General features: G+C 38.6%; 1 long non-coding RNA gene across 1 annotated transcript; it reads right to left on the reverse strand.

The window, feature by feature from the left end:
- Positions 1 to 16,209: 16,209 nt before the first annotated feature.
- LOC141277839 (uncharacterized) lies at positions 16,210 to 116,616 on the reverse strand. The gene is made up of 3 exons (XR_012329697.1): positions 116,380 to 116,616; positions 50,974 to 51,176; positions 16,210 to 17,195 (listed from the first exon to the last, which is right to left on the reverse strand). It is a non-coding gene; the product is annotated as an uncharacterized lncRNA (long non-coding RNA).
- Positions 116,617 to 121,896: the final 5,280 nt, after the last annotated feature.

Below are 121,896 nucleotides of genomic sequence, written 5' to 3' on the forward strand. Positions count from 1 at the left end.
TAAAGATGCTACCAGAAAACTACTAGAGCTAATCAATGAATTTGGTAAAGTGGCAGGATACAAAATTAATGCACAGAAATCTCTGGCATTCCTATATACTAATGATGAAAAATCTGAAAGTGAAATCAAGAAAACACTCCCATTTACCATTGCAACAAAAAGAATAAAATATCTAGGAATAAACCTACCTAAGGAGACAAAAGACCTGTATGCAGAAAATTATAAGACACTGATGAAAGAAATTAAAGATGATACAAATAGATGGAGAGATATACCATGTTCTTGGATTGGAAGAATCAACATTGTGAAAATGACTCTACTACCCAAAGCAATCTATAGATTCAATGCAATCCCTATCAAACTACCACTGGCATTTTTCACAGAACTAGAACAAAAAATTTCGCAATTTGTATGGAAACACAAAAGACCCCAAATAGCCAAAGCAATCTTGAGAACGAAAGAAGGAACTGGAGGAATCAGGCTCCCTGACTTCAGACTATACTACAAAGCTACAGTTATCAAGACGGTATGGTACTGGCACAAAAACAGAAAGATAGATCAATGGAACAGGATAGAAAGCCCAGAGATAAACCCATGCACATATGGACACCTTATCTTTGATAAAGGTGGCAGGAATGTACAGTGGAGAAAGGACAGCCTCTTCAATAAGTGGTGCTGGGAAAACTGGACAGGTACATGTAAAAGTATGAGATTAGATCACTCCCTAACACCATACACAAAAATAAGCTCAAAATGGATTAAAGACCTAAATATAAGGCCAGAAACTATCAAACTCTTAGAGGAAAACATAGGCAGGACACTCTATGACATATATCACAGCAAGATCCTTTCTGACCCACCTCCTAGAGTAATGGAAATAAAAACAAAAATAAACAAATGGGACCTAATGAAACTTCAAAGCTTTTGCACAGCAAAGGAAACCATAAACAAGACCAAAAGACAACCCTCAGAATGGGAGAAAATATTTGCAAATGCAGCAACCGACAAAGGATTAATCTCCAAAATTTACAAGCAGCTCATGCAGCTCAATAACGAGAAAACAAACAACCCAATCCAAAAATGGGCAGAAGACCTAAATAGACATTTCTCCAAAGAAGATATACAGACTGCCAACAAACACATGAAAGAATGCTCAACATCATTAATCATTAGAGAAATGCAAATCAAAACTACAATGAGATATCATCTCACACCAGTCAGAATGGCCATCATCAAAAAATCTAGAAACAATAAATGCTGGAGAGGGTGTGGAGAAAAGGGAACCCTCTTGCACTGCTGGTGGGAATGTGAATTGGTTCAGCCACTATGGAGAACAGTATGGAGGTTCTTTAAAAAACTACAAATAGAACTACCATATGACCCAGCAATCCCACTACTGGGCATATACCCTGAGAAAACCAAAATTCAAAAAGAGTCATGTACCAAAATGTTCATTGCAGCTCTATTTACAATAGCCCGGAGATGGAAACAACCTAAGTGCCCATCATCGGATGAATGGATAAAGAAGATGTGGCACATATATACAACGAAATATTACTCAGCCGTAAGAATAAACGAAATTGAGCTATTTGTAATGAGGTGGATAGACCTAGAGTCTGTCATACAGAGTGAAGTAAGTCAGAAAGAAAAAGACAAATACCGTATGCTAACACATATATATGGAATTTAAGGAAGAAAATGTCATGAAGAACCTAGGGGTAAAGCAGGAATAAAGACGCAGACCTCCTAGAGAACGGACTTGAGGTTATGGGGAGGGGGAAGGGTGAGCTGTGACAGGGCGAGAGAGAGTCATGGGCATATACACACTAACAAACGTAGTAAGGTAGATAGCTAGTGGGAAGCAGCCGCATGGCACAGGGATATTGGCTCGGTGCTTTGTGACAGCCTGGAGGGGTGGGATAGGGAGGGTGGGAGGGAGGGAGACGCAAGAGGGAAGACATATGGGAACATATGTTTATGTATGACTGATTCACTTTGTTATAAATCAGAAACTAACACACCATTGTAAAGCAATTATACCCCAATAAAGACGTTAAAAAAAAATTCTAATAACCTTTTTTCTCTCATTTCTTTGATATCAAATGACAATGCCCAGTAACTGGAACATCTATACATCATCCTTGACATTCAGAGTAATATATTTGAATAGTTACTGCATTTCAGAATACGTTTTTAGATGAATAATTACAAATGTGCAACATGAAACATGCATTTTACGCAGTCTGCTGCATTATCTAGCAGATCAACTTGTTTGCACCTTTAGCACTGAATGTGTTACATTCGCTCCACACAATCACATTTTATAAACTCCAAGTTAAATCTGTTGCTTTATCTTATTTTATCCTGTCTTCTATTCTCTGGAACAGAGGGGGCACACAGAGTAGAATCTCTGACTCATTGAGTTTCAGTCTCGGGCACTTCAGAAAACTGAGTAAAGATACTTCTGTTAGACTAGAGAAGGACCAGTGGCACTCATGATATATCATGAGAAATAGGAAATAAAGGAAAAGAAAGGAAAAACATAAGAAAACTAAAGTCCAAAATCTTTTCTACAAACTTTTTGAACCCCTCTAAGGGTGTATCTAAGGGTGTATCTGTCAAAGGGAACACAAAGACTAAAAAAGCCTGCTCTTAAATCACTCATTACCCTCTTCTTTTAAACACTGAGGAAGAAAACATCCTCTCTTCATATTGCACATACTTTACAGGGCACGTAAAAAGAAGCATCTTCATGTGTGGGCCAGTGGCATGTACTCCATGCACCACTGAAACTAGTTCATAGCTTTATCCTCCCCTAGTCTTTTCTCTATGTCTGTCTCATTCCCATCAGTGACCAGGCCTAGGCTTCATAAAGAAGACAGGTACCCCTGGACATGAGCTCAATTCAATTGGACAAATGCTTATGGCATGTTTATGATACGCAGTACTGTGTTGACTGCAAGCAATTCAAAGACGGAGAGGACACAGTCCCTGCGTTTAAGAAGCTTGCTTTCCCACACCCTCCATTTCTTCCACCTACACATTTACTCACATCCATGCCTTTCTTTCCTCTTTCCTTCATTCTGAGCTTGCCTGAGACCAATCCTTCACCCAGGACTCTGAATTATATCCTTCCCTCACTTCCTTGTTTATGACTCCATCTGATTGCACATTATAAACTTCTTGCTTTTTACTGGCTAGGGTCAAAAGTGGATAGAGGTACAGATGAAACAAGAATGACACAATATTGACAAGTTTTGAAACTGGGTGATGAGTTCATGGAGGTTAATTATACCATTTGCTTATTTTGTATATGTTCGAAATTTTCCATTTAAAAGAGTTTTAAAAAGAGATAGGCCAACCAGAGAACTGTTTGAGTACTATAGACTTCCTTTATCGCTCACTGACACTGGTCATACTTAATATAAATAAACAACCTTTTTCTACATACACCTGTACTGCTCTCCTATTGTGGCTGATGTTAATTCTGGGTGTAGAAGGAAATCTGAGAGGAAGCAGGGAGGGTAAATCAACACATATCTAATTACATCTCATTCTTGTTAAAAATTCTTTGTTAGCTCTTTGAAGAAAAAATTCAAGTTTTTTAAAATGACATTCATGACTGTTTATAACTTCCCACCTTACCTCACTTACGTCCATCTTTATTTCACTCAGTATTTGCCCGTACCATCCAGCATGGACATTATCAGCTGCCTGCACCTCAATGAATTTGCCATGAACACTTACACCTTCTTGACCTTACAGATACTAATCTCCTCTGCCTGGAGAGACATCTTCATCCCCCAGGTCTTCCGGTAGTTCTCATTCATCTTGATAACCGTGCTGAAATACTACAGATGTATACTGTCTTGCCAAACCTAACACTCTATTGTACTTGTCTGTTACTCACATGCTTCCTCCACTAGACATGAGCAGCTCGAAGGCTGAGATTCTGCCTTATTTATCCTTCTATTCTGATCACCAGCCTAATGGCTGCAACTTAGTAGACGTTAAAATTTTTGGTAAATTAACCAATGAATACATGTAAACCATGTGCTAAAGACATAGTTATATTATATACAAGTATAAAGATATCATATCTGATAAAATTAAGAAGCACCAGAAAAACGTTTTCCAATGACTCACTTAAATTTAAAAAGAATCTTATAGTGCCTAATAAGACACTATTTTAGGGCACAGGGTGATGATTGAAACAGACAACGTCTCTGAGCTCACATGGCTTGCATTCTATTTAGGGCTGACAGACAATTAAAATACAGAATATAGTACCAAGTAGTGACACGTTATGAAAAAAATTAAGGCAAGATCAGTGTTGGTGGGGAATAATAGACTACATAAGGGAGCGAGTGTAAGCGTCTCTGGGGAGGTGACATTTTAGCTAGGACCTGAATGACAAGAGGTGACAAGCCAGTTGTTAATTAGGAAGAAGAGCAGGTTGAGCACACGGAGCCAACAGTGAAAAGACCCAGGATTTGGGAATTTCAGGAACTAGGAATTCTTGCACCAAAACCTGAAATTCTACCTACAGAAAGACGTATCCTTTGGGGTCCTACAGGGTTTTCTTCACCATTTTTCTATTAAAAACCAAACACTGCTAGAAGCGGTGACATTTCAAGTAAAGATTAATTAACCATCTGCAGTGAATGAAACAAGAGTAGAAGGGGGAAGTGAATTGCAGAGCAGATCCCTGAAAGGAAAGACCAGAGGGCGCTAAGCCTTGCCTGTGTCATTCTGTACCTACCCTGATCCTGGACAGAGATGTGCCATGTTGAGATAACCTATGTACAGGTGAGAGGGAAACAAGGCGGCACTTCCTCCTCTCCCAGGTGTGCACAGCCTGTCTCCTCCACTCACTCTGCACCCTCTAAACAACCAGGGTCGGTGACAGCAGGGACGGGTAAACTCTGAGGGGCCATCAGTCACTGTAAAGAAAATAGAAGAATCAATTTTGTTTGACTTTGAGCAAATGACCCTGCTATGGCAAGAGAGAAAAATGTGGCCCTTAGGAGTCCAAGGGGCTGTTAGGTTCATAGCAGTGACTTTGCCACTGATACCTCTTAGCAGTGGCAGTAACTAACAGAATGGTCAATAATACAGGCTCAGGGGGCCAAGATCACTGATCCTGTAAAAAGAAGAAAATCTGATGTTCTTTCAGACACTTGGAAAAATCAACAGAGCAGCAAAAGCCAAATAAAGAAGTCAACAGCTCTACCCAACAGCAGAGATGCAGGGACATTAGCCAGGAATATGTGTCACGGGAGGAAAGTAACTTACTGCGCACACAGGTGCAATGGTCAGATTAAGCTTTCTATTCATTCTGTTAACAGAAACACCCTCAACACCTAGTGTTCCACCAATACAAAGTATTATGCCCAAAGTGCATTCTGTCTACCTCATTGCATTTAATCGTGACAAGCTCTTACTCTATCATGCATAGTTTGTACATAAGGAAACTGAGGCTCAGAGCCACATTCACAAGTGGTGGAGCAAAGGTTCTTTTTTTTTTTAAATCGACATAGAGTTGATATACAATATTATATTAGTTTCAAGTGTACAACATAGTGATTCGACATTAATATACATTACCAATTGATTGCCACAATAAGTCTTTTATTTATTTGGGCCCTCTCTCTTTTTTTCTTGATAAGTCTGGCTAAGGGCTTATCAATTTTACTTATCTTTTCAAAGAATCAGCTCTTAGTTTTATTGATCTTGTCTATTGATTTTTTTAGTCTCTATTTTATTTATCTCCACGTTGATCTTTGTTATTTCCTTCCTTCTTCTAATCTTGGGCTTTGTTTGTTCTTTCTTTCTGGTTTCTTTAGGTGTAAGGTTAGGTTATTTGATACTTTTCTTGTTTCCTGAAGTAGGCCTGTATCACTATAAACTTTCCTCTTAGAACTGCTTCTGCCACGTCCCATGGATTTTGGAATGCTGTTTTTTCCACTTTTTTTTTTTAATCTCTCCCTTGATTTCTTCAGTGACCCATTGGTTGTTTAGTAGCATTTTGTTTAGCCTCCACATGTTTCTGTTTGTTCCAGTTTTCTTTTTTGCAACTGATTTCTAGTTTCATATCGTTGTGGTCAGAAAAGATGCTTGAAAAGCAATTATACCCCAATAAAGATGTTAAAAAAAAGAAAAGAAAAGAGAAGATGCTTGATATCACTTTAACCTTCCTAAATTTATTGGGACTTGTTACGTGATACAACACGTGTTCTATTCTGGAGAATATTCCATGTGCACTTGAAAAGAATGTCTATTCTGCTATTTTGGGGTGGAATGTTCTACATATATCTTTTAAGTCCATTTGGTCTAGTGTGTTTAAGGCCAATGTTTACTTATTGATTTTCTGTCTGCATAATCTATCCATTGATGTAAGTGGGTGTTAAGTTCCCCTACTATTATTGTATTACTGTTAATATCTCCCTCTATGTTTGTTAATATTTGCTTTATGTATTTAGGTGTTCCTATGTTGGGTGCATAGATATTTACAAGTGTTATTTCCTCTTGTTGGATTGATCCTTTTATCATTATGTAATGCCCTTCTTTGTTTCTTGCTACTGTCTTTGTTTTAAAGTCTATATTATCTGACATAAGTATTGCCACCCCAGCTCTCTTTTTGTTTCCATTTGCATGGAATGCCTTTTTACTTCCTTTCACTTTCAATCTGTATGTGTAGTTAGATCTGAAGTGAGACTCTTATCTCATATATATGGGTCTTGTATTTTTATCCATTCAGCCATCCTATGTCTTTTAATTGGAGCATTCAGTCCATTTAAAGTAATTATTGATAGGTATATACTTTTTGCCATTTCGTTCATTGTTCTGGTTGTTTTTGTAGTTCTCTGTTCTTTTTCTCTTGTCCTCTTTCCTTTTGATTTGATGACTTTCTTTAGTGTTATGTTTGTATTCCTTTCTCTTTATTTTTTCTGTATCTGTTATAGGCTTTTGGTTTATTGTTACCATGAGGTTTATATATAACAACCTATGTAGATAGCAGTCTATTTTAAGTTGATGGCTGCTTAAGTTTGAGCCCATTCTAAAAGCACTACATTTTTATCCCACCCCTATGTTTTATGTTTTTGATGTCATATTTTACACCTTTTTATTTTGTGCAATACTTAACTTATTATTTTATATATAGATGATTTTACTACTTTTGTCTTGTAAACTTCCTATGAGCCATAGAGGTGGTTGGTCCAGTACACTTAACACATGTTTGCTTTTACCTGTGAGATTTTTTCCTTCATAATTTTCTTATTTCCAGTTACGGCCTTTTCTTTTTCATTTAAAGAAGTCTCTTTAACTTTTCTTGTAAGGCCAGTTAGTGTTGATAAACTCTTTTGGTTCTCTTCTTTCAAGTCTTCAATGTGACCAAACAGGGTGGTGAACTCTCCACTTTCCTGCTCACTTGGCCCCTCTTCTACCCAGTTCATCCCCGGCCCTGTTTCTTTTCCTCTCCTCTGTTTCATAACCACCCTAGCAGGGTGTTTTTATGAGCTTGGGCTAGAATCAGGATGCCTTGGTATGTATAGATATTGTCACTCTCCCAGAATCATGCATGTGGTGATTAACATTTTGGATATATTTTGTTAACTTATTTGAAGAAACTATAAATTACCATTAGTCTCCTGTAGACATTAGCTGGAGAGTAAATTCAATCTCAATGAATTAGTCAGAGAAACACACTTTAACTATAACTTTACCTGTGAAGAACAAATTCACTTTACAAGGAAGAACGTATTTCTAATGGTCAGGGATTCTGTGGAATTCAAATCAATGTCACTTTATGAGTTTTTTTTTAAAGTGTTCTATATTTTAGGAAACACATGGAGTTTTAGCCTTCAGAAGTGTAAAATACTTATGGACTTGAATTTTTTAAGTGTTTATTATTTTTTATAAGTTGTTTTCCAAAGAAACGCATAATTTCAGAAGTGCTTTGTATATAAGCTGGTTTTCTAACAATTTCCAACCTTTTTCCTACTATGGATAAAGGAAAGAACAATGAATCTGCATTTGTACAGTGAACAAAAAAAAGTGGTATCTATACATACCACTTATTACCTATGTGACATTAGACAAATTAGTTAATCTCACTGTGTTTCTGCTTCCTCCTCTATAAAATGAGAATATTAGTACCTCATAGTACTTAAAGCAGCATTTAAAGCCAGTCCCATAGTGAGAGCTCAGTAAAAATTGCTACTATAGTTATATTTCTTTCCCCTCTCATGCCTAATAAGCACTGGTTGACTGGATCATCCACTTTGTGAAATCCTTCTTTTCTTGCTTCTCTCTTCTGCACCAGTTCCCTTAAAATCTCCCTATAACCTTGCCCTCAGCAACAACCTACTCACTTCTCTTTTTTTCCTAAAAAGATAGATTTTTAAAATATTTATTTATTTATTTTTGGCTGTGTTGGGTCTTTGTTATTTCCTGACTCCAGTAACCATTTCAGTTTGAAATCCCTTTGCATATTCATCATCAAGGATCTCTGAAATCAAAGATCTGAAATCCCTTTGCATCCTCATCATCAAAGACCTACCTACTAACAAGGGTAGGAATCACCACCCTTGTTAGTATTTTGTTGATCTTTCACAGCGTGGAAATCACCCTGCTGGACTCCATAGGGCTTGGGTACTAAGGTGAGAACTGTGACAAGATGGAGTGCTCACACCCCATCTAAGGGCAGCGTTGCTACTCTGCACCAACTGATGCTTCCTGTGCAAGAATGCAAGCCTAAAGCTGCCAGATAACTCCAGGTTTTTTTTAAGAAGCAGGAAATAGCCTGTAAATATTGACAACTAATTTAATATTTTAAAATCTTCAGGCAGATAAAAAAACAATCAGAAGTTGAGTTGTAGGCCCTCAACTTGCAACCTCTTACCATAAAAGGTCCATGTGCTTGACTTGACACAGGATAAAGTTATTTATTGTCTCAGTACCTCTATTTCTCTAACCATAAAATGGAGATAATACCTTCCTAATGGGAGTGTTTGGAGGATTAAATGTATTACTTACTACGTGGTAAGCACTTGGACTATTTGGCACATAATAAGTATTGTTATTCAAAATTATATTTTAACACATTTTCCTAGATCCTTCTGAATGAAATATATAGTATGTAAGTCATAAGTCCCATGTTTGATTGTATAATCTCAATAAAAATCCTCTCAAGCTGTGTTGGAAAAGAGCCATCCACTCACTTTCACAATGTGTGACTGTAGCAACTGAGTCAGAAAGGAGACAATTTGTTGTTCAGGTTCACAGAGAGTCATTGGAAGGAGCAGGGAGAGTCTGGTTGTCTCAGGATACACTTAACCTCTGCTATGACTCATAAGTTTTCCTCGTGGTTCTCCATGTCAAAAAGACAAGGTTTGTTAAGACAATGAACAACCTCAGCCTGTTAAGCAATCTTTAGTTTGCTTAACATACCGCAGAAAACTGCGGTATTCAGTTTGTTATCTTTCAAGCTGATCTGCAGAGTTTCACTATAGACATCGCACTCAGTACCACTTAAGGACACATTTGTAAATTGGATCTAGCTAAAGTAAAAACCCTTGAAAAAATAGGAATCCACACTTGAGAGTCCATTCTAAAGCATGGGTGTTCAAACATAATAGCCCTTTATTTCTCAAAGTGTGGTGCTGGCGGGGCAGCATCTGCATTTTCTGGGAACTTGTTAGAAACACAGAATCTTGGGCCTCACCAAGACCTACTGAGGTAGAATGTTCACTCCCAGGGGATCCATGTGCACAATAAAAGTTGAGAAACACAATTAAGTAAGTTATCCCTATAATGTCCTAGAATTTGTGTGTGATCAGGGAAAGGGATAGGAAGGAAGATAGAAGAATTTCACCTTCAAAATTACAGGGTTTTTGCTGTTTGATAACCCACTCGAGGAACAAAAAAATGTCAAAAGCCAGCCCTCACCATCTGTTCAATTATAGACATCTAACGATTCCAAACATTCCAAGGAAACCTAAAGGTTTATTGTAGACTCAGGCCCAATTTGCTAGGAGTCGCTTTAAGCTGAGACTCTGGCTGGGATATTGACATCCTTCAGCCTGGCTGCTGGGACATGCTGTTAATCCCTCCAAGGAGAGAAAGTGAGTACAATGTTTTATTGGTGTGGCAACAAAATCAGAGCAAGGTGCTAAGCTCAATTTGCCCAGAAATATCACTGACAGCCTTGCTCATTCCTAAGGGATGACAGACACAAGTAGATAAGTCATATTTTTTCAAAAATGAAGAAAGGAAGGAATGAGGGGAAAAGAGGATGAGAAGGAGGGGGAAGGAATGAAGGAAGAAAGGAAATAAAAATCATTGTCAGGATATTTACTTGCCTCTCCCATTTCCATCATTCTCTTTTTTTCTAGCTGTTGAAAAGTCAGTGCTTCTATAATCCATCCTGGACTAATCATAAAGCAAGAGAGGCATTCTGCCAAAGAACCTCTTGGAAGTAGGTGAGGAGAGACACAGGGCTTCATTTATGAGCTGGAGACACAACTCATATGTAAGAGAATTCAGCCACGCTTATTCCTCCTCCTGTGTAAATCCTAGGCAGGCAGACACTATTCATTTATGCGGCTGTTCACTTCCAGCCTTATATGTTCAGGCAAGGAAGAGGTGGGTGTTGGGCCACAGTCTGGTTTCCATTCCCTGATGAGTCTCTCACTGTCCTGTCAGCATGGCTGCATATCAGTGAATGCTCTCAACAGACTACACAGCATGTGACCTGCCAGCAACACAGCCCAGTGGCTCTTACTGTAAGGAAAATGCTAAAATCCGCTCTTTAGAAGAAACAGGTTATGAAATCAGCTCACGTTGTTTAAAAATTTCTTACATTTTCCTCTACATCCTCTGTTTTTGTAGATAATACAGATATTCTTGAAAAATAGCATGTGTGTGTACACACACTCCTCGTCTGAAGAAATCTCTCAGAGAAGAGTTTGTAAAAATATAAGTTTGCTAGTAACTCAACCAGCAATGGTGTATACAGGCTACAGCTCATTGGTTTAATTCTTCAAGTTCTTCAGGTTTCATAGCACTCAACAAATATTTTCAAATATCTTCTAGGAGTCTAGCACCCTGCTAGTTAACGCAAACCCTCATAATCCTTCTGGGAAGAAAGAATTAATTAGCTATGTTAATTGTATGTTATTATTTGATCAGTATAGGAATCCCTCTGTATAAAACTAGTTCAGTATGGAGCACATACAAATACTAAAACCTAAAAGCATAACACATTCTAGTTGAGAGTCATTTTTCTTTTAATAATTGAGCCTTCCAGAACATTTCCACAGAAGGCATTGTCTCTGTACCATAAGTCATTTAAATTGAAGGAAAGATTTTTCAGCTCAACAGGGTCCTGGCATTCAAGAAAGTCAAGATTCTGGGAGTTAGAGAGCAGAATGTCAAAGTCTCCAGAGAACCTTGTTGTACATGAACCATCGTTTCATCCATCATTTTTTAAAGCAACTCTTTTAGATGATTTCCTATCTGAGCATGAGGAGGGGGGCCTTGTTCACAGACCCCTGAGAAGGAAACATGAGGCGCAAGTGTGACTCTCTCAGTTCTCCCCCTGCCAATTATTCCCTATCTCAGTCCCCTTGGCTTCTGCTTAGCAGAGTTCACAATTTGAAACTATTTTACTCATGTGTCGGTTTGTTTGTAATTTATTAGCGATTATCATCCTCCATCCCCAAAACTCTAGGAAGTTAGGGATCACACTTCTCTAGTTTCCTGTTTTATTTCCAGTGCCGAGCACAGTTCCAAGCCCATAATAGCAGTTAATAAACATTTTTTGAATTAAAAAATGAATGAATGTTTTGCCAAAGCAAATCAATGCTGAGGCGGTGAGGCTGTACCCCCAACCTCACATTGCCTTTGTCTCGCTCCCCCTGCTGGCCAAGACCCACACTTGGTGTCGGGGTCTCTGAAAAATGAGACAGACACCACCTCTACTCCCTAATGAGATGCTTGCTTGTAATCCAGTAATATCATTGCAGTGAAAGCTGAGAAGCCAGAAAGTTTCTGACAGGAATGATTCCTCAAAAGGATAACATTACCAAATGCACTTCTTAAACGTTTCTAGCTAGTGGCAATTCTTTGATGGTTTGGGAAGAGCCTGGAAAGAGCAGCTCTTGGGTACTACTCTAAAACTCACAGCATTCATTTCCAAATAGAATCTGTGTCATCCACCCTGCAGATGCTGGGATGTCAAGGTCCGATTTCCAAGGTAAACCCTAAAGCACTGCACTGAAGCAAGGAGCCCTTAGCCTTGTTTACTCAAGGCTCTAGAAGCCAGTCCAGCACCCAGGAGGTAAGGCATCCTGGGAAACTTGATTATTGAACAAAATTAGGAAGAATTTTCCTAATTCTTGAATATGTAAATAATTCTTAAATGTCTAGAAATGAAAATAGTATAGGGAAAAGCTACAATTTAATATATTCAGTAAAAAGTTTTTAATACAAAGTATTTGTGGCAAGAAAAACATTGAGTCAAAAAATTGGGGGAGCACATCTAAAAAATTTAATTCAAGGATTTTTTAAAATCCTGTAAGAATTAATCATGTATAAGGACTTACCAAAAATTATGTGACTATATATGTTATCACACATTCCTTTGAAGCCTTGATTCTTCTTTATGTAAAATACTGAGAGTGATTTCTGGACCAGACTAGCTTGTAGTTTCTTATCTAGGTTCTAAGTGGAAATGAATGCTTCCGGAGTCCATTTTTTTTCCTGCTCTACCCTGGTCCTGGCTCTCTGGTTCTCTCTGTGTCAAGTTAGTCCTGTAGCCAAAGGGAAAGTCATCATGTTCTATAGAGCAAAGGGGTAAGTATCACAGATAGAATTGGTGGATGCATTAATTTATTGGATGTAAAAGTACATAAAAGCCTTTTGACGATACGTTTAAGTGGAATCTTAACCAGTGTGCTAAAAGGAGAACTACACTGGATGAACAAAACAATCACTAAGAAAGAAAAGAACAATGGTGAATGGTAGTCCTGACTCTTGTTCCCAGGTAGAAAAATGGGCTAAACATTCCAGAAAAATACCTGTTTGACTAAGCCACTGAATTGGAGAGTAACCAACAGAACGTACGTTTGGGCTGCCGTCACCCCACCAACTGTGGAGATGTTCCTCCTCTCTGTGACTTAGAGGGCAGATAAGTGCCCTGACAAGAAGTTAAAATCTCTTAAACATAGTCACATCCTCCAATAGATGATTCTATGCTACAACAGTGCAGTTTGAAACATCCAATATTCTCGATTTCTTGGAAAACAATGAACATCTTTACTAATTTCTCCGTGCCTTGTTTCCTTAGCTGTAAATGGAGGAAATGGTAGTAGTGACGACCTCATAGAGTTGTTGCAAAAATGAAATGTAAAGCTTTTAGAAGAGGTGTTGACATGTAGAAAGCATGATATGTGTTTGAGATCAAGGTGTTGATGGTGATGACAACTATGATGACGTCTTCCTTTTTTATAGGAAGGTACTGTCCTAGCAACCTTCAGTGACATAAAGAGATAACGTGTTGCTTTTCAATGCTAGGTCATTGTGTAGATTTGTACTATTGGCCTCAATTCTTCACCTCCTCTCTGTATTCATGTCTTACTTACTTATTTTGGCCAATGGAATGGCGTGTTGGAAGTGACATTGTGCCAGTTCCACATCCAGGCCTTAAGAAGCCTTGCACATTTTGCTCGCCCTCTTGCACCTCTAACACTGCCATGACACAGACATGCATTGGGAGTCTGCTGGGCCAAGGAGGTTAAGAGATATATCAAGCAGACCAGAAGATCTGAAGCATAAGCAGAGTGCCTCCTGTGTTTACTGTTATGTGTCACTGAGATTCTGCACTTGTTTGTTATGCAGCAAGTTAATTCAGCCATATTCCATACATTAGTGAAATTAATAGAAATAAGCAATGAAAAGAATATATATTAAAGCCAGGGCTATAAAAGCAAACTTTGCTTTAGCTGAAGTGTGTGTGTGTGTGTGCGTGTGTGTCCGTGTGTGTGTGTGTGTGTGTATGTCAAAACTTATGGAATTTTATAAGTAAATAGTGGTCAAATATGGAAATTCCATACGGTTCAACCTAAATATTCTAAGGTTTGTGCATTGTGACCACTATTTAAAATACATTCATACATAACATATACACACTACTATACATAAAATAAATAATCAACAAGGACCTACTGCATACCACAGGGAACTCTGCTCGATATTCTGTAATAACCTAAATGGGAAAAGAATCTGAAAAAGATTCTTTAGATGTATGTATACGTATAACTGAATCACTTTGCTGTACACCTGAAACTAACACAACATTGTAAATCAATCACACTTCAATAAAAAATTAAAAATTAAAAATAAATAAAACTATGTAAACACGCGAAAAAAATTTTTTAATACATTCGTTTATCAGTTGGAAGGAGAGTTCCTTACATTTAAATAAGGAGGGGGGGTTAAAACTGCCTATCACATAACTGACATTCAATAAATATTTATGGAAAAAGTTACTGAATAAAGACAAAAAACTCAAACTACATTTTGTATTTGCATCCTATTGGAAGGAACTTTCTAAGGGCTTTATAAAATGGGCAGATATTTTATGGATCCTGAGCAAGCTTTGCTCAAGAGCAGGGAAGCTCCTAAAACCCAAGAGTTCTGTTTCCAGTGGCTACTAGATAAATTCCTCCTGGTTACATCAAATTCAAGTATACATGTATTGAATACTGAGAGGTAAGTGCTTTCTCCTTTTCAGGGAGTAGGTCAAATAATACAAATCAGTATTCTATATTATCAAAATGTGGAAGGAATCTAAACATCAATTTTCTTTCATCAGATGTATTTGTGTGTGGATATTCTCAAAATAAAAACTCTTGTCGTAATACTGGAGAACAATTTAGTAAATAGAATTTCAGATTTCTGTTACTGTCTATATGTGGGATTAGTGCTATTGTCCCATTATCTGGATCCAGTCTATGCGTAATAAATGTACTAAAGAAAAAAGCATCTTGTTCCACTTCCCCAAACCATTTTTTTTTTTTTTTTTTTTTTTGCGGTACGCGGGCCTCTCACTGTTGTGGCCTCTCCCGTTGCGGAGCACAGGCTCTGGATGCGCAGGCTCAGCGGCCATGGCTCACGGGCCCAGCCGCTCCGCAGCATGTGGGATCTTCCCGGACCGGGGCACGAACCCGTGTCCCTTGCATCGTCAGGCGGACTCTCAACCACTGCACCACCAGGGAAGCCCTCCCCAAACCATTTTTGCCATGCTTACATCATGATGTTTCCTCATTCAAGTACATGTCTCAGTGTTTACCAAATTTTAGCATCCCATCATGTTGTTGAGTTTAAGCATCTCATCATGTTGTTTAGCTTAAATGGATAATCTCAGGCTGAAATAAGTTGGTCTCAAACATAAGATGTCTCTTCCATTTTTAGCTGCCATGACGAGTTTTACTATTGTGAAATGAGCAACTGTTGTCATGCTGCTTTCTCTCAATGAGTATAAAGTGATCCATTTTTAGTAACCATGGTTATCACCAAAAATTCCATCAGTCTGAATTAGATGCACATCTCCTTTGTTAAGGAAAAGGACTGAAGAGCATTCACTTTCATGCCTGCATTTCATTTTTAATCCAACAACGCCTATTCTAAAAACAGGCATTGATGTACTTTTCATCTCATAATCTGCCACTTGCTTTCTCTCCTACTCTGGCCAGGCAGGATTAACAACTGGGAACACACATACGCATTTTCATATCCCTATTGATGAGAGAGACTAAAACTCAAACCAGTTTTCTCCAAGCTCCTAGAAAGCTGAGTAACTTTCAGCTATTTCCTGGGATGTAAGTAGAAATGAGTGGCAGATTAGAATGTAGCTCTGAGATAAATAAGGTGCTGCTCTCCCCAAATCAAGACATTTAGCTTTCCTCCCATTTGCACTCTTTCCCTCACCATAGAAGTCAGGGGTCCTTTACCAAATTGGCTACAGTGCAGCAAGGGCAGGGTGAGCTATGGAAATGTGTTGTCGTGGAGCCCACATAGCAAGTGTGTCAGTCCATGCTGCAGGCAACAATGACCAGGAAGCAAAACATAGCAGATGAGCAAAGAAGTAGAAAAGCTACATGTTTATTCCAAATAAGCAATTAAGATACATTTTTAAATTTCCTGCTATACCAATTTCTAAATCTAGACACTAAAGCTAATATCTTTATCCACCTGATTCAAGTTGTACATTCCTGATTATGATTTTAGGTGTGCTTTAAATATATCTATAATCCTTTACTAATTTTAATCACTTTTAGAAACCTGATCTTATTTGATCCTTGAAACAACGCTCAGTAGCAGTTTCTGCAGAAGGTTGGTATGTTTTATAAATGAAGAAGCTGAGGAGCAAACACCAAATATTTTCCAAGACCAACTTCCCAACTCAGTGTTTTTCTAACTCTGCCAGCATTTCTCAAAATTGATCATGTGAGATCCTCCATGAAAAGGGTGTTACACAACATGTATTCACATTCTAAAGTCTTGAGAAAGTCTGAAATAAAGAATGCTCCTTAAATGTTTTAACTCAAAAGTTCCTTAACCTATTGTGCATAAAACCCATTTGTTGCTCAAACTTTATGAGCATCCTCTGGAATTGCCTCTTAAGTCATATTTGGGATTTTATGAGCTCCTCACAGCAAGGACTATATTTTATTCAAGTGTGTGTTTGGGTGATGTTATGGGTTGAATTGTTGCGCCCCTCCATTCATATGTTGAAGTCCTAACCCCCAATACCTCAGAATGTGACCTTATTTTGAAGTAGGGTCATCGTTAAGATGAGGTCATACTGGAGTAGAATGGGCTCCTAATCCAATATGACTGGTGTCCTTATAAAAGAGAAATTTGACATAGACCCACACACAAGGAGAACACCACTTGAAGATGAAGGTAGAGATGGGGGTTGTGCAGCAGAAGTCAAGGAACACCAAAGACTGCCAGGAAACCACCAGAATCAAGGAAAGAGGCATGGAACAGATTCTCCTTCACAGCCCTCAGAAGGAACCAACACTGCCAACGTCTTGATCTCGGACTTCCAGAACTGTGAGACGATAACTTTCTGTTGTTCTAAGCCATCTGATCTGTGTTCCTTTGTTACAGCAGCCCTAAGGAAACTAACAGAGGTGACAAGAACAGGGTATAGTCATTCATTTCCCACATTCAACAAATATTTAATAACTGCCTCTACTTAGGGAGGATAACGGTCCCTGCCCTCACAGAGGTGACATTCTAGTGAGGAGACAGAAAATAAATAATTGTGAAATATAATTTATCTTCACTTGCAAGAGGAAATTGAGGCTCAGAGCTTTCTATTTTGTCCAAAATATAGAGTCTTATTCATGAGCACAACAGGGAATCCCAGAAGACACATTCTCGCTAGGGTGCCACGCTCTATGTCCAGCCAGTGCTCAAAGCACCATTTCCAAATTCTATGTAGCTAAGTAACGTGAAATTCTCTTTCCTGGCTCTCATTTGCCAAAAAGTACGAGATCTTGGCAGAGTAGAAGTACTGGATTTGAAGTCAGGGAACCTGGGCTGAGTTTCTAATTTTCTTTCTGTGCAATCCATTACATTATTTTATACATTTGAGTCTTAATTTTCTCATTTGCAAAATAGTACCTACTCCATACAATTATTGTGAAGAGTATATGGTGATAAAGAAAACAATCAGAGTGAAGTAAGTCAGAAAGAGAAAAACAAATACCATATGCTAACACATATATATGGAATCTAAAAAAAAAAAATGGTTCTGAAGAACCTAGGGGCAGGACAGGAATAAAGATGCAGACATAGAGAATGGACTTGAGGACACAGGGAGGGGGAAGGGTAACCTGGGATGAAGTGAGAGAGTAGCATTGACATATATACACTACCAAATGTAAAATAGATAGTGGGAAGCAGCTGCATAGCACAGGGAGATCAGCTTGGTGCTTTGTGTCCACTTAGAGGGGTGGGATAGGGAGAATGGGAGGCAGACGCAAGAGGGAAGAGATATGGGGATATATATATATGTATAGCTGATTCACTTTGTTATAAAGCAGAAACTAACATACCATTGTAAAGCAATTATACTCCAATAAAGATGTTAAAAAAAAAAAAAGAAAAGAATCAGAATTTAATTCCTCTGAATCTTTTGTTGGCTCAACCTCATAGATTCTGGACATCTTTCACATAAATTTGTAGTTTTTTTTGTTTTGTTTTTGTGTTTTGCTTCTTTGATTGTTTGTTTGGTTGTGGGTTTGGTTTTGGGCTCCAGATGCCTAATTTATGTACTCAGAGGTTCTGGGCTTGTAACCACATTTGGATTTCAAGGCAGGAAATTGTTATTCTTTATGTTCCATAAAATGTATATTAAAGTGCCAACTATCTCTGTGCTCCCGCTCCTCTCCCCACCACACACACATTAGACAAATAACTGCGCTAACAGTTATTCCCTTGAGAGTGACCCATGGTTGGGATGATGGAAGGTGAGGGTTCTTTGAGTAATAAGGATCCCCCACACACACATATACACCCAATACCCTTTGCTTTTCCTAACTTCTGCTGTCTCCAAATATAGCATCAATCAACCCCCTAAGGAAATAGAAATAGAAACACAAAGGTAGCAGAAGGAAGGAAATATTAAAGACTAAAGCAGAGATAAATAAAATAAAGAATTTTTAAAAATAGAAAATCAACGAAATCAAAAGTTGGTTCCCCAAAAGAATCAACAAGGGCTTCCCTGGTGGCGCAGTGGTTGAGAGTCCGCCTGCCGACGCAGGGCACACGGGTTTGTACCCCAGTCCGGGAAGATCCCACATGCCACGGAGCGGCTAGGCCCATGAGCCATGGCCACTGAGCCTGCGCGTCCGGAGCCCGTGCTCCGCAATGGGAGAGGCCACAACAGTGAGAGGCCCACGTACCGCAAAGAAAAAAAAAAAAGAATCAACAAAATTGACAAATTTTACTACATGGACTAATAAAAAAAGAGAGAAGACTCAAATTATTAAAATCAGAAAAGAAAGTGTAGACATTACTACAGATTCTACAGAAATAAAAAGGATTATAAGGGAACACTATGAAAAACTGTGAACCAACAAGTTGGATAACCTAGATGAAATGGACAAATTTCTAGAAACACAAAACCTACTAGAAACACAAGACTAATTCATGAGAAATAGAAACTCTAAATAGACCTATATATAACTAGTAAGGAGATGGAATCAGTAATCAAATATCTCCCAACAAAGAAAAGCCCTGGACCTGATGACTTCACTGGTGAATTCAACCAAACATCTAAAGAATAACTAATGCCTATTTCTCAAACATTTCCCAAAAATTAAAGAGGAGGGAAGACATCCTCATTTTCTGAGGCCAGCATTACCCTGATTCCAAAGCCAGATGAATACACTACAAGAAAATAAAACTACAGACCAACAACACTTATGAACACTGATACAAAAATCTACAACAAAATACTAGCAAACAGAATTCAGCAGTATATAAAAAGGATTATACACCATAACTAAGTGAGATTTATTCCTGGAATGCAGGAATTGTTCAACATATAAAAAAAAAAACAATGTAATATGCCACATCAACACAATGAAGGGGGAAAAAATATCATCATCTCAATTTGACAAAATTCAACACCCTTTCATGATAAAACACCAGTAAACTAGGACTAGATGGAAACTACCTCAACATAATAAAATGTGTATAAGAAAAACCAATAGCAAACATCATACTCAATGGTGAAAGACTGAAAGCTTTTCCTCTAAGATCAAGAACAAGGCAAGAATGCCTGTTTTCAACACTGCTATTCAACATTGTACTTGAACATTGTAATAGCCAGAGCAATTAGGCAAAAAAGAAAAAAAAAAAAAGAAATCCAATTTGAAAGGGGAGAAGTAAAATTACCTCTGTTTGCAGATGATATGATCTTATATGTATAAAGTCCTAAAGATTTCACACAAAAAAAGCTTTTAGCACTAATAAATGAATTCAGCAAGGTAGCAGGATACACAGTCAACATACAAAAATCAGTTGCATTTCTATACACAAACTATGAACAATTTGAAAAGAAAATTGCAAAAACAATTTCACTTACAATAGCACCAAAAAGAATAAATACTTAGGAATTAACAAAGCAGATGAAAGACTTGTACAGTGAAAACTACAAAACACTGCTGAGAGAAACTGAAGAAGCCATAAAATAAATGGAAAGACACCCCATGTTCATGGATTGGAAGATTTAATATTGTTAAAATATCAATACTACCCAAAGCGATCTACAGATTCAATGTAATCTCTATCAAAATCCCAATGATGTTTTTTTTGCAGAAACAGAAAAACCCATCCTAAAGTTCATATGGAATCTCAAGGGAACCTGAATAGCCAAAACAATCTTAAAAAAGAAGAACAAAACCTGAGGATTCTCACTTTACAATTTCAAAACTTACTACAAGTCTACAGTAATCAAAACAATGTGACGTTGGCATAAAGAGAGACATGTAGACCAATGAAATAGAGAGGCCAGAAATAAATCCTTGTATATATGTCAAATTATTTTGGATAAGGACACCAAGACCATTAATTGGGGAAAGTGTTTTCAACAGATGATGCTGGGAAAACTGGATAGCCACATACAAAAGAATGAAGTTGGACTCACCTAATGCCATACACAAAAATTTAGTAAAAATGAATCAAGGACTTAAAGACTTAAAACAATAAAAGTCTTAGGATAAAACACAGGAAAAGGATTCACGACATTGTATTTGGCAATGATTTATTGGATATGATACCAAAGGCAAAGGTAGCACAAGAAAAAATAGACCAACTGGACTGCATGAAAACTGAAAAATTTTGTGCATCAAAAGACACTATCTACAGAGTAAAAACGCATCTTACAGAATGGGAGAAAATATTTGCAGATCATATATTTTACTAAGAATTAATATCCAGAATGTATAAAGAATCACTAAAACTCAACGATGAAAAAAGAAACAACCTTATTCAAAAATGAGCAAAGGACCTGAATAGACATTTCTCCAAAGAAGATATATGAATGGCCAATAAGCACATAAAAAGATGCTCAACTTCACTAATTATTAGGGAAACGCAAATCAAAATTACAATGAGATACCACCTCACACCCATTAGAATGGCTACTATCAAAAAAACAGAAAACAACAGGTGTTAGCAAAGATGTGGAGAAATTGGAAACCTTGTGCACTATTGGTGGAAATGTACGTAAAACGGTACACCCTCTGTGGAAAACAGTATGGCAATTCCTCAAAAACATTGAAAATAGAATTCCCATATAATCCAGCAATTTCACTTCTGGGGATATACCCAGAAGAATTAAAAGCAGAGTTTTGAAGCGATATTTGTAAACCTCTGTTCATAGCAGTTATGCACAATAACTAAACCATGGAAGCAAGCCCAGAGTCCTTCAACAGATAAATAGATAAACAAAATGTGGTATATACATACATACAATGTAATAGTATTCAGCCCTTACAAAAGAAGGAAGTTCTGACACATGCTATGACATGGATGAACCTTGAGGGCATTATGCCAAGTGAAATAAGCCAGTCACAAAAAGACAAATACTGTATGATTCCACTTATAGGAGGTACTTTGATAGTCAAAATCATAAAGACAGAAAATATAATAGTAGTTTCCAGGAGCTGGGGGTTAGCAGGGGAATGGGGAGTTATTGTTTAAAGGTATAAAGTTTCAGTTTCACAAGACGAAAAGAGTTAATGGAGATGGATGGGGTTGATGGTTGTACAACAACGTGAATATATTTCATATCACTGAACTGTACACTTTAAAATGGCTGGTGCTGATTTTTGTTTTGTATTTTACCACAATAAAAAATGTATAATTAATTGATTGATTTGTCTGATTTTTAGTATAATATATAAAAATATTTTAAGTTTGATAATACTATTGGAGTGTTAAGAGAACTCAGAATTACCATATTTGTACTCCATTTCATTACCGTATGAGAGTTATTTGAGTACTTGAAGTGGAATTTTGTCAAAATTCTTTAAAAAGAATTTATTAGTGACGTTTTTATTATACTACTATTATCACATTTATATTTTAAATGCTTAGGAGAATTTTCATCTTTAAGTTGTAAAAAAAGTTTAAAACCTCCCTTAAAAGTAACTGTTGAAATTTCCTAGATTTATATGTATAATAATAATATTTTAAATTAAATTGAAATATTTAAGAAAAAATTAGATTCATCATATTATTCCTTTAATACCTCAAAGGTTAATTTAAAAATCCAAAGTAACCCCTAAACAATCTTTATTGTGTATAAAAAGCTGTTTTCAAGGACACCAAAATAATCTGTATTTATCATTTGTCATGATTCCTCCACACACACGGACTTTTCAGATTAACCTATCCACTACCAATTCTGATTACGGTAAATAGGTTTCATATATGATCCAATGATCATGAACCATTGAGTCATCCCAGAAGCCACAGTGTGGAGTTGCTTGATTCGTGTTTCTTTAGCTGTATGGATATAGAAAAGCAGGACATAGAAATTATGAGTGCCTCTCGAGTTAGATGACCTGGATTTTAAACCTGCTCCACCACACACTATATATGAGACTTCTAGCAAGTTACTTCACTTCTCTGTACTGTTTCATCACTTGTAAAACCTGTACTCATCACTTGTAAAACCTGTACTTACTTCAAAAGGTAGTTGTGAGGTTTACAAAATGCAACAGATTTGATGTACTTAGCACAGCCCCTGATGCATAATTAGGTGTTCAATAAATGTTGGCTGTCGTTGCTGTTAATTATTATTATTATCATTAGCAAGAAAGGGTTAAGGATGTCAATTTCACTTAGATGTTCTCAAAGAGGTTTAAGCGGTTATTTGTCAAAATTTATCATGAAGCCCTCTATTTGGGAGATTTCTAAATATATCTTTCTGTATTTCAATTTCTATGACTTTCGAGTAGCCTCAGGGTAATGATTTAGCCTGAGGAAAATACCTGCTTCAAAAAAAAAAAAAGGAAAAAAGCATTTGACGTTAATCTCTGGTTTCAGGTTTAAATCCTAAAGCCCTGCAGATTCTCTTGTTTCAACCACGTGGGAGATTAGCAGTTAACACACTAAAATCTTACTGTTTTTTGACCTTTGTCTGAGGAGTAAAAACAGCTATAAAGACTGCTGGGACTGTAGGTGATCCTATCTCTTTAACTATATGGCTTTTGGATGTAAGGACTAATATGGGGAATGAGAAGTATTTCTAATAGTTCATTGTGAACAGCATAATAGCAATTACAGTAGTCCCCCCCCTTATCCACAAGGGATACATTCCAAGACCCCCAGTGGATAGTGCTGAATGCTATATATACTATGATTTTTCCTTTACATACATACCTATGATAAACTTTAATTTATAAATCAGGCACAGTAAGAAATTAACAATAACTAATAATAAAATAGAATAACAATATACTGTAATAAAAGTTATTTTATAACTTCTCTCTCTCTCAAGATATCTTATTATACAAATTTAATGACTTTTCCATCTTAACTGAGCAACTTATACACTGTGGCTGTAATTTTTGCCGTTTGAGGTGTGACAGTACAAGTAGCATGAATTTCTTTTTCCTTTTTCACAATTTCATGGACCGAAGATTCGTTCTTAACATACATCTTAGCACCTCAGCCTATGATTTTTTTTTTCTTTCCTTATTAAGTCGAGAACTGTCACATTTTCACTTAAAGGAAGCACTTCACAATTTCTCTTTGGCATATCCAAATGGCCAGCATTACTACTCTTGTGCTTTGGTTCTATTATTAAGTAAAATAAGGGTTACTTGAACGCAAGCACTGTAATACCACCACAGTCAATCTGATAACCGAGAGAGCTTTTAAGTGACTAACTGGCGGGATATGCTGGACAACAGGATGATTCACGTCCTGTGTGGGTTGAAACCGGATGGTGAAAGATTCCATCACACTACTCAGAATGGCGTGCAATTTAAAACCTATGAATTGTTAATTTCTGGTATTTTCCATTTACTATTTTAGGATTGTGGTTGATCAAGAGTAACTGAAACTGTGGAAAACAAAGCCAGGGATGAGAGGGGACTACTGTACTTTTATAGCACTTGCTATATGCCAGCACTGTTCTTTGTACATTAACTATGTACTATTCAGAGCTACTGATTCAGAGGCACTAACTTTATTCACTCATTAAAATTTCTCCCCTCAGCAAGTGTTTGAGGCCAAGTATTTCAAAGAATATAGAGGATAAACACAATTCCACAAGGCAAATCTGTGAACTAGGCTGATAAGAGAAACAGTGCATGAAAGAGTCAACCTGGTGATTATTAGGGATTGTTCGTAGCTAGTTAAGAGGCTGAAGCTGAAAAACAGACCCTGCTTTTATCACTCAATTGCATGATGCCTAAGTGGTCACCATGACTCAGATCCAATCTGCCATAATGAAGATGAACTCAAATTTGCTCTTTCTGTTCTGAGGAGTCATTTCTCATTTATTCTTCCCTCTGCCCTCTGGAAAAAGAGAGAGATCAGGAGAATTTCTGTGTCAGGAAATGAAAAATGCTCTGAATTTTCCTAAGGATTGAAAGATAATTCTTTAACCCATGGTTAAAATATACATGGTCAATCTGGACTTATGGAGAATGTGCGTGACCTCAAATGCTGCAGAAGGAAGCAGTAGACATCACAGGTTCAGTGCCCCCTGGTGGAGTATGATGAAAGGCACCCTCCTTTTCCTTCTGTCCCTAAAATGTCTCTAAGATCTTACAATACGCATATTATAGTATATCCATTTTTTCCACTGCTTCATCTTGTCTTTCCTACTTTCTTTTTTCCTTTGGCCAAATTTATTTACCTTTCTATGTTTATATTATTTCATCTTTTTGTAGTTTTGTAAACAAACTTCTTTCTGGACAACTAAATTATCATTAATAAACATGGCTGATGATCAGCCTATGGGGCACCAGCTCAGCTGCCTAGGGTGTTTATGGTTAGCATCAATTCTCACTGTCTAATTTGTCAGTGACTGGGTCACACCAATAGTTAAATATTTTTCATACTATACCTACATATAAGTATACACATGTATATATGCTTACACATACAGTCAACCTGTGCTTTTAAAACTCTTTGTTCCTTAGGGTTCTCAAAGACTAAAGAATGCAAAGAATATTACCCTCAAATTGAAAATATGTATCCCAACTATATTCAAACAAACATATCATACAAAGTACCTATTTTTTAATGGCCTGTAATATCTGTGATTTTTAAGTACTCACTAAAGCAATGAAGATCATTAAGACTTCATTGTCATCTCCAAGAGCTCTATAGTCACTTGATGTCAGAATTACTCAAAAGAGAAAGATTCTGCATCTCTGATATGACTGTACATTATGTTTACCCTCAGGCCCAGTCCCATCCAGATCTGTAGCTGTGATTTGCCCATGTATTTTAAAAGAGATCTTCTCACTGATTATACCCATAGGGTTATAATACCATCCCAGTCAGGGTTGATTTGCAGAAAATGGAAATTACTTTCCGAAGAAAGAAGTTTAAAAAAAGAGCTTTGGGTACTTACAAAATCAACGGTAGAGCTCTAGGTTGGGCTTTGTGGAATGACTCCTATCAAACCACTTCAGAACTGACCTGCCAAGACCACAATCAGGAAATAGGGCAATCAGGAAGCTGCCACTGGAATTCTGACTTCAGGAACGTACATCTTAGTGATGCTCTAAGCCCTACCTCTCAACGCCTACAAAGCTAATAATTGGACACAAGAATTCCGTTATAGGTAAACCCAGGGTCTCCACAACTCTGTTTTCCAGGAGAAAACAAGAGGAAGAAAAGTTGAAATGTGGCCTCTAATTTCATGCAAGTGCATTTGATTGGCAAAATCTAACCACATCTGAGCCCTTATCAAAGGAGTCCAGGAAATGAAAATTTTAGCATTCTAGTAGTTTTACCAGGCAGAAAGGCATTTTAGAAGAGCATTTTTCAAATTCCACATTGTAAATTACTTGTAAGTCATAAAATCAATTTATTTAATGAGCCATGAAATAAATTGATTTTTAATGAAATGGAATAGAATAGAATAGATTCCTATGTAGTAACAGAGGATTTTTTTGCAAAGTCTTCCTACAAAGGAAGGAAGTTCTGACACACACTACAACATGGATGAATCTTGAGGACATTATGCTAATTGAACCAGTCAGAAAAAGACAAATACTGTTTGATTCCACTTATATGAGGTACCTACCTAGAGTCGTTAAATTCATAGAGGCGGAAAGCAGAATAGTTGTTTCCGGGGGCTGGGTGAGGAAAGAATGGAGAGCTGTCTAATGGACATAGAGTTTCAGTTTGGCAAGATGAAAAAAGTTCTGCAGATTGGTTGTACAACAATGTGAATGTACTTAACACTACTGAACTGTATACCTACATTAAGATGGTGTTTTCCAACTTTAAAAAATCTTTTAAAATTCTTTAATATCCCAGAGCTGGTATATTCTGCAGTATTCCCTCTCTCAGTGAGCAGCACCTTTATCTACCCAGCGGCTCAAGCCAAGGAGGGGTCTAGGAAGTCATTCTTGACGCTCCCACTTTACACCCAATCCATCATCCCTGTAATTCTAGATAACTCCCAAATCTGCCAACTTCTCTCCAGCCCCACTGCTTTTATCTTAGTTCTCTCACCTACACTATTTGTCTCCCACCAATGTTTGTAACAATACAATCACCAAACTTCAGCCAGACAGAGATGTCTAAAACAGAGAATGGATCATTTTACTTCCTCAAGAAAGTCCAAACTCCTTAAACAGACTTACAGGCAAGGACTACATAACCAGGTCACTGGTGATCTCCCCAGTCACATTTCTCACCACTCCATCCAGCCTCATTTTTCATTATGTAGTACTAGTCATACTACAGACCCTGAGGCTGATCTGGGTTCCAGATGAGTCAAGCACTCATGGTTTTGAGAGATGTTCATACAGCTCAAGGCCATCACACTTCTACCCTCTTGCACTACTCAATTGTAATCTTCATTAAATGTTTTTTGATTTGTGCAGCAACGTCTTTGGCCATGATTCACCAGGCCTACCAAGTACATTAATATCAAGAAAGACGCTATAATGGGCTTTTAACAATATAATTCCCCAGAAAAACAGAACATATTTCAGTCTCTGAAATGTTCCTCTTTTTAAAATGTAGTAATGAAAAGATAATTTGATCTTTCAGACATTCCGATGACATTTTTCCATAATCTGCTCTCTCAGGCTCTCTACTGGGCTTACTCTCTCTTCATATATTAGGAACAAAAAATTATAATAAAAATTTCATCCTTCATGTACAATTGTACATTATTCTGGCTGAGAAGGCTTCTTTTGCAACTTTGTCTTATTTTCTTAGGTTTTGTATTTTTTCCTCTTTCATCATTGTTCCATTAATCTCCAAGTCCTCCCCTTAGTGCTGATGCCTCAAGGTTAATGAGCCTCACTGAGGACAGCAAGGGGACTGAGCTGCCTGGCCCTTCCTGTCCTCCTCTTGACCTAGTTGAGATGCTGTCCTCTGCTTTTCGAGAATAGAAATAAAGAGAAAAAATATATCAAATAAACTAGGGAATTAACATTGCTGGGCAAACAGAAGCTCCTAAACTCAACAATGAACAGTGAATTTACATATAATTTTTTTCAGACATCAGTCTTGTGGGAACTGACAGTTTATAGTCAAACCTTGTATGCTTTCCTCCCTAATTCCCCATTCTCAGAGACTTCGTTCAATCTCAAAACTCAACTCTAAATTCCATCCTGCCAATTCACAACTCTATCGTTGGGCCTGACACTTCACCCAGTGATCCAGTATTCCCAACCATAGTTAAGATCTTTCTATATGAGGTTCCTGCCATTTCTATAAACATAGAATTTCTAAATGGTATTCCTTCCACATCTAAAGCCCCTATTGTTTGTTTATAACATTATCATTCTCCCAGATACCAGGGTTCAAGTTATCCTACTGAGCACCTAGTATGTGTCTCTATGATATGTGCTGGGCCCAGAGAAATGGGGTATAATCCTCACCCCCAACATGTCCCCAGTCCAGCCAGGGATAGTGACAAATAAACCAGAGGGTAGGTGCCAAAGTCTGAAAAGTGTCACACTGTGATCGATCACAGTTTACTTTTCTCTTTCCTTCATCCTTGATATTCAACTTTTCACCAAGTGCTGCTATATTTTAACCCAATGTTTATAAGATTCATCACTGACACCAGCCTTCTCTCCACTTTGAAACCCTGAAGTTGTCTTTCCCATGTTTTCCTGCATTCAGTCACTCCAAGTACGATCCAAGCTTCTTTGGTTTTGTCTCACAGGTTCATTCCTCTTCTTTGCAAGGCTGCCAGGTCATCACGCCCTGTCTTGTGTACTCTAGCATCTTCCTTTTATTGCTTCCACTTCTTCCAATACATCCAGAACATCAGGCTGAATTTCCTACAGTGTTACATTCCCAAAGCCATTCCCCTACTCAGGAACCTGCTGTGGACTGGATCCTATCCACAACTGTGGGGGACCTTCAGGGGGTCCCCAGTGAAGGCCCACTCTAGCTCACCAAGCTCATCTCCCACTAATCTTTAACACTCTACTCAGAGTGAGAACCAAGGCTCATTTCCAAATGTGTGCATTTAATAAGCACCCCTACCCTGCCAGCGATTGAAAATCTACTCAAATTCTGCCTGGCCTTAAAGGACAAGCTCAGGTTCCACCTCTTTTCCTGACCATTGTGACTCAACCTAAGTGTTCCTTCTCTGATGTCAACAGGAATGAGCCAGGTTCCCCCGGTCACCCAAGGCCCAAGGAATCTGCTTAGAAATGGTTCTGTCTTCTACGTTGCAGAGGTGAAAAGCCAACCAATGTCCTTTTATCTTTTCTATTGTATAAATTCTGTTAGTAAATTTTGGATTTCCAAAATAGAGTAACAAAAGAAGGAAAAATGACTCAGTCTTAAAAAGACAAACTTTTTTGAAAGTGAGATATTTGAGACAGTATCAGGTACCTCCCAGGTTCCAAATGGAATCAAGAACTCACTGCCTTACCAAGCCAGCTCCCAGAAAAAGTATTACAGTAATAATCTCAGCCTAACCTTCCCCTGCCACATTTGCCCCTCAGGCTGACCTTTTTCCCTTCCACCTTTAAGATTTTACCTTTTCTAACAAAACTTGCTCTCATGGAAGGACCTCATGAGCAAGAAAGAGAGCTGTACTAAGATCTGTGTTCTGGTGCCAGTTCTAAGGGAAGGAGTCAACATCAAGAGAAGTCACTTCACCTACTCTGTGCTTCATTTTCTTTGTCTATGAAATAAGGAACTTGAACAAGATTGAACTCTGCATTCAATCTTCCCAGTTCTGACATTTTTATACACATGGTACTATATACAGGGTGATTAATTAACCAGTGATTAATAAATGAGTCCTAAGTTGTTACTTCTTCTTGAAGTAATTTTATTTTAGCAGACCAAACACTTTAAGCACAATAAATTAATCTAACAATTATATTTTCTCCTGCTCTTCTGGAGAAAGAATTTGGGAGAGGGAAAAAAAGGTGAATGCTGAACCCAGCAGGTACCTTCTTCCTCATGAGGTCAACTTGGCTGGCATGATTAGCACTCCATGGCAATAACACGACTATAAGATTTTTAAAAGGGTTGATAGTTCAAACACATAAGAACAAGAATTCAAGAAAAACCTTCATTTCAAAGCATCCATTGGTCTCACTATATTTCTGGGTCCAATAAATAACACTCCTGGTGGAGAAGAGGCATTTCTGTGATTTTTTCAAAAACTGTTTGAGTGCTTCCATGTCATAGGGGTTGTAGGAGCTCACTAATTACTGGTCCAATAACCAAGAGGTCAGGAAGTTGAAAAAACAATCCTGAATAGAAATGTAACAGCCATTTTGCTTTTTCCAAGCACAAGAAAAGGCCAGCGGAAGCAGATGTTTGGCCTTTGAAGAGCAGCTTCCAGAGAAGTCATAACCCAAGGGCTGAGTAATACCTCTTGTAAAATGAAAGACTCAGTAACCCCCAGGGGAGAACCCAGATCCAATATTCCAGCCTGAATGTAAAGGGCAAGATGTTATGTATTTCACTGGAGTGACAGGTACAGCTACTACCTAGAAAAGCCATCTCGTTGAATCAGATCTTCCTTTATCATTCCTTATGTTACAGGGGTAAGATCATGAGCATAAAACAAAGGAAATCATGAGAGAATATTTTCAATCATGAAGCACCCAGTGAAGCATGTAATCAAGTGGAAAACCGCCAGTGACTGCTTATTGTATCTGTACAGGACAGGACATTGGTTTAATGGCTTTACATAAATGGGAAAAGACAACTTGGTAATTGACTTAGTATAACAGTAGACAATGTAGAAAAGATACTTCAGGAGGAAACAGGGCATTAAGTACAATCTTAAGGATACTGAACTCTTAAGGGCGCTGAACACTGAAAAGTATAAAGAGTTGATCAGAAATTATTCTTTAGATGATGTATGTATTTAAAAACAACATTGATTTTTCTGGAGTTTATAAAATTGGCTGAACTGTTAGCAAACAACTGAGTCCATCTCTTCTATTTCCAACAAGAAGCCACTTTTTCTTCATTCTAGAAAAGACTGAAGAAAGTTTCTCTGGACAATCTTACAAAACTAGATGCAAAGTATTAAAGGAGAGCAGGAAATAAGGAAAGGCCTGAAACTTAAGACAAGTGTTTGCACTCCCCCTCCCTTCATAAACAATGTAAATGCCCCTTTGCCCTACAAATTAAATCCCCTATAACTCCAAAAGACAGTGGAAAATTTTGAATACATTTAGGAATTTCATTGCATCTAAGTCTACCTACAATAAATAGGTCATTGACAACAGACTGGAAATATTTCATAATTTAGAAGAGCTTGTTGTAATATGAGGCACTGAAAGCTCTGACTGCTCTGTACTGTCTCAAACCACAGAGAAAGAAAAGAAATGAGGTGATATCAAAACTCAGTGCCAGAAAGTAATGACATCATGATAACATTATGTTACAGCTTCCTATTCCAACCTAAGAAGCAATAATAAAGTAGTGAAGGAGAATTTTGGAGAAACAGTAATGGCAGAAGAGGGTGAACAAGAACTGGAGCTATGTAGCATGGAGTTCCCTATCCTTTCTCCCTCAGCCTCCTTCAAGACCTCTCCCCCTTGAACTTTTACTCCATGAAGAAATTAACTGATCTTAGTTATACTGGGAATAAACTCATGTAGAATAAAAACTGCTAGTAAAGGGAACATGATAGGACCCATTTCTTCACAATATGAATCCACTGTGTAGCAAACAAGGGCAGAGAACTAACCAAGGAACAGAAAAAGATTGTGTTAAGATGAGAATTTTTGTCAAGTTACTCCTGGTCCCTCAATTTCACCACCTCTGTTTTTCCTGTATCTTCAGAATGGGATGGAGAAAAGTGATATTTATTCAACAAATATTTTATTACTATTATTATTACTGTGAGACACCTTGGCCATTACCAAGATAAAACATGGACTTCCCTAAAAGGATTTGTACTTTAATAAAAAAATTCCTTCCTTCCTGAACAATTTTGTCTTCTGGCTTCCATAACATCACCCTCTTGCTCTGCTCTCACCTTTCCAAGAACAATTTTTTTTTTTTGGCGGTACTTGGGCCTCTCACTGTTGTGGCCTCTCCCGTTGTGGAGCACAGGCTCCGGACGCACAGGCTCAGCGGCCATGGCTCATGGGCCCAGCCACTCTGCGGCATGTGGGATCTTCCCGGACCAGGGCACGAACCTGAGTCCCCTGCATCGGCAGGCAGACTCTCAACCACTGCTCCACCAGGGAAGCCCTAAGAACATTATTTTTGTGTCCATTTTGCATTTTTCATTAGCTTTTTCAAATTCCATAAATTAAAAACTATTCTTGAGGAAATGCCTTCTTCCAAGATTTCAACTACCACTTTTTTACAGTTTACTCACCAATCTAGAATACCAGAGCCCAGCTATTTATTAAAATTCCATTTCCTATTTCAGTTGCATTCTGGACCACCTCCAGGTGAATATCCCAAAGGCATGTCCCCCTCAAATGTCTAAAACAGAATTTATTTTCCTGTTTCCCTTTTTCCTTTACCCTTTCCTAATCTCTTAGGTTTACTTCTTCCAGAGGCAAACTCCCAGACAAGAATGTCGGTGCAAATAGTTTATCTGAATGGTGATCCAAGAAAGACTACTCAGGGATTGGAGCAGTGAGACCAGGGAGAAAAGGCAGCCAAAAAGGCTTAGTTATCAAACAAGTTACCACTATGGGAACCTAGAGCCATATCCCACCGGGGAACTCTGCGAATAGAATACAAAACTCAGAGTAATCCCACCTGTGGTGCAAAGGTGCCAAGGCATTTACCCACAGCTCCCGTCAAACACTGGTTGAGGGTGTTACCAGGACATTAATTCTCCAGCACTTCCCATGTCCTTTGCCTCTGCCACCAGAGAAAGCCCTCAGGCGTTGGAAGCACACTTCAGCTTTCAGGCTGTGTTCTGCGTTTTGGTCAATGGCGCCACACCACCAGTGACCCCAGCTAGAAATCTTACCATCATCCACGATTTCTCCCTCTTCTTTGTCCCCCACTTTTACTTAGACACCAAGTCCCGTTGATTTTACTCCCATTATGGTGTTAACTTTGTTTGCCCTTCAATCCTTATGCTATTGCCTTAATTAAGTGTGTGATGCCTTTCTTAAAATATTGCCATGAATGGATTTCTATCTGGTCTTTGTCCTCCAGCTGCCAGCTGCCAGCAGAGTCATCCATCTTTTGTACTATTCCTGGAGAGATAAGAATAATAATAACAGCCAAAAATGCTAAATGCTCTCTCTATGCCAGGTACTAGACTAAGTGCGTTACATGCATTATCTCACTTCTTCCACACAACAAATTTATAAGACAGGCAATAGTTTTTATCCCCATTCTACCGATGAGGTCACTGAGACTTAGAGAAGTTAATAAAGTCAGAGTTCATAAGATCAGAGAAGGAATCCAAACCCAGGCAGTCTGCCTCCAGAACTCTGGTGATTAACAACCGTATGATGTGGATATCGCCACTGTACTCAGTCATCTGTTTACAGCGCAAATCTAATTACAGCATTCCCCCAATTAAAAGCCCAGCCCTAGCCCAGTGGCTTTCTAACACTTTAATGATCAAAGTCCTAACTTTTAAGCATGACATGACACCGCATCGCATACTGCCCTCAGGGTCTATCTTATCTTTTGGCACCTGCACTCACATCATGTTAGTTAATAAATTTGAGCCACAAGGAACAGGAAGCAGTGTGTTTGACTAAAATATGGGGTGCTTTGAGAAGAGTCATAGATGATAAGCCTGTGTTCATATCACAGAGGCCTTCTATAAATCACTAGATCAAAGAAGCTGTATGTCCCTCCAAAAGGTAACCACCTGCCTCAGCCATCAGCAGTTCTAAAAAGCGGTCAGGACTTTCAACCTCACACCATGGCCTGAGCCAGCTGCGAGGCTGGCTGACCTGCAGACCTGTCCACGAAGTCCTTGCAATCACCAGCAGGTGCTGTCTGGTTTCCTGCTGTTCCCTTTGCCTGCCTATCTATGCCTCGCCCTCCCTTCCACAGCCACTCCAACTGTTCCTTCCTCTATGAGGTCTTTGGCTGCTTCTCACATCACCCTTACTCTGCTCTGAACTCAAGAGTCTCATTGTCTGTCAACCAGCACTGCCTTGTATTCTTATACAAGGTCATTTCATTTGCCCCTGAAAGTAGAGCCTGAGTACATAAGGGGTAGAAGGCATCTTATATTTCACTGAATGCGCTCCAGCACCTAGCATGTAAATGATTTTCAATAGACAGTTGGATGAATAAATAAGATGACCCATCAAGATTCTTTCCAAGCCTATGATGTCTTAAATCCTAACGTTCTCACATTTTGAATGTATGCTACCATAGTAAATTACACATATCACTGTTGAAAGAATATTAAATTCTGAAGGTCAACTCGGGTCTAATTAATAATAAGCAATAGGCTATATTTCATATATGAAAGTGACCCACTATCAGTAAAGCAAATATTGTGAAAGTTAAATATTCACAGGGCTGGCTGTTATCAGACTAAATGGTGTTATGGGTGGTTAATATTGCACAGGACAATTCTGTTATCCTTTTAACAGGATACTAATCAGCCACCACACCCCTGCCAGTTCCCCTGCTTCACCTCCTCTTTGGGATTTTGTAGGTTAGCACTTAGGATATAGATATAATGAGACATATTTCCCTGACAAGGAGTAAAAAAATGTCAGTAGGTAAAGAAGAAAATTACATTTACAGAAGAATTCATTTCCCAGTGTTGGAAACATATGCAGGTTGTTGCGGTTTCGGGTCTACTCACACTGCTAATACCTCATGTGAGATGATTAAAACTCTCTCTTCTCAGGAGAGAGATGGATGTGGAATTATATTTTCAGCAGGGAATCAGCATTTTATCATCAAAGTGGCCACAAGAATTGTGTTACAGTATTTCTGCTGTGAAACATTATGCAGCACAGAGGTGGGAGAAATGGAAATTGACCCTCATTAGAATGATGATACCACCCTACGGCTGGAGACAGAAGGCAGCCTTCCTACCCAGTAGTGAACTTCATTGATGAGTGGGAGGAAGAAGCTCTTTGTGGCCAACTCACAGTAGTACAGCACAACATGTTAAATCAGCTCCAAGTTTCCTTGGTTCAAAATCAATTTTAAAGAAAATTGTGTTTCAGTGAAGATAGCTCTTTCCCCTGCGATGTTGCTGCTAACATAAAATCTGGTATCAAAAGACACAGTTAACCAGAATAGGTGATTCTCTTTCAAAGTATGGTTCCTAGAAAAAGGATTTTTACTTGTTTATTTCAGCTTATTTATGGTAGTAACACTCTATTCTTTCTAATTTTATACTGATCACTAATGTAAAATATATATACACCTTAAAGAAAGTATTTTTGAAATTTAATAACATAATTTAATAGCAAGAATCTTAGCCTCAAACTCTGTATGATATTCATGAAGATGGAGAAGTTAGTATAAGAAAAATTAAAGAGAAGGAGGGCATGACAATGTCTTCAATAACTTTTACAGGCTGGTGTCAAACAGAGACTAAAAAAATTATTTTGAAAACTTAAAATGGCCACTAGTTGAATGATGTGTACCTTCAAAATAACTGCAGAGATTCAAGTAAAAAAATCATAGTTTATATAGAAATTCATTTGGAAAAACTATTTAGAAATATTAAGTATATTATAAAATATTTAGACATAAATTTCATACTGTGATCCAGCAACTTCATTTCTAGGAACCCAACTAAGAAAATAATCACTAATGCAGAATTGTTGGCAAAGACTGGAGGAAAAAAAAAATCTATCCATATGATGGACAATCATGTGACCTTAATGTGGGGACCATGAAAATGTCCCTCATAGACCTCCGACTATAGAAAATATAATTGACCAAGGGCCTACTTGGCTGCCGCATTTTGAAATCCATTGTTCCACCTGCACTGAAGCTATACCTCCCAAGGTCTGCTCCCAGCTAATGACCAAAGAGACAAAATATAATACTAGGACAGACTCATTCCTGGTCAGACTTGCATGGAGGTATGATGGCTATCCCAGTCTTATCTGACTCCCTTTCTATTTTCTCTCACACAAGCACTTCTAATAAAATCCTTGCAGGTTTAATCATTTCTTGGCATTTGCTCCTCAGAGGACCCAGACTAAGGCACATTAAAAACATGTTTTGAAAAGATAATTTAATTTTATACTCTAATTTTAAATTAAATGTTTCATGAAATATTACCTTTTTAAAAGCAAGATACAAACTCTATGCCCCAAATTAGCCAGTTATTGTGGGAAAATAAAAGAAAAAGACACATTCAAATGAAGATACATAGAAAATAGAATGGAGATAAATATACCAAAGTGTCAAAAATGGTTATTTTGGGATAGTGTTTTTATAGATGGTTTTATTTTATGGATTTTTCTGAATGTTGTTATCTAAATGATTATTTTATTTTTAAATTTAAAACATGATATAAGCATTATAATTTAACAAAATATAGATTTTATAGAAAAATACAAGAAATAAAATTTTGCTGCTATAAACTGAATGTTATGTCCCTCCAAAAATTCATATGTTGAAACCTAATCCCCAATGTGTTGGCATTTGGAGGTGAGGCTTTGAGGAGGTTGATTAGGTTATGAGGGCAGAGTCCTCATAAATGAGATGAGTGCCCTTATAAAAGAGACCCAAAAGAGCTCCTTTGCCCCTTCTGTCTTGTGGGAACACAGGAAAAAGATGACCATCTATGAAACAGAAAGCAGGTCCTCACCAGACAGTGTATCTATTCATGCCTTGGTCTCAGACTTCCAGTCTCCAGAACTGTAAGAAATATACTTCTGTTGTTTAAGCTACCCAGTTTGTGGTATTTTTGTTATAGCAGCCTGAATGGACTAAGACATTGGCTAAGCATTAAAAATGGTTAAATTGAGACAAATGATGCTTTCCTAAAATAATTTAGGGTTTTTTTGTTGGCTGGTTTACTTTAAATTGGAACTTCAAAGAAAGGTATGCTTCCTGATTCCTCAGTACTTTAATGAATTTCAATATGTGGGTTGAAATCACTGTCTTCTTAACAATAGATAGATATGAACTATCTGTTGCAAGTTTATGAACAAATGTGCCACTATGGGGAGAATCTCTAGAAAAGCAAAAGAAGACATGGAACCCCATGCTTCCTTTTACAAACAAGGAAACCTTGTTCTTGATTTAATGTATGGTGAAATAGGGTCTTCTACCAAGACTTTACCTTATTATGAGTTATATGGATGACTTGTTTCTGAAGGCTTCGTGGTGGAGGGGATGGAGAGAGAATGTGTGAGTACATGACAGAGTGAACTACTTTTTGTTTGGTGTAGAGCAGGTATGGAAAACACAATTTTATCCTCAAGCCAACTCTGATAGATTGGTAGTGACCACCTTTGCTGGAGAGGATTCTGAGGCAGCATGTGACTTAGCTGGGAAGAGTGGTATGATCAATGAATAATGTCTGCCTAAGTGTGGAATGGAAGGTATTTGTCATCTCTGGGGTAACATGATAAACAATGTACCATTAATCTAGTAGTTTTTCTATCAATACATTATGTGACTTCTGTGCAAAAACTGTATTTAAGTTCTGTCAGCCTGTTATTGATCAAAAGCATTATGCTCTTATGTTTTATTGAAAGATGTAGATTTTGAGATTGGTTTGTAATACAGACTAATGTAGTTGAGGAGTGGATGATATAAAGTAGGAGATTACTGGTTGTAACCCATAAATAACCTGAGAATAATGGATACTCATTTGGATACTAATGAGGTACATGTTGGAAACTGATCATTTTTATGGGGGAGGAAGGAAGTAGTATATAATATTAAATTTTAATAAAAATATTTTCTGTATTTGTACACCACACTAAAATGTTTATTGTAATGTAAATTGTCATACTGCAGTTGTATCATCTGAATTTTTAATATAAATCATATTTCATTGCACTTATTATTAAACCAAACATGTTGACGTATTGTGATTTGAAAAGAAAACTACCACTACCCAGGGATATAGAATGAGTATATTTTGTAAGTTGTAATTACTCAGAATGGAATGTAGAAGTGTTAGCCTACAAGTCAAAGTCAAGACGGGATCTCCAGCATTTCACAGCGTGGAACATGGATTGGCTGATCAGAATCAGATGGGGAAATTCTTGACAATGCAGCTTCTTGGCCCACACTCTCTATCTTCTCAATCAAAATCATTGGGTTTTCAATCCAAAAATGGGCAGAAGACCTAAACAGACATTTCTCCAAAGAAGATATACAGATTGCCAACAAACACATGAAAGGATGCTCAACATCACTAATCATTAGAGAAATGCAAATCAAAACTACAATGAGGTATCACCTCACACCAGTCAGAATGGCCATCATCAAAAACTCTAGAAACAATAAATGCTGTAGAGGGTGTGGAGAAAAGGGAACCCTCCTGCTCTGTTGGTGGGAATGTAAATTGATACAGCCACTATGGAGAACAGTATGGAGGTTCCTTAAAAAACTAAAAATAGAACTACCATACGACTACTGGGCATATACCCTGAGAAAACCATAATTCAAAAAGAGTCATGTACCACAATGTTCATTGCAGCTCTATTTACAATAACCAGGATACTGAAGCAACCAAAGTGTCCACTGACAGATGAATGGATAAAGGAGATGTGGCACATATATGTAATGGAATATTACTCAGCCATAAAAAGAAATGAAATTGAGTTATTTGTAGTGAGGATGTAGTGAGGACTCTAGGATGTAGTGAGGACTCTAGGATGGACCTAGAGTCTGTCATACAGAGTGAAGTCAGAAAGAGAAAAACAAATACCATATGGTAACACATATATATGGAATCTAAAAAAAAAAAAGGTTCTGATGAACTTAGGGGCAGGACAGGAATAAAGACACAGACGTAGAGAATGGACTTGAGGACATGGGGAGGGGAAAGGGTAAGCTGGGACAAAGTGAGAGAGCAGCATTGATGTATATACACTACCAAATGTAAAATAGATAGCTAGTGGGAAGCAGCCACATAGCACAGGGAGATCAGCTCAGTGCTTTGCAACCACCTAGAGGGGTGGGATAAGGAGGGTGGGAGGGAGACGCAAGAGGGAGGGGATATGGGGATATACGTATGCATATAGCTGATTCACTTTGTTATACAGCAGAAACTAACATAACACTGTAAAGCAATTATACTCTAACAAAGGTGTTAAACAAAAATCATTGGGTTTTGATACAACACTCTCTCTCTCTCTCTCTCTCTCTCTCTCTCTCTGTCTCTCTCTCTCTCTCTCTCTCTCTCTCTCTATATATATATATATACCAGATTGTTTTTAAGTTGCTGGTCTCTTAATTTCAAATGCTTTTCCAATATCCTGCATTTGTACTCTCCTCATGCTTGCTGGTTTTGATATCATACGTGTGTGTGGATGATTTCCTACCTTTACTGTGTGTTTGCCTTTACCGGTGAACTTTCCCATTTTCTTTCTAGTTGTGCCCTTTTCTTTTCTGCCGAGAGAAGTTCCTTTAGCATTTGTTGTAAAGCTGGTTTGGTGGTGCTGAATTCTCTTAACTTTTGCTTGTCTGTAAAGCTTTTGATTTCTCTGTTGAATCTGCATGAGAGACTTGCTGGGTAGAGTATTCTTGGTTGTAGGTTTTTCCCTTTCATCACTTTAAATATATTTTGCCACTCCTTTCCGGCCTGCAAAGTTTCTGCTGAAAAATCAGCTGATAACCTTATGGGGATTCCCTTGTGTGTTATTTGTTGCTTTTCCCTTGTTGCTTTTAGTAGTTTTTCTTTGTCTTTAATTTTTGTCAATTTGATTAATAGGTGTCTCGGTGTGTTCCTCCTTGTGTTTATCCTGTATGGGACTCTGTGCTTCCTGGACTTGAGTGAGTGTTTCCTTTCCCATGTTAGGGAAGTTTTCGGCTATTATGTCTTCAAACACTCCTACCCCTCCTACTGTCTTCTTCTTTGTTTTTGGATGTAGGATATCTTTTTTGGTAGGTTCCAGTCTTTTTTGTCGATGGTTATTCAGCAGTTTGTGGTGATTTGGTGTGTTCGTGAGACGAGGTGAGCTCAAGTCCTTCTACTCTGCCATCTTATCCTCTACTTCTCAGTCAGCAGTAACAACTCTGTCAATATGTCCTCATCAACCAAATGAGCAATGCCAATGTGAGACCCAGGACCACTCACCCAATGGAAGAAACCCAGGTTGAGGCAGGGGACAGGCAGACTGCATGTAATATCTGGAAATTGCTTGACGGTTTACAGACTGTTCTCAATGGATTTCCCTTCTTTGGTGAGCTTCAAAGCTTCCAAGATCTTGGCAGCTGGGAAGTGAAAGGCAGAGGGAGGGAGCATGGGGCAGGAGAAGTGCCTGGACGTGTGCCTATGGGGTGGCTGCCTGAGGGACCCCCTCAATCAAAATCACTGGGGACTCGCTTCTAGAAATCTACATTTTTAACAGACACACCAAGTGATTCTTCCGCACACAAATTTGAGAACTGCTGATCATTCCCAGGCCCTCTCCCTACTCCCCTACCACTACTATTACCCTCATCTAAAAACACCAACAGCACCTAGATTGTCCTCTAATCCAAACCTAATTCTCTAGATCAACGTCTGAGAAACAAGTATACTTATTTCTAATCATGAATACTAACAATCCTCCAAAGAGATGCTGTCAATTTGCCCAAAAAACTTGAAAAATTGTTGCCGGCAGGTTTACTTAAAATTAGAGGTTCTTCTAGTGTTCTTGCTAGGATGACCTATATTTATTTGGAAATTAAAGCATCTTTCACAACGTGAAAGTAGCTTCAGCAGCTTTTCCATTACGTTAGCTATAATTTTTATAAATCTGATTTGAAAAGCAGTAGTAGCAGTAGGAGTAAGAACACTAGTAGATAATAGTTGACTGTATTGAATGCTTTTCCTATATCAAGCCCTGCGTACTTTATATTCAACTATTCTTGAACTTGCGTTATATATGTCTGTGTTGGTGGTTATATTTAGACTTTCTTGAGGCTTAAACCACTTTGTTCACATAGTTGCCATAGTGCTTTACCCCAGGCAAAACACTGTTCCTTCGTATCTTGTCCCTCACTCTTATTCTCAGGCAGCAAAATATGGATTTGGAGGAAGCCTTCCTCTTAATGAAGTCTCAATTGAAATATAATGAATTCTAAATGGCACTATATCAGCAAACCCAAAGGAAGATCCCTAAAAGGATATATCATCTAAGATGATTTATGGCATTGATTATTCTTAGCCGAGGTAGGAAAACACATGTAACAAGCAATGCCTACCTAGTGCAGTTTCCATAGCAGCAGATGTACCAGGATTCTAGGCTGTGCCAAGACTCTTTCTTCCATTGTGAACCCTGTGAATTTCCTACTAGCAACTACAGTGGGTGACTTTGGTCCTTTGACACAGGAAAAAAATTATTTAAAGTTTTGAACACATACTAGTTCTGGTAAAAAGACAGATGGCTCCTTAAAATGTGCAAAGAAGCAGTCTCTAGGGTCTTCTGAAAGTTAAAATATGTGAGAAATCACTGTGATGCCATTTGGCCCCTGAGGTTGTGAGCATTTCATTTCCTAACTTCTGCCTTTTCCTGTTCTATTTGGGCAACACTAGTGTCCTACATCACAAAAATGAAAGCTCTGTTCAGAAAACTATCTTTTCAGATTTAGGACCACAAAAAAAGTTTTTGTTTTATCTCTTGAGTAAGATAAAATGCTGCTTTTGAGATACATTTTTGGTGGCCTTTGAAATTGTGTGTGATGTGTGATGGGGCGGGCGTGGAGAACTGTATTAACATATTCACTGTAATCAGGAAAATACATCACTAACCCCATATTTGTCTCTAACAACTCTGGCTAACAAATTCTTACCTCTCTTCAGAAAAAGTGCCTGTTAGACCTTACATGGAGTTTTCAGGCCAGAAGATAGAACTAAAGATGGAATAGGGTATGGAATAAGAGCTAAGCCAGTGATGAAGGTGCAGACCTGAGGATCAGGAATTCTCTGTTCAGGCTCCACCATTAACAAGCTATGGAATCCTAGGCAAGACTGTGAATCAGTCCAACCAGAATCTCTTTCAGCTCTCTGGGGGTGGAACACTGCTGTAGAAACACAGACTTCCAACTGGCAATATTACAAAACACTCAGTGTACATCCCTAGCCAAGCCCTCACCAGTGTTCAGTAATATTATACTACTGTAGAGAGAGAAAAATTTAAGAGTTCAAATTATAAGAGTAACAGAGACAGACGGGTGATAAAAGGGAAAGGAATGTCAAAGAGGAGCTTGGTCAAAGAACATGGTCTTCACTACTCTGATGTGTGAAGCTCACAGTCTTCTGCCATCGATCCTGATATCTATTGCATTCCTGGTGGAGATCTCAACCTGAGGGGCTCCATGGACATGCATCATACGGCTGTGCATCCCCCGAAACTGTATGGAAAATTAGGGGCTTATGTGTCTTCCCCTGGGAAGATGGATCATTGCTTCCTTAAGTTTTCCATAGAGATTCATGACCAAAATTATTTTTATATACTCAAGAAAGGCAAGAGACATTATCCACACCAGCATGAAGATGGTCTCTTTATCTTTGAATCTACAGTTCTGTGCATGATATACCTCAAAAAAGTTTCATGAAAGAATGAATGGCTTAATGAATGCAAGAACAAATGCACAAACTCCTTCTGGGAATAAGTTGCTGGACACTGAGAAGCACCCTGCCTGCCTCAAGTAGCACCGCTAATCAGAAGCCTCGATTCCTCAAATGAGCTGTGATCTCTGCCTCCCCACGGCAATTTGTGAACAAAATCCCACTGCTTTCCTTTCGACTAGATATAGTGCTTAGTATTATTGTCCATGGTCAATTAGTTTCAATGGAAAAATGAAATCCATCATAATATTCATTTTTCTAATGGAAAAGTAAGAAGCAATCTTCTCTGAAATAGGGATGCATGATAAAGAACTTACTGGAATAGAGTTGAAAAGGAGAGCACTATTCTTGGGCCACCATATTAGGGTTATAGGAGCCAGTACCAAGCCAGAGACACTTGTCCATCAGGCCACAAGCCAAAACCTTTGGGTTTCAAGTCTGCCCATTAATTTGAGAGGTCATTAAACGACTTTGGCTCCTGCTCATAACCCAAGAATACAGGTGTCTTTGGTTTATTTACTGCACTTGTTCTCACTCTGGTCTCATTCCAACCAAGAGCTGTCTTTTTCATGTTCCCATTGCTGACATTCTGTTACCCTGACCATTTTCCAGGCAGGCCCCACTGATAGAGCTCTCAAAGCTGCCTTGTACAAAAGTCTGCCTCTTCATGTCCTTCAAAAGGTATTGATGCTTATTATGTATAGAAAAGCCAAGCTTCTGCCTCCGTCTTCCTACTCCCAACACAAGATGGCTGTTGGAGTCCCATTCAGGAGCCAGGAAGGTTCCTGCTGCTTCTGTGAGTATGTCATGAGACGTGTGCTGCAGGACAGTGTGTAGAATCTACAAAGTACTTTGACTTCTGCTTCTCCTCTGTATACACCATCTTTAAAAATTCAAAGTTCTGTCTTCCAGGGAAGAGTGCCTAAAAGATTGACCTAGGGCAGGAGTGTTCCCTCACTCCAACTGAACTGAGACAGGCCCAAAGGCTACAGATCTTTGAGGGTTCAATTGTGGCCAAAAATCATAGGTTCTAGCTATGGGACTCACACCAGACTTTCATGGGTCTGATGAAGAGGCACTTTAGCTATCTCTGTGACATTCAAGGACACTCACTTCACATAGGCTAAGGTATTAGAGTGGGGTATCTCAGCTCAGCCTAGCTCACCTTACCTTGCCCTAGATCATTCAACAGCTGCCTATTGAGTACTTATTTTTTATTCCTATATTATGTTAAGCATTAGGAATAAAAGTCCCTACCCCAAGAATTTTACAGTTTAACAAAACAATGAGATAATTGTGGTTAAAAAAAAGTTTATTACAATGAAGTGTGTTCTATTAGTTAATATTGTTCTTTAAAAGATTGGCCATTGTCATTAAGCAGGAGAAATAAATGAGGCAAAAATAAAAAGGAAAATGTAAAATTATCATTATTTGAAAATGATATGGTTACATAACCGTAAACCCAAGAGAGACAACTAAAAAGCTATTAGACACAATGAGATAATTCAGCAAAATCTCTGGTTATAAAATTAATGTCCCCAAATCGATTGCTGTCTTGTATACAAATAATTACTGCTGAGAAAATACAATGAAAAGATAAAATAGTTAAAATAAATATAAGAAGTATATTGGATCTATGTAAAAAATAACTTTTAAAATTCTACTAACAGATACAATGCAAGATGAATAAATAAAAAGATACCTGTTCATAGAAAAGCAAAATAAATATTACCAACATCAGTTATTCTTAAAATAATGTATATCATTAATGCATTACTATTTGTAAAATACTATTTTTCTTAGTAACTCACTACACTACGAAACCTACATTAAAAAGTTGGTACTGGCACAGGAGTACACTAACAGATCAATAGAACAAATTTAAGAGTTCAGAAATAGATCATATATATTTTTAATTTAGTATACAAAAAGTAAAATTTTTTTATATCAGTGGGGAAAAGATAGATTTATCCAAAAAAATGGTCTGGCATTTCGGCAAAACCAAAAATGGATGGCTAACTCACTCCTTCAACCAAAATAAATTCAAGATGAATCAAAAATGTTAAGAAGAAAAAACTAAAACTAATAGATAATAAAAGCCAAGATAGAAAAGAAAATCTTACAGAGATCCACAGGGGACAAGTACAATATGTGGACATGGGTTAGTGGGGAGCTGGAAGTGAGGGGTGAAAGAATGGGTAAGACAAGGCAGAGATATGTCATGCCCTATTAAGAAGCAACAAATTAATAGAATAAAATAATAAGTCACTAAAAATGTACTAGAAGTTTCAGCTACGACATGCAAAAAGCTTAGAATTCTTTACCCCATCCTTACAACAAGAAAAAGCTGAAGAAACTGAAAACGAATAACTTTTCTTAAACCCATGAAAGAACTGAGTTTGCAGGGGAAACAACCACTCCCAAATCTGAAGAAATGGGCAAATCCAGGGAGTGACAGTCAAAATCTGCCTATCTATAGCAGAAACCACTGGAGCTATAAACTTGTAAAAACACTTAAATGGTAACCTTGAATAATTAGAAAAATGCCCTGGTGTCTCTGGTACGAGGAAAAGAAGAGGAATCCTTGTGAAATACATCCAGAGTCTTCTATATAGCAAAGACCTATGCTCCAGAACAAAAGACTCTACCAGAGCTTGTTTCCAAGCCCTGGGACTCCAGCCCTCACAGCCTTCCTGTCTCATCTAGGGGAGGTGGGGGAGAGAGGAGAAGCTATTAAAAAAAAAACTCTTGTGAGGATCTCAGGCCATAGACACAGGCCCACAAAATATCACACACCAGGGAGACTCCAGTGTGATACCAGTGGATTATAGCTGAAAAAACTTCAAGACACAGATCCTCTTGGAGGAGAAGGACTTAGGGAAACCCAAAGTCAAGAGGGGAGATAAGAGCAGGGCACCCAAGTCACGAGGGGAGATAAGAGGAATTTAAAGTGTCTGGCACCTTTATCAAGAGCAAATACAGCCCAACTGCATATTAACATAAATCATCACAGTGAAGGCTTATTTCCCCAGGTCCTATTATCCAATACAACATGTACAGCTTCCTACAAAAAATTCCAAGGCACACCAAAAGGCAAGAAGAAATAGCCTAAGGAGAGAAAGCAAGTGTCAGAAACAGATATGACACTGATCTCCTAAAGAAAACAGAAGCAGAGGGAATATTCCTTAATTCATTCTATGAGGTTAGCATTACTCTAATACCAAAAGCAGAGAAAGACGGTACAAGAAACAAAAACTACAGCCCATTATTTCTCATGAATATAGATGTAAAAATCCTCAACAAAATATTACCAAATTGAATCTGACAATGTTTAAAAAGAATTATACACCATGACCAAGTGGTATTTATTCCAAGTAGGCAAAGCTGGTTCAACACTTGAAAATCAATCAATATAATCCACCAAATCAACAGACTACAGAAGAAAAATCATATTATTATGCCAACTGACACAGAAAAGCATTTGATAAAGTCCAACCTATTCATGATAAAAAAAATTTTTTAAAAATGATAAAAAAAAAATTTTTTTTCAGCCAACTAGGAATGAAGGAGAACTTCCCCAATTTGATAACATCTACAAAAAACATAAAGTTAACATAATATTTAATGGTGAAATAAATACTGATCACTTGCTCCCCAACACTAAAAACAAGATAAGGATTTCTCTCTCACCACTCAAATTCAATGTTATACAATAAGTACTAGCTAGTGGAATAAAACAAGAAAAAGAAATAAAAGGTGTACAGATTGAAACTGTCTCTATTCATGATGACAAGATATACAATGTAGAAAATCTCAAAGAATGATCAAAACACTTCTGGAACTAATAAGCAAGTATAGCAAGTCACAGGATATGACTTCTGTGCATTAACTTCATATCACAGGATATGAAGTTAATGCACAGAAGTCAATTACTTTCCTATATACATTCCAGCAATAAACAACTGGAATTTGAAATTAATAAGACAATACCATTTAAAGTAGCATCCTCCCAAAATGAAACACTTAGGTTTAAATCTAACAAAATATGTGCAGGACCTGTATACAGAAAACAACAAAACAGTGATTGCTTAAAAATGAAAGCGTATCTAAATAAATGGAGCAATGTTCATGGATTGAAAACTCGATATTGTTAATTAGGATGTCAATTCTTCCAAACTTGATCTACAGATATAATGCAATCCCAATCAAAATACCAGCAAACTATTTTGTAGATGTCAACAAACTGATTCTTAAGTTTATATGGAAAGGCAAAAGACCTAGAACAACCAACCCAGTACCAAAGAAAGAAGAGGAGAAGGAGGAACAGGAGGAGGAGGGGAAGGGGGGAGGAGGGGAAGAGATGCAGGAGGAGGAAGAGGAGAAAGAGAAAAAGGAGAAGGAGAGGAAGAAGGAGAAGAGGAGGAACCATGTTGGAGGACTAACCTTACTCGATTTCAAGGCTTATTTTAAGGCCACAGTAATCAAAATAGCATCATCTCAGCAAAAGGATACATAGCACAAAGGAACAGAATAAAGAGCCCAGACTAGACCTACACACATATAGTCAACTGAACTTAGACAAAGGAACAAAGACAATTCAATAGAAAAAGAACAGTCTTTCAATAAATGGTGCCAGAACAACTGGATGCCCCTATGTAAAAAATAAATAAACCTAGACACAGATCTTACATTTTACATAAAAATTAACTCAAAATGTATAATAAAACTAGATGTAATATGCAAAACTATAAAACTTCTTCAGGAAGTTTTGCACGAAGTTTTGCACGATGTTAGGTTTGGTGATAAGTTTTTTAACACAACACCAATAGCATGATCCACAAAAGAAAAAATTGATAAATTGGGCTTTGTTAAAATTAAAAGCTGCATTCTCTAAGAAAGACACTCTTAAGAGAATGAAAAGGCAAACCACAGACAGGAGAAAATATTTGCAAAACATGTATTTGATTAAAGATTTGTATCCAAAATATACAAAGATCTCTTAAAAGCAAACACCTCAATGAAAAAAATGGGCAAAAGATCTGAACATCTCCCCAAAGAAAATATACAGATGGCAAATAAGTATATGAAAAGACTCTCAACATTATCTGTCATTAGGCAATTTCGAATTAAAACAACAATATGATACCACTAAACACATATTAGAATGACTACAACCAAAAGCTGACAATACCAAGGACTGGTGAGGATATGGAGCAACAGGACGTCTCATTCATTGTTTATGGGAATGAAAAATGGTACAGCCACTTTGGAAGACACTTTGGCAGAGAGTTCGGCAGTTTCTCACAAAACTAAAGGTAGCCCTACCATCCAATTCAGCAATTGCACTTCTAAGTATTTCCCCAACTGATTTGAAAGCTTTATGTCCATGCAAAAATGCATGTGAAAGTTTATAGAAGCTTTACTCATAATCAACAAGAACTGGAAGCAACCAAAATGCCTTCCGTAAGCATAGATAAACAAACTGGTATATACATCAAATGGAATGTTATTCAGCAATAAAAAGAAAAGAGTTATCAAGCCACAAAAAGACAGATGAATTTTAAATGCATATTGATAAGTGAAGAAAGCCAGTCTGAAAAAGCTATGTACTGTATGATTCCAATCATATGACAGCCTGAAGAAGGTAAAATAATAGAAATGGTAAATAGATGAGTCGTTGCCAAGGACTCAGGGGGAGGAGGTGGTTATACAGGTATAGCACAAAGGATTACTTTTTAGGGTGGTAGAACTATTTTGTGTGATACTGTAATGGTGAATGCAAACTATTAAGCATTTGACAAAACCCATAGAACTTTATAGCACAAAGAGCAAACTTCAATGTATGCAAAATTTTAAAAAATCAATCTAGGAGGTGGTAGGATCACAACAGAGAATGCAGGATGTGGCAAAAGAATCTAAATGTCTTATAAATATATGAAACACCCTCACTGACGTGGGTAGGGGAATAAGTTGGCAACCTAAATAACTCTGGAAATGAATGGAGTCTGTAAGAGTAAAGGCAATAGGAACTGGACATAGCACTGTAATAAAGTTGTTTCCCATTGGATTATGTGTTAACACTTCTGAAAGCACTGTATGTGTATGCCAGAAGTGAAAAATTAAGTAAACGGATGACAGATGGGCGGAGTGGGACCTTAGAGATAAGGAAGGGAAGAAAACTAGAATGATCCATGAAATAATAAGAGTTGGAAACATCAGTAAGAACTCACTGGATCAGCTTTGTCATATAGATACAGTTGGTTACATATCCAAGTATTTTTAGATAGGTGTATATACATAGGTTAGAATACACACATATATCTCCTGTTCTTTCAGCTGAGAGAGCCCAGTAGGAGCACAATCAGTGCCCAGATCTTGCTTTTAAATACCATCCTTCAGAAAAAAACAGGGCTCCTGGGAGAAATGGCTGATTCTAGGACTGGGGCAGGAAATACAGAAGATGAGCCTGGAGCATCCTATAGTATCAGAAAATAAGGAGGTGCTTTAAAAAAGACTAATAAGGGGCTTCCCTGGTGGCGCAGTGGTTGAGAGTCCACCTGCCGATGCAGGGGACACGGGTTCGTGCCCCGGTCCGGGAAGGTCCCACATGCCGCGGAGCGGCTGGGCCCGTGAGCCATGGCCGCTAAGCCTGCGCGTCTGGAGCCTGTGCTCCGCAACGGGAGAGGCCACAACGGTGAGAGGCCCGCGTACCGCAAAAAAAAAAAAAAAAAGACTAATAATAAATAACAATGATGTAGGTATGTCAAAGGGATCTAGGAACCAAATGAAAGAGCTCCCAATGGAACTTTGAGCAACAAAGCTGGAAAAACTTGAGCAACAAAATTAATAAAGTAATATTAGGTTATAACTTAAAATATATACCCATGAGCACTCATGAATCCATGCTGATGTAAGTGACTGAATAAATAAATAAATTGGGGAGAATAGACAACTTTCCCCAGCAGAATTCCAAATAATTTGTGCAGATATGCCACAGTCAAGGAGGTGGAGCCTAACACCCCACCCCTTAAGTGTGGACTGTGAATATTGATTTCCTCCTTTCCTTCCTTTCCACAGTATACGGAGAGGGGGGAAAAGAGTAACTTTATGGCATGAGAAATCTGAATACACAAGGAAATTTCTAAAATTCATTTTAAAAAGCCATAGGTGGTTATGGTTTTCTTCCCAAACATACTTTTTTCTGGATATAAAGATCACCTTTCATATCTTTGAAAAGTACAGAATATCTGTGCACTTCTAAAAATGTTTTTCTAACGAAAGAAACAAAATATGCGAAACACAACAACCTCTCCCACTGTCCCCACATTCTCTTAATACCCAAGCACACCCACAGAACAGTTGTAAACCCTAAAAGAAATGATCAACACCATGTGTCTCTAAATTCACCACTGAGTAGTGAACTGGAAGGACAAAATTAATCTGGTCAAGGAAGAAATGCAATAAATATAAATCTCTTCCTTGCTTAAAAGAAAAGAATATTTTCATTTTAATATTTATTCAACCATTATTTAAGGAAAGTAAATTAAATTAGAAGGATTGGATTCCTTGAGCTTTTCTGCCTAGAAAATACATAATTTACTCAGCAATTTATAAAATGAAAATCTTAATGGATTAAAATATTCAGAATTGTGTATTTATCTTGGGAAATGGAACGCCCAGAAAAAGTTAGCAAATATGTATCACTGCCTGTGCTTTTCCTTTGTTGGATCAGTTATACTCTTAAGATGAAATTTTCCATGAATTTTTATGACTTCCTATGGACAGACACACTGTTTAGTGTTGAAACTGTTACCCAGGTGGAATTTTAGTACATTCTGTCTCTTTCTAGGGAATGACTCAAACTGAGCCAGAAATCCAAACATAATGGAAGGAAAGATACTAAGAGATACTAAAGGAGGTCAGGCAGTAATATTATCTTTCATATCCTGCAGATTCTGTTTTCAGAGTTCTAGCTCCCTATTGAGTCCAGTGCCCTCAGACTAAAATATAAAGCCCGCTTAGAGAAAGGTAGTATAGTAGTAGTAGTAGTAATAGTTACTTTAACTGATATTTCTTGAATACTTAGTATATGCCAGGCAATGCTGTAATCTTCAGCCGATAACATCCCTGAAGATTGTTATTGTCCCCATTTTACATCTTGGGAATGGAGAAGCAAAGAGATTAAGAGATTGGCCTAAATTCACACAGCTAGTGAGTGACCGAGCCAGGATCTGAACCCGGCAGCCCAGCTCCAGGACCCCACTACCTACCTGTCAAAGCACTGTGGTCATCAGACCTGCATCTGGCTCCTCATTCTGCCACTCTCTATTTAACCAAGCAGAGCTCCCCCAACGTGGCTCTTCAATGAGTCTATCACTGCCTACCCCTCAGGCGCTGATGGGAATTTGAGGAGATCAGGTAGGTGCCTTGCCACAGATTCAGGTCCATGGGAGGCATCTGATTACACTTAGACAGGCACAGAGATACTAAGATGCTTAAGACAGGTCTCCTGTCCTTGAGGAGCTCACCTTTGGGAGGAGAAGGGGACCTGTATTCCTTCACTGAGGGCACATGGAATTGTGTCCGTATCTCTTCCACAACTGTGTGCATGTTGGATCCGTTGCTTTGTTTTATGACTTCCTCATGAAGTGAAATGCAACTCTGGATCACTGACCTCCAGGCTTGTTCTTCTGCCTCTTGCCAACTGTACAGTTGGTAACAGCCTCCTAACCTGGTGAAAATATATTATGATTATGCGGTGCTTTAGGAAGACAAAAGATGGTGAACATCAAGACAGTAGGGCTCATCAGCTGCGGATTTCAGGCTTAATGGTGTTACACAGTGTTAAAAACAAGATAATCAGACCCAAAATGGAACCATTTATGCTAAGCCCCACATCAACAAACTGAGACTTACGTTAATTACAGTTTTGGCTCTATCAGAAATGGAATCATAAGCCAATCAGTCAGGAATCACCTGATAGCACTGGTTAGTAATCTGCCTGATAGATCCCTGCCATCCCCTAAAGGAAAGTAAACTTGCAATAACCAGCACACTTTATGGCCTAGTATAACTTCCTTGTGCCTGCTCCCTTCTGCCTATAAAAGTCTTTCATTTTGTACCGTTCCTCAGAGGTCCTTTCTACTTGCTAGATTGGATGTTGCTTGATTCTAATCAGCTTTTGTTGAAATAAACTCTTAAAAGTTTTAATATGCCTCAGCTTATCTTTTAACAACAGGAAATCTTATGATGCCACACAATGGGGAATCCATTCCCAATAAGGACTCTCAGAAAGGATTTTAAAATGTCCTTCTCACCATTAGAAAGCCTGAACACCAACTGTGACTGAAAGAGAGCTGGCCTCCATAAAGGTACACAAATACAGAACAGTTAGGATACAGAAGAGCTCAACATCATTAAAACAAGAACCAGCATTGTGTAGAACATACTGAAGCAAAGAAAATTTTCCATCTAAGTTAATTGTTATTACAAAAGGCAGTAATTCATCTTTGATATCCTATAGATTCTATTTGCAGAGTTCTAGCCCCCTCCCATTTGTATTCATACTAAAGCCCAGTGTACTCATACTAAAATACATACTAAATATTCATACTAAAGCCCAGTGTATTCATACTAATATTCATACTAATATTATTATTATTATACTAATAATATTATTAGTGTACTAATTAGTATACCTACTAATTAGTATACTAATTAGTATACTAATTACATACTAATTACTATACATACTAATATTATTATTATACTAATACATACTAATATAATATTATTATATTATAATATATTATTATAATATTCATACTAATATTCATACTAATTCATACTAATATTCATACTAAAGCCCAATGTATTCATAATAAAATACAAAACCCACACTTAGAGAGAAGCAGTGTAGCAATAATTATAGTAATGGTTATTTAAATGATACTGTTAAGCACTTAGTATGTGCCAGGTAATACTGTAAGCCCATTTAAGCTGATAACAGCCCTATGAGATAAGTATTATTATTATCATTCTCACTTTACATCTTAGGAGTGATGACACAGGAATCTAGTACATAAACTACATACAGTAAGGCAGGGCCTTTGAAAGAGATTTCAGTGATTTGATACAGTTTTATAAGGAGGAGCAAAGAGACTTTCAAAGAGAATCACTCGGTGAGCATTCATTTTTTCTTTTGTCTGGGTAGCATGGATCAGAAGAGAAACCCACAATGTTAAAGGAATGATACCATGGTTAGTTAGTAAAAATACAATAGTTTTAGGGAATTCCCTTGCTGTCCAGTGGTTAGGACTCTGTGCTTTCAGTGCCGAGGGCCCGGGTTCAATCCCTGATCAGGGAACTAAGATCCCACGAGCCGTGTGGCATGACCCCCAAAAATAAAAAGTACAATAGTTTTGCACAGTTAACAAGACTTTAGGGGGAAACAATGCAATAAAAAAGGAGGAGACCACAAAGCATTTGTGGTCCTGAGCTCTTGGGCTGAAAGGAAGCTAATAAAATGGACAGAGAATTCAGTGAAGCTGAAATTAGACAATGGCACCCTGTCTCGTGCTAACGTTAAAATTTGAAGATACAGATGCAAATGAAGTAATTAGAAATCAAGGCAGAGTCTCAAATGCCACTTTGGCAAAAGACCAGGACATGATTTGGGAAAGCTTCTGCTGAACACAAAGTATAGGATCATAGGGGGATAGTCGAGGTGCGCAAATAAGTAGGATTGGGCAGGGCAGGTATATTCAGAACCTCATAGGTAGTACAGATTGTTGTTTTCTGAATAGGTCAAAACCAGTGTGAATAAATGTGGAACGATAATAAATATATATGTTGGTATCTGCCTCTGTTCCTAACACAGAGCTCCTAAGGCTGTTATAATTTCCTGAGGGATAGGAGGGTCTGACATCGACCTCCTAAATCCCTTGGAATTTCCTCAGTAATAGAAATGGCTTTTGTTCTAACAGTGACTCTTTGTGGGCTCTTGGATGGGGGCTGATTACCCGAAAGCCCAAGCCACGACATCAAGGCAGCTGAAGAGCTGTCATCCAAGTGGTTTTGCAGGTGATGTCAGGGTGTGGAGGACATGTAATGAGGCCATAAGAGTCTTTCCTGGCCATGCCAAAATAACATGGTGTAGTATTGAAGAGGGCTTAGACTCTTACATCTGCTGGAGGGAGCTCAAGCCAGTGAAGTTTATGATAACTACTGTTGCTTTAACTTTACTTATGCCTTTAGAATTATGATGTCTGAAAAGCTTTAAACTATATATTTGGAAGGATGTGTACCAAAATGATAATAACGGCTGTTTTGGGATGATAGGGATTATGAATAACTTATTTTCTTCCTTTATCCTTGTTAATTCCCCCAATGTCCTATAATTAAATTATATATTATAATATGATTAGCAAACACACAATGTCATTTAAAAAAAAAAAAAAAAAGATACTCCTGGGGCTTCAGTCAGTGCCATTCAAACACACCCAAAAGATGGTAAGCCTTCTCAAGAAATAATCTCACAACTTCAAATTCAGAGTAGAACAAAGAAAACCTAAGAACTTGGAGACCCAAGAGTGGGAGGACAATTCTTCCCAGGAAAATCTACTTCTCTTCATTTATCACCAAAATCATCAGCAACATCAGCAGACATCATCTCAGACGTCCAAAAAGCAAAGAAATTGGAACTAATTGTATTGAATTCAAGGCTTTTAAAAATTTTTACATATGTAAAATATAATATACAGTCCATTTGATGTGCTGTCTATTGTTTGAATTACTGTAAATGTGTAGGCGTAGATAGCTATACATAGGGATGTAAATACAAAACATACACATATACATGAAGTATACATAGGCTTAGATGTACGTATACATTTATCAGAGATCTCAGAATCATACTTGAGACCCACTCATATTTTCCAGTATATCCTCTTTAGTCCCTTAACTCAAACTTAACACATCCCCCAAATTTTCAGAATCCTAATCTTAAATTTCAGGAAGGAATTATTAAACAGTCCAGTCACTAGAGAATTTTCACTTCATTTCTTTTTATGTCTGTTATGTATTCATAATAGAACAGGTGGTGTGCATAGTTCAGGAAGATTTAAGAGAAAGAATATAAGTTTTATTTAAAACACCAAAGATTTACAGCCAAATAAATAGCTGAAGGAAAATTATTAAATATACTGCATATTATATTTAGCAATTCAGATAATAAATTTAAGATAGTTAAATTTCCTACTTTGAAAAATCTACAATTTTAAAATACATCAGCAAATGATTTTAATAATAAAATTTTATTTGCAAATGAATTTTGTGAAGCACACATTATATTAAAAATCACCTATTATCTCATAGCTTAATACAAAATGCATTAGTGTTGATCTCTGTTTATATTATTTATATGATATAGCTATAGATTAATCCATAATTCATAAGGAAAAGTAGTCCCAGTCAATATCAATAACTAAAACTTTTCTACAATTCCTAAAAGACAATATATATTTATGGATTATACTACACAGATATTTATTTATTTAAATAAAATACCCGCAAAATATGCTATTCATCTCAAGTTCAATTGTATATCACATATAAATAAAGAATGGATTTTAGGTACAAGTTCTCTACACAGTAATCTTACTACAGTCACAGGACAAAGAAAAACCCAGCACAACTACACGTCACAACTCTGGGGCACACTCACACAGCAACCGTGGACAAATGTCACATGAAAATTTTTATAGAGGTGGTCAGTAATTGTTTTCTGAAGGATAAAACAGAATAACATCCTCTAGTTTAACCTCTGTAGATACTATTTTCCCCTCTTCCCATCACTGACTGCTTATTTTGTGTCTCATTAGCTAATTGACCATTTTCTCTGGTCTTTAATAAGATTCCACTCTGTTTCTGGCAAAGCATTTGTGCTAATAATTTCTGACTCAAGTTCTTTCTATAGCCTCATATGAATGATGACTTGTTGCTTTGCTAAGAGCTCATTTGCTGGATTGTGATTTTGGTTCAAGAAGAATTAACATATTGCAAAACAGATGGTGGATAATAATTCACCACACCTTGAAAAATTTCAATGCTGCTGCTGCTGGAAGGAAAGCCAGGTTCATTTGACAGGTGTTCCATTGCACTCGCTACTGTTCGAGGTAATATAAAACTTCCCTCTCCTGTATGCCTTGAATTTTTTGCAAAATTTGTAATACCCAAAACGCTCTCTGAGTTTGGGACAGCATCTGCCTGTAGGGCAAGTCTTTCTGTATGAATCCAAAAAAAAAAATAAAAAGGCAATCTCTGGTCCTGTCCATCACTTCTTTGGTGAGAGAGAAAATTACATAATTTTTGCTAACTTTAAAAATACTCTCTTTGCCAAATCAAATCCAGGGCTTAAAACTACATTTTCTAGAGGGCTTCCAGGAAGATGGCGGAAGAGTAAGACGCGGAGATCACCTTCCTCCCCATAGATACACCAGAAATACATCTACACGTGGAACAACTCCTACAGAACACCTACTGAACGCTGGCAGAAGACCTCAGACCTCCCAAAAGGCAAGAAACACCCCACGTACCTGGGTAGGGCAAAAGAAAAAAGAATAAACAGAGACAAAAGGATAGGGACGGGACCTGCACCAGTGGGAGGGAGCTGTGAAGGAGGAAAGATTTCCACACACTAGGAAGCCCCTTCGCGGACGGAGACTGCAGGTGGCAGAAGGGGAAAGCTTCGGAGCCGCGGAGGAGAGCACAGCAACAGGGGTGCGGAGGGCAAAGCGGGGAGACTCCCGCACAGAGGATCAGGGCCGACTGGCACTCACCGGACCGAAAGGCTTGTCTGCTCACCCGCCGGGGTGGGCGGGGCTGGGAGCTGAGGCTCGGGCTTCAGTTGGAGCGCCTGGAGAGGCCTGGGGTTGGCGGCGTGAACACAGCCTGCAGGGGGTTAGTGCGCCACGGCTAGCCGGGAGGGAGTCTGGGGAAAAGTCTGGAGCTGCCGAAGAGGCAAGAGACTTTTTCTTCCCTCTTTGTTTCCTGGTGCGCGAGGAGAGGGATTAAGAGCGCTGCTTAAAGGAGTTCCAGAGACAGGCGCGAGCCGCGGCTAAAAGCGCGGACCCCAGAGACGGGCATGAGACGCTAAGGCTGCTGCTGCCGCCACCAAGAAGCCTGTGTGCGAGCACAGGTTACTATCCACACACCCCTTCGGGGAGCCTGTCCAGCCCGCCACTGCCAGGGTCCCAGGACCCAGGGACAACTTCCCCAGGAGAACGCACAGCGCGCCTCAGGCTGGTGCAACGTCATGCCGGCCTCTACCGCCGCAGGCCCGCCCCGCACTGCGGGCCCCTCCCCCCCCCCCCCCCCCCCCCCAGCCTGAGTGAGCCAGAGTCCCCGAATCAGCTGCTCCTTTAACCCCTTCCTGTCTGAGCGAAGAACAGACGCCCTCCTGCGACCTACACGCACAGGCGGGGCCAAATGCAAAGCTGAGCCCCTGGGAGCTGTGAGAACAAAGAAGAGAAAGGGAAATCTCTCCCAGCAGCCCCAGAAGCAGCGGATTAAAGCACCACAATCAACTTGATGTACCTGCATCTGTGGAACACATGAATAGACAACAAATCATCCCAAATTGAGGAGGTGGACTTTGAGAGCAAGATTTATGATTTTTCCCCTTTTCCTCTTATTTGTGAGTGTGTATGTGTATGCTTCTGTGTGAGATTTTGTCTGTATAGCTTTGCTTCCACCATTTGTCCTAGGGTTCTATCCTTCCTTTTTTTTTCTTGTTTTTTTTTAAATTTTTTTTCTTAATTATTTTATTTTACTTTATCTTCTTTCTTTCTCTCTTTCCTTCCTTCCCTCCTTTAGACAATGAGTCATCCCAAATTGAGGACGTGGACATTGAGAGCAAGATTTATGATTTTTTCCCCTTTTACTCTTTTTGTGAGTGTGTATATATATGCTTCTGTGTGAGATTTTGTCTGTATAGCTTTGCTTCCACGATTTGTCCTAGGGTTCTATCCGTTGGTTTTTTTGTTTGTTTTTTCTTTAATTTTTTTTCTTAATAATAATTTTTTATTTTAATAACTTTATTATATTTTATCTTACTTTATTTTATTTTACTTTATCTTCTTTCTTATCCTTCCTTCCCTCCTTCCTTCCTTCCTTCCTCCCTCCCTCCCTCCCTCCTTTCTTTCTTTCATTCTTTCTTTCTACTTCTACTAATTCTTTCTTTCTACTTTTTCTCCCTTTTATTCTGAGCCATGTGGATGAAAGGCTCTTGGTGCTACAGCCAGGAGTCAGTGCTGTGCCTCTGAGGTGGGAGAGCCAACTTCAGGACACTGGTCCAAAAGAGACCTCCCAGCTCCACATAATATCAAACGGCAAAAATCTCCCAGAGTTCTCCATCTCAACACCAGCACCCAGCTTCACTCAATGACCAGCAAGCTACAGTGTTGGATATCCTATGCCAAACAACTAGCAAGACAGGAACACAACCCCACCCATTAGCAGAGAGGTTGCCTAAAATCATAATAAGTCCACAGACACCCCAAAACACACCACCAGACGTGGACCTGCCCACCAGAAAGACAAGATCCAGCCTCATCCACCAGAACACAGGCACTAGTCCCCTCCACCAGGAAGCCTACACAACCCACTGAACCAAACTTAGCCACTGGGGACAGGCACCAAAAACAACGGGAGCTACGAACCTGCAGCCTGCAAAAAGGAGACCCCAAACACAGTAAGATAAGCAAAATGAGAAGACAGAAAAACACACAGCACATGAAGGAGCAAGCTAAAAACCCACCAGACCTAACAGACCTAAATGAAGAGGAAATAGGCAGTCTACCTAAAAAAGAATTCAGAATAAACATAGTAAAGATAATCCACAATATTGGAAATAGAATGGACAAAATGCAAGAAACATTTAACAAGGACATAGAAGAACTAAAGATGAAATGAACAACAATGAACAACACAATAAATGAAATTAAAAATACTCTAGATGGTATCAATAGCAGAATAACTGAGGCAGAAGAATGGAAAAGTGACTTGGAAGATAAAATAGTGGAAATAACTACTGCAGAGCAGAATAAAGAAAAAAGAATGAAAACAATTGAGGACAGTCTCAGAGACCTCTGGGACATTAAATGCACCAACATTCAAATTATAGGGGTTCCAGAAGAAGAAGAGAAAGAGAAAGGGAGTGAGAAGATATTTGAAGAGATTATAGTTGAAAACTTTCCTATAATGGGAAAGGAAATAGTTAATCAAGTCCAGGAAGCACATAGAGTCCCATACAGGATAAATCCAAGGAGAAATACGCCAAGACACATATTAATCAAACTGTCAAAAATTAAATACAAAGAAAACATATTAAAAGCAGCAAGGGAAAAACAACATATAACACACAAGGGAATCCCCAAAAGGTTAACAGCTGATCTTCCAGCAAAAACTCTGCAAGCCAGAAGGGACTGGTGGGACATATTTAAAGTGATGAAGGAGAAAAACCTGCAACCAAGATTACTCTACCCAGCAAGGATCTCATTCAGATTTGATGGAGAAATTAAAACCTTTACAGACAAGCAAAAGCTGAGAGAGTTCAGCACCACCAAACCAGCTTTACAACAACTGCTAAAGGAACTTCTCTAGGCAAGAAACACAAGAGAAGGAAAAGACCTACAATAATGAACCCAAAACAATTAAGAAAATGAGAATATGAACATACATATTGATAATTACCTTAAATGTAAATGCTCCCACCAAAAGACGCAGATTGGCTGAATGGATACAAAACTAAGACCCATATATTTGCTGTCTACAAGAGACCCACTTCAGACCTAGAGACACATACAGACTGAAAGAAAGGGGATGGAAAAGGTATTTTATGTAAATGGAAACCAAAAGAAAGCTGGAGTAGCAATTCTCATATCAGACAAAATAAGACTTTAAAATAAAGACTATTGGGCTTCCCTGGTGGCGCAGTGGTTGAGATTCCACCTGCCGATGCAGGGGACACGGGTTCGTGCCCCGGTCTGGGAAGATCCCACATGCCGCGGAGCGGCTGGGCCCATGGGCCATGGCCGCTGGGCCTGCGCATCTGGAGCCTGTTCTCCACGGCGGGAGAGTCCACAGCAGGGTGAGGCCCGTGTACTGCAAAAAAAATAAATAAATAAAATAAAAAATAAAATAAAACAAAGACTATTAGAAGACACAAAGAAGGACACTACATAATCATCAAGGGATCAATCCAACAAGAAGATATAACAATTGTAAATATTTATGCACCCAACATAGAAGCACCTCAATACATAAGGCAAATACTAACAGCCATAAAAGGGGAAATCTTACTACACATTCATAGTAGGGGACTTTAACACCCCACATCATCAATGGACAGATCATCCAAAATGAAAGTAAATAAGGAAACACAAGCTTTAAATGATACATTAAAGAAGATGGATTTAATTGATATTTATAGGACATTCCATCCAAAAACAACAGAATACACATTTTGCTCAAGTGCTCATGGAACATTCTCCAGGATAGTTCATATCTTGGGTCACAAATCAAGCCTTGGTAAACTTAAGAAAATTAAAATTGTATCAAGTATCTTTTCCAACCAGAACGCTATGAGACTAGATGTCAATTACAGGAAAAGATCTGTAAAAAATACAAAAACATGGAGGCTAAACAATACACTACTTAATAACGAAGTGATCACTGAAGAAATCAAAGAGGAAATCAAAAAATACCTAGAAACAAATGACAATGGAGACACAACGAACCAAAATCTATGGGATGCAGCAAAAGCACTTCTAAGAGGGAAGTTTATAGCAATACAATCCTACCTTAAGAAACAGGAAACATCTCGAATAAACAACCTAACCTTGCACCTAAAGCAATTAGAGAAAGAAGAACAAAAAAACCCCAAAGTTAGCAGAAGGAAAGAAATCATAAAAATCAGATCAGAAATAAATGAAAAAGAAATGAAGGAAACGATAGCAAAGATCAATAAAACTAAAAGCTGGTTCCTTGAGAAGATAAACAAAATTGATAAACCATTAGCCAGACTCATCAAGAAAAAAAGGGAGAAGACTCAAATCAATAGAATTAGAAATGAAAAAGGAGAGGTAACAACTGACACTGCAGAAATACAAAGGATCATGTGATATTACTACAAGCAACTCTATGCCAACAAAATGAACAACCTGGAAGAAATAGACAAATTCTTAGAAAGGCACAACCTGCCAAGACTGAATCAGGAAGATACAGAATATATGAACAGACAAATCACAAGCACTGAAATTGAAACTGTGATTAAAAATCTTCCAACAAACAAAAGCCCAGGACCAGATGGCTTCACAGGCGAATTCTATCAAACATTTAGAGAAGAACTAACACCTATCCTTCTCAAACTCTTCCAAAATATAGCAGAGGGAGGAACACTCCCAAATTCATTCTACGAGGCCACCATCACCTTGATACCAAAACCAGACAAGGATGTCACAAAGAAAGAAAACTACAGGCCAATATCACTGATGAACATAGATGCAAAAATCCTCAACAAAATACTAGCAAACAGAATCCAACAGCACATTAAAAGGATCATACACCATGATCAAGTGGGGTTTTTTCCAGGAATGCAAGGATTCTTCAATATACGCAAATCAATCAACATGATACACCATATTAACAAATTGAAGGAGAAAAACCATATGATCATCTCAATAGATGCAGAGAAAGCTTTTGAGAAAATTCAAAACCCATTTATGATAAAAACCCTGCAGAAAGTAGGCATAGAGGGAACTTTCCTCAACATAATAAAGGCCATATATGACAAGCCCACAGCCAACATCATCCTCAATGGTGAAAAAGTGAAACCATTTCCACTAAGATCAGGAACAAGACAAGGTTGCCCACTCTCACCACTCTTATTCAATACACTTTTGGAACTTTTAGCCACAGCAATCAGAGAAGAAAAGGAAATAAAAGGAATCCATATCGGAAAAGAAGAAGTAAAGCTGTCACTGTTTGCAGATGACATGATACTATGCATAGAGAACCCTAAAGATGCTACCAGAAAACTACTAGAGCTAATCAATGAATGTGGTAAAGTTGCAGGATACAAAATTAATGCACAGAAACCTCTTGCATTCCTATACACTAATGATGAAAAATCTGAAAGTGAAATCAAGAAAACACTCCCATTTACCATTGCAACAAAAAGAATAAAATATCTAGGAACAAACCTACCTAAGGAGACAAATGTATGTGGAAAATTATAAGACACTGATGAAAGAAATTAAAGATGATACAAATAGATGGAGAGATATACCATGTTCTTGGATTGAAAGAATCAACATTGTGAAAATGACTCTACTACCGAAAGCAATCTACAGATTCAATGCAATCCCTGTCGAACTACCACTGGCATTTTTCACAGAACTAGAACAAAAAAATTTCACAATTTGTATGGAAACACAAAAGACCCCTAATAGCCAAAGCAATCTTGAGAACGAAAAACGGTCTGGAGGAATCAGGCTCCCTGACTTCAGACTATACTACAAAGCTACAGTCATCAAGACAGTATGGCAGTGGCACAAAAACAGAAAGATAGATCATTGGAACAGGATAGAAAGCCCAGAGATAGACCCATGCACATATGGTCACCTTATCTTTGATAAAGGTGGCAGTAATGTACAACGGAGAAAGGACAGCCTCTTTAATAAGTAGTGCTAGGAAAACTGGACAGTTACATGTAAAAGTATGAGATTAGATCACTCCCTAATACCATACACAAAAATAAGCTCAAAATGGATTAAAGACCTAAATGTAAGGCCAGAAATTGTCAAACTCTTAGAGGAAAACATAGGCAGAACACTCTATGACATAAATCACAGCAAGGTCCTTTTTGACCCACCTCCTAGAGAAATGGAAATAAAAACAAAAATAAACAAATGGGACCTAATGAAACTTTAAAGCTTTTGCACAGCAAAGGAAACCATAAACAAGACCAAAAGACAACCCTCAGAATGGGAGAAAATATTTGCAAATGAAGCAACTGACAAAGGATTAATCTTCAAAATTTATAAGCATCTCATGCAGCTCAAAAACAAAAAAACAAACAACCCAATCCAAAAATGGGCAGAAGACCTAAATAGACATTTCTCCAAAGAAGATATACAGACTGCCAACAAACACATGAAAAAATGCTCAACATCATTAATCATTAGAGAAATGCAAAGCAAAACTACAATGAGGTATCACCTCACACCTGTCAGAATGGCCATCATCAAAAAATCTAGAAACAATAAATGCTGGAGAGGATGTGGAGAAAAGGGAACACTCCTGCACTGATGGTGGGAATGTGAATTGGTACAGCCACTATGGAGAACAGTATGGAGGTCCCTTAAAAAACTACGAATAGAACTACCATATTACCCAGCAATCCCACTACTGGGCATATACCCTGAGAAAACCATAATTCAAAAAGAGTCATGTACCACAATGTTCATTGCAGCTCTATTTACAACAGCCCTGCGATGGAAGCAACCTAAGTGCCCATCATTGGATGAATGGATAAAGAAGATGTGGCACAGATATACAATGGAATATTACTCAGCCATGAAAAGAAACGAAATTGAGCTATTTGTAATGAGGTGGATAGACCTAGAGTCTGTCATACAGAGTGAAGTAAGTCAGAAAGAGCAAGACAAATACCATATGCTAACATATATATATGGAATTTAAGGGAAAAAAATGTCATGAAGAACCTAGGGCTAAGACAGGAATAAAGACACAGACCTACTAGAGAATGAACTTGAGGACATGGGGAGGGGGAAGGGTAAGCTGTGACAAAGCAAGAGAGAGGCATGGACATATATACACTACCAAACGTAAGGTAGATAGCTAGTGGGAAGCAGCTGCATAGCACAGGGATATCAGCTCGGTGCATTGTGACCGCCTGGAGGGGTGGGATAGGGAGGGTGGGAGAGAGGGAGACGCAAGAGGGAAGAGATATCGGAACATATGTATATGTATAACTGATTCACTTTGTTATAAAGCAGAAACTAACACACCATTGTAAAGCAATTATACTCCAATAAAGATGTAAAAAAAAAAAAAACTACATTTCTAAAGCACACATTCTGACTCCACAACTACGAATAAGACTGAAAATTTTCTTTTTTAAAAAGATCAACTAAACAGGCTTCCACAGCTATACAGTTGTTTATAAGTTCACATACTCAAAGGAGTTACACTACTATGCTTTAAGCAGACTCAGGGTAGGTGGAAATTTGACCTCAGTGTTACCTTTTGCAAATCTATTCTTTCCTGGGCACTGTGCGCAGCCCGTGATGAAGAGACACATCTAGGAGGAAAACTTCCTCCAGAATGATGCACAAAAAGTGACAGGCTAGAAGGGTCCAGCATTTTCACGGAAAGAAGCTTAAGACTACATACAATTTGATTTGTTTTTATGCTTAAAAAGTCCTTCCCATTATGATTTTGGAATTCAACTATGAAGATTAAGAGGTGAACCTCGCAGAGGTAAAAAGCAAACTCTAAGAATGCAAACCATGTACTCTAAGGACATATACAGGAAGAAAATTCTTGAAGCAAATAAAAGAGCATCATCTGTGGCAAAAAGAGAGGTATTTATCTGCCAACTCCCCTCCTCCAGGGGGGTATTCTGAGGGGTGTTCTACATTCTACCCCAGAGCTTGCCAATACAATTACATCCCAGTGGTAAATTGATCGACTCACCTTATACTTGCTTCCTTGCTTATCTCATGTCCCCACTCCCTTGTCAGTCCTTCCTTGGATCATCTCCAAAGAAACTACTTTCACACAAATCCTTGTCTCAGTGTCTGCTTCTGGGGAAACCCAACCTAAGATGATACGTGTGTCCGTGAGTCCCTCTGAACTATAAAAACACCCTATTTCTCCATTTTCTACTGTGGTAGGCAGTGAAGAATAAGAAGCAGTATAAAACTCAGTCTGAGAATATAAAAGTGCTCTAGTCCTCCTGAAAAGGGGCTCTTTAGTATAGATGGAGGTCAACTTCATCCATACTATGTATTAGTTTTCTAGGGCTACAGTAACAAATAACCACAAACTTAGTGTATTTGCTCACCATTCTGAAACATGCATGTCTAAGACGCTCCCTCTGGAGCCTCTAGGAAAGGAGCCTTCCTTGCCTCTTCTAGCTTCTGGTGACTCCTGGCAATCCTTGACATTCGTTGGCTTGCTGCTGCATCACTCCAATCTCTGCCTCTGTCTTCACATGGAGTTCTCCCGTGTATGTCTCTCTTGTATCTTCACATGCATTCTTGTAAGGACACCACTCATGGGATTTAGCACCCTGCTCCCGCCCCAGTCCAGTATGATTTCATCTTAACTTGATTACATCTATAATGACCCTATTTCCAAATAAGATCAATTTCAGATACAGGAGGTGTGGATTTGAAAATATCTTTTGGGGGGTACAGTTCAACCCACAACATGCCATATCTACCAGCTTAACAGAAAATCAAGTCAGAAAAATCCTTACTCAGAAAAATCAGTTGTCAGAAATCCAGAAATCCAATATGCAGATCAAGTCTAACATAGGCACTTTAAAAGATGCACCTGAGTTTAAAGAAGAACATCCTCAGTATCCCGAGGATTTCCAAAATGTGATGTAACTCCCCTACTCACTCATATTATTAAATATGATGATGATGATGACGACAATGATGATGATGATGATGATGAAAATAATGATGGTGGTGATGATAATTCTAAAAATCTACTCCAGTCAGGAATATAGCTTTTGGCACAGCTAGAATATACAGAAAACTCATGGCCAATTCTTTATACTTAAAACTGTGTCTTATTTTACTTTCTAGGATAGTTATAGTTCATAGTATTTTTGCTTTGAGAATTCAGTGGCTGCCTTGGATCTCCATTCCTCTCTCTCCTGAAAATAGTAAAAGTAATTTTGACATGACAGTGTCTTCCCTAGATGAGGTGAGAGCCAAAAGTAGCAGTTCATCAATCCCTCACAGTCCCTGAACTTAGCTAAATCCTGCTTCCGTCACTCTGAGAAATGCAAACAGCCAGGAAGAAAGCAGCCCATGACCTTTTCACCATCAGTCCCTTGAACTGAGTGCATCCCTTGTAAAAGGCAATCCCTTTCTCATCATTATAAGCACATCTGGTTTCCAAATTAAATACTCCCAGGTTCTTGAGTAATTCACAAACCAGTGATGACATTTGAGCCATATAAACTTACATTCAGCTTTTTTGATGCAATTTCTCTTTTGATTACTAATGAGAAGGCATTGAAAAAGAAAGGGAAGGTTACTGAACAACCAGAGCGAAATGTTCATCACTAATTATCTGAGAGCGCAAAGATCCAGCATCCTGATTAGCGCAGTCCTGGAAAAAGCACAAAGTAAAAACTGGATGTTTATTCTTCAATTAGAGAGCAGAGTAATTACGGCTTCCCAGATATCCTGGCAAGCAACTCTTCAGCTTCATCACTCCTTGAGCAGAAAAGTAATTTAAAAGACGAAGAAGTGCGCATTTAGGGTCTAGGAACATACCATCAAAATGCTCTAGTGTGGAAGGCACACCTGACTTTTTTCACCGTTTAGCTCTTAACCAAATCAGTCTCCTGCTGAGGTAAAAACAAAAACAGCTGTTCACAAAATTATATATGCAGTGCTATCTCAACCATTTAAAAATGTACATAACATTTTTAGAAGAAAAGAAAATATTTTAGAGGAAAACACAACAAAACGCTGACTGTGGTCATCTTTGAGGATGCAATTATGAGTGCTTTATTACTTTCTTTTCAATATTTTTGTGTTTTACAAGTTTTCTACAGTGAGCATATATTGTTAGTATTTTATCATTAGTGGTTTAATATGAGTTTAATGCTTATAACATACATGACACTATGCCAAGAAAATTGCACATGTTATTTTATATAATTCTGACTGAAAGAGGGAATAAAGAACCTATGTAGGGGCTTCCCTGGTGGCGCAGTGGTTAAGAGTCTGCCTGCCGATGCAGGGGATACAGGTTCTTGCCCCGGTCTGGGAAGATCCCACGTGCCGCGGAGCGGCTGGGCCCGTGAGCCATGGCCGCTGAGCCTGCGCGTCCGGAGCCTGTGCTCCGCAGCGGGAGAGGCCACAACAGTGAGAGGCCCGTGTACTGAAAAAAAAAAAAAGAACCTATGTAGGAAGTATTAACCCCATTAGGTAACTTGCCAAGGATCACTTAGCTGATATATGGTAGAGTCTGAATTCAAATCCAGGTCTACATAATTTAATTCTGTCCCCCATGTATTGTTTTCATAATCAGAGAAAAGGGGCTATTCTAAAAACAGCATCTGTTAAAAAAAAATTCAACTTTAAAGATCTTATTCAACAATTTAAAGCTTTATTCAACGATTCACAAATCGGGCAGCATCCAGTCTAGCAGATAGGAAGGAGCTCTGAAGAGTTGTACAAAATAAAAGACTTTAACAGGCAGAAGGGATTAGGAATAAGGAAGTTATACAAGGCAAAAAAAAAGGATTGGTCCCTGCAAGGTTACTTTCCTTTAGGGGATGGCAGGTGTTGATCAGGCAATTTCTGATTTACTGGTTTAAGATTCCATTTCTGGGAGAGCTGAAACTATAATTAAGTCTGGGTTTGGTGATGTGTGGCTTGGCATAAGTGACTCCATTTGGGGCCTGTTGTGTTACTTTTAACAGTATCTGAGATAGCAAAAATAGTGGAATCAACATGTATAAAACAAGCTTCCTAAAATGCAAATAAAACAATACACCTAGAGAGGATAAAAATCCATAAAAATAATTTATCTCAGGTTTACCCAATGTCAATTACCAGATATTCAGTGGTCTTACAGTATGAAAATGCATATTACCACCTACACACTTGATACAGTGCCTGGAAATCAATAGTCATCACAGGTAGATTCCGCAAGTCTTTGAAGAGGGCAAGCACAATGACCTGAGTCTGAGCCGACCTCCACCACTTACAAAGCTTTATGACCTCAGTCCGTTTACTTGTTCTTTCTGAGATTCCATGTTTCCATTTGTTCTTTCAACTAGCCATTAATTCAACACATATTTCTTGTATGCCTAGTATGCCAGGTATTATGCTGGGTCCCAGGGTGAGTGCAGTTAATAAGAGAGGCATGGTCTCTGTCCTCTGTCCTCGGTGCTTCACCTATGACTAAAGATAATAATGCTTGCTTCAGTTGGGGTTGTCACTAGTACTGCATGAAATAAAGTGTCTGACACAACACTTGACATGTGGAACGAGCACAATAAGTTTTACCGCTGGTATAGCCTCAGTTTTTCCAGCTATAAAATGGAATTTATCTTATCCAACTTGGCTGGCTGTGAGAGTATTGATCCCCATAATCCTTTAATTATACATTTGCCCCCGTCCAGAAAAACACCTTGATTTTTAAAAGATGCTTCAGAGAAACAGAGATCAGAGGATAAGATGAGAATATAGATATTTTATACAAGAATTGCAATAGATTAAATTCCACTTACTTTAAAATGTTTCATTTTGACTATCACAATTTGCAATGCCATATTTATAACCCCATGTAAAAACTGAGACTTCACTAGGAAAACTCTAAGAATATTTATTAGGCAGGTTCTTATGATCTTAGTTTCTATGATATAAGAAGTTAAGGGAAAAGTTTGATAAGAACTATGTTAAGTAAGTTCCTTTTTTAAAAGGTTTTCAGACGGACATCTTGAGATCTAGGTCAAAGTAAGCTCCTTCACTAGCCAGAAATATGTTCTTGTGCATGTGTCAAATGATATATATTTCCTGTGATGCACATTCCGTACCTTGTGAGCATGACATTTGAAGATATATCAAGGGATTTACATTGATTTTCTCTAATACTCCAAGCACGCCGTCTAGAAAAGTTAGACATCTCCTCCATCAGCCACTGAAGCTAGGAGACATTAGGCAGTGTACCAAGTTATACTAGTAAGTGTCAATAGTAAGTGTCAAGGCCTGAATGTGAACCCGATTGTCTGACTTCAAAAATTAACCTTTTTTGATAACACCACACCCAAGCTCCAGCAACAGGAAATTCATTACTTCCCAAAGCAGTTCCTTTTTTCTTTTAAAAGCTCTTACAATTCAGAGTTCCTTCTAACACTGAGCTGAAATCTCGTCCCTTCTAGTAGTCACCATTGGCTCTAGTTTCACCCCATTGTTAAATTAATCTAATTCCTCTTCTGCTTGAAAGCTCTTCAAATATCCAGAAGCACCTTTCATTTCACCCCTTCTCCTCTACCAAGTTTTACTTTCTGCAAAACTGAAGAGCCCCATTTTCTCACTGCTCCTTAGATTACATTGTTGTGAGTCCCTGCATTCTTCCTACACAGTTCCACTAATCATAGTCTCATTTGTTTATATCACTTTTAAAATGTGATGCAAAGAGCTGAAGACAATACCACAGGTGTGGTCTGAAGAGTACAGAATTGGATTTCATTATTGCCATCCTTGTCCTAGATATTATACTTCTATTTATGTAGCTCAATAGCAAATTAGCTATCTTATTCCAGCTACTTCATGCTGCTGATTCACATAGTATTTGCTGTAATTATTATACTGAAGCTTCCAGGTCTTTTTCACATGTGCAACTATGAATCCACATTTTCAATGTTCTATTCCTGTGTCTTGCTAACATGACTTTTTCTGTTAAGCTACACCTCAGTTCTTTCTTTAACCCACAAGAAATCACTATCACCAAATGCTCATTCTGGTGCTGCTAAAGTTCTAGACTACTGCTTTCTAAACAAGGCTAGCTTCACGGACATGTGTTTGCGAAGTCCCACACTCAGATGGGCCCCTCACTCGGTTTAATGCTCTCCTGTCACCATCTAGAAATTCTTAACAATTTTATTTACGTATTAAATTTTTAATTTATCTAAAGGTAGAATGACATTAAATAGTAAGTTAAAATATATCATGATGGGGCTTCCCTGGTGGCGCAGTGGTTGGGAGTCTGCCTGCCGATGCAGGGGACACGGGTTCGTGCCCCGGTCCGGGAGGATCCCACATGCTGCGGAGCGGCTAGGCCCGTGAGCCATGGCCGCTGAGCCTGAGCGTCCAGAGCCTGCGCTCCGCAACGGGAGAGGCCACATTAGTGAGAGGCCCGCGTGCCGCAAAAAAAAAAAAAAAAAAAAAAAAAACCTATCATGACAAGTCAAGATAGAGACCACAGACGGAAGAACAAAGCTTTATATTTTGGCATGTTTAATAGCCCTTTTTCTTGCTTTTTGAAAAAGGGGTCTCACATTTTCATTCTGCACAGGGCCCTGTGCAAAACAGTACAGCTGGCCCTGTTCCCAGGGTGGATGTTCAAAATACTTAACAGTAAGTACAGCATGGGTCCCGCTTATTGGAAAGGTACCCAACCAATCAGAAATTGGTGCTAATTGGTATGTAGAACTGCAGCATACCAGCTGAATAGTGGCCTTGCTGCTTTCTGTTGAGGTGACACGGTTTCCTAGAGAAGCATGTGACATTATAGAATCCCTTGATGTACACTCAACTACCTCAGGCCTGAGTCATCAGTCCTGCTTTCTCTCTCCCCACTTAACTGTCTCCAAACTGCCCCATCTCATCAAATTATCTTTGTTCATTCCTTGCTCTGAACTTGAAAGATAAACAAACAATAACAAAAAACATTATTTCCAAGAAATAATGAAAGTGAAAATTCTATTAGAAGCTTGCAAAAGTTCTGGAAATCATTAGTTGATTTACCATTTCCCATAGAGACCATACCAATGTCAGACCTGTTGCATTTTTCATTTCTTAACTTCATGCCTTGAAGGATTTCTGGTAGAAGAACCTTGGGGCATTAGATGCTTTTCTAAAGACAAGGGAAGGGGTAATAGTTAAAAATGTTTTCAGGGACTTCCCTGGTGGTCGAGTGGTAAAGAATCCGCTTCCAATGCGGGGGGCACAGGTTCGATCCCTGGTCTGGGAACTAAGATCCCACATGCCATGGGGCAACTAAGCTCACGCGCCACAACTACTGAGCCTGTGTACCTCAACTAGAGAGAAGCCCTCATGCTGCAACGAAGAGCGTGAGTGATGCAACTAAGACCCAATGCAGCCAAGAATAATAAATTAATGAATTAATTAAATATATATTTTTAAAGTATTCATACATCAGTCCTCTGATGAAGGTCATAGAACTTTGCCTTCCAAAAGTACTGATCATTATTGGTGTTATTGCATATAGAGATTTGGGAACGTGCAGTTGAAATGCAATCATAACAAGGAAATTCTCTGATTCTTATTCTTTCTGAAGTAAGTACAATCTCAGTATCCAGTGCCATTTCCTCATTGACCAATAAATACTCACTCACCTGCCCTGACTTCCATTCTGGTCCTGCCCAGGTCTTAGACAACAATCACATTGAAAAGTCAGATTATCATCACTCTTTATGTATATCCTCATCTGTAACATTTCCTCAAACTAATATCCCACTTCCTAAAACATCCTCCCCTCTCTCTTCTATATGCCCCATATATCTTTGAGGTTTTAGTTAAAGTTCCATTTCTCTGTGAAATTCTCCTCCTCTCCACTACTAAGTTTCCTGCATTACTCTTTTCAGACTTTCTATTCTAAAGGCCCTATGTCTCAATATCTTAATAAGATCCAATGTATCTGTTTCATAATTAGAGAGCACCCATAGTTCAAGTACAGTGAAGGCTGATTAAAAAATTTCTAGTCATGTACATCTATAAAAGATTGAAATCTATTCAATATGACAGGAGGAACATTAGCTCTGAGTTTAAATTCCACTTTTCCTATTTTCTAGTATGTTATCTTTGAAAACTCCTTTACCTTTATGAACATATATGTTTATTTGTAAAACGATAATACCCACCTGATAGGGGTGTTACAGATACATGACAATCAATACATACAATACCTGGCATAGAGTAAGCACTTACTAAATAATAGCTATCAATATTTGAAAGCACTACACCACAACTTGTCTGATTATTCATCATTTCAATTCAAGCCAGTACTAAAAATAGGTAATGTTTTCTACCACCAATAAATTTTGTGGAAGATAAATAAATAAATAAGTCTGATGCTTAGGAAGGCCATTATAAGAGAATAATATTTGTTAGTGAAACAGAGAACATGTAGGTGAGAGCTAAAATGAAAACAACGGCTCAGTAGACTAGAAATAGACGTGTGGGTATATTAAGAAGAGTACAATATGTCCTGGGGTATCAAGAGGGACCTCATTGTTTCTTGGTCCCCATAGCAAGAAAGATATAAAATAACCTGTATTTCTTCAGAGGGTCCCTTGAGGAATATCTTGAATGCCCCATTCCTGCTGGCCAGGCATTCAAAACCCCTACTGATCTGGAGCAGATTAAAAATTATAGGACACAGATGAGATTTATGTGACAGCCTCATGCCTCATTTTTCTCACCTCAGTGACCTTAGTTCCCAGAATGCCATTTTTTGTAAAGTGTATCAACACTAGAGAATTTAACAGGTTGTCTTCATTTTGCTTATTTCTCCAAAATCCTACTCTACAAACTTTTTGGCCTTTCAGCTGCAGAAATTATTTCTCAGGGATACATAAAAGTGTCAATATTACCAGGCAGTCTGATGATGCATGGCATACTTCTTGCTAGAGTAAAGGCGATGGAGAAGGTATTGCTTTGAATCAAACACTGACACAGGGCCAAAAATGATGGCATGTAATACATTCACCAATGGAATAGGTTACAAATGTGTGGGGAGTTGTGATGATGCATACATGAGATGTGTATCACACATCGGGAAAGCCAAGCCAAACTGTAAGGTGAGAACTTGAAGAACCTCTCAAAATTGTGCTCACGTTAACTAAATTGGAATTTTGAATTAAAATGCATTGCATATATGTTTGAGGCACTTAGGGGCAGGAATAAGGGAATATGCTCCTCCTTCAGTTTGCTAATTTCTATTTATCCTTCAGACCTCAACTCAGCAATTACCTTCTTCAAGAAGCTTTCTGTGATCCCCACTGCATCCCTCAACACCACCCACCACTGCTACCACCACCATCATTGTTGCTTCTGCCACTCACAGACACCACCACCACCACAGCCCGATCTACTTAGGTAATCCTGTGCACGTCTCTTATGAGGCTATATCACACTACATTTAAAGGTTACTGGCTATTCTCTCACAAGACTTATTTTTTGGTGTCAGGGACTGCTTTTGTTCATCTTGTCCCACACCCCCTTCCCACTGCCTAATAACTAGCCTACCTAGAGTAGGTACTCAACAAATGTTTGCTGGATGAATGAACAAACCTAAAAACAGAATTACTGTTTGGAAATGCTTGCAGTATGGAGTGTCTTCTTTTTAACAAATTATAGCCAGATTCTCACAGTGCAGAAATTACCTAGTAACTTCATTAATTCTTTCCAGCCACTAAGGATCTCTAAAGAAGCAATTAACTGAATGATACTCTAGTGACCAGAAAGAGGGAATGTGGCTAATTCCAAAAGAAGGTTTCCACGCAGAGTTTGCCCACAGGAAAAATATGGCTAAATACTTTTTAAGACCACAGATTGGGGAGCAGTAAATTAATTCAGCAGGCTGTGTCTTTCCAGACTGCCTAAGAAATCCGTATGTGGTGGGTGTCACCTGTTGGAAGCCAGTTTTGAAAATCTGTTGAAAAAAAATTCCACTCTTCCATTACCTTTATTTGTGACTTGGATGTCTACACATGGAAATTCATGCTAGACTCCAATGTGGATTGTTAAATTGCTCACCAATGACCCTTGAAATATAAGGGGGGAAATCTGAAGTTATGTTGTTCATTTCTAAACGTTGTTCCTTTTCATTGTGAGACTTGCACATATTTGAAAGGCAATGGAAGAAACAGGAAAAAGGGGGGAGTATGGACACAAAGGGGGGGAAGCGGGGGAGGGGGGTGGTGGTGAGATGAAGTGGGTGATTCGGATTGACATATACACACTAAGATGTATAAAATAGATAACTAATAAGAACCTGCTATATAAAAAATCTTTTTAAAAAGGAGTGGGGGGGAAGTAAGGCAGAGAGATAGGAAGAGGGAAATGGAAAAGTTTAAATATATATATATAAACCCAACATCACATTAGTCATTACTGCCAAAAACCAGCATAAGTCTGGAGTCCACTCACTTGCTGTATCTGATTCTACCACTAACAATGTGACATTAAGGTTGCAACTTCACTCCTGTTCCTTTTCCGTAAGTTTGGGGTGTTAGTGTTGTTTACCCAAAGGTCCCTTTACGTTCTATGATTTTATAAGCTTCTACAAATAAGCACCGAGTATTCTCTGTTTTCTCAGCTCTCTCCCTCTCACTCAATTAGAAACCCAAGGATCCATGTGAAGAAAAGTACTACAAATGAGCACCTACCCAGGGATCTCAGAGGTTGTTGTTTGTTTATTCATTTTTTAACCCACACGGTGAAAGAGAAGTTGCTTCATTCTGCTGCCGAGCTTGAGGAGAGTTATAGGCACCATAACTATGTTTGAATTTTAAGACCTTTATCAATCAAATTCCCCCAGGGTTTAGTGTTGACCTCATTCCAATAACTCAATACCTTACAACAAAAAGAAAATAAGAAAGACAAACAAACAAAGACAGAGTTACATGGCTCTCCTGGCTGTTGTTGTCACCTATTCCTTTAGTCAGTATGTTCCCAGAGAAAAGATCAATGTAGCCAAGGGAATAAATATGTGTAATAATAAAATACATGCAACTTCACACATCTATTTATTTACTATCCAGCATTCACCAGCAAGGAAGAATCTAACCAATTCTCACTCCAGCCCTTTCCTCAAATCAGAGAACAAACATAAAGAAAAAAGGGGAGGAGAAATGTGGCAAAGAGGAAAGAAACGGTTGATTTTAAGAATTATGTGCACCACGTATGACCACGCTTTTATATCTTATTTACTTTGTTGTTGCTTTTCTAATTAATGTTATTAGTAAAAGGTTTTTTTTAAGTTCCAACCTGCTTCAACTGACAGATATTTTGCCCTCGCTGAAGAATCAAGAGCAGAGGGAATGACTCAGGAAGCTGAGGTGAAGACCTGTAGATCTGGGACAGTGAGGGAAGTCAGCCCCTTGAAATAGAACTGAGCATTCCTTTTCCACTTGGGTATACCCTTATATATTTGCTCCTTCAAAGCTGATTTTCTGCAAGATATTAAGTAACTTGAAACTCCTAACTGTAGAACTTTTTATACACTCAGTGCACCCACTTATAATTTTATCTATAGTAAAGTAAAAGTAAGGGACTTAGGAAAATAGCTACCAGAGATGTGAAACAATAAATTCTGTTGGTACATGTATTATTCTCCATAACAATATTTTTTAATAGATCTTTATCGGAGTATAATTGCTTCACAATACTGTGTTAGTTTCTGTTGCACAACAAAGTGAATCAGCCATATGCATATACATGTCCCCATTTCTCCTCCCTCTTGAGCCTCCCTCCCACCCTCCTTATCCCACCCCTCCAGGTGGTCACAAAGCACCTAGCTGATCTCCCTGGACTATGCTGCTGCTTCCCACTAGCTATCTATTTTATGTTTGGTAGTATATATATGTTGAGGTTACTCTCACTTCGCCCCAGCTTCCCCCTCCCACCCCGTGTCCTCAAGTCCGTTCTCTATGTCTATGTCTTTATTCCTGCCCTGCAACTATATTCATCAGTACCATTTTTTTTTTTTAGATTCCATATATATGTGTTAGCATATGGTATTTGTTTTTCTCTTTCTGACTTACTTCACTCTGTATGAGAGACTCTAGGTCCATCCACCTTACTACAAATAACTCAATTTCATTTCTTTTTATCGCTGAGTAATATTCCACTGTATATATGTGCCACATCTTCTTTACCCATTCATCTGTCAATGGACACTTAGGTTGCTTCCATGTCCTGGCTACTGTAAATAGAGCTGCAATGAACATTGTGGTCCATGACTCTTTTTGAATTATGGTTTTCTCAGGGTATATGCCCAGTAGTGGGATTGCTGGGCCATATGGTAGTTCTATTTTTAGTTTTTTAAGGGACCTCCGTACTGTTCTCCATAGTGGCTGTATCAATTTACATTCCTACCAACAGTGCAGGTGGGTTCCCTTTTCACCACTCCCTTTCCAGCATTTATTGTTTCTAGATTTTTTGATAATGGCCATTCTGACAGGTGTGAGGTGATATCTCATTGTAGTTTTGATTTGCATTTCTCTAATAATTAGTGATGTTGAGCAACTTTTCATGTGTCTCTTGGCCATCTGTATGTCTTCCTTGGTGAAATGTCTATTTAGGTCTTCTGCCCGTTTTTTAATTGGATTGTTTGTTTTTTTGATATTGAGCTCCATGAGTTGTTTGTATATGTTGGAGATTAATCCTTTGTCTGCTGTTTCATTTGCAAATACTTTCTCCCATTCTGAGGGTTCTCTTTTTGTATTGTTTATACTTTGCTTTGCTGTGCAAAAGCTTTTAAGTCCCATGTTTTTATTTTTGTTTTCATTTCCTTTACTCTAGGAGGTGGGCCAAAAAAGATCTTGCTGTGGTTTATGTCAAAGAGTGTTTTCCTATGTTTTCCTCTAAGAGTTTTATAGTGTCTGGTCTTATATTTAGGTCTTTAAGCCATTTGGAGTTTTTTTTCAAAACACTTAAGAAATTTTACTGAAAACAATAAAATAGAGAAACACCCCATTTTCATTTTAAAGTAAAATTAACAGTATCTTCCACAACTGAACAAATGTGTATTTTCTCTGAGTTTGATTAGGGTGTGTGTGGTTTTGCTTTGTTTTTTTAATTAATATGAAGAAAGTTAAGTCCAGTTCTCACAGATATTAATCAAATAAAAATTGTTACTCATTCTTGAAAAGGTGCAAATGTAAAATTTAAAAAATAAGTGGAGTGGAAGCTAGAACCATGAGAAAAATAGTTACCGGCAGGTTCATTATTTTGGATCTGGAACTTGGTTTTGTTTTTTAATAGTGGAGTTTATTTTTGTGTATGGTGTTAAGTAGTGTTCTAATCTCATTCTTTTACATGGAGCTGTCCAGTTCTCCCAGCACCACGTATTGAAGAGGCTGTCTTTTCTCCATTGTATGTTCTTGACTCCTTTGTCATAAATTAGGTGACCATATGTGCGTGGGTTTATCTCTGGGCATTCTATCCTGTACCATTGATCTATATTTCTTTTTTTGTGCCAGTACCATACTTTCTTGATTACTATAGCTTTGTGGTACAAAGTTCCGTTTTTCTTTCTCAAGATTGCTTTGGCTATTCAGGGTCCTTTGTGTTTCCATACGAATTGTAAAATTTTTTATTCTAATTGTGTGAAGAATGCCATTGGTAGTTTGATAAGGATTGCATTGAATTTGTAGATTGCTTTGGGTAGTACAGTCATTTTCACAATATTGATTCTTCCAATCCAAGAACATGGTATATCTCTCCAACTGTTTGTGTCATCTTTAATTTCTTTCATCAGTGTTTTATAGCTTTCTGAGTACAAGTCTTTCGCTACCTTAGGCAAATTTATTCCTAGGTATTGTATTCTTTTTGTTGTGATGGTAAATGGGATTGTTTCCTTAATTTCTCTTTCTGAGTTTTTGTTGGTGGTGTATAGGAATGCCAGAGATTTCTGTGCATTAATTTTGTATCCTGCAACTTTACCAAATTCATTGATCACCTCTAGTAGTTTTCTGGTGGCATCTTTAGGATTTTCTATGTATAGTATCATATCATCTGCAAACAGTTACAGTTTTACTACTTCTTTTCCAATTTGTATTCCTTTTATTTCTTTTTCTTCTCTGATTACTGTGGCTAGGACTTCCAACACTATGTTGAATAAGAGTGGTGAGAGTGGACATCCTTGTCTTGCTCCTGATCTTAGTGGAAATACTTTCAGTTTTTCACCATTGAGTATGATGCTTGCTGTGGTGTTTGTCATATACGGCTTTTGTTATGTTGAGGTAGGTTCCCTCTATGCCCATTTTCTAGAGAGTTTTTATCATAAATGGGTGTTGAATTTTGTCAAAAGCTTTTTCTGCATCTATTGAGATGATCATATGGTTTTTATTCCTTAATTTGTTAATGTCATATATCATATTGATTGATTTGCATATATTGAAGAATCCTTGCATCCCTGGGATAAATACCACCTGATCATGGTGTATGATCCTTTTAATATGTTGCTGGATTCTGTTTGCTAGTATTTTGTTGAGGATTTTTGCATCTATGTTCATCAGTGATATTGGTCTATAATTTTCTTTTTTTGTGATATCTTTTTCTGGTTTTAATGAGTCAGGGTGATGTTGGCTTCGTAGCATGAATTTGGGAGTGTTTCTCCCTCTGCAATGTTTTTGAAGAGTTTGAGAAGGATCGATGTTAACTCTTCTCTAAATGTTTGATAGAATTCTCCTGTGAAGCCATCTGGTCCTGGACATTTGTTTGTTGGAAAATTTTTAATTATGGTTTCATTTCATTACTTGTGATAGGTCTGTTTATATTTTCTAATTCTTCCTGGTTCAGTCTTGGAAAATTGTACTTTTCCAAGAATTTGTCCATTTCTTCATGGTTGTCCATTTTATTGGCATACAGTTGTTTGTAGTAGTCTCTTATAATCCTTTGTATTTTTGTAGTGTCAGTTGTGGTTTCTCCTCTTTCATTTCTAATTTCATTGATTTGTGTCCTCTCCCTTTTTTTCTTGATGAGTCTGGCTAAGGGTTTATCAATGTTGTTTATCTTCTCAAGGAACCAGCTTTTAGTTTTATTGATCCTTGTTACTGTTTTCTTCATCTCTATTTCTTTTATTTCTGCTCTGATCTCTATGATTCTTTCCTTCTACTCACTTTGGGTTTTCTTTGTTCTTCTTTCTCTAGTTGTTTTAAGTGTAGGGTTAGATTGTTCATTTGAGATTTTTTTTTTCTTGAGGTGAGACTGAATTGCTATAAACTTCCCTCTTAGAAATGCTTTTGCTGCGTCCCATAGGTTTTGGGTCGTCATGTTTTCATTGTTATTTGTTTCTATGTATTTTTTTATTTCTTCTTTGATTTATTCGATGATCTCTTGGCTATTTAGCAGCACACTGTTTAGCCTCCATGTATTTGTGTTTTTTAGTTTTTTTTTTCCTGTAATTAATTTCCAATCTCATAGTGTTGTGGTCAGAAAAGTGCTTGATATGATTTCAATTTTCTTAAATTTTCTGATGTTTGATTTGTGACCCAAGATGTGATCTATCCTGGAGAATGTTCCATGTGCACTTGAGAAGAAAGTGTATTCTGCCACTTTTGGGTAGAATGTTCTATAAATATCAATTAAATCTACCTGGTCTACAGTGTCATTTAAAGCTTGTGCTTCCTTATTTATTTTCTGTTTGGATGATCTGTCCACCTGTGTAAGTCCCCTACTATTATTGTGTTACTGTCGATTTCTCCTTTCATGGTTGTTAGCATTTGCCTTATGTATTGCGGTGCTCCTATGTTCAGTGCATAAACATTTACAGTTGTTATATCTTCTTCTTGGATTTATCCTTTGATCATTATGTAGTGTCCCTCCTTATCTCTTGTAACTCTTTATTTTAAAGCCTATTTTATCTGATATGAGTATTGCTACTCCAGCTTTCTTTTGATCTCCATTTGCATGGAATATCTTTTTCCATCCCTTCACTTTCAGTCTGTATGTGGCCCTAGGTCTGAAGTGGGTCTCTTATAGAGAGCATATTTATGGGTCTTGTTTTTGTATCCATTCAGCCAGTCTGTGTCTTTTGGTTGGGGCATTTAATCCATTTATATTCAAGGTTATTACTGATATGTATGTTCCTATTACCATTTTCTTAATTGTTTTGGGTTTGTTTTTGTGGGTCTTTTTCTCTTGTGTTTCCCCCCTAGAGAAGTTTCTTTAGCACTTGTTGTAAAGTTGGTTTGGTGGTGCTGAATTCTCTTAGCTTTTGCTTGTCTGAAAAGCTTTGAATTTCTCCATCAAATCTGAATGAGATCCTTGCTGGGTAGAGTAATCTTGACTGTAGGTTTTTCTCTTTCATCACTTTAAGTGTATCCTGCCACTCCCTTTTGGCCTGCAGAGTTTCTGCTGAAAAATCAGCTGATAACCTTATGGGGATTCCTTTGTAATAGTATTTTTGTTTTTCCCTTGCTGCTTTTAATATTTTTTCTTTGAATTTAATTTTTGTTAATTTGATTAATATGTGTCTTGGTGTCTTTTTCCTAGGGTTTATCCTGTATGGGACTCTCTGTGCTTCCTGGACTTGGGTGACTATCTCCTTTCCCATGTTAAGGAAGTTTTCGACTATAATCTCTTCAAATATTTTTTCAGACCCTTTCTTTTTCTCTTCTTCTGGGACCCCTATAATTCGAATGTTGGTGTGTTTAGTGTTGGCCCACAGATCTCTGAGATTGTCTTCAATTCTTTTCATTCTTTTTCTTTATTCTGCTCTGCAGTAGTTATTTCCACCATTTTGTCTTCCAGCTCACTTATTTGCTCTTCTGCCTCAGTTTTTCTGTTAGTGATTCCTTCTAGTGTATTTTTCATTTCAGTTATTGCACTGTTCATCTCTGTTTGTATATTCTTTATTTCTTCTCAATCTTTGTTAAACATTTCTTCTATTTTCTCAATCCGTACCTCCATTCTATTTCTATTTCTCAATCCGTGCCTCCATTCTATTTCTCAATCCGTGCCTCATCTTGACTTGAGATTCTAGATCATCTTTACTATCATTACTCTGAATTCTTTTTCAGGTAGATTGCCTATTTTCTCTTCATTTATTTGGTCCTGTAGGTTTTTACCTTGCTCCCTCACTTTTGACATATTTTTTTGCTCTTTTTTTTTTTTTTAATGAGTGGGATTGTGTTCCTGTCTTACTAGTTGTTTGGCCTGAGGCTTCCAACATTGGAGTTTGTAGGCTGTTGGGTAGAGCTGGGTCTTAGTGCTGAGATGAGGACCTCTGTGAGACCTCACTCCAATGAATATTCCCTGGGGTCTGAGGTTCTCTGTTAGTCCAGTGGTTCAGACTCGAAGCTCCATCACAGAAGCTTCAGCCCAATCTCTGGCTCGTGAACCAAGATCCTGCAAGCTGTGTGGGGTGTTAAAAAAAAGAGAGAGAGAGAACAATAATAAAGTAAAAAAATAAAATTAGACTAGGAAACTAACAGATATGTTAGAAAGAATATAAAAATAAAAGTATAGATGAATCAACAACTGGAAGGTACAACAGTACCACAATAGTAAAAGAGAGGAGGAGGGAAAAGAAAAAAAAAAAGTGGGGGGAAAGGCCTTGGCTGTGGAGGGTGTGGCCTAAGCAAGGGCGAGGTTTGGGTGGTGGGCAGGGCCTATGCTCAGGACCCACAGGGCTGGAAAAGGCCCTGGGCACTGTGGGGGGTGGGGCTTAGGCTCAACGGAACAGAAGGGGTCCAGGCATGCCCCCCACCCCTGGTCTCAGAGGGCGGGGGACCTCACCTGGGAGCCTAGCAGGCTTCCTGGGCTCGAGTGGGGAGGGCAAACGCCCTCCTCTCCTCTCCTGCTCTTCCAGTGTCTCTGGGAGGGCTCCTCGTGCCTGCCTCTCCTGTTCTCCTCTCAGCCTCCCTCCTATGCCCCCAGGACCCAGGCAGCCTGGAGGGGCCTTTGGAGGGCAGGACTGGCCTGGGAGCTCAGCAGACTCTCCAGGCCTGAGCGGGCTGGGCGATCGCCCTCCGCTCCTCTCCCCCTCCTCCCAGAGGGCCCCTCCTGCCTGCCTCTCCTGATCTCCTCAGCCTCAGGGGTGCCTATCCTGTCTGGCTTCCACTTCTACTCCCCCCTCAGTCCCCCCATGTCCTACCAGTTCATTTGGGGGTTCCTCCCATCTCTTTGGGCATCAGGGTACCCCATCAACAACTGGCAGGCACCCTAGTTTTGAGGAGACACTAACTCGGCATCTTCCCACACCGCCATCTTGACTCCACACCCCATAACAATATTTTTGTAATGGAAAAACATACATATATCCCTGATATTAACTGAGCTTTAAAGCTTTCATTATCTCAAAAGAGGGGATTTTTTCATCCCTATTTCCCAAGATGAGCAAAGGATCCCTTGAGGATCCCATATGACATTAACCCAGCAATAAACTAGTGATGTGCTGGTATACCAGCTCTCCAAATAAAAAAGCCCTGATCTGTAGTATTTGCTACAGGATGTAGTTTCCATGCTATAAATATTCCTACCACGGCCAGTTAAAGCTACCAATATTTTAACAAACAACTTGCAAATACTTGATTATTTGAAAATCAGTTCTGAGAGCCAGTGAGAGTTGATACAAGTCAGTTCCAGCACACCAGCATCACATAATTAAACAACTTAAGAATTCCATTCAGAAAGTAAACTCATTTATTTAAATAACTTGAATAAGTCATCAGACTTCACAATTTCCTCCTTCTAGATGTTCAAATACTGACTTCCTGAAAATGTCACCAAAATAACCTGTTAAAAGAGCAACGTTAAGTTTATTGCTTACTAAGGTATGGGAGATCACTTCCTTGAAAGATTCTTGGTAGCATTTCAGAGAAAGGAGAGCAAAGATAGGCCATTTATAAGGTTTTTAGGGTCTGGTTTAGGCAGGGTTTTTTTTTCTTTTTCTTTTTTTTGTAAAAGGTGGAGAGGGGAGTTTGATTAGGATAAGTCAGACTTTTGATGTAATAGTTTAGGATTGGTGAACACAACAAGGCAAGGGTTTCAAAGTGAATCTTGAGGAATAAACCATCATTTGATGTTATCCATCATTCAGAAAAGGAATATTTATTCTGATGAGGGTACATTGAATAGTCTAGTGTTCAGATGAGTGGATTTGGGGAATGTTCCTGAAATAATAAAGTTACTTGCAACTTTCTCTTTCTGGGCAAGAGTTTCCTGGAATCTTAAAAATTATGCTAACGAGGTCAAATGGGTAAATTACTTTAATGAACACAGCCAAATAATAAAGCTCTGTGTGGTTGTACCAGGTTTTGATTCCCAAAACCAAAGGTCTATGAACCTGGAGGCTTCTTTGCATGCAAACTAGTGATTTCCCTGTCAAGATTAGGAAGGGGCCACTGATTTTTTTTTCCCCCAAGTCATAGGGATATAAATAGTTGATGAATACTTTGAAGACACCCACAGAAACCTGACAAGTATTCTGGAGCTCCAAAATGTAGAAAGAATAGCAGGGCATAGAAAGTTTAGACATTTGTCAGGCTGGTGTAATCAGAGAATTCACAGCTAGTCCTTCCACAGAAATGTTGCAAAATATCTACCACTCCCCTTTCTCCTCTTTGTGATACCTACTAATCTGCTTTAAAATACAGATTTCTCAACATAGAGTCCCACTAACACACTGTCTCTAATATTTTAGTGTGAATGAATTGTTTTATTCATTGGTTCAGTCTATCAATCATTCAATCAAAATATAAAGTGCCTATTAACTTTCAGATTGTGTTTAGCATGCAGTCACCAAGATGGACATGATTTTTAAAAATATATTCAATTAAAGGGAAAAAACAAGGGGTGAAAAATATTACTATCATTGGTTACAGAATGCCCACTGCTCGTGAACTTTCCACTTTAAAATTTCTTAATAAGCTTGAAAGAAGCAACAATATGTCAACCTTGCCTGCCCTTAAATAGTGGTCTTGAATACTTACTTCAGTACAGGATATTGCATTATTCATAACCTAAAATGCATAAGGCTATGTATGTTGTTAATGTGGAAACATTTAAGAACATTATGATCCCTGTCATATTCTATGGGCACATAAACAGTGAAAGTGATTTCAAAAACTTTTGTAAGAAGAGGCATAAAATTATAAAATAAATGAAAAGATTACTAATTTTTCATTAAAGTTGCTTCCTTTTCCCATTTTTTCTGGTAAAATCAAATTACTACTTATTCCACTTTTTCCTTTATTAATTTGAGATACCTTCCATTTACCTGCTTTCATAATCAGATGCATTTTTGTCTCTACTGATATTTGAAATAAAATACCAAATGTTTCCCTCATAAACATTCTCCTTCTGAATAAAATGATACTTTTAGACTACTTCATGTTCCCTCCACCTGCCCCATGAGACACTGGGAATACTTTTACTCTGCCCGCTCCAAGCCAATTCTTGCTTTTGCTGAGATAGTTTGCTACATTTTTGTACTTTTTTAGCCTAGACTATTAGACTTTTCTTGTAGTAGGTTCCTTCCAGTTCAGAATCCGGATTCAGCTCTTACATTATGCTCTACCAGAAAACTTATCACTTTCTATTTAATGGATAATTTAAATTGATTCACCCTGTTTTCTCTCTTCATCTTCCCTTATTTTACTTTCTGATATGGTTCATTTTGTGTTTGATTGGAGTCTTTTACCAAGTGGTTTTCTGAGAAGGAATACACAGTGGATAACCTCGGCTCCTCATACAAAACTAAACCTTATTTATTAATGGTGGGCATGTCATACCTGAATAAGTAAGATTTATTCTCAGATATGACACTACAGGTATGGATTCAGTTGCACAATTTGTCTAATTATATTGTAGTAAAAAGGAGGACAGATTTTTACTGAACCTTTGCAAATAATATTATGGCTATTAAAGGAAGAACACTAAGTATAGAACTATTTCTGAATTCTGAAGGGTCAGTGAGAACCAGCTACCATTAAAATATTTATTTCAGTTTTAAAAAGCAAGATTTACTAAACTGGGACATAGTGATATTTTAAGAACAAACAGAAAGAACTTACTCATATATGCATTAAAAAATGGAACATTAAAAATCATGCCAACTAAATTTCAAATAAATAACCACAATTTAATTTCCTTTATCAGTTTGTTTAGTCACATATAATTCACTTTTGTTCCACTGGATCCTGGGCCAAACAGTCTGCTTTCATCATATATATCTGCTTCAAGACTGGAAAAAGTCCTGGAATTCCTAACAGTCCAATGGTAAAATCTGAAAGTCATCTAAGCATTGAGAGCTCAGAAATATATATCCAAGTATCTGTTCTTTAAAGTGTCAATATAGTGTCTGATAGAGTCCATCCCATGAGACTCTAAAACTGTCCTTCTTTGTTGAAGATACATCATACTAGTCTGTAGTGTACAGAATAGCCTTCAGGCAAACATCTAAGGGAAGCTGGAACTTGTTCAATAATGAAACTGAATGTGGTCAACTTAATACAGTGACTAATAGTATCAGAATGGAGGAAAATAATATTCTCCAATGGAGTACAGTATATAACTATTTGATAAGGGTTTGATCAATGTTTTTCCTGAGAATAGAAATAATGAGAGCACCAATAAATCTCAAGGGTTTTCTCACAAAATGTACAATTTCTGAAATATTTATCTTAATAACATTTTTCCTATATAAACTTAAAAAGGGAAGAAGAGTCAGCATGTCTTCTGATTTAACAATTACTCCCATGTAGTTTTTACAATGGTGTCAAACTAATTGTGAAATATGGAGTATACCAAACACTCCCATTTATTTCTAGCATTCTTATAGGTATAGGTAAAGTTAAGGTATAAATATAAGATAAAATAATAAATCTTTTTTGTTTTCTAGGGCCCTCTGTTAACTCTCAAAGACAGTTTTAGATGTAAAAGACGTACTGATTTTATTTTTCTAATTTTAGGGTCTAAATCAAAAGAGTTATTAGAAGAGATTTGGATAGTTAATTAAGATAACATCATGGATGAGGAGAACTAGTACCTGGCTTTCTATTTAAACAGTGTCAATAAGATATTTTAAAATAACATCAAGCAAGGTAACATTGTAAGGAATTTTAACTCTTTCACAAGTGAAGGATCTTTGTTCTTTATTTTTGCTTTCTAAAAAATAATTAAGGACATTATAAAAAGTTAATACAAAACAGAAAAAATTATTCTGATGAGATATGGAGTCTCTACTATCTGAATAGAGGTACAGAATAACATTCACAGAGGGTACAGAATAACATTTTTCTATCCCTTGTTAAGATTAATTTATTATTTTCACACAGAGAAAGTTAAATTCTAGTTTTTTTATTAATATGATATTTGGCAGTAAAAGATTCACAAGCTCTTTTTTGTTTCTTAAATTATCTTGTAAATAAATTCTTCAAAATTGAACAAACTTTGCCAGAATTTTAATACATTTCATAGTTTTTTTCAGACTAAACTATTATAATTCAAGGCAAATAAAATCACTTTCCTCAAATTCTCTACAACTTGCTGTACATACTCAGATTTTTGTCCTTCACTGTGCTCTCTTGAGAATATTCTAGAACAAACACACTTTAATGTAAGAATAAATCACTCTTTTTTCTTAAAAAAACAAAAGTACATACACAGTTGCATTTCTCTCACACTATGGCTCCTACTATAGTCTCAAGCAACCGTATTAATTATAACTTTTATATTGGTACAGCCACTAAATAACTTCTATTTCACAAAGCAAATTAGAAGATAGAAAATTGAGAAATGTATCATACTTAAGAATTTTATCAGTCTAACAAAACTCATGAATACTGATAACAAATTTTCTCCAGATACACACATCCTTTACACCTTCATAAAGTGGCGAAAATAGAACATTAACATTCCAAAGATATAGCAGCTCTACAGTGTATCAAAGTCAGATGCAAAAAGTATATGAACTTGAAATTATGCTTAGTAATCAATGTTTTTCTATCAATAATACTTATAAATTATCTGTGTATCTATTGATTATCTTTTAAATAACACAATTTTTTAAATTCCAAGGTTTTAAGTTACCTACTGATTTCGGAAATGATGTTCAAACTGACACACTGCAAAAATAATTACTGCTATAAAAGTGTCAGAATTGTGAAGACAAATTTACAATTTTATAATCTTAAGCATTATGTATCTATAATATTAGTTTATTTGATTAATAAGTCAAAGTAACAAGTTTAGGAATTTTATATTAAACTAGTCTCCTTATGAGAAAACATACCCAAATCGTGTTTAAAAAAATACACTGCATTATAATGACACTGATAAATAAAAAAAAAATTATTAAACCAGTATAATTCATCCAAAGATTCAGTTTAATTATGTAAACTTGGATGCTTAATGTGTTCCTAAGCTAGCAGTTTCTGTGAGAAGGATTTTTTTTCTTCAAATGCCTAGTGCATTTAAAATAGTAAAAGGTTAGTTTCTTTATTTTCTGTGAATTCTAGGAATATTTAATTTATATAAGCATTTGTTCATCTCTAAAAACCAATCAACCAGAACCGAGTTCGTCAAATTTATTATAAACTGTAATCTAATTTATTAATACCCTCCAGAAGTAAGAAAATACTTCCCATTCACACACAAGAGGTAAAGGTTTTTATGAATTACAAACACACAGCTTTTAGCCCAGTTGTACAATTTTAACTGCAGGTCAAAAGTAAACCCAGAAACCCCAAAATTCATCAGTCTAGATTTCAAGAGTCGTTGCCCTTCCCAATGGTCAACAAATATGTTTCAGATGATTTGAGTGGAAAAGTAGGAAAACAGAAAAAGATTAACAGATCTTTAGGAAAACAGAAAAAGATTAACAGATCAAACTCTCACCCCTCAGGGACTAGATCTTCATCATCCATTTGACAGAGATCACCAATGGTCAGACCATAAAACCAAATTCCCAACCATTGCTGCCACCAATGGGGAATGGCTTTATTGACCATGCAGGAACCAGAAAAAGCAAAAACACAAAATCAAAAGAGAGAGAGAGAGAGAGAAAAATCTGAAGAAGCAGAGCATCAGCAAAGCTAAACTTCTATTGCTGCTTGGCATTTACTCCAGGGGGCAAGAAATGCTCGAGCAGCTCCTGAGGTGACTTCTCCAAAGAAGCAGCTCTTCAAGTGAGTGCACTTAGGTATTTCAATGGAAGATCTCCAAAACTATTACAAGAATCATTTTCAAAAAGGTAAAACCACAATTCTCATGCAATATAAGCACTTGCCAATGATTTTTTAACTCACTAAATAATGAGAAAAACAGTAAAATATTTAAGAGAGAGAGAGAGAGCAATTCAATGAGGATTCAGAAAGGTAGGCAGAAAGAAAGGTAGAGTCAGAAAGGAATGTTAAGATAAAATTGCTGAGTTAGATACAAAATTGATTTTGTCTTACAGAGCCATAAACTATATCCTTTGGGGTTATCTGCTCCACCAAACAAAAATTATTTTCATCTCTACCAGACAAAAATATGCATATTAATCTCAGCCACTATAGACTTATTAAATAGTTTAGTCAATAGGAAGTCAAGCCCAGCCCTGCACAGAAAAAGCACCCAATAATCCCTTCTACCTAGTCCAACTTTGGGATCATTTTTTTCTAACAGGAGCTCAAGAATTTTTATCATGCCTCAATATATCTTTTTTCATGCACCCTACCGATTTCTGGGGAGCCCTTTCAGAGTGCAGATTTAGATCGTTTTTCAAATCAGGGACAATTCCTGCTAGTATTTAATCACTGATTCTCTCTTCAAAGAAAGAGTTCCTCCTTCTCCTTCTAGAATTCATAATGCATACAGTGGGTCTTATAGAGTCAACCTTCTCTTTTCCCTAATGATTTCCATCTCTTGGTATTTTTCCACAAATTTCTATCTCAAAAGTAACCTTCTTCTTCAATCAGCCACTGAATTCATTAGTTGGAAAATGTGATTTTTAGTTACGGGAAGTATTTGTGTTATACTTGACTCTTTTAAAATGCCCTGATTCCTACAACTCTGTTTGCCAAGTGTGTGTTCTATTTGTACTCACTACTCACCTTTCTGCTGCTGTCTTTAGATCAGTTGTTATTTTGTTGGGTTTTGTGTTTTTTGTTATTTTGGTTTTTTTTGTTCTTCTTGTTGACTCATCAGAGCTCATGTACAACATTCTCTTAGCCTCCTGCCTAGAAAGACTCAGCCCACTCATTCACTGACCTCTTGTGAGCTGGAAAATCTGGAGTATTTACACAAAGCTGATTTTGATCCTCCTTCTCCCACTCTGGGCAGGGTTGGTGGGCACAGACCTCTGTGAAGCTTTTCCCAAGTGCCTCTGCTTCACCTCAAGGGTCTCTAGTGCTGCTTCTCAACTTCTCACCCAGCCCACAGAGAAAGCCCCGCCCCCCCAGTCTCCTCACTGGGATTCCCAAAGCCCAAGGGCTCACTTGGATCCAGCTACCTATGTGCTCCATCACACATGTGGAAGCAAAGGAAGCAGGGTTCCACTCGTCATCTTTCATAATTCTTCACCAAGTACAATTTCAAATTCTCCTCCTTCACTGACATTGCCTGAAGCCCCCTGAAACTGCTACGTCAGTTTGCCCATCCTGCTGTATGCAGCTGCTGGGAAGGCAGGGAGGAGGGTGTGAGGATGGAGATTGTTCTTAAAATAAGTGGAGACGTGAAAATTAAACTGTGTTTGACTAGGAAGGCTAAACTATGTCTTCATTTAGCTTGAAATAAGCAAAATGCTCACGTCTAGACTCCCTACACTGCCAAATCTCAGGCTGGCATCAGAATTGAGTTATCCTCTCTACCGTATGTTCACCATTCAATGAACTTGGGTTCTTTAGTTATATTTGTTGAATTCCTATACTTGAGGGTAGGATATTTAAAGAATGGATCAGGTACAAAGCCATACTGAGCCAGAAGAGAGCTTTTGGGAAAATGTGGGAAAAGTTAGAACTTAGGCTTCCACAGAATGAAGAGGTTGTTTTGGATTTTTTTTTTTTTAATTGCTTGTCTTTTTCTCATGTTGCACCTGCCGCAATAAAATGGACCTGGGGCTGCCTTGCAATGGGACCACCCCCTAAGGATGCCTTAGACCAGCACTTCTGTAGGCCTTGGAACAAATCGTTCTCCTCTCTGACTTTAGTAGTCTCACTTGGGTGTCTTTCCTTTCCTCTTTTCACCCAGTGTGTGTGTGATCTTGGGAGACAGACATCAACGGCTATATTGTAGTGGTGGCTGTGGTTCTTAGTGTGTTTGTTAAAGTTTATCTCATCCACTTAGGTGTGACTGTTGTAGATTAAAAACATTTTTGTGACATATTGTGATACAGCTCAGCTCCCAAGGAAACTAAATTTAAGTTTGGAACTAAACCTCCAGCTATTTATAGTCTATCTGTACCTGAATTTATCTCTTACATATCACCTTTGCAATCTGGTGCAGAGTTAGGAGACATTAATAATGATACTCTCTCTACTTAAGATAATGGACCTGGCTTTGTAGAGGTGGAGAATGACACATCCTTTAGGATTACATAAGGCAGCTTTAATGGCCCTAAAAGATTTTATTTCTTCATAAAGAAGAGACAAACTTACAGCATTGTCAGTATGATTAGAACCTTGAAATGGGTTCAGAGATTTTCCTGCCTTGTTCCCATTTGGTGTCCATAATCATTCAAAGATGCAATAAGAAAACAAACCTTGCTGAATATTTGAACAGTAGCTTGATTCTGATTTTCTCCCTTTGTAAACAGAAAACAGTGCTTGCTTTTACTTTGAATTATAGCTTTAATATCGTTTTACTGTTTTATAAAAATACAAAAGCACAAGTAATAATATAAAAGTTATCTACAGTCTCAGTAACTAGAGGTAACCTCTGTTAGAATTTGCTGAATTCACTTTCATACATATATGCATATAGCTAATGAGTCAGTCATATCTATATATTCAGTCATATCTATGATTTAGACAAGGTAGAGCTAGTTTTTAAATAATACAATCAAGTTCTTTTTCAAAATCCTATTTGAATTTATATTTCTTCTAATTACAAAATCCAAGAGTAGTATAAGTATTAGTTTAACCTTCTTTTACTTCCAAATTCTTGCCAGTACAGCCCAAGATTATGCACCTAAAATATTATCAAATTATTTTTCATTCTATCTTTTAAAATTTTTATTCTTGTATTTCATTTGGATAACAATTTAAAATAATTACTTGGGCTTCACTCTATTTATATATCTGGCATCAGTGCTCTCATCATGGTCCTTTAGGATAATCTAATTTTTTAAATTGACATACAGTTGATTTACAATGTTGTGTTAGTTTCTGGTGTACAGAAAATTGATTCAGTTACACATATACATATTCTTTTTCATATTCTTTTCCATTACGGTTTATTACAGGATATTGAATATAGTTCGCTGTGCTATACAGTAGGACCTTACTGTTTATCTGTTTTATATATAGTAGTTTGTATCTGCTAATCCCAAACTCCTAATTTATCGTGTTTAAAAAAATACACTTTTCCCCTTTGGTAAACACACCACTTTTCCCCTTTGGTAAACACAAATTTGTTTTCTATGTCTGTGAGTCTGTTTCTGTTTGGTCAATAAGTTCATTTGGGGAATTCCCTAGCAGTCCAGTAGTTAGGACTTCGCACTTTCATTGCTAAGGGCGCGGGTTTGATCCCTGGTCAGGGAACTAAGATCCTGCAAGCTACGTGGTGTGGCCAAAAAATAAAAATTTTAAAAACTTTAAAAAATAAGTTTGTGTCATATTTTAGGACAATCTATTTTTTTTATCCTTACAAGTAACCTGGCTTGAAAACTTTAATTGTTTTTATACAGGGAATTCACATTTTCACCAGAATATGCCTGGAACTCGTCATTTTATTCATTTTGTTTAAAACATTTTCCTCAATCTATAGTGTCAGGTATTTTTTTTTTCAGATCCAGAAACTTTTCTTTATATATCTTTGATTATACACTTAATTATACTTTCTATTCATTCAGTGTCACCCTCAAGAATGCCAATTATTCATAGCTTCATGTTCTATTCCCCAAATCCATCATTTTCTTTTTTATAATTTTCATTTTTTCTTCATTATATAATAGATTGTACATTAACTGTCCCCAAAGGGGATTCTAATTTTGCAGTGGTATTTTAATTTTTATGGATTCTTTTCTTAACATTGGCAATTCTTTTTTAATCTTTATCCACTCCCACTTCAAATACTCTTTCACAGATATCCTTTTTGCCTTTTAATAACTCAAAGCAGCTGTATTTTAAATATTCTTCTTTTACTATGATGACCTTTCACACATACTTTTTTAATTGTACTTTGTAGCAGTGCATTCCCTTTTTTATGTTACATGGGGATTTTTTAAAGGTTCTGTTTGGGGCTTTTTTTCCCCCTTATTTACACATAATTGAATGAGGAGGAATTTTCACCAGGACTGGTGAATACCAAGCAGCAGGGGCAGTCTTTTCTTTATTCCCACTCAGTGTTCCCCAGCTCTGACAGCGTCTCCCTCTCAAGCCCTCCCCTGAACGTGGATGAGCACAGCCCCTCCAGGTGTTTCTCTGGGAGATACTACAGGAGATACCTTCTCCTCTTGTCAAATCCTCTGCCATGAGCTGCATTAATTCCTGGATAATCTGATCCTGTACAAGTCTTTTTATGTGTTCCCAGACACTGTGTGTGTGTGTGTGTGTGTGTGTGTGTGTGTGTGTGTGTGTGTGTGTGTGTGTGTGTGTGTGTGTGTGTAAAACCTGTATTGAACCAGTATGCTTCATGATGTACTAAAAAGACAACAGTCCTATGTTATCCCCTTTTATTGGTGTTTTGTTTTTCTTTGCTTAACATAAGCTTTTAAATTTAAATATAATATGTGTAGAGAAAAGTTTATAAATCTACACTGCGCAGTTTGATGAATTTTTACCTGGTGGATATATCCTCATAGCGACCAACCAAATGACAAATTAAAACATTATCAGCACCCCAGATACCTTCCTTGTACCCCTTTCCAATCATTAATCCTACCCAAAGGGAATTACTATTCTGATTTATATCACCACAGATTAGTTTTACCTGTTTTTGAAATTTATGTAAATGGAATTATACTGTATGTATTCTTTTGTGTCTAAATTCCTTTGCTCAGGATTATGTTTTTGAGATCCATTCATGTTGTACATAGTCAGAATATGTTCATTCTCATTTCTCTGTAGTATTCCATTATATGAAAATAGCATAATTTTTTACCCCACCTCCTATTGATACACATTTGACTTATTTCTAGTTGGGAGATATAAGTATGTCTTTTGGGATACATATGCTTACCCGTAAGTTATGTGTATACACAGCTCTGGCAGATTCTGCCAAATAGTTTTATAGGCAATGCATGAGAGTGTCTGTTGTTCCAAATCTTTTCTAACTTATAGTATTATCAATTTCTTTTTTATTTTATGCATTCTTATAAGTGTGAAGTGATATTTCACTGTTTTATTTGCTTACTGACCATTTGAATATCCTCTTTGGTCAAGTGTCAAGGGTTTTCCTATTTTCAGTTGGGTTGTCTGTCTTCTCATTGACTTATAGATGCTCTTTACATATTATAGATATCAGTTCATCATCAGATATATGTATTGCAAAATATCTTTTCTCACTCTGTGGCTTATTTTTTCACTCTCTTATAGACATTTTTCTTTTTTTATAACTGAAATAATTTTAGACTTCAAAAAATTGCAAAAATAGTAGCTTTCCTATATACTCTTCACTCAGTATCCCCTAATGTTAACATTAACACTTAACTAGTTCAATTATTGAAACCAGAAAGTTAATATTGATACAATTCTATTAATTAATCACAGACCTTTTTTAGAAGTCTACCAATTGTCCCACTAATGTCCTTTACTGCTCTAGGTTCCATTGCAGAAACCAACATTGCATTTAGCTGTCATATCTCCTTATTCTCCCCTAATCTGTGACAGTTCCTCAGTCTGTCTTTGTCTTTCATGACTTTAAAATTTGGGGGGTGAGTACTGTCAGTTTTTTTGTTGAATTTTCCTCAATTTGGGTTTGTCTGATGTTTCTTAATGATTAGGTTGAGAATACGCACTTTTAGCAATAATGACACAGAAATGATGTTGTGGCTTCCCAGTGCATCATATCAGGAGGTACATAATGTTCCTATCTTATCAATGATGATGTTAACTTTGATCAGTTGGTTAAGGGCATGTTTTCCACATTATGCCTCTATAAAGTTACTATTTTCCACTTTGTAACTAATAAGTATCTTCTGGGGAGATACTTTGAAGCTATGCAAATATCTTGCTTTTCATCATACTTTCACCCATTAATTTTAGCACCCATCAATGATTCTTATCTGCAAAAAATATTTATTTCTATATCTGTCAACTTTATATATATATATATATATATATATATATATATATATAAAAACATGTGTCACAAATTCATATTAATACCTCTGATAGTTCAGTCCACAATCTTTTTAGCTTTCTCAGGCATGCAGCACAGTCCTCTCCCTGAGTGGTCCTCCTGAAGCCCCCTTTCTAGAGAAAGCCCCACCCATCCCCAGACTAGGGGAGAAATTTATACTGTTCTCACAAATCAGTTTAGACAAAACTCTTCAGTAATCCTCTTGCAAAGTCCTCTCATAGGAGTCCAAGAGATGTGGGACACCTTGCAAACCTGCCTCTGAAGAGACTCCATCTCACACTCACTGTTACTGCCTAGCATATTGGTGCTCTATCAAAACTGAGGCACACACACAAAAAAACCCAGACTAATGGTTATACACATCCTATAGATATTCTCAAGGTTCTGAATGGGGACAGAGGAATGCCATTAGCCACATTAGAAAACATCCATGGTCAAGTTTGGAAGGAATCTCCTGACTCCAGTAGTTGCCTTAAATGGAACACACCAAAGGGCATGGGCAGTTGCCCTTCCTACTACTTCATTGTTGGTGATGCACAGATCAAGGTTTTTGATCATTCACATGATGGTTAGGGGCAATTCCCCCAGGTGTTGCCAAATCAGAAAATCATCTCCGTGTTTCTGTGACACTATGTCTCTGCCACTGCATGTACTTTTACGAGTATCTCAACGGGAAGGTTAGGGGGTAAATCGATGTAACTAGTTGGTCATCATGAAACATTAGAAATCTCTGTATATGTTTGGGATTTTTTAAGGTTTTTAGGTTACTTTTAGGAACATCTTTAAGATGAAGGAGTATAAAAGAAGATTAAAATAATATCAAAGTTATGCATAATTAATTAAATTTTAGTCTGTCCTGTGTAATTTCATCATACAAAATATATAGCTGTTTCTATTTCTATAAGTGGTTTCTTGTAATTTTTTAAATTAAAATAATAGGCAGTTCACTCAATACTGCACCAGAAGTTAGGGGTCAAGTCCCAATGAGTATGGGTGTCCTGAGAATTTGAGGCTGTCAGGATTCATAGAATCTCTGCTTGCTGGGACAGTTTACCAACCTATGGGCTGTGACTGAATGATCCTCCTTCCACACAAGTAATGAGACAGGGTGGCAAACAAGGTTACCAATAATAATCACAAAGACCAACGGTGATAGAAAAAAACTGTTGTTGATGAGTTCGATGTTCACCTCTCCCTGATAGGATGAGTTGCTAAGCGGTGAGCTCAAATTTCTATCTCATTAAATTTTACCTTGATAGAATTTCCACCCTCTCCTCCAAGCATCCCCTCTCAGTTTCATCGTGAATATGGTGGATGAAGGAAACACATTTTCTGAATTGAATCCAGACAGAGTATTTTGTATTTCTAACTGTACTTCTTACTTATGCACAAGAGCATGGCTAAAAAGCAGAAGTTCTAGAGATCCTAAGGGATTGATGAGCTGTTTCCTTTCTCATGTCATCAATTATCAGGGCCAATAAATCAATCGGACTGATTGCCTCCCTACAGCACTGTGTAGGATGCACAGTGCTGTAGGGAGGCAAAAATTGATATACTACCATTTATTGTTACTCTTTAATGATCATTGGCCAGTTTCCAGTACACAGTGAACTGGCAATGCTTCAAAAGTCAACTAGAATAAAATCTTCCTGTTTCCATTATTTTTAAATTATTACTTCATTCACTTAACTAACATCACTACCGTTTCTAACCTTTATTCTAAGCACTGTTCTAGGCTTGTAGTAATTATATCACAGTCCTTGCTTTCATGACAATACATGAATAATTATTATTTGAGCTAGTGTTTACAAAACATTGCACAAGAAGCACGGTAAAATGTCACAGAGATACAGAAGTAGGAATAAGTGCTCCCATCTGAGAAGATTAGGGAATGTTTCATAGAGGACTTAGTATCTGAGCTTATCTGTAAGAGTATGTAGGTTTTGAACAGATGAGATTAAAAGATGATGGAAGGACACTCCTAGCAAATGGAGTAGCATGGCAAAGTATATGAATATTTAAAAAAAAAAAAGGCAAGCGGCCTTTTGACTGATGGGTGGGGTACTTAAAGACAGATAGAATAAAATGTAATTTTGGAAATGCAGGTTTGAAATAAGTCAGGGAAAATTTGAATTCCAGCCTAAAAGTTTCAGATTTCCTTTTGCAATCTGTCCAGCAAATAAAATAAACTTTGAAATTTTATTTACTTAAATTCTGACTAAATATGTCCCATTTATTCTATCTGAAAGAATTTCTTACTTGCAAGAAAAAATGTTTTCAAAATCTACAGATTTAATGTTCTACAATATCAATTGAGTGATTTTTTTTAATAAATTGAAATTTTTCGTTTTCACTAAGTACATTATATGTTAGAGAGCGACACCTAATGGTAATATGTTATTTTACAGCTAATTCTATGATTCAAGAAAGATTGGAGAGTCCTCCCAGAAGGGAGACTTCCCAGGACTACTGTAAGGGCTGTGATAGACACTAAGGGCAGTGAGAAGAGATGGCAGGTGATTGGGAAGGGCCCCAAATTTCATGAATTACCAAGTTCCAACAGAACACCAATTATCAGTTGGCATGTGGGACTCTTCATGCCTGTATTTCCTGCATCTGCCAGGTGATGACAAGCCTAAAGTATTTTTAACTAAGGATAGTATAAGAGTGAAAAATGTACACCTATCTAATACTAGGTTCTTCAGATCCCCGGGAATTATAATGTATACACAGCAAGAAGACAAACCCCAAATGTTTGTCTAACACCACACATAAACCATAAAAATTTATAAGAACAGTCTTACATTCTATTACTGATGTCTTTCTGAAAAAAGGAGGTAACATCACAAAGTGTCATAAAACGCCTTCAGCCCCCTGAAGTTATTCTTGCACCACCTCCAGTTCAAATGCCATGGCAGCATCTGCCTATCCATGGTCATGGGTTTATGCTGAAGGACCTTCTCTTTTGCTTACATCCTGCAAATAGAGTGGGGGATGGTCCAGACTAGGGTACACTCTCTGGAGCACGTTGGGGGAACAAATCCAACCCATTAAAAAAAAAGTCACGCAATGACTACAATAACTTTCAATGCACACATTCTCTTGCTCACCCTCTAATACTGGCAAGCTTAGAAAGAAAACGTTCCATTGTTTCAACGAACAGGAACTTAGTTCTCACTTACTCTCTGCCTGTGTTTAGTATGAAGACCAGTCATCACTCTAACCAACTGGGACTCCGGGCTGCAATCCATAAATGCTGGACTAGAGAAGAAAAAGTAAAAGTTAGCACAGAACACCTAGGTCATTTCAGGTCCTCCGTTTGTCAACAACACAGCCTTCTACTCACATCTTCAAGTAGTACAAAAAAGAAAACCAAATAATCTAATTTGCTTATATGATTCTAACCGGGTACACTTCATTTCAGCTTTTAGCTCAGGTTTTATCATTTTAGCTCCCACCATGACTTTGAATTATATTTCTATTAGGATACAAGTTTGTGTATATAATTTATTTTCCTAAATGACATTAATCTAATGCCATGTATTGAATATCTGTTATGTGTCATCACAGAATTATGTACAAGGAAAAAGGCTGGCAAAAAACAAGTAACCTTTGTTTCCAACATCAAGTGTTTGTTTTTCCTCTACATATGCATCCTAAGAAAATATTCTTAGGCACATCAGGTTTACTCAAGTCTCTTAGCTTGACTCAGCTAGATTTATATTATATAATGGCTAAAACAGACTTCAAAAGTTTTCAATTCCTATTCTTGTTTATATTGTAATCTCCCAAGAACTTATGAAACATTGGAGGAAGAGACGGATGTTCAATTATACAGGGACTATCCTAAGACATGAACGTTGGCTGGAAATGCAAATAGAAATATTATTGTGGAATCTGGAGGGATTCAATGAGAGTGATCAGGGTATAAAGGCCCCACCTGACTTTTCCAGCCCCCAGAGGCAGGGGGCAGCTAGTATGGATGGAGGGACCTGATGTTTCCCAAGGTGGCCCTGCATGCTAACGGCCCTGCCAGGACAGGCTCCTTGGTGCGTTGTAAACAGAACAGCAGGCAGGATAAGTGCTCCCAGGAGGATGCCTACCAGCCACCCCAACACAGGGTTCTTTCCAGCTCGTTGGAAGCCTGCCCCTGTGACAAGATAAATCCTAAAGGGACTGATTCTCCCTTCATTTCTCCTGCTTCCCCCGCCTCTAGCAGAATAATATTTCTAGCGAGAATCACAGATAGTGATGACTCTGTCCACAAGTTTGTTCATTTATTTTAGTATGAACACCCCAAGTCCGATTTGCATTCTCCTGTAAAACCACAGCTTGGGCAACATCGCTTGTAAAATTAGATAACAAACAGCTACATAAAGTCTAAACCACAAGAAAACACTTGTGTACAAGAACTTTCCAACTTTTCTTGGCCACTTTGCAGTGCATGAATTTCTTTAAACAACGTATAGCATATTTTTAAACCAAATCTGAACTTCTCTGTCTTTCAATTCATGAATTTAGCCCATTCACATCTTACGTGAAGGAAAATATACATACCTTAACCCTGTTTGTTGATTTTAGGTTTACTCTTTATTATTATTTATTGTTGTAGATCCCTCTGTTCATAGTGGCCTCCAGACACACACTCTGCACCCTCCAATAGGACATTCTGTGATGAGGGACATGTTCTATATCTGCGCTACCCAATTCAGTAACTCCTAGCCACAAAAGGCTTTTGGGCACTTGAAATGTGGTTAGTACAACTGAGGGACTGGAATTTGTATTTCATTTAATTTTAGTTATCTTAAATTTAAATGGTCACATGTGGCCAGTGGCTACTGCATTGGGCAGTGTAACCTAGAAGCTTTTGTCAGGCTGGGATGCTGGGAGAGGAGGGTCCCCACTTGACCCACAGGAGCCAGGAGCCTGAGGCTGGCATATCTGAGTCCAGCCTGCTTTGTCAGCAATTCCAGAGCAAAGGAGGGTCCAGGTAGCAGAGAGGAGAAGAAAATCGCCATCTTAAACGGGCTCTGGGTCAGCTCTCCAGGTGTCTTTTGCCTCTCTGCAGATTACTGGCATCAAGAACATCGAAATGTCTCATCTCCAGGACTATGAAGTTTTCCACAACACCAGGAAGCCCTCTCAGGCATTAAGGGATCTCTACCTGATGTCTTAATGAAGATCATGGGTAGCCAGTCCCCTTCCTCTTGCATACTTGGTTTGCTGCTCTGGTTTCTGGCCCTAGACTTAGAACCGTGGCTCTCAAACTTAAGGAGACAGTGGGATCAGGCAGTTCATTGGGAACCACACACAGCAAGTAGACAGGCCAGCTCCTTTTCAAGAGGATCCAGAGGCTTCCACTTGCTGGGCCCTGAAGAAGCCACAAAAATCTGCCATTTCACCGTAGGCTTTGAGGAGAGACTAGCCCTCTCCGTTTCTGTGTCTCTCAACTCCTCATAGCAGCACAGGGGACTAGCAGCCCAGGGGTTCTCCCAAGTTTCCTCCTTTAGTTGTTATAATGTTCCATAAGGAAATGGGAATGGGGGCTGTCAAGCCTGTCATATTCCAAGAATCTCCTCCAGCAAATTCTCGGAGAAAGTGTTGCATCACTGTCCTAACTACCTTCCAAATGAATAACTAAGGAGCTGGAAATGCTAGACAATTTCAGCCTGGGTCCCAGAAGCTTGTTCCCCCACGGTTGGATGGCACGTCTCTAAAACTTCGCTCTTCCTACATTCTACTTTAGGCAATCTTTCCCACCTCTAACTACTGACCGTACTCTGTCCTCTGTGGCAGCTCCCCTCCTGCCCTTCTTCTTTGTTTTTTGTTTTTGGAATATACCTTACATATTATTAACATTTTAGAACTACAAGGAGACTAAATATCTTCTAGTCTAAGTCCCTAAATTTACAGGTGAGGAAAAAGAATCACAGGAAGGACAAATGAAGGCATGCATGCTGTCACTTTCCCTTCCTCTCCTGTACCATGGCAGAGATCACTAATCAATTAAAGAAATCTTTTGGACTGGCCTCCAAATCTTTCCCAAAAGAATACTCCAGGCAGCCTCTTCATATTTAATTATGAACATGATTGGCATCATACGTTAAGCCCATTTGCCAATCCAGTGTTAAATGATGTCAAAGTAATCTGTGGCAAAACTAAGACTGAGACCTGAACCCATGTCCCGTTTCTCAGACCACTGACCTTTCTACTACTTCACAGTGCTGTGCTTATATTCAAATGTCATGCTTTACATTCTCCCAGCAACGCTTCATTTGGGTTTAAGTTTTCCAGAAAAACATCTAATCATGTTGTTTGTCTTTTAACTTATTCTTCTTGAATAAGGAATACATTTACAGAGTTTAAAAATCAAAGTTTGGGATTAGCAAATGCAAACTATTATATATAGAATGGATGAACAACAAGGTCCTACTGTATAGCACAAGGAACTTTATTCAATATCCTGTTATAAACCACAACGGAAAAGAATTTTTAAAATACAAAAAAAAAAAAATCAAAGTACTATAAAGGTGTGTCCCGAGAAGTCATGCTCCTACCCCATTCCCACACACACCATCTGTCCACTTTTACTAGTTTCTCATTTATCCTTCCAGGGTTTCTTTGTGCAAATACAAGCAAATCAAATGTATATTCTAATTTTCTGCCCTGGTTACACACAAAAGGTAGCATATTATATACAGTTTTAGCACTTTGCTTTTTTTTAACTTAATATATTCTGGAAATGGATCTTCCTCATTATTCAGCAGGTGCAAAATCATGTTACCTTTGACATTTAGTTCCTTCAAACAAGATCCAATCTGCAAGACATGTCTTCTTAAGCTCTGTTTTTGTCCTCTCTGAGCTGTGATGCCACTATTTGGGCAGTTAACGTCTAAGCAGCCCTTTTTACATAAGTTTAAAGATTACTCATGATCCTCCTCAGAATGCAGGTCAAGTTTTTCTATTATCCAGCAGTTATGGTCAACACTTTTATTTTAAAATAAACTTTATTACAGGGCTTCCCTGGTGGCGCAGTGGTTGAGAGTCCACCTGCCGATGCAGGGGACGCGGGTTCATGCCCCGGTCCGGGAAGATCCCACATACCACGGAGCGGCTGGGCCCGTGAGCCATGGCCACTGAGCCTAAGCGTCCGGAGCCTTGCTCCGCAACGGGAGAGGCCACAACAGTGAGAGGCCCGCGTACCGTGAGAGAAAAAACAATAAAATAAAATAAACTGAACCACCACTCTTTTGAGAAACATTTTTTAAAGGCATGGAGGCACACATAAAGTATCATAATGGCACTGATAAGAGTTCAGTATTTTGGAGTTGCCAGGTAGAAACCCGGAGGCTTCAGAATTGATTTTAAGGATGGAGGCCTGGTTATTACACGTCTGCTCCTAAAACTGCTGTCAGTTCCACTCTCAGAAGGCCCGAGGCTTCTCTGGCATACACGTCCTTGGTAGAGCCCCTTTAGATCTGTGGCTGCCCTAAAATTGACCCACTAGACCGAGCTCTGATTAAGTGGACCCCAAAGTGTCCACCCGTATTCTTTTGTCAGCTGCCCTGAGTGAGCGCGCCTGATCTATCAGAGGGAAGTGTAGAGTCTTCGGTCTGTGCAGCATCCTTGCATTTTCTGATCTTTATTATCTTCTATATAGGTACAAATCACTTTTGCATTTTTCAGTTCCTTTCAATTGCCCTGATAATAGAGAATGACTCCTCCTTAGAAAGCCAGCATCTCTATGGGAAAATAAATGCTGGGGACATTATACAAAGCAAAGAAACAGATTTAAGGATATATATCCTCATTTCCTTCACAACACTTATTGGATGGCCAATTTCTTTGAACAAAGGCTAAGAAAACAATTTAGGCACAGCGTGGATGGAGATAAAGAATAACAAGACCCTGTAGCTTGGATTATTGATGCCAGAGAGGTGGAGACATCACATGGAGATTGTTTTGCCTCTTTCCTACCACTGTTCCCCAGAGAGAGACAATCTGGGAGCCCCGTGAAGAGAGCACACCAGGCACCCTGCAGGGCCCCAGGACGGAGCAGACACCAACAAGTCAGTCTAAATGCTAGACAAGAACATCAGCCTTAACAGCATTAATTAGTAATTCATTTCTTACACACGTAGCCAAGCACTTAATAATCTGAATCGTGGGAGGTAGCTGAGTAATAAGTCACTGCTGGACAACCCATCTTGACTTTAGAAGTTGCTATTGTTTTTCACCTTACCCTCAAGTGTTATCATTAGGTTTTAAGCAAAACCAATTTTCTTAATCATCGCCAATCTCCCCACCCCTTCTTCACTAGAATAGTATCATCAACAGACTGCACAAATTGGGCAGCTGAGATGTAGCTGGATTAGTAACACCTCAAAAGATCATTTATGGCTGTAGCAAGCAGCCTCCCATTTCATCTAATTAGAGAGCAAGATTATTTCCCTAAATCCTCACTAATACTTTGAGTTAACAAACAAGGAAGCAATCCTGATAAAGAGGATAAATGAGTTTCATAAAGCCACCGCTTTTTTGCTCCCTCTTCAATAACCTGACCACTACGCCCCACGTACAAATTTAAGTCTCAAGAACAGAATACATACGCATTCGTCACAACAGTCATTAGCCAAGAAACCTCCAAAGAAAATCCCCTGAATCAGAAGCATTTTACCTCTGGGGCTGCCATCCACCAGGAACAATGCTACTGCTTTTATGCTTAAATTCTTAAACACTCAGGGACAGAGACAAATCTTGCTTGGTCCCTCATCATGAGAGTACTTAAGTATTTACTAAAGCTAATTTCTCCCAATAAATTATAGCTCATTCCCCAAAGATGTTATTTCTCAAAGACACTGTGAAGCATTTAAAAAGATGGGGATGTGGCAAGCTGACTAAGCCTGCTCTAGCTTGGTAAGTGACAACTTTTTTCATCTGAGACAACTGTAGCCTATGTCTATTTTGAGCACACATAAGGATATTAAAATTAATGTAAAATTGGATGGAATGTTGGCAAGCGTGCCCCATGGGTAACAAGATGAGAAATAACATAGCAAATACACAGAACAGGGAGTAGAGGAGAACTGGCTGAAAAGAAGAGAAGGAAATAGAAGACAGAAGAAGGGTTAAAGGGGGAGAGAGAGCCTGCCGAGGTTGCCTTGACAAAGAGTGTGTGGCCACTTTTGTGCTCCACGAGGGGATCTGGTAGGTCAGAACTTGGGCTGATTGACTAAGTGTCCTGTAAATGTGCCTGGCTTTGTCCCAAAGCTCTTAATGCACAGTGACCCTGGCAGGGTCATTCTATACCTCAGCTTACTTGGCAACATTATTCTGGAAGATAAAGGGAGAGGTTGTATTGGGGAAGCAATGAGAAACGGGGTGTCCAGTGGGATATTGGGGAATTCTGGTTTTCTCCTTCCTCAACAGAAGAAGTTCAGGCAGGGTCCCTTACCATTTGCCCTCAGCAAAATTAAATGTGTCACCCACTCCTGCCATTTGTAATCAAAGGAGTACAATGGGCAGAGTTTACAACTTGCTTTCTGGAAACTTTTAAATGTCTAGTAATTTATTTTAAAGTTAATTACTCACTTGCAGGTGTGCAAACTTACATTTCCTAGAAATCTGGAAAGCCAACTAAACCCCTTGATTTTCTGAGGACCAATAGTATAGCTTATTAAGGCGAATGTCAACAAAGCAAAGAGAGCCTGCCCATTGTTTTCCCACTGGCCATAAGTGCAAATAGCACCCCAGTGGGAGTCTGGAGACCTGTTTATTTTTCAGCTGACAAAGGTGAAAGCTATTAAGTGGTGGAGTCCGCTCTGAGCTCCATTGTATCGGACTCTGTTGTGTCCCACACTTGTTCCCTGACCTCTAAACCACACATCAGCCAGTCCTTTGTACCCTGATTAATTACCGAACGAATATTTTTCAAACTTCACAGATATCCGAGAAATGCCAAGATGCTAAAGAGCAAGTCAAAGGGTCCCACCTTCTGCTGATGGGCTGCCTACCTGGTGTGAAGCCATCCCCACCTTGGTGGATCTGAGGACCCTTTTAATAGCTAACATTTATTAAGCACTAAACTATGTGCCAGTGTTCTGAACGCTGTCTGTGAATCAACTCATTTATTATTCACAACTACTCTGAGAAGTAGTTGTCCCATTTTACAGATAAGGACACTGATCCCTAGAAAGGTTAAGTGGCCCAAGGCCTCACCACAAGTGGCTGGGGGATGCCTGAGTATAAACTGTGGCTCCAAACTGTCCCTCTGTGAGACCAAGCCACCATCTCCCTATCTTCTCTCGCTCCTTTTCTGAGGCTGCTGACATTTTCTTTAAGGTCATACCCCCAAATGATTAGTTTAGAAACGTTTAAATATGTTTTATCATTGCCATCTTCTACTAAATCTGTACTTTTTCCCAAATATTATCGTGTCTTTCCAGTATTTTGATTTTTACTTAAAAAAAAAAAAATACCCAGATGGCATACTATAGGATCCCTCTCCTTCCAACCACAGCCTGTGCAATCAAATTTAACCCCAGAGACAACCAGGGCTAACAGCGTGAGGTGTGTATATGTGTACCCCCCATGTATTTATTGTATTGTATCTAGGCGCCATATGTATGTATGTATGAACTTAAATACATACACAAACACATTTACCCTTTTTAACATAAAGGGATTATACCCAAGATATAGTTCTGCAACTTGCTATTATCAATAAACAATAGATCTTGAAGCTCTTTCAATGCCTATGCATATAGATATGTCATTCTTCTAAGAGATGCAAATAGTCAAATGTCACCTTGACCAAGGGTATCCCTGGCCGCCCTATACAAAATAGCACCCCACCCACTTCTGTCATTCTGGAGCCTGACTTTGCTTTATTTTCTTCTCAGCTTTTATCATCCCAAGACACGTATTTATTTGTTTACTGTCTCCCTCCACTAAAAGGTAACCTTTATGAGACAGGGCTTCCTTTTTTTACTGGTGTATTCCCAGCCCATAGAACAGTGCTAGCACCTCTGAGGTGCTCAAAACATATGTTTTTTCAGTGAACACTGTTGAGATTACCCTTCAAAAAGACTTTATCGAGTTACATAATCACAATAGTGTATGCGTGCCCACTGACCCACACCCTCACTAACATTGCATATTAAAGGACATTTAAATTTTTGTTAATCCAAGAGCTCATTTTAATCTACATTCCCTGAGAATTTGTTGAGTAAATTACCTGCTTAAATATGTTTTTTCAATGTTTCTGATGAACCTAGGGGCAGGACAAGAGTAAAGACGCAGATGTAGAGAATGGACTTGAGGACATGGGGAGGGGGAAGGGTAAGCTGGGACGAAGTGAGAGAGTGGCAAGTACTTATATATACACTACCAAATGTAAAATAGATAGCTAGTGGGAAGCAGCCGCATAGCACAGGGAGATCAGCTCGGTGCTCTGTGACCACCTAGAGGGGGTGGGATAGGGAAGGTGGGAGGGAGACGCAAGAGGGAGGGGATATGGGGATATATGTATACGTATAGCTGATTCACTTTGTTATAATGCAGAAACTAACACACCATTGTAAGGCAATTATACTCCAATAAAGATGCTAAAAAAATAATAAATAAATACACTTTTTCTCTTTGGCAGTTGGATTTGATTTCTTCTTACCTACTTGTAGGAGCTCTTTATACCTGCTGGGCACCAATTCTTCATATTTTATGAGGTGAAAATATTTTGTCCTATTCTGGCACTTGTGTGCCACTGGTTAGGCATGGAAGCTTTGACTGGCTCCTCAGGGAGTCGCGCTACTGGGTGGAGACCAGAAGTCCTGTAGACTAAACATCATCGTGAACTCGCTTGTTCCAGATGACCTGGGCTTTCCAGAACCATTCAGTCAGCAGCTACCATTCACTGAACCCTACTCTGAATAAAAAAGATTCCCAAGATTGTGCCTCCTACAAAGCCTTGTCAGAGAGCACAGTGTTGAATCAGCTGCTGTCAGGCGCGCATCAGGTCAAGCTAAAACATTTAAGGAATATTGCTGGAGGACACGCTGCCCATCTAGGCCTTTGTATATTCTATCCAGCCTAATTATCAGAGAGCTGAATTCTTGGCCTCTGCTCTCTTAGAGTCACACTAGCTGACCTCCACTTATCCAGCTAGCTGGTTAACAGATGTTCCTCATTCCCTCTGAAAATGCACCGAGGAAAGCCCAGGGCCAGCTGAATGCTAGCAGCTAGCAAATCAGAGCGTTTCTGTCTCCCCAGTTATTTGCTTGCCAAGACTCAGTTGTGTTTTTTCTCAAATGTATTTATACTATTTCATTTTGTTACTATAATTTATAATTTGGTTAAATATTATATAAAGTAATCAAAATGTGGGTGAAAAGAGATTAGTTGTTTCTGTGAAAACTTAGTTGATTGCTTTGGGTACTCTCAGTAAATTAGGTGCTAAAAATTGCTGTCACACTATATTTATATGAGACAACTGTAAGAAAAAAAAACAATGGGAAATTTCCAAAAATGTGGAAATTTAGAATCATTCCTCCTTCAGACTGGATAGTAAAGAAAAGGCCCAGACTCTACATCAAAAGACAGCTCAACGACTGCACCTTTAGTTATAATAAAATGAATGTCACATGCATGATTTTTTTTATGATTCTCTGCTTTAATACACTTTTATAGTAGCTGATCCTACCCAAATTGTACTCTGCAGATGGCAGGGGCGGCAGCAGTGGTGGAAGCTTATTATAAATGCAGGACATCAGGCTGGCCCCAGACTTGCTGATTCAGGACCTACATTTTAACGAGTTCCTCAGGTGACTGAGCACGTTGCACTTTGAAAAGCACCAATCCACAGAATGTGTTCCCTGTGATTTTATAAGGGATATTAAAATAAATCTATGTAGTTGAGGAATTTTCTAGATATTACTCAGCCCATGTCAAAATGTCTTTTAAATTTGGTGGTAGGGAAAGTTTCTTCCTCACAGACAGTAGCAATTATAATATCAATCTTACTTTCCTTTTCGTTTTGACCACAAGGAATCTCATAAGCAGAGGTTTTACTCTGCTATGTCATCTGTTCTTGTCTTCTTATTTTAATTGGTACTTCCCCTAGTGTGATAGCTGTTATTTATGCTTTGTTATTTCATTGCTTTATGTTTCTTGAAATTTATTTACTTTAGTGTCTTCCCTAACATTGTTTACAGAGAAAAGTAGGGAGGTTAAGAGATAAACACTCCTCAGTCTAGCACTGTCAGTCTAGTCAGAATTTAATCTGACTCCACCCACATCCCTGACCTCAGCTCCTGCTTCCGCCCACATGGACATCAACCTCTCTCCTTTACTCAAACATCCTTTTGCTTTTTCCCTGAACTCTTTATCTCTCAGAGTTCAGCCCAAATTATATCTCCTTTTTTTAAGGTTTTCCCTGGTCATTCTGGAGCAAAAGTCCTTTCCCCACTAAACTCCAAAAGCACTCTGTTGGTACCACCCCTCCAAATACAAATTCACATTTAGGCAAGTATTGAGTCCAACTGTGCACGTGGCTTGCAAGAGCACTTTGAGGGGAGGGAACATGTGTCATTTGGGTACCTGCTGCACAGTAAATGCTATATTAATGAATGAATAAATAAATGTGTACTGGAATGAATTAAGTACATATGATAAGAGTTTCATTTGGTTTAAATTAAAAAAGGTAGCCACCGACCTGGTCAGTAAAATAACACATTTTTACATTTTCTGCTTTACTCATCATTTGAAGAAAGTCATAACCCAGAATTTGGTTGGGGATCTGAAAATTTTACTCAAAACATGTGAGACGACATGCATGATGTGAACTTTAAGTCAAGACAATGGGATGTTAGGATGTGTGGTAGGGTGGGTCAGATGTCCATGTACAATTTGGACGGGTGATAGAAAATATTTCCATCTTTACACAAACAACACTGCTCACCTGGGGCTTCTGGAATGACTTCTAAAGACTCACAGGCCTTTAGCCTTTTAAGCCCAAAAGCTCCCCACTGACTCTCTCACAAGGATCTGCAGGGGAACATGGTAACATTGACTTTGGTGGCTGAGAGACAGTGCAACACAGCAGCAGACAGACAGCCTGGAACACAGCCAGCCAAGAAAATGGAACATCTGTGTGTGAGCAAAATACCACTGACCTTGAGCTAAGGGAATGAACCTCTGGCAGGGAACATTAAAAGGCTCAGACTCCCTAAGCAGAGAACGCACTTCACTCCCGTGCAAGTGCAGGGGAATGGCTCATGCCACATTCACTCGCCTGGCACACAGTAATAAATCAACGAAGCCAATTTTGTAATTAGGAGACACAGAGGGCAATGAAGTTTACCAATTCTCTCACCTTCCATTGAGATCAGTCCTGTCTGACAGAAATGTAAGGCAAGCTATGAAGGTAATTTTAAATTCTCATAAAAAGGTTTAAAAGAAATAAGTGAAATTAATTTTAATAATATGCTAAGAATAGTAATAATAAGCTATGTTTAACCCAATGTACATGAACTGTTAGCATTCCAATATGTAATCAATATTTTAAAAATTATTAATGAGACACATTACATCCACTTCACATACTAGGTCTGTGAAATACACCATCTCATTTTGGACTAGCCACATTTGAAGTGCACAGTAGGCACCTGTGGCTAGTGGGTACGATATTGGACAGTGCAGACTTTAGATACTGAAAACACAAAAGTGGTAAAGTAAGCACCCATAAATAATGGGAAAGGTCCTGGCTTTGTAGACCAAGGCACCAAGCTACATTTCTACTCCTTGGCTTACTAGCTAGCTCTTGGCACAGAGGCCATGTAACCTCTCCGAGCCTCTCCACATTAGGGAAATGTTGGTAAGTAATCTCTACCTTCAAGTTGTAGGGATGAATGTATGAAGAGTCCCTAGCAGGATATGGGCCCCATAGGACACTCAGTAAGAGACAATGGATATGATGTATATCCAGGGAAAAGGACTCCAGTGCTAGCTGTGAGAAATCCCTCTGAAGGGTGTTAAATCCTTGTGATTTTCCTGGTTTAAAATCACAGTAATAGAAGAGAAAGAGGACAGTTTCATTCTATTTTTTTCTAATTTTACAGTACGTTATTCCAATAGATTGTATTCCTTTTATGAAAATACACAGATTGGAGAAAACCACATGTTTTGTTATCATCTTTAAATCAAGGAGTCAAAACATTTTGAATGTGCAACAAATCAATATTTAGAGAAGTTAGAAGATAAATACCTTTCACCAAGGAATGTTTCACCTCATACCACCACTCACACAAAATGATTTCATGATCAAGAACTTTAAAAGAAAGTGGCTAGTGTCAAACAGCTAAGTAGATACGTGAAAATGTTTTCAGACTTCTGTAGTGACCTGGGGCCCAGGTCACTACAGAATTTAACATCTCATGTGCTTAAGTGCCCCTTTCTCTTCTGTCACCAGTGAGTGTAGCTGGGGTCTTGGGAACCCAGTCTACATTTTTGCTGTATTAAAAAGTATTGATCATATTGGAAAATATCTCAGAAGAAAAGGAAATGAGATTAGGCATTTAGCAAGTAGGAAGTTGTTCTAGAAGCAGAGTTGCTTTATGTAGATTTTAATGGAAAAAAAAAAAAAAGACTGTCAAGAGACAAATTGTGAAGAGACAATTTCCTGGCCTTAAGCAAAAGGAGAATAGGATCAGTTAGGTAGGTGGAAGCCGGGCTTGGGAGATATAGGAATTCACAGTCTTTCAGAAAAATCTAAGGTCAAAATAATTACTAGAGAGACTAGGAAAGAAAATACATTATGATATAAAGACACAGGGTGCAGGGGGCAATGTCTCAAATCACTGTGCAGGAGGAAAAGGGATTGGTTTTTGATGGACAAGCAGAGCAGCAAGGTAAGAGTATGAAACCAGAAGGGAGATACCAGAGTGACTTCCTGGAGTGCAAGAATAATTAGAAGACAAGAATAATTTCTCCTTTCAGAACAGAACTACAACTTCAGAGATGCACCAGTAAGAAGCTGGGTCGAAGTCACTGCAGCCCTTAGAGAGGTCAGATGTGAACTGTGGCAAACTGCTTCCATGTGGAAGGAGAAAGAAGGGCTGGGGCACTCTGGAGGCTGAGGGGACAGAAAAATATCCTGTGTAGTAGAAAGCAGAGAGCAATCTCACTTACGAAAATATTCAGGACAGGATTCTTTTTAGGTTGACATTGTTAAGTGTAATTGTTAAACATCTTTTACATTCCCCCCCGCCTCCAACTTTCCACCCTTTACCTTTTCTTTTTTCCTTTATGGTTGCCATTGACAACAATTTAGGAAGAACAAGCTGTTGCCTCCTAAGAGTGAGGAAACTCTACAGAACCAACCTATCAAGTGGCTATATTAGAAGGTACTGCTGGTGGGGAAAAGAGACATTTGGGGAAAATGTTTTTTATTTAGTAAATTTGAAAATAGTACTTCTATAAGAATGATTATTTCCCACATGTTTTTTTTCTTTAGAAAGTTTTCAACTGACACAAATTTTCCAGAAGACTTGTAAAAGTTGTTAGCCAGGTTCGGAACAAGTTTCACCACATGGCTTCTTGAGGTCAAAAGCAGTAATGTGTGACTCTTACAAAGGAACTCCTCTTTCCTCATGTTGTTTGGCCACAGTTTTGTGCCTCTACAGCCTCACAGGACAAAGCCAAGATAAACTCTCCACATACTCTCACTCTGCCGTGGTTTACAATCTACACTTACTACACTGTCAAGCATTTCAAGATTGCTCTGGGTCTTGTTGGCAAGTTATTATCTACCAGGAAATCTGGAATTAGTAGAGGAAGGCACCACCTAAAGCAGTGGCTTTTAAACCTTTTTCTTACCTCAACCCACAGTACAAAATAATTTTTATATCGTGACCCTGCACACACATACACAAAATACACAAAAATATACATAAACTGAATCAAGAGAATCATGAAACAATACTTTATTACCCTAGATGCACTCTGAAATTTCAATTCCAGCTCTATTTCACCCAAAAATAAATAAAACAAACTTGTTGCTGCCCACTATAACTAATCACTGTCCATTAATGGGTCCTAACCCTGTTTGAAAAACACTAACCTAAAGGCTTTCCACAATCTGGCCCCATCTCCCTATCTTGTATGAGTTCCCATTTCTCCTAACACAGATTTTACAGTAATAGAACAGCTTTCTTTTATTGTGTACCTATAATGTGACTATGTGTATAATATCTCTATTACTAACAACGCTGTGACAAGAGTATTGATTTCCTCCCAATAGACAGATGAAGAAACTGAGCCTCAGAGAAGTTGATCAAGCAAGTAAGCGACTGAGCTAGAACTTGAACTAACTGGGTATAACCCTGGAGCCCCTTCTTTTTCCACTGGAACACATTGGCCTCCAAGTGGGCATGACTCCTTATTGCCCCTCCACCCACTCTGCCTGGAGCCCACCCATGTTCATGCTGTTCCCCTAACTGGAAAGCCCTTCCAGCCTCTGCTTCTAGCAATTCACACATGCCTACTGGTATTTCTGCACCCAGCTCAAACCATGCCTTTTCCAAGAAACTACCCAGATGATGTTGGCCCTTGTTCTCCTTCCTTCTCACTCTAGGAGGCAGGAAATCTCAGAGGTCAGAGCTGAAGCACAGGAACCAGACTGCCAGTTTTGATTGTTAGTTCAGCCATATACAGTCTGGTGATGGTGTTAAACTTCTGTGTCTCCATTTCCTCTTCTGAAAATGGAGATAATAATTGCTCCTACCCCGGAGGATTGTTGCCAGGATAAAAAAGTTAATAGACATAGAGGAATTCGTACAGAAGCTGGTACGTAGTAGGTGATTAATAAATGTTAGTATTCAGTTGTACCACAATGAAACTTCATCAGATCCAGTCCTATCCCTTAATGTTACCCAATATGTATGTAGCTAATTTCTTTGACTAGAATGTAAACTCTTCTTGGGCGGGACTGTATCACACTTATATTTATAGAAGCACCCCAGAGTTACACAGTACCAGGCATGCCATATGCAGTTAACAAATATCAGATTTAGGAATTACAAAACTGGCAATGCCAGATGAAGAACTTTTTTTTTAGCAAAAGAACAGCTGAGGAGGACCTGTTAGTCTTCACTTTTCTGAAGGTAAATATTAGTTACCATTGGAGATGATTTTGTTTTGGGAAATTCCTCAGGATGGTTTTTGAGTCCCACACATACAAGTGCTCTGAGGACATCTGTGGTGCAGATGCTACTCTGTACTCTGTTTAGTGACTAAGCAGATATAAATTTCATAGATTATGTACTGAGACTGATGTTATTTTAGTTCTTGAGCTTTTATTTCCACTTAAGTTTATTTAGTCTCTTCAAATTTAATGCTGTCATTCTAAATATGATTCTGTCTCTCTCACTTCCCTTTCTTTCCTCCTTCACCAGGACAGTCTAAGTTCCTAAGCCCAACCAAAGCAAGGATGGAGTGAGAAATAGGCCAATAAAGTCTGCAGATTTTTTTCCAGCTCTGGGCATTTAACGAGGCTGTGAACATGGCTCTCAGAGGTTGGTCTGTTATACGCACTGCTGCAGAAAATAGGACATTTTAAACTCACTCGATATAGCCACTTTCTTTGTCCCTGGTTTTCTTTTTAAGCTCACCCAGTTTTATTCATTCTGCAAAAACCTCTGCCCCCCACAATAAGTACCTTGCAGTAAAGAAGAGACAGCTGGAGCAAAGGCAAAGACCTCCAGCCTGGTTGACTTTTGCCACCAGTTATAACGAAAACACAGGTGTTTTTCTTGAACACAGAACACAAAACAGCAAACACACACCAAAAAAAGGCACAAAGAGAAATCTCACGGGAAATTCATCCAGAACATCTAAGGAAAATCACATATTTTACTGTATTTGTTACCTTTTCCAGGAAGTGAAAGTGTGAGAGCCCTTAGACATCTGCCTTCAGGGAAAACGTTTCTGTTCCACTAGAAATGCCCTTACTGATTTTGATGGCACCCAAACACTGGTCTCCCTTCTAGAACTTCACCTGCTAAACGCTGATCCTCAGGACGTGGTTCTGCACTCTTGCTCCCACATTTGCTCGTCTTGTTCAAGGAAGATTGGTGGGTGAAAAGGAAATAGAGAGAAATGACAGCTCCCTGGAAGCAGCATTTTTTTTTCTAGAAAGTGACTTGAATAGGCTTCAGCTGAGGGAGAAATCCTTCCCAAATTCTACCTGCTCTATTGAGGGTTCGTACAAAGTTCTAGAAGAGCCTGGACACTCACTGGATGCTCCGAATTCTTGGTGCTACAACCTGTCATTGTATGATTTCACTACAGAATCCCTCAGTGTGTTACATGGCATGTGCTTATGTTGGCACAAATAGAAATGTATAAATCAGTGTACAGTCAGCCAGGTCTGAGGATTTTACAGCCTCCTTTGGAATACTGGTAGCACACTAACATTGCAAAATCAGAGTCTTGGCTTCAGCCCAAAGCAACAGGTGCTGGTGTGGTCAGGGTAGTGCTCTAGGACTCACGTTTATGTGAGTTTGGAGAAACTTCTCTTCAGAACCACATACCCACTTTGGTTTTTGTACTGAGACTTGTTCTCCCAGGCTCCTGGGGACACTTCTGAAGACCACATCTGCTACCCCCAGTCATGAGCTCAAGTGATCAGTCAGTATGGCCCGCCGGAGCCCAGGCCTGGCTGCCCATGGAGCTTATGACAAAGACAGACAGTAAGTACTGCAGAGCAGTGTTATTCACATAAAATAAATAGTTCTGTTAAGAAATCTTAAACAATGAATTTCAATAAATCAATAATTTTTCAATAACAGAATACAGAACCAAAGAAAACAAAACTTCGTTGCAGAGTAAAATCTTTCTGACTCGTACCAACTTCATTTTCACTCCTCTTCCTCACAACCTCCACATAGTTATTTTAAAAGCAATTCCATGGCTTCACTGGTGGCGCAGTGGTTGAGAGTCCGCCTGCCGGTGCAGGGGACATGGGTTTGTGCCCCGGTCCGGGAAGATCCCACATGCCGCGGAGCGGCTGGGCCCGTGAGCCATGGCCGCTGAGCCTGCGTGTCCGGAGCCTGTGCTCTGCAACGTGAGAGGCCACAACAGTGAGAGGCCCGCGTACTGCAAAAAAAAAAAGCAATTCCATTTCTACTAATAGGTCAACATTATCTTTCTTCTACGCTGCTGAAAGCTATAGCATCAGAAAGGCCTACTAGTCAGTTTTCAGAGTTTCTAAATAATCCACGTGCTCCTTCCAGAATAGTATGAGTACTTCCTCCTGAAGTAAAACTTTGTTGAGCAACGTCATACTTCGGAGATTCTTCTTGTCAAATCAGAGCTCTCCCTTTGAACTTCCCTTTCCAGTAATTCTATCCAGGGATGAACTGACATCAGTGTCTGTTCTAAGCCTAAAGAAAGATATCCTTAACCTTTACACACCAGGGGCTTATTTTCAAAGAGTAAGCATCACTTCATATGGAGTCAGAACACATCATGGGAAAAAACCTTCAGGGAGACTACATCGAATCCTTCACTGAAGCTTTGGAGCAGGGGGCTAGCTAGGAGAGAAGAGGCAAGGACCTATTTCAGGGGGTTGACAGAAGATGGGTAGGCACAGCCTGTAGGCCTGTGCTGAGGGAGAGTGAGGACGGGGGAGACGTGGGTGTCCTCCCATCTCACTGGGTGCAGTGCGATATATCTGTCCTAGAACTTGGGCCTGAGCAGTTTACTCCCTGAGAGAGTCGCCAAACTGAGATGCGGAGAAGGAAAGAGTGAGAGAGTGCTGAGCCATCCCAAGGGCACAGAGCCTACACTCAACCCAAAGACTGGTCCTCCCCGCAGTGGTGCCACGGCCCAGAGATTCAGGGTCAGCTTCAGTCTGTATAAACAACAGCACGTTGGTGAGAACAAAAAGATCATATGATGTCATTCCCCTGAGTTTAACTCTCCAGTGTCTCCCATTGTTCTAATGATAAATCATCAACTAAGTTCCAGGAGCTTTTAAACCCTGCAGATTGGGCCTCGACATACCTCGCAGGTCTCCTCTTGGGAGACTCTCCCTCTCCATTCTTTTTTTTTTTTTTTTTTTTTGCGGTATGCAGGCCTCTCACCGTTGTGGCCTCTCCCGTTGCGGAGCACAGGCTCCGGACACGCAGGCTCAGCAGTCATGGCTCATGGGCCCAGCCGCTCTGCGGCATGTGGGATCTTCCCGGACCGGGGCACGAACCCGTGTCCCCTGCATCGGCAGGCGGACTCTCAACCACTGCGCCACCAGGGAAGCCCTCCCTCTCCGTTCTTATGCTGCAGCCACAGTCACCTTCTTGGTGTTGCCACGCTGTTCCTGCTCGTCTCAGAACCGTCTCTGTCTAAAATGCTCTTTCCCCCATTCCTCACCAATTCCGGTATCCTTTAAGTGTCATTTATTTCATGGAAGTCAACCGATCTTCCATCACCCTACACTTTCTCTTTTAGCACTTGACACAGTTTTATTAAACCACAATTTGTTTAATGGCTGTCTTTTGACTTAGACTGGAAGATCAGTGAAAATAGGAACCATATCTGCCATTAATTCTCAGCATCTAACACTCATAGCTGGTGCTTGGTAAACGTTTGCTGACTGAACGCCTTAGAATAAATGACGTTGTGCAGGAGAACATGGGAGAGACTTCAGTTAATAACATGTTCTTTTTCTGGAATTCTGAACCCCCCCCCAGATTAATGCTTCCTAAGTACCCATTCAGTTATACACAGAGATTTTATAAATTATAAACAAAATAGGTCTTTTAAGAACTTATAGAATAATTTTAGTCTATCTTCAAAGCTAAAATATGCCATTTCTATTAATAACTGTGGGAGGAAAGAGGAAAATACGCAGAACGATTAAGATACTGTAGCACAATTCATGTGCTATGCCTTTTCACCATTTGATTTAATGGATTAATTTTAATTCAGTGAATTTTAAAATTTAGAATTCCAATTATGCTACTTTCTGTTCTCTGTTATTATAGGCAGTTGTTCTGGCATAAATGGAGCAGAAAAAAGTATCTGGGCAAGAATTGATTATTACCAGGTAACAGGACTGGAACAGGTATTAGAGTGATCAGAGATAATTACCAAGTAGGTAAGATTGATATCAATTCTTTCCTGAAGTGTAGCTGAGTTTGATCTAGTGCTTCTCCAAATTTCGTGTGCACACAAATCACTTGGGGATCTAGTTAAACTGCAGATTCTTATTCAGTAAATGTGGAGTGAGGCCCAAGATTCTGCATTTCTAACAAGCTCCTAGGTAATGTCTAGGAGGTAATGTTAGTTCAAAGATCACAGTTTAAGAAGCAAGGAAGGGCCTAGAACAAACTGGACTGGTCAACACAGATTGGCACAGGTCAGAGGGCACATCAGTGCCCTGAAGGAAAGGATTTTCTTCACTTAGAGATAGAGGCCAAAGTGCTAAAGGTAACACATTTCATTAAGAGGCTGGCGGGACCCAGGTCTAAAGGGTGAAAAGTAAACATCAGCCGTCGCCAGCAGGGGGCAGCAGAGTTCAGGGTAAATTGCACAGGACTCCTCCCACCCACCCACCCACCCACCCCACCCCAACAGGCCAAACACCCCTGAGGGTAATTATAATAAAGCTCAGAACAGTACCTGGGTAAGAGGGCAGCTGGAAAACCAAGACACCAAGAAAATCAGCAGCATGGAGGGAGATGCTCACATAGGCCAGAATAAACTCGCAGGAGGGGACACTTTGCAGCAGTGGAAACCACACCCGTCATGAGATCTGGAGACCCAAGATCCAGTTCAGACACGGAAACGGAGCAGTGCCTTTGGGCCAGCTCTCACGCCCCATCAGCCTTGACTTCCTCCGCAGGAAATGAGGAAAAAGTGCAAAGGGTGATCTCGAATGCGCGTTTCCAACCTTCACATCCTGTGACCCGGGCTTCTGGTTCTGAGAAAACTGAAAGGATCCCTATCCTTTAGGCAACGGGTTGGGAGTCAGAGGGAGGCAGAGCCCACAGAGAGCCGGCTGCTCACTCTGCTGGGTGAGGCCCAACAGGGCGTGTGGTTGGGAAGTTGTTCGGTCTGCAAGCGGGGGCTCCGTGGCAGCTGTGGGGGGGTTTTGTTTTTGTTTTTAATCTGTTAAAGATTACACGCAAACTGGTTAAAATGTAAATAGGCCTGAAACGCTTATAACTGAAATAAACCTCTCATCCCACTTATCCTCCTCATCCTTTTCCTTGGAAGCAACGTCTTTGAATCCTTTCTGTTTCTTCTTCAATTTGCCTCCATATTTCCAAATAATATGTATAATATAATCCCACTACTTGATCCAGTAGCTACTGGCTTTTTACTCCAGTGGATCAGGAATTAATTCAATCACACCATCTCTTCCCTTCATTATTCTCCAAATACCATTTTTCTTGTTTTTTGTATCATGTCTATATTTGTCACCAGCAAAGACCATTAGCAATTCCTGGGAACTAAAAATAGAATCTGGGTAATAAAACAAAGTCTAACCTTCTTTTCCTTTGCGCTTCCTCTAGTTTCACTTGTTCATTGGGGGCCTCGCAAAGAAGCCTCGCACCCAGCCCTTCAGACCAGAGTTCCTAGTCCAAACAGCCGCAACTGAGACTTCAGCCCTGCGGACTGACGGTGCGCAGAATCCTGGCGCTCCACACTCAGTTCCAGATGGCGACAGCAGGCCATGCGCAGAGACGCTGCACCTGCGCAGTGATCTGAAGCGGCAGCGGGCCGTGCGCAGAGACGCTGCACCTGCGCAGTGATCTGAAGCGGCAGCGGGCCGTGCGCAGAGACGCTGCACCTGCGCAGTGATCTGAAGCGGCAGCGGGCCGTGCGCAGAGACGCTGCACTTGCGCGGTGATCTGAAGCCTGAGGAGCACGCCCGCCCTGAACCCGGAAGCGCTCCGCGGCCGCCATCCCCCGCCCCACGCTGAGGAGAACCCAGTAAAGCAGCCCTGCCCCCAGCCTATGGGTAGAGCATGTGCTCTAGAGCCTGAGCTCAGGACCCTCCATTCTCTGATCAAAGAATGAAGTTTTCCTTTGGTTCTGAACCAAACTTGGTCTCGTTCTGTCGGCTCCAGTGACACCAGGCAGAAGGACCCTTGTTGGGGCCCGGACTCAAAAGGGTTGGTAACATAGTCACTATTTCTATTATTATGACTATGTAAATATTATTCAAGGAACATAGTATGTTAAGGACAATCATATACTGTGATTATATTTAGCTTCTTATACAACCTTCTGTTTATTCTGAAATAACTGTCTTATTTTTTTAGTTGCTTAGTTTACTTTGACCATCTGACTAAATTTTGCACACACCCCAGCACCTCTATAAAATGTCCCTTCCAAAGACAGTTTTCCACAAAGGAGAATTTGTCAGATTATTCTGTTTCACATTTTGGTGTTGGATCCTGCTTCCTGGATTCCCGTGTTTGGGGTTTTGTTTTGTTTTGTTTTGTTTTTTCCTCATTTTAGTGGAGCATATCCTCCAGTAACATCCAATACCCTTATGTCAATGCCTCTTTGGTTATTGTGGTTGTCTAAGGTACATTCTCTAGTAGATTCCTCAGGAAGAACTCACGGAACCAATGCTTCCTGAGTTTCGGCATGGTCATGACAGCGGGTCTGAACGCTGTATTTTGTTTGTCTGGATGTGAACTCCTTAGCTTACATTTTCCTTCCTTGAGTATCCTAATTATGTTATTCCATTGTTTTCTGGCATAATAACACATTGCTCTCGAATGGTCTGATAAAAATTGATTTTCTTTACCTAACACATGAATTGTCTTTTAACCTGGATACCCTGAAGATTTTTTCCTTTTACCTCTTTCAAGTCCCATATGTTTACTAGACTATGTATCAAGGTTGGCTGTTTGGGGGTCAGTTTTCCCAAGTTTTCTCTTTTAATCTGAGGCTTGAAATCATCTTTGATTTCAGGAAAGTTTTCTTGAATTATAAACTTTAACATTTGTTGTACTGCAGTTATTTGGTTTTCTTCTTTGAGGATTCCTGCCATATGTATACTGGATCTTCTTTGCTAATCCTTCTATCACTTACTCTCAAATTCTGTTTCTTCAGTTCTACTTGATGTTTAAAAGTTTTCCTTTTCCCCTCTTCTATTTCTCTAAGGCAATATCCATTGCGTTTATTTTCTTTTGTTTTCTTCCTTGTTTCTTCATTTCTAAAATTCTTTTTCTTTTATTTTTACTTCTTTTGTGAATTCTGTTGTTTTGCATTTAAATGTCCCTTTCTCCAGTATCTCCTGAGTCTTCCTAATTCTGATTTCTGTTGTTCTCTCATAATTTCTATCAATTTCTTTTAGCTTGTTTTGAAATATTAGTTTACAATTGTCATCTGCTTTGTGGGAATATCTTTCTAGAATCGTTCATTGAATGGGGATGTTATTCTACTTCTTATTCTCCTTTTTTGAATAACTGTATTGATTCACTCACAATCCTTTTCTGTTGCTCATTTTTCAGACAGAGGGCTTTTACTATACTTTTAGGAAGAAGGAGTGAGTGCATAGCTTTTCTAGTTTCATAGTACTAGGATTCCCTCTTGTGTTGTTTTTTTGTTTTTCTTTTTTTGGTTTTTTGTTTTTTGGTTTTTTTTTCGGTATGCAGGCCTCTCACCGTTGTGGCCTCTCCCGCTGCGGAGCACAGGCTCCGGACGTGCAGGCTCAGCGGCCATGGCCCACGGGCCCAGCCGCTCCGCGGCATGTGGGATCCTCCCGGACCGGGGCACGAACCTGCATCCCCTGCATCGGCAGGTGGACTCTCAGTCACTGCGCCACCAGGGAAGCCCTATTTTTGAAGAGATAAATATTTACATGGCCTTGAGCTTTCTGAGACGTGCCTTCTGTTACCCTCTCCCCTCTTCATCAGAACTTCTCATTCCTTTTCCATCATTATTTCTATTCTCAATTGGATTCTACTTCCAGCAGTTTCTCCTCAGTGCAGATCTTTGCCTGCACGAAGAAGGGAGCTTTTGGTTTTTTGTTCCTAGAGTTGGCAGTACCCAGGTTACCCCCAAGTTCTCTCTCATTAACTGTAGTCTCCAGCTCTAGTCACAGATTTAACTCAGATTTGGGTATGGAAACTCTAAACACTGGTTTTTTGACCACATCTCACTGTAAGCCAGAAAGTGTGTGCTGGTTCCACACTGCTTGTGCTACATTCCACTCCCAGGGTTTGCTGAGTATGTGTCACTTTCAGAGGCAAAGTCTGAAAGGATTTGGGGAAAGTGACCATAGCATAATTTATGAAACTCCTTCAATCCCTCTCCATATAAGAACTGACAGAGCAACTAATAACCTTGAGTTTTTGATTTTCCAGTATTATTTTTTAAATTGGCTACTTACTGGATCCATGATTTGGGGTTTTCTCTCCTAGTTGTTCTGTCCGAGACCTGAGTTTGAGGTGAGCCTGTGATCTCGGGCTTACACAATCCACTCTTGCATCGTTTGTAAATAGGATCCAGAATAATACCAGAGTTATCAGAATAAGATGAGATGATGTGGAAGTTGAAACTTATGAAATTGCCTATGATTTAACCTGACACGTAAAAAATTATAAACTGTAAAATGATATGCCATCATTAGTTATTTCAGAATAGATTTATGGAATATGTGAAAACGTATAACTTTATGTTTAACCACATTGTTAGCGCCTAATATGCTTTTTTATCTTTTCTTTTTATTTTTTTTTCTGTCTCTTCCCAACAGAATATTGCTTCATAAAGAGTAAAGATTTTTATCTGGTTTCTTCGGTGCCATATCCTCACTACAGAGTCCGGTGCCTGGCACATCATAGGCACTCCATAAATACTTGATGAATGAAGGAATGAATTGTGCTAACTTTGCCTTAAAGCATATTGTGAAGGATAAAACGAATGGGCAAAAAATAAATTATTATTAGGCCGTTGTCGAATTGGGCCTGTGTAACATGCTCTGACAAACTTTTCCTTCCGCATCTCCGTTTGCTTTGCATTCTTGCCAAAAAATAACATTGGTCCCTGCTGTGGAGCAGGGACGAGGCAACACCCAGGGCAGCGCCAGAAAGGGCTACTGCTCCCAGCCTCCATCCTCCCGTCCAAAATACAAAAAGCCTGAAACAATGTGGAGAATAGCTGGGCTGAGAACAAGGGACAGCTCTGTCCCTCTCTCGCTGGCGTTTATGCAAGGAAGGCTGGCAGTCTGTTTTTAAGTAAATAGACTTGCTTTAATGGAGCAATCTGTCAAAATAAGCCGGGCTGCTTAGAGGGGGCCGAAAAGGTGCAGCACCGCTTCCGTCTCCCATGGGAGCTATTTATTTGAGGAGGATGACAAATGAGAGGGAGGCAGAAGCCTGCGGTAATGACACTCAAAGCAAGAAAAATAATAGCGTGTGGCTTAGAATGGGCTCATCTTCACTCGATATATAGATGGGTTTTGTGTGTTTAAAGAGCCAGCCCTTTCCATTTGCATCTCAAACACACCCTCCGTGGAGCAGACAACGCAGAGGCATTACCGGGGAGCTAGCTTCTGGTTCGAGGGTTTTGTGAGAACAGGGGAGGTAACAAAGAACAGATTAATGAGCAAAAGTTTAGTCTCTACAGGTTTTCTGCCTCTACTAATGGAGGGGTGACAAAACCACTAATTTGCTTCATCGCCACACAGTACTTAATAAATAACGTTTACATCGTGAGATATATGGGGTTGGACACGGTGCAGAGGGGCGTGGAGGGAAGAAATTACCAAATACTCGCATGAAGACTCATATTTTGGACTTTACTCATAATATTCGCTGCTTGTGAAATGACACAATGAAAGGGCCAGGTGTAGTTTAACCCTTTTAGTTGGTGCCAGAACCCTGAATTCTTTGGAAAGAAGAAAAGGATTTATTGTGAACTGCAAACGCTTTAATCAAGTGGCTTTCTTCACATACCATGAAAGCATTTTGAAACATTCAAGTAAAAAAAAAAAAATCCCTATTTTCTGAAAATATAACCTCTTAAACACCAAGGACGGGGCCAGACCAAGTCCCATCAAGTAACAAGGCACAATAAGAAGCTTAAAATAGGTAAGGATTAAGTTACATTTGTATGAATAAGCTCATTTTTGTTGTTCTGGTCTCAATCCTTAAATGATCCTATCTCGTGCATGGA

The sequence above is a fragment of the Tursiops truncatus genome, chromosome 2 (genome assembly GCF_011762595.2).
Source record: "Tursiops truncatus isolate mTurTru1 chromosome 2, mTurTru1.mat.Y, whole genome shotgun sequence".
Classification (NCBI taxonomy): domain Eukaryota; kingdom Metazoa; phylum Chordata; class Mammalia; order Artiodactyla; family Delphinidae; genus Tursiops; species Tursiops truncatus.